Source organism: Cyprinus carpio, chromosome A1 (genome assembly GCF_018340385.1).
Source record: "Cyprinus carpio isolate SPL01 chromosome A1, ASM1834038v1, whole genome shotgun sequence".
Taxonomy (NCBI): Eukaryota; Metazoa; Chordata; class Actinopteri; order Cypriniformes; family Cyprinidae; genus Cyprinus; species Cyprinus carpio.
Genome location: NC_056572.1, coordinates 6,426,080 through 6,567,167, shown reverse-complemented (window position 1 = coordinate 6,567,167; position 141,088 = coordinate 6,426,080). Strand labels below are relative to the sequence as shown.

The window sequence follows — 141,088 nt, the reverse complement described above, 5'->3', positions numbered from 1 at the left end:
CAAGTCCAAGAGCAATAAAATTCCTCCCACTTCACGCGCAGCGAAGCTTACCGCCACAGGTGCTGTGGTCAGCACCGAGAGTGAACTTTGTGAATCCGATAAATGTGCCAGCTCGGATGAAGGCGCAGGACAACATGGAAATTCGGCCGGACATTTTCACGTGTCAATCAAAACGTCTTCGCGCGCGGTCAACGAGCCTGCCGGTGTTTTGGGACAGAGGAATGTCCGCTTTCACACCAGACGTGCAGGTGAGCGGAGTCACTATTCGTTCAAAAGCTCCGACTCCAAAAGCGAGACCATGTTTGACCGCTACTTTATCCCTCCTCCGGGTCGCCAACACCTCGCGAGCAAACTGAGGGGAAAAGACATCAACGAATATTCCAGTGGCGCGTCCAGTTCCGTCAGCGAGCTGGATGATGCTGATAAAGAGGTGCGTAACCTCACCGCGCGCTCCTTCCGCAGTTTGGCTTGTCCTTACTTTGATGCCATAAATTTGAGCAGCTCGAGTGAGTCCTCTATGTCAGAACACGGACTGAGTATTAACAAATGGTCCGCTTTCGTCGACTTAAATTACGGCAATTTGACACATGAGGCGCAAAACAGCTCTACGCCTATTATGGAGGGAAATAAAAGCACCGAGTGTACAAACCTAAAAGACGTGGTTCAAACCGACACACCTTGCCCTCAAGCTAAAATAGTGTCGCTGAAAAATAACTTGAACTCGCAGAAGGCGTCTAAGAAAATAGAGTTACGAAGCAAGCCGGGTGAAACCATCACACTTACAGAAACCTTGAACTTCAACTGTAACGTCGGTGCCGGGATACCTGCGCGCGAGAGGCGCGCGAAACGCGCTCTGAATGCCATCATGTCACGTTCTACAGCTGATGTTACGGGCACCACGCCAGCCAATGCAGAATGTGAAACAGAAAGTCCGTTCGGTGAAACCTTGGAAGATGCCCACAAGAAAGCCATCTTTGCTTCTAGTCTTTTGAAAAATGTAATTTCCAAGAAAATGCAGTTTGAGCAAGAGCGTAAAATGGAAAGAGGTGAAATAAGTGATACATATCCTGTTCCATCAGTCTCCCCTCATGCTAAGGATTGCAAAGAGACTGTGAAGGGAATACAAAGGCAGACTTCAGAAACCGACTCAGGACACTCTCAAGAGGAACTCTGTGATGCAACAGACCAGCCTCAAGAGAATCCATGTTCCCGTGCTGCTGAAATCCCTGAGTCGCCCTGTGACCCAGAAACGACCTCTAAATTAGACCTAAGCGAACCACTGAAGACTCCTTTGACCCCCAGCCAAAAGAGTGCTTTCAAAACCTGGAAAGATGGAGAGCAGGAAGCACAAGGTGATGGAGAACCTCAGTGCGCACTGGAGGAGTCGTCGCCACTGCCAGACACCTCAATTAGACCTGTGACGGAAAGCAGTGAAAGTGTTGAGGGCGAGAGTAGTAAGATGATTAAGATGTCTCACTTGTATGTCCCTAGCTCGCAGCTTATGCCTAAGGAAAAGGAAGCTGCCGGGCTTTCATTACATAATAAGAAAGTGACTGGAGATCTTGCAGAGACAGATGGGGGAGGGTGTGGAAAAGTGAGCTCTGGCCAGCTCCATAGTCCTGCGGACACAGACCAATCCACAAAGTGTCAAAAAGCCCCCGAAATCAAAATACACCTGCGAAGTGTTAAAGAAAACAAAACCAATCAGTTCAATATCACCAATCTTTTTACGCCTAATATCCATCACAACCTCAATGCTAAAAAGGCGACGAGCGAATCTAAAAGCAATTTGTCGACCATATCAGACAAAGTACCGCATTTTATGGTGAGGGATATTAGAGATAGTAAATGTAAGTTCCAGACACCTATTCATCAGGTTAGAGACGTGCGCAAATTGGTAAAAAGCTCATATCGGTTTGTAGCACTAGAAAATGCTTGTGGTTCATCAGGGACGGCATCCACAACGTTACGAGAGGAGAGCAAGCCTGTTAATAGGGGACCTGACAAGAAACCATTTCCTACACCAATGGTAATAAAATGCCAGTCTGTGAACAGAAACAATGCCACAAAACCTTCCAAGCCTGCTAAAGTGGGTGAGAGTGTGGGTGAAACGGTGAGATTATCCCCAAATCTCTCAGAGTGGGCTGCTAAAAATGAAACACTGCGCACCGCACCCGGATTGCCATGCGCTAAGCAACCTGTGACTGAACAGCCAGAGTTTAGCTTAAAAATTGATGCTAAAGCGGCAAAACAAAAACTAGAAAAAGCAGCAGAAGGCAACGAGAAGAAACCCGAGTCAAAGGCTTCAAATCAAATAGCTCTTGAAAAGTTAAAGGCAGCTGTGAAAACTATGGAGCAACTGTACGTTTTTGATAGGAACGAATGGAAGCGTAAAACGCAAGCCCCGCGACCAATCACGGACAGTCACGTGCTGTCGCTCATCACGAGAGAGGAGCAAGGAGTCACAAACAAAACGGACTTTGAGAACGAACATGGGAAAGTGGACACAAGCTTGCAGCTGCATGCTGAAAAGTCATCCGTGACCTCGAGTTCTGGTGTTGACGAGGACAAAGTGTGTATACCAACAGGTTCTCACGACCAGGAAGACACAGCTAAGTTAGTAACCCAAAGGGCAGATTCTTTCAATGACAAGTGCATTTTTAGTCTGGGCAGTAACCTCAAAGCACCTACACGTATAAATACACCAAATGACAGCACTCAGAAAATGTTTTCCAGCAGGAAATACACCCTTAAATCTCCTAAAGCTCCTTTGTCAATGAAAATCTGTCCTTCTAAATCGATAAGTGAGGAAAAGCACCAGATAGAGCAGGCAGACTCTGACAATTACCTAACAATCCCCATTAAAGCTCACACTTCAGATTCAAAACCCTCACAGGCATTGGGCTCACATTCAAAGTCTTCCTATCAGCCCTTGCAACGCTCACCTATCATAATGGAGTCTTGGTCTCCTGACAGTCAGACGGCCACGATATATCACCACGCCGTGCCCCTGCAGGCTGTACCTGCCGCTCAACCTCAGCTTCTCTGCCTCACACCGCCAACGGACCTCCCACCGCATCACATCCAGCGCAAGCTCCTGCTGGACCCCGCCACCGGCCAGTACTACTTAGTAGACACCCCTGTGCCCATGCAGCCAGCCGCCCAGCGCTTTTACCATCCCGAGACTGGTCAGTACTTGGACATTCCTTTATCACTCACCCCAGTGCCTGTGTCCGTCTCGCCAGTCACCCTTGGTCCTGCAGCAGGCTATCCCCCCACCTACTTGGTCTACCCCTCGAACCTGCCGCCACCCCATCCACACCCGGTCCCCCAGTCCCAGTCATCCACTTGCTCGGAAGGCGAGGATGTGATGGAGACGGGCAACATGTATCTGATCCCGCAGGGCACCACAGTTCCCAGCAGCACCATCAAACCTGTCATCAGTATTACATCACAGCAAGGTGCCCGTATTGTTGCTCCACCCTCTTTTGATGGCACAACCATGAGCTTTGTGGTGGAGCATCGATAACAGAAGGTAAGTAGCCACTGCATGGCTGTGTGTGTGTGTAGAGTAAAAAATGTATGAATACCCTTAAATACTGCTTTCTTGGAAATGATAAAATTAAATCAAATGATAAAATAATTAGTTTGCTTTTTAAAAATGAAGACAAAAAGTGTCTGGACACTTTTAGGTTGTCAAACGTTAGTTGATGAATTGACTTCATACTGTACATTCACTCTAAGAAAACAAGGTACAAAGCTGTCACTGGGCCGGTACCCTAAGGCAAAAAAGCTGAAAGGTACATCTTTGTACCTTTTTTAAATAATACATATCAGTACTTTAAAAGTACACAATAGTTCCTAAAGTGTACATATTAGTACCTTTTGAAAGGGTACCAGCCCAATGACAGATCTGAACCTTTTTTTTTTAATATAACATTGTGACCAGTTAAATTAAAGACATTCTAAAAAAAGAGGCCAAGCATTTGTGGCTTTTGTAGCATTACTGTGTGGGAAAAAAAGTGAATGTGAATGAAGTTGTGAATTTTACAGTCTATAATACACTTGCATGTGCTTGGGCCTGAATATTAATGAAAAGTTGAGACTTTAGTATGCCTGTGTGGTGTATTGACGTTACTTCATCAAGACAACACATTTTATTTATTTATTTTGGTTTGAATCAAAACCATATGACAAAGAATAGTGTCAATAAGCAAAATCAAATCCATGGTGGCAAGTAAAACACTTTCTGAGATGTTTATAAGATAAGATAAGATAATAAGATAATAATAAGATAATAATAATATGATAAGATAATCTTGAGAAGAAACAAGACTCAGATTGCTTGACTTTTGCATGAGCTTAATTAATGTCTCATACACAAAAAGAGAATGTCACAAAGATTTGACAGTATGATGTTGATGTTTTTACCATTGCTCATTATCAAGTTTTCTTATGATGTGCATCGACAAAATCATAGAAATACCAAACACTGGCAACTATTGCTGGCACTTAACGGTATGCGTGTGTGAGTGTGAGCTGGAGCGTGTGTACATGTGTGGAAAGGTCAGTAGGCGAGTAAAGTATTTGTTGTGCTGAGGCAGTAGGATAACAGCTGCTGGGGCCTATCAGAGGACCAACAAGCTGCAGCAGGGTCAAACCTTTTTATAGCGAGTGAGAGGGACCTTCGTATGTGAACTTTTGAGATTTTGCAGACTGCTGCATTACTGGCTGCAGCGATGAAAGCAATATGGTCATTGACTGCATGGTGAAAGACATCTAGCATTGTCATTTAGACTTGCTCTAATCTTTTGTTTCATGGCGTTCCACTTATGTTATGCTGCATGATGTACAGCAGTACATATAAAATGTGATGAAAACAATAGCAAGTTTCTGACATATGGGTGTTCCTTTAATTATGAGCTTGAGTCCCAGGGGTTGATTTCAAAATTAAAAACACACTTTTTATTCTTATTTTTGTTGCTTCAAATAACTCATGTTTTGTTTTCTTTTTGTTAACCAGACACAGATATAGATTTTCAATATTAAATATGAAAGCTATGATAATCTAAATATAGAGTGAAAATCAATAGCAAAAACAGTATTTATTGTGTGGAAAAACAGCTTGTCCACTTTAATGGTATTAAAACTCAAGCTATAATTATTCAAGGTAAAATTGAAAAAAATCAAGATAAATATCATTTTAAAAAAGATTTCTTGGTTAAGCTTTATTTTAAGGTGTCTTTGTTAATGTGTAATTATACATTTAAGTATTGAGTAATATTAATCAACTATATGTACTTACTATATGGTAAGGGTTAGGATTAGGGTTTGGTTTAGGGTTACTTGCATGCATAATTAATTTTTATTAGTAAGTACATGTAATTTGTGTAACAAGGACACCTTAAAATAAAGTTACCAATTTCTTTTAAATTTCATTTTATGTCAGTTATGTCAATGTCAATGATGTAATTTCCAATCAAGCTCTGTCATATTATGCAAAAGAAATGATTAATTATTAAAGACCAAGCAGCATTTTTATTGAAAAATGGAATTATCATTACAAATGCTGTTATACTAAATTTGAGATTAGCATTTACTGGTTCAGTGAAAGAAAATAAAAATAATATATATATTATATAACTAAATTTGAGATTGGCATTTATTGGTTCATATATATGGTATATATATATATATATCTCTGAACCAATAAATACCAATCTCAAATTTAATGTATATATATATATATATATACATCCATATATGTATGTATATATATATATATATATACATATATATATATATATATATATATATATATAATTCTAAATGTATGAATTCCAAATGTCCACATGGCCAAAATGTGCACAGAACACCTAAGTAGGTCAAGATTCAAGATTTGTATTCATCACATATACAATTATATAGAGAATATATAACCAGCAGTGAAATGTGAGTCAGGTCTGCTCTATGGACAGTGCAATTATTCAAGAATACAACACAGAGGGAAATATACATAAATATAGGTATGAAAGAATGAAAAAAAGTAAATAATAAAAATATAAGAATAAAAAAAAGTCTAAATCAAGCATCATTATTAGATTAATATGATTAATTTGATTCGTCTGTTCTCTCCTTTTCCTTCTCAGGATGGTCTGTGTCTGTCTGTCGGAGTGTGTCAAAAAAATTCCTCAGACATGTTTCACAGTTTCCCCACATCTGTCTTCATCGATTCCTACCCGGTGTTGCCTCCTGATCTGTGACTTTTGCAATGTTCAGCAGCTAAAGATGAAACATTTTAAAGCAGTTTTACAAACTTGTGTAACATTTGCTATCTATGTAGTCTGTAGACTTTTTGAGGCAACTATTGTTTTGCCCATCCAGCACAGCATAACTAGGAGAAAATGTTGTTCGTTCACTTTTCATTTTGTTGTATAAAGTGTTTGTATTTTTACATTTTTATGGACTCCTTTTTATCTAAACCTGTAGTCCAAGTTGTGATTGAGTAAAGCATGGCTTGTGTGAAAGAGAGAGAAACAGAGATAGAGAAAGAGTGACATTTTGTGTGTGGTGTTCATGTTGTGTGTGTGAAAGAGAGACAGAGTAAGACAGAGTCTGCTTTCTCTCACTGTGATGAGAATTATGGTTATAGAGATGGATCACTGGTGAGGATTGTATAGTGTCAGTGTATAATAATAATCATGATGATAATTGAACTGAAAACACTTGTACATTTAAAAAATTGTCTCAAGCCTTATGTTGCCAATTACCTCAGTTTGCAGTGCAGGCATGTTGCTATCTCATTTTGCCTCCACAGTATTTTGCTTTTGTTGTGTTTTCCATCATCTGTCCTCCCTGTTCATTTCCTTTTTTGTCGTCTTTTTTGTTACATTTATCACATATTAAAGGTATATGGATCTGCAGGCAAATCTATGTACCAATTTTAGAAGGAATGCATTGTCATTTTTGTCAGTGTTAAATATGCTTATTATGTGATATTCAAATTAATTCCGTAATGTTGATGACACTTGGCTAAACTTTCATAGTAATAATAATCAAAAAAATAACCAATACATGTTGTTCCATCATGAGAGTTGCTACCACTTAAAAACATGACCCAGTAGAGGAAAAACAAATTAAACATAATTTATAATATTATATGGTATTAGAAGCACATTCTATTATTAAATCAGAACATAAATTAGGATGCTACAACCTGCTTAATTGCAATAAATTATAACATTAATTTTAATACTCATTATGGTACTTTCTTATGATATATAAATACAGTATGTTATGCTGAAGAGTATTTTGGAAGAGGTTTTTTTTTCTGAATAATGTGAAAGAACAAAAGTTTAATAAATTTCATACACTAATAAAAAATAAAAAAATCCACCAATACATATTGTTCTATAACAAAAGTTGCTACCTCTTAAAATATGACCCTGTTCAGAAAAACACAAAATTGTGCATGATTTATAAAATTATGGAAAGCTTTTAGATACATGTTCTATCAATAAATCAGAACACAAATAACGATGCTACAACCTGCTTAATAAATAACAATAAATAATACTACTTATTTTGATATTTACTCATTATGGTACTTATTTATGATACACAAATACAGTACTTGGTGAGCTAAAGGTATTTTCTTACTATTTTGAAAGAGTTTTTTTCTGAATAACGTGGATACTATATATACAGAAAACATCCAGTTTAATAAATCAAGTATCCTCCTCAGCTCATAATAAAACTCATTCAGAGGAACATGCACGTCATTGCTCTATTAAAATCACTTAGCCTATACGTCCAGTGATGTTAATAGTACACGAGTAACATTGAAGGAATGTATTGGCCCACACAGCTGCCTTTGGTAAGAGCTGATAAAAACATCACCTTGTCTTTGAATGTTCTGTTATAGGTTAAAAATCCTATTTTGAAGAGATTACATGGATGCTATTTTATTGTTTTGTTTTGTTTGCACTGTATGTTTGCACAAAACAAATACAGTCCCATGGAATGATAGTTTTCTTTTAAATAGGCCAACAGTAAAATTATCAAGTAACTTAAAGAGTATCTAAATTAACTGTTTTTATTAAAGATAAATGTCCATTTTAATGTGCATTAAATCTAAATTAACTGGTTATATTTAAGTTAATACACACACACACACACACAAATCTAAATTAACTGGTTATATTTAAGTTAATACACACACACACACACACACACACACACACACATAGGCCAATTGTATTCCATTTTAATGTGCATTAACGACGAAGATTTAAAAAGTAATTTAATTTATCCAAGCTAATTTCTGGTATTAGTCCTGAGAAATTTCTCTTCAGATTTTCTGATGGGGTTCATTATTGCGTCCCGGATTTTATGTAGCCTACAACCTCACGTACCCTTTCTCACACCCTCGTGTAGCGCTATTGACCTCAAAAGGCCTTAAATCTTCAACAGAAACAGATAGTTGTTGTGGGGCCCGTTTTATTTACACAGCTGGCAGAGGGTCGTTTGACCTGATGCCAGCGTGCTAGGTACGTTTTCCGTGAGCTCCTGAAACTTCACCCGCCAGTGGCATTAGCTCGAGCTGATAGTTTGTGAGTTTGTGTACGCGGTCGCCATGGCAGCAGCGCCAGTGACAGACACGCGCGCTCAGCTGCTGTTCGCCGCGCGACAGGAATGTCCACGAGAGCGCAGTTGTTGGTTTTCAGTTGCCAGCCGCCACCAAGCGGAGCTCCAACTATTATTGCGCTTGTTTTTTCTGTTGTACACACTTTTCTGCATTTAATTGTAACTGAAGAGCAGATGAAATCAGAATGAAAGATTTTAGTTCATACCTATTAGCCTAAAGAGGGCATCTAAAAGCTCTACATATTTACATCTAAATACTAATAATGACTAATGAAGTTTACATGGTTTTGGCCAATGAAACGCTCTCTCATACAGCAGGTCAAAGAACATATGGGTCAAAGGACAATGCCAGCATGGCATTTTTCATGTAGGCTATTATTAATATGTATTTTTAGCCTATTACATGCCTGCATACCTAAAGATCTTTATCAAAGGTTGAGAAGTTAGGTGGAATTCAGTAAATTAAATAAAAATGAAATAAACCGAGTTCTGTAGTTAAAAAATGTCCCAAGTTCCTTTTTTCAATAGGAAATGTGTCAACACAGAAAATATGTAGAACATTTCAGATTTAGTTGTGCTTTTTGTTTTTACTTTGATACTTTTAAAACGTTTTCTGTGCTAACTAAAATGACATGATCAGTGAGTCAAGGCAATATGTTTCCATTACTCATCAAATTCATTCAAATCATTTCTGCTTCATTTTTTAAATTGTACGTGACTCAACTTGTTTTTTAAAGTCAGTTTAATATATTTTAAATTGAAATAACTTGTACAGCCAATTTGATTATACGTAAAATTTTTTGGCTTGCAACTGAACTTGAGTATAGGTGGATTTTTGATGATTTAGATTAATTCAGACCAGTGTTTTATGTAAATTCATTATATAAATACATTTTAAATGACTTCAGATATGCTGACAAAAGAGCTAACCAACTCAAAGACTCCGCATTTACCTTCATTTTAGCTTAATGAAACCTCGATAACTATACAAAGGATAGACACCGTACATACTAATATATAAAGATCTATTCTATATTGTTAAAAGTTACTCTTTTAAATATTTTTATACCAAAAAGATGACAAAAAAAAGACAAAAAAAAAACCTTTATTCATGGTTGATTATCTTCCCATGTACAAGACTGCCATAAATATTCTCAAGAATGTAAACATCTGGTGAAATCATGGAAACCAGACAGCATGAACTGCCTGAGGAGGGATGAAGTGTGTCAGAAAGCCCTCTGAATAAATAAATAACACAGTAGCACCTCAAATACGCAGTCCTGTTATAATGCTCTAATGTTATCATTTATAAATATCTCACTTTTGTTATTATGGGGCAAATAATTCTGTCACATGGCGAGAGTGCCAAGGGTTATCCTGACAATTTTTGTACATTCCTCTTCTTTATAAAAATATTAATTGAATTTGCGCTAATCATTCTTAAATGGAGAAAATAGGACAGGACTTATTGTAAAGACTCTTATAATTCACTCGTATAAATAAAGGTTCTCTATTGGCATCTGTGGTTCCATTAAGAGCTTTTAACATCCATGGAACCTTTTTATTCCACTTTATAGAGGAAAAAATGTTCTTCGCACTAAGAAAAAAAATGGTTCTTGAACTGTGTACTGAAAGGTTCTTTGGGGAGCCAAAAATGTTCTTCTGTGAAATCACGGCAGAAAAAAAAAAAAAACCTTCACATGCCTGACTAACACAAGGTTTTAGCACATACAGCCACTCCAAAACATGCACACAATAGATGCAAAATGTAGAGTGGTTGTTTGCGTGAAAACCTTTTACATTTGCTAGGTAAAGCATAGATCCCAGCTGGTCTACCAGGCCTGTTCAAAGACTTTCTTGCACATGTTGGAGTTCTCCTGGTGTAGAGGAAATTCTGAGCCCGGCACCAGCTGATCTCTGCTCTTCTTTGAGAAGAATGTCTGTCCTGAGGGCAGTTTCTCCTGCTTGGAAACCATCTCTCTAGAGCGCACCAGATGCAAAAACAGGTTAGTTTTGTTCATCTGACACATTTTTGAAAAGATATAAGCTTTAACCCGTTCTCAATCCCTAAAATCTGATTGGTTGATAGATACAGTACCTGAAGGGGAAAGTGGTTTTGTCCATCTGCATGCAGACGAGGAAGGGGTACTCCGAGAACTGCACAGTGGTGATGAAGTCCAGGGTGGCCTCTGTCTCAAAACCTACTTCCACTCCAGCACTTACAAAGTCCGTATCCACAGTCACGTTACCGATGACGACCAGTGCTCCTCTGCACACAGTGTAAAGGATGAGCTTAGCAAGTACACTAAAAACTCTCAGTAAGCACAGAGTAAACCTTTAGTTATTTCAGAATCATTCTTACTTTTTTTCAGTATTCTTAAAGCTTTCAGGAACAGTAATCCATCTCTGTTAACCCATTTTCTATTTTTATTAATGTATTTTTTTTTTTTTTTTTTTTTGAACCAACAAGCAGAGCAAATTAGCTTTTTTGTTTCAGTCCCATTCACTCTTTTCCCAGGAGTTTGTTTGCTAGTTAAATTTAAGTGTGCATGTATATTGTTTAAAGAATTTTTTTAATTTTAATCAGTATTATTATGAGTTCTTAATTGCAATAATTTACATAGCAGGTGAAAAACTGTTGCCTTGGCAACTAACTGAAATAAAATACGTTTTGGTTGAAACAGTAAAATTACTACAAGTAAAACTGAAATACATAATGAACCATTTAAAATTGCTTAGATTAAGAATAAATTAGATTCAGTGTTATTGTTAACTAAAACTATTGTCTTTTCCTTTATTGAAATAAAGCTAAAATAAAATATTAGACCAAAAACTTAAATGAAAATTAGAAATAAGTCTTAGTTAAAGTGCTAAAATTACTAAAACTAAAACTGAATTAAATATGGAAGCTAAATAGAAGTATATTTTAAAAAGACAAAAGCACATAACAAAATGTCAAAAAATGAAAGCTAATACAACATATAAACATAATATAAAATGATATAAAATAATAAACATTATAATAATATATAAATATCAAAATATTACTCAGCTTCTACATTTTTAAATCAAAATATTCTACCCCATGAGTTTTTCTTTGGACATGCACATAACTTGATAATTTGATGCTAAATCCCTTTCAACTTTATTTTTAACTTTTTCTCTCAATATGTTTATGCTCGCTCTTCCTACAACACATGCTTCAGAGAACAGAGATTTATGCTGTAGTCTCTTCCTCAGAGTCTCTGCTGAGTCAGTTCTGGTGTTTGGGCTCACATATCACATGAGACTGTCTGGCTCCAAGCTTTCAACCTCCACCTTAAATGATCTTTTCAACATGGCTGCCCGTGATGAGTGGGCTGAGTGGAGGCATGCTAATCTTGTGCGCCCGAGAGAGCTGTGGTTTATTTCGTTTCTAAACATATCCCGCTTGTGTCTGACTATGTGTGTCTGTGTGCGTAACTATCTTTCTATCGGTTTTCCCCGCTTCTGTGTGCCCGCACTCACATGTGTTTACGTATTAGGTTGTCTGTCTGTCACTGAGTCTTTGTTTGTCTTCTTGTGTGTGTGTGTGTGTGTTTCTCCTTCCTATCCTGAGTACTTAGAGATGTAGTGTGTGTGTGTGTGTGTGCATTTTCATAGAAGGTAAAGCCTGCCGCCCTGATTCATACACCTGCTCCTGCCTATCCTGAGGACTGGGAGATGTAAAAAACCAGATGCCACCTAGAAATACCCATCATCAAACAAAGAACAGCAAACCCACTGTGCTAAAAGTAAGGTAAAAAAAGAAAAGAAAAACAGATAGACACTCATAACAAAGTTTTATAATGGAAATGTGTTTTGTCTTTAACGTTTCAAATGTAAAGATCTGAAATCTCTCCCTGAGAGGATTCGGTTTCTCACAATCAATATCATACCTAATTTTACCCTCAACCCCTGATCTTTTACTCCTACCACAGCATCTTTCCATTGCCCTAATTTCCCGCCTGTCTCATTCGAGCCAAGTTGCCATTGCTTGCATCCACAAACTAATAGTAAGCAAGCAGGTGCAGTTGTGGCTAAAGACGTGGATTAGCACTGAATCTCTCTGAAGGATTAATGATGTTATAATAAGATGTAGCGGCATGATGTTTACTGTCATTTGGAAAACCTAGCGAAGAAAACATCTGGCAATGGTTTCTAAATAAGCCATGCATTTAAGTAGTCGATTTTACCAAAACAAAGGGTGAAATGCCTTCCATAAGGACATCATGGATTGCATTTTAATTGCCACCTCAGGTCTATATCTGAATGCACAATATCATCCCCATACAAGGAGTTTAAAAAGACATTGTTTCAATAGAAGATTCTACCTGTTGTTGACACTTGTCTTAGACTCTCTGTACCACAAGCTGATCTCCATCCCTCCAGAAATATCGATGGCCAGACCACCTTGGAACTCAGCATTGGCTCTTAGACCAGACTGTAGAGGAATCACCAGAAGAGAACAAGAATGTAAGATTTTGTGTATATATATATATATATATATATATATATATATATATATATATATATATATATATGTGTGTGTGTATATATATATATATATATATATATATATATATATATATATATATATATATATAAACTTTAGAAATAAAATATTTTAATTTAGGGTTTTTTAAATGTTAAGATTTTTTTTTTTTATTAGTTTTTGAATAATTTTATAAGTCTCTTATGCATCCCAGGGCTGCATGTTTTAATTAAAATTACAGTAAAACAGTAACATTATGAAATATTATTGCAATTAAAAAAAAAAAGTTTTCTATTTGAATATATTTTAAAATTTAATTTATTCCCGTGATGGCAAAGGTGAATTCTCAGCAGTTTTCAGTATCAAATGATCCTTCAGAAATCATTCTTATATGCTGATTCGGTGCTCGTGAAACATTTATTATTATTATTATCAACATAGAAAACAGTTGTGCTGCTTAATATAATTTTTTTCAGGATTCTCTGATGAATAGAAACTTCAAAAGAACAGCATTTATTTGAAATAGAACATTTCTGTCTATATTATAGCCATGTAATTTCCAGCATAATTAACAAAAAATATATAATACACATTTAAAACAATGCAAACTACCTGCTGCACCATTCTCAAAATTCTGTCATGTTAATAAGCACTGGTCCTGTAATCTGGCCCACACCTGTCTCACACTGCCCCCAGGCTGTCAGGCTATGCTTATTGATTGCAGAAATACATCTGCTGCTTGTATCAGGTCTACATGGAGTGTGAGGAGTCCAGCATATCTTCTATAAGAATATACTGAGGTGAATGTCATACCTGTGAGTGGTCTGTCAGAAGAATAAGGCCCTTCACCACATTGATCGGATCTCCAGACATAGAGAACATCTTGGACATCAGGTCACTGTAGCCCTTGAAAAAGGTCACTGGGCGGAGCTGCACATCGAACAGCAGAGCAGACATTCCAGCAAAAGACTCCAGATCTTCTTCTCCTTCATCCGGCGTGGCTGCAATTAGAGACTCTAGACCCTGTGCTTCAATGGTCACCTGAAATATAGCATGACAGACACAAAGAACAGGCGAATGTCAGAACACACAATGCATGTTTATGGGATACTGTGTGCTGTACAACACTGTGTTGTGGTAATGATGACAGTACCTGAAGGCCATGAAGGAGGGCATTGTTACTCTGACCATAAATGTTCATGTTGCTTCTCCTCAAAGTGCCAGAGCCAGAGTACAGGATGTCCAAATTGTAGGTGCAAGTGACATCAGCAGTTCCTGTAAAAAAGCAATTTCTGAGATGCTAAGCAGTTGCTACTTTATTTCTGAAAAAAAAAAAAAAAAAAGTTTGCAATGTGTTGCTAAGCAATTTCTGAGATGCTAAGCAGTTGCTAGGTTGTTCTGGGTGGATACTAGGGCTTTTCTAAGTGGTTACTTGTTGGCCTAAGTCTCTAGGATATTGTGGTACAGTACTGTTCAAATTTTTTTTTAAATAAATTACTTTTATTCAACAGAAGTGACAGTAAAGACATTTATAATGTTACAAACTTTCCGACTTTAAATAAATGCTGTACTTTGGACATTCAGTTCATCAAAGAATCATAATGTATCACAGATTCTACAAAAATAAGAGTAATGATGCTGAAAATTCAGCTTTGCTATGACATTAATAAGTTACATTTAACTGATTTTTTCGATCATATAAATGCAGCCTTGGTGAGCATGAAAGACTTCATTCAGAAATACTACAAATCTTACAGATCCCAAACTTATGAACAATAGTATATATTAATATAACTGAGCTATTTATTTATTTTTTACTGGTACTACTACATCATTACTGGTAATGATGAGGTTTGTTTAAATAATATTTTCGAAAACTTTTTTTTTTTATCATAGTGTGAAACAATTAGATTGAATGTCTCTTGGATTATATATTGGAATACCTCCATGCAGACTTTCTATCAGGCATTGTGATATAAAAATGACACAGCAGTGCTATTGGTTTATATATAAAGGTTAGGAGTGGTTCATAGGTCAAAGGTCACTTACGTGCCATGAAGCCTGAAAAAGCAGAGGATGACCCGGTCTTTGAGAACCTGTCATAGTTGTGGGAAACCATGTCCTTCATCACTTGTCGTACTAATTTACTGCAAACGAGACATATGACAGATAATCATCAAGAATTAAACATTTGTTCATTTAAAGCCCAGAGAATCTGATTAGTAAATGTGAGACCCACCAGGCTGGCATCTCGAAGCGCAATATGTCCTGGACTTTAGACAGCATGTATTTATTCATCTCATGAGGCAGGTGTCCGATGGAGAGCAGAAGGTTCTTCACTTCCATATAGGATGGACTACTGCTCATAATCACATCAGCTGCCGCAGCACGAACGTTCTTCTCATAAATACGCTGGTTCTGGTGGTATATGCGGTTCAGCATCTTTTTCACCTGTGGAAATACAGTGTTAAATGTTTTGAAGAGTAGTTAAAGAGTATTTTTGTGTCCCTCTAGATGATGGGGGATTGATTATTTACCTCTGGTGTGATCAGCTCAGGGTTGTATCTCTGCAGTGCTGTGATGGCAATGGTGCTAAATGCTCCCACCTCAGACTCAGCATATTTGGCTAGAACAGGAACACCCTCCGGCAGAAGAGCGTTCTTCAATGCTAGCAGGTACATCTGAATCTCGGACTCCACCTGAGTGCTGTCAGGGCCTGTCAACAGCATCTCTTTCACCTTAACCACTGTCTGCACACCAAACACAAGAGAAACACACTCAGTCAGTTTGATTCACTTAAAGGGAGAGTTCACCCAAAAATAAAAATTTTTGTCCTCATTTACTCGCCCTCAAGTTATTCCAGACCTGCTTTCTTTCTTCTGCTGAACACAAATGCAGCTATATTAACCAAACAGTTGCTGGTCCCCAGGGACTTCCATACTATTTTTTTTTCTGTACAGTTGAAGTCAGTGATAGGGACCAGCAACTGTTCGGTTACCAACATTCTTCAAAATATCTTATTTTGTGTTAAACAGAAAAAAAAAACTCAACTTGGAACAACTTGAGGGTGAGTAAATAACAACATAATTTTCATTTGTGGATGAACTATCACTTTAATAATTTTTTATTTTGATACTGGAATTACATACATTTTGCGTTGTAGTTTTGATATTAATTATATGAATTATATGTGAACTTTTGTAAGTATACAAATGAATACAAATAATATTCCAATGTGTGCAGACTCACCGGTACTTCACATGCTCCTTTCAGACAGAGTTTCCTGAGCAGAGCTCCCATGATGATCACACTCCACAACTTAATTACTGCAAATCCAACCTTTACACAAATACAACACCAGAACAAGTCACATAAACATAAATAAGAATAATGAAAAAAAAAAAATTCTGAAAATCTAAACACATTTAAAGGTGAAATGTGTCATTTTTTGCACCACTAGCATCATCAGTGGAAATTGCAAACATAATGCATATATACTGTAGCAAAGTAACATAATACTGCCATCTTTGTAAGGCTGACAGTCACAGTGGCGAGGCTCTAAGTGCATGTGTGAGTGCAGTAATGCAGTTCTCTTACCAGCAAGGAGTGCAGCATGTTCTCTGTAGGGTGAGAGGCAAAGCCACATGCGTACAGGAAGCGCTCCTGCAGCATTAAACCTTCCTTTTTGCTGAAGTCCAGAAACTCCAGAATGGCTGCGAGAGAAGATGGAGTCTGAGCTGATGTTACTGCATCCACCAGCTGAGGCCTAGAAAGACAGAGAAACAATGTAAACTGGAAGGATTAAGCTTGCATTTATTTGATGAAAAACAGTAATACTGTAAAAGAGTATTACAATTGAAAATAACTGTTTTATATTTTAGTTTAATTTAAAATGTAATTTATTTCTGGCTAGGGCAAAGCTGAATTTTCAGCATCATTACTCCAGTCTTCAGTGTCACATGATCCTCCAGAAATAATTCTAAGATGCTGATTTGCTGCTCAAGAAACATTTCTTCTTCTTATCAGTGTTGAAAACACTTTTGCTGCTTAATATTTTGTGGAAAACATGATACGTGTCTTTCAGGATTTTTTGATGAATGGAATTTTAAAAGAATAACAAAACTGAGGTTATAGTCAAACTTAATCTTTCAGTGGGAAATCTGATTCATTTTAGTGAATCGGTTCATTCGTTCTCTTTACAGAGAAGTCTGCAAGGTGAATCTTTTTTGCAGCAAAATTTTTAGTTAATCACTAATGTTCATCACAATGTTTTTGACGTATATTCTAGGTTTTTGTTTTATTATTATTTTTTATTTATCTGTTCAAATTTCTTTGTCACCTTAATCGAGATCAATTCATTCAGTTTGTTTTGAGTGTGAAATATAGCTCTGATTATTCTTAGGTAAATATTCTAAAATATTTACATATTTAAAAAGTTATGTACATACACTTTTAATTTTTTTACTTATAGTGCTTATACATACATACATACTGTACATACATACAAATATATACAGTATATATACAGTATGTAAACACACACACACACACACACACACACATGTGTGTGTCTGTCTGTGTCTGTGTGTGCAAAGTATACACATGAGAAATTACAATCTTCATCTGCGTGTGGGTGTGTGTGCTAGCTACTGCAGTCTGCAGCTAATTTAAAAGAGTAGTTTGACTCTAGTAAAACTAACCAAAGTATACACATGAGAAATGAGGAGTTTGGTCTTACAGTACAGTCTTGCTGCAGTTGCGCAGTACAGTCAGGATCTCTGACTTGCTGGCTTTGCGCAGGCTGTGTAAGAGCATGAGGAAGCTCTTTGGGGCTTCTGCTTTAGAGAGTGAGTCCAGCTCTAGCTGAGACCTCACTGCCTTCCATGTATCCATCAGCTATTGCACATCAAAACAATACAATACATAATTAGTATAAAGTTACACAAACACATGCTTAAAAACATGTTTCACAAACTTCTGTCTGTGATCATACAGAGGGTGACCATATATATCCTCTTTTTCCCGGGACATGTCCTGGCCAGGAGTTATTAAATCTGTATGATTTTCTTGCATCCATGGAACACAAAAAAAGTTTTTTGGGGGAACGATCTGGGTTAATGTTTTTCAGAGTGTCTCATTTTTGTGTTTCTGAGTGAAAATTGTTTTAAAGTAGATTCTACACTAAAGTAAAGGATGACAGAATTTTCATTTTGAAGTGAATTGTTTCACATCAGATTCATAAGCACAAAAAACATAGGATAGCTCACATTGGGGCATCCCTTGCATTTGGTTTTAACTTTCTCCCCCATGACTCCAACAGACATGAGTTTGTCATCCAGAGACTTCACCACACTTGCGGCGTCTTTACCGGCCACTTCTGCTGGGCCAACCTCAATCTTTTTAAGCGTCAATGACTGCCTGTGGTAAATCAGAAAATACTGTAATTTCATTCAGTCATTTATTCTGTTGATCATGCGTGATTTGTTTTCACATTTCTTTGGTACCTGGACAGGACTTTAGTTGCAGCTTTATGATGAGCATTGACGGACAACGTGTGTGTTTCTTCAACATCAGAAGACTTAATGATGCCATTCTCCAGAGTGATAACTGTTTCAGAAGCAGACTTCCCACTGACACCCAATACCTAGAGGAGAGCAAAGGAAAGGTGAATAAAAAGTGCCAGGAATGGTGTATGAATGAGGTAAGATGATGAGAATGAGTTTTTGTCTTACTGGGCTGTGTGTAGTAAATCCCATCTCTTGTGTTTTGCAAGTATCCAAGTGTTTTATACGGACCACCTGATCTTTGGTAGCCTTGTACTCAACTAAACATTTCCCTGAAGCATCAGCCTGCAGATTACAGAGAAAGTATTTTAACTTAGAAAAAACTTTAAACACTTCAGTTGAGAATTGTAATTGTCAGACTTTACCTCCAACATCTTCCCGGACTTTAGCTGCATCATTAGCATACTGGCCACACCCCTCTTCAAGTTTTTGATGGTAGCAGGCTCCGCCTTCTGGGCATACAGGCTTCTGATCTAAGTGTGCATGTAAAATCACACAAAAAGTCAAATCACTATGGAAAATATTGAAAAGTTCAAAATTAAAATGGATATGAAAGATAATGAAGTGTATTATTACCTTGCCCATCTTCCACAGCACCATGAAGGGCCTCTGAAGTGCCTCAAGTCTGACTTTACCCAGAATGCTTTCTGCTGAGCTGCCTTGGAAGATGTTGTGTTTGCGCGAACGCTTTCCAGCACTTTCAACTTGAACATTTGAAATCTGAGAACAGGACAGGACAATGTGATTTCCACCAGGTTTATCATTGTTAACTAGAAATATATAGATAGATAAACATGAACTGAAATTAACTATTTTATTTCAGCTAGTTGCCTTGTCTTGCTTGCTTAGTGTAAGTTGATGTGTTAAAATTAATAATTAAAATTGAAACTAAGTTAATTAAAAACTGAAAATTGAATGTTTAAAAAAAGACAAAAAAATCAACAAAACTGCTAAAACTTTAAAATGAAAACAGAAAACAGAATATATTACATTAAAATCTAACTCAAAACATTATTAAAAGCTGAACAAGAGTACTAATTGCATAATTAATATACTTATGAAATTTAATGTTTTCTGAAATTTAATAACAAATAACAAATTGGTTTTGTTATTAAATGCAATAAGTTAAACTTAAGAGTACCTTTTTACATAGAACTTAAACACATCTTTAAATGTAACTTCATAATTAGTTCTATTGTCTTTGAAATATTATTAAAGTGTATTATCCAATGTACTACTATGCATTTATGGTAAAGTTAACTTTAATATAATTTCTATTGAATTTGAACTTGTATGCCATCGATTATATACAAGTAATTGTTTTTAAATATACTCTGAAGATTTGAATTACAATACAATTAAAGGGATACTCCACCCCAAAATGAAAATTTTGTCATTGATCACTTACCCCCATGTCGTTCCAAACCCGTAAAAGCTTTGTTCGTCTTCGGAACACAATTTAAGATATTTTGGATGAAAACCGGGAGGCCTGTGACTGTTCCTTGTGTGACAAGTAAATAACAATCAATGCAGCATCCTCGGTGTCTCTCCATATCACCGTACAGAGGCGTATGCTCTTCTGAATCATTATTTATTTGGCAGTCTATGGGACAGTCACAAGCCTCCAGGTTTTTTATCCAAAATATCTTAAATTGTGTTCCGAAGATGAACAAAGCTTTCAGGGGGTTTGGAACGACATGGGGGTAAGTGATTAATGACAAAATTTTCATTTTGGGGTGGAGTATCCCTTTAAGCGCACTTTCTCACAGGGGGAATGCAATCAAAAATTTAAGTTCTCCCCTTTACCTGCACTCTAAGTAGCTGCTCATCCTGGATCTCTGAGTTCCTCCAGACGAGGCTGATGTCCACATCACTGCTAATCCTGAAACCAGCATTCCCCCTAGTGGATCCTGTTGGCCTGTTGAGCCCGACCTCAGCGCTGTAGCTGTATTTGTAGAGTTTGTCATTATCTATCTGAGGTCCAGCACTCGCACCTGTAAAAAAAAAAAAAACACGAAAATGTCATCCAATTTAACTTAAAATCTCCTAAAAAACACAACATGAAAAAAAAGACAAGGGAGGAATGTGAACTTACAGAGGCAGGAAGTGGACTGAAAATCTCCTAAAAATCACAGGGTGGAAACACTATCTTAAATCTGAATTGAATCCACTGTTTTATTCCACAGGATTTACATCCACATGCTCAAATAATTTGTTCAAGAGCAAGAGAAAGCAACAGGAAAAGGAAGGCACTCCAGAGGATGTCCGTAGCCTTTCACAGACAGCAATAAAGGAAAAGGAATGTGTAAAAGGTATCTGCAAGGTTTCAGATAACAGTTTACTATGAGCTATTAATCCTCATTTATCTGTAATCATCATATATATGGATAATATTCTTAACCCCATTATTTTCTACAACTTAATTTATTTTCGTCTTAAAAGTTTTAAATGAGTCTGAATCACGTTCAAGGTAAACTTTGTGCAAATCAAGATAATTAGTGATGTTAGGGGCAAAAACACTAAACAAATTTAACAGTTATTTTGTCTAAATTTGTGGTTTTAAGATTGTTGATTCATAACCATTTCTCTCCAAAACCATTATCCTCTCAGTTACACAGTTCAGTCTTGTCCTGAAAACACTGACGTGTCACACTGAGATTGCATCACATCTTCTGATTCAGAGATTATGCCCTTAATTATGAGATTACACACAAATAAATTTTATTTTATTATAATTTTTTTATTCATATTTATATATATTGTATATATAAATAATAAAATCAAAAAAATATTTCAGTAATGATACTAATACTAAATAAACATACTGATCATTCTACTTTCAATGATTAAATGAGTGGGCACAGAATGAATGAAAGGGGTGACTAACCACAGCATTATTAAATTCTCACAAAATCACTATTCTAGAGACATCAGTGAACTGCATAAACTCTTAAATCAATGTAATATTTAAATAAATTTAAATCATGAAAACATTACAACATCCGCTAGCTCTAAACAACAAGCAAACATAGTCAATGAACAATATTTTATTCTTTTTTTTTATATATTTTATTTATTTTTTACTTCTTTAGATCACTTACCAAGAGATGAGGTACTTAAAAAGGAGGTCACACATAGTAAAAGTCCAGCAAGCCGCAGCATGGTTGGCTCGCTGAGTGCTGTGCGCGTTAAAGGTCTGCGGGCCAGAGAAAGGATGGCTGCCTGCTCCTCCAGCTCTCTCTCTCTCTCTCTCTCTCTCTCTGTTTATCTGGATTTGAGGTTCAGACTCCAAACTCCACGCTCCAGTACTAAGTACGAGATAACGGCTAATAATTAACCGGCAGAGCTTGCTGAGATTTGGTGAATGAATGCTCCTCAGAGATGGGTTTGATTTTTATAGTAGGGTGGGTATGGTAGAATCCCTCCGGCAGGGCGCTTCAGTCAGCGCATACAGGGGGATTTCTCAGTAATGATCAAAGGAGATTCGCACATCCTTCGTGACAGGATTAGTTTATTTAGTTTTTCCTCAACCATATTATATTATATTATATTATATTATATTATATTATATTATATTATATTATATTATATTAAGGAGGTCCAAGTTAAAATGGAAAATTATTTTAAAAATGGACTTTATTAAAACACTTGTAGTTATTGTATTCTTGTTGGTTTCAGGTCTTTTTTAAAAACGTTTGTTATTTTTACGGTTTTATTGAAATTGATATAAAGTAGATAAAAGGAAAAAAATCTAAACACACACAGTTATAGTATTTTACATTTTTCTGTTTTTATTTAATCTTAGTTAACTTTTTTTGTAGCCTAATGTTTTGTGTTTTTGTCATTTCAGTAAGTTTTTTGTATCTATATTGTTATCATTATTTAATTTTTATTTAATAATTGATGTTTTGATTTTAGTTATTTTAGTGCATTGAGATAATAACTCTCTCTCTCTCTCTCTATCTCTCTCTCTATCTCCTATACTGACTGAGTATAGCATATTATGTGAGACTTGTGTTTAGACAACCAATAAGAAATTGGATAATGGATCAATTATGTATATGATGTGATGATGATGTGGTCAATGATCTTTGATGCGTGGCATGATTGCACGCGTGCATAACCATTTATGCACACTGATATGCACCTGTATGAGATTTGTTTTCATTTTACTGTGATGCCTTTCACCCAGTTTGCAGCTGTATTATCTCATCGCATTAAAACTGTCATTTCATGTACTTTACTAAAAGAAGAAGAATTCCTTGTGCAGTATAATATAGCCGTTTGAAGAATGATAGTTTAGGTGTTGTGCTCATGAGGACAAACACTGAGACTGCTAAAGACAAGACAAAGAGCTTCTGATTGAATCAACTATGATTACAGTGCCATAGTGTTGATGCGGCTTATCTTTGATTCTTTCCTATAAAGAAACCACTGTCAGAAAGTGATCAGATTAGTATGAGTGATAGCTCATCACTTGTAATGAGGAGTAGTTTAACATACTACTGTACATTCAGCACTTAAGGACGGTTTATACAAACATATTTAGTTCAACAGCTATACTGCAAATGTTTTGGAAGGAGTTCAATTATTTTGTTACTACTGATACTGGATACATGTATCTGAATTTATAAATAAATACCATGATACTTAGAACATCATGAATAATTTAAATGGCTAAAAAAATACATTGTAAAATAATTTAAATTCTACATTTTAAATAAATGTCATTAAATTATAAAATTGATTGTATATATATATATATATATATATATATATATATATATATATATATATATATATATATATATATATATATATTATAATAAAATACATATTATGAAAATAAAGAACTGGAAATAATACCCAATTAATATATGATGGATTGCTTATAAAAAAAAATTATAATAATAATAAAAAAAAAACCTATGACAGGAATCAAGCTTAGTACTTCATCACCACCTTTTGGCCCTAGTTGAGAATAACAGTACGCTGGTAAACTCATTCAAACATCACTGATCTAAGGTAAACATTTCTTGTTTAATAATAGCAATAGTATTATACTATTTGTGTTTTCCATTACTATAATTAGAACCTTGAAAAAAGACCTTGAGAAAACACTGGGTCTCAGGTAAGTTTTTATCAATGTTTCTTGTTTTAGTAAATGCAGCTGAGATGCTGGTTTTTTTTTTTTTTTTTTTTGTCTATTGGTTTTGATTTCTACTGTTGAACCAGAGCTTCAGACCAGAAGAAAAAAGTTAACCTCGATTATTATAAGCATATAATTGTAATCATTATAATTGATAATATTTGACCTTGATTATAATTGATTATGACCTCCTAATAATTATTTTAGGTAATCAATAACATAATCTGTTTTCCTTCTAATTTTTATTTTCAAACCAAGGGACCTCAAAATCATGTTACTTTCATCAGACTACTAGACTGGTACTAACATTATGAGGCTGTTAAGTGCACTATAAAGCGACCCCTATAGTGACAGCTCAAACCAGCACTACAATCCCTGAACTGTGTTTGTAATACTGTAATACAGCACAAAAGAATGTAATTATTAATATTAATTTTTAATGCTATCATGCGTATCAAAGCCTTCTAGTTTTCCATCTGCGTGGGTTATTGTCATACAGAGTAAATACAATAAATCCACCTGCACTGACATATTTCAGCCTGTAGATGGAGACAATCTTCTTTTTCCAATTAGCATAAATGTCTAGACTTAAAAAAATCAATGACTTGACTCATAATAACCATTAATACCAACCTTTAGATGAGAGTTTTATTCAAGTAATAATAAAAAATAACACAAAGAAAATATTGAATAAAAATATCGCAGAACATCTATAATATAATGAATATATAGTAAAATGAGTGTATTTTTGATCAGCCCTGGAGAGCAGAAAAATCTCCTTTCAAAAACATAAAAACCTCTTAATTATCCCAATTTTTATATTTATTTATTTATTATTTTTTGAATGGTCATTGGAGAAAGCCAGTTCCATTAAATTCACTATTTAAATAATAATAATTTAAACATTTTAATTAAAATAATAAACCACACAACGTATTACATTATTAAAGGAAAAAAAGAAAAAAAAAAAAAACTATGTTGATCATCATATTAACTAAACTAAAATGTCAATATGAATAACAAGGACATTCATTTGAAACGTATTCTTTCCTGCTGACAAACATTCTCCTTTTCAAGTTACTGTTCATATACTGTACTGTTTATATAGTTTTAACCATCAGTAATAAAACTGATCACAAATAATGACGTCAGAGATGCATTCATATGACGTTCTTTACACTGCAAGAAGTTCTGTAAAATTTAGTTTACAACAGGGAAGTGGTGATATTGCTGCATTAAACTGTCTTATCTCTGCTAAAGTGGATCTGAGGTGTGCTTTGAGAGGCAGGAATCTGTGTGCCTGTGCGCGTGCGCGCGCGCAAGTGTTGGAATTCCCACGCTCTGAAAATTTCAATAACTTGACTCATAATGACCATTTATATCAACCTTTAGATGAGAGTTTTATTAAAATAATAATAAAAAATAACACAGAAAATATTTGTTAAAAAAATTAAAGTAAAAGTATCGCAGAACATCTATAATATAATGAATATATAATATAATGGGTGTATTTTTGATCAAATAAATGCAGCCTTGGAGAACAGAAGAGTCTCCTTTCAAAAACATAAAAAACTTTTAATTATCCCAATTTTTATATTTATGTATTTATTTATTTATTATTTTTTAAATGGTCATTGGAGAAAGTCAGTTCCATTAAAGGCAGGAATCGCGCGCGCAAGTGTTGAAATTCCCACGCTTCATTCCCGTCATATAAAGTCATGTGAGCACTGTAGAGCTCATTCTGTGTCAATATGACTACACAAGTGCTTCTGTTCGGTCTGTGTCTGCTGCTCACTTCAGGTACAGTCAACATTTAAGCCATACTTCTGATGAGTGTTAATAATCAGTTCATGTCGAATATTATTGTCTGTAAAACAGGAGTCAACCTCACTTCATTTTGGTTCTACAAACTGTAACAATGACGTTAGAGCTTTAAAAACACAAGGAACAGGTTTAACCACTTCTATCATTAAAAAAAATCTTAAACAGTTTACTTTTGTTTCAGGGGCACAGGGCACGCCTGGCTCATCCCGGAAGGTATGGGGATTTTTTTTTGTTCTCAGTGAATGATTAACTAGTGTTGTTTCTTACATAATTTATCTTTCAGGGGTTAAAACTATTGGAATGCAATGCCACAAATGCCTGCATGTGTGTCTTTTGTAGCCCGTGTGCGCCGAGATGGCCGAAATCCTGGCGTGTCCTATGAACTTCGCACCTGTGTGTGGAAGCGACGGAAACACCTACGCCAACGAGTGCCTGCTGTGTGTGGAAAGACTGTAAGTCACGTACACATACACACAGACCGCTGGAGTACATATTTGTTTATGAAATGACAGCATTTGTTGGTTTGTGTGTCCTGTTCAGGAGAACCAAATCAGACCTTTTAATCACAAGAGATGGCTCCTGCTGAGCTCCTGCTCGAGGTACAGGATTAATGTGAAGATCTGTGGCCAAATTAAAGCATCTGAAATAGAACATCCGTGTTTCTTCATTCTTTTCCTCAACATTTGATTGACGACATGCTTTACCATCTGTGTTATTTTACTATGATTGATATACATACTATTTAATTTGTCATATTGAATTAATTTAAAATTAATTTGTTATATATTTTTGAGTTAATTTTATATATTCATTTCACTTTAATTTTAGTTCTTAAGTTTTGGAACTTAATTTTAGTAATTTTCTTATTTTCATTTTTTTTCCACTACTTTTTCCTTTTTTTTAACATGTCCATATATTTTTCACTAAATTTTATTACTTTTGATTTTAGTTTAGTAATTTTCTTATTTTCATAATTTTTTTATTAGCTTTTCCTTTTTTAAAACATGTCCATGCATTTTTCATTATTTTTTTTATTACTTTTCATTTTATTTTAGTACTTCAAGTTAAACTAAACTAAATTAAAATGAGTAGCTAGCTGAAATCAAATGTTTCAGTAATTGTATATTTTATTTTATTTAAATTTACATTTATTTGTTTTAAGTAACAACATTTTTTATGGTTTTAGTAAATTTTATTACCACAAAATAACTTAAAAACCACAAAATAACTCAAAATCAATAAAAAAAGACCAAAAAACAAAAAAAATATTAAAAAAAAACATTATTTTAACGTTATAGCCAAAGAAAGGGTTTTTGTTTTATTCTTTACATTCTTTTTTCAAGGTTTCTCCTACAAATTATTTTGCTACATCAATTTCAAATGAAAATCTGTATTGTTATTTCCATATATTATATTATTAAATAGTGTATTATGTTATAAATATATATTTTTTTAATCATAATATTAAGGACACAAAAATTTACATTAAGATTTTAGACCCACTTTATCCTATGCAAAACATCTACAATATTTAGACACAGTTAACTTTAGCATAATGATTAGGTTACTGTTTTGAGTAATAACAGGCAAGTTTTTTTTAAACAATTTAGATATTTTGATAGCATCTCATTTATGCATCAGAAATAAAAAAAAACTGACATAGGAGAAACCTGGCCAGTATCTCCTAAGATTTACTCATAACTATTCCTTAAATGTAGTCCCATAACTGTTCAGTGACTGCCCTGGTTCCAACAGAGATCAGCACAAGACACAGCATATAGAACAGCACTTCAGCAGCACACACAAAACTACAAAAATTACATAATTGACATATTCAACACTCTCAAAAAATCATAGAAAAACACATAAAACAAAAGCAAACACATCTAACAATCATAAGTTATCAACAGATTATTATATTATTATTATTATTATTTGTTTTTAACAATCTTGTTTATTGCTTTACACTACTGTTTAAAAGTCTGGGGTCAGTAAGAAAGTTTTAGAAGAAATTAATAGTTTTAGACACCATGGACACATTAAATGGATGTAATTTCAATAGTAGATGTTACAAAAGACTTCTATTTCAAAAAAAAAAAAAAAAAAATAAGAACTGTATATTTAGCACCAAACCAGCATATTAGAATGATTTCTGAAAGATCAAGTGACACTGAAAATTCAGCTTTGCCCTCACAGGAATAAATTACATTTTCAAATATATTAAAATAAAAAGTTTTTTTTAATTATATTATTACATGGCTCTGTGGAATACTTGATTCTGATTGGTCAGTAACTTCTCTTCAAGTCGGGGTCCTGATCACCCTGTCAGGGGTTATTCTACGATAACAACCAGCTGGATGTACATTATCCCTTACATAATAACAAAAAAAATTACTTTTACTCAATCTATGATAAAAAAAAAAAAAGCAGATCATAATAAAAAACTTCCAAAAAAATCATAAACAAACTTTTTATACTTTTGAATGTTAGTCTAAACACTCTCCCATCAACGTTTGCTTTTTCAGTTCTTTTTCATAGTTGCATAGAGAAATACAGCCTGAAATTGTTCATGATTTATTTTATTTAGCTACAGCTATACCCCCCCCACCCCCATATAATATCACCAATTATTATTACTCAATATTCAGTGTGTCCCACTGGCCTAGTGTGAAATATTTTTCATTGCCTAATGAAACACAACACTCAACCTCCACCAATAAAAAAAAAAAAAAAAAAAAAAAAAAAACACTATACAGTAGTGTCTGTTCTATGATATTGTAAAACAGTGTAATGAAACAATATTTTTGTATTTAAAAACGTATTAAATATATTTTGTTCATTTAAGGAATAGTTCAACCAAAAATTCTGTCATTTTTTACTCACCCTCAAGTTGTTCCAAAACCTGTATGAGAGAAAGAAAGAAAAGAAACTCATACAGATTTTGGAACAACTTGAAGGTGAGTAAGCGATGACAGAATTTTCATTTTTGGGTGAACTATCCTTTAATATTACTCAATGCTTGGGTACTTAGCACAATAACATGGACACGAATGTAAAGTTAGACAAAAATAAGTTGAAACTACCAGAATATGTGTTCATATTGAACTGTCATTTCTTAAAAGCTCTGTGAGGAGATTTGCAGATTTGCTGAACTTGTATTCTATAGTCAGTGCTTTCCTGAGGCATGATCTTCACTGACTGCTTTGCATGGAAGGTTTACAAAAATGATGTTGAGCTTCATTAAAGTTGACAATGCAAATATGCAAATGAGGCACACAGGTGAGTATAATAATCAGGAATATTAAAAATGACAATTCATCTTCTCTCTCCTCTTGTATTATATAAAAGAAGAAACTCACATTCATAACAACTATCTCATAAGACAAGTTTTCAAGCATGTGCTTTCATTGTTTCGAACGGATTCAGAGTAACTGTGCAATTTTAAGATCTCCGAAGAGTCGCAGTGAGCGAAATGTTTCTTCAGAGCTCGAGGTTTCATGGCTGGCCGATGTCCACTGTGATTTTGCTGTAGAGTTGGTCTTTCTCTATATCTATCACGTTGTATCTGAGTGATCTGATGCCATCCGTGTCTATTGTCTGTCGTGTGTGAGTGATTCTCTTAAATCTATGAAACAGAGATACAACTTTAGAAGGGCATTCAGTCTGTCTTGTATTTATGCACGTGTGTTTGTGAAAGACAGACTACCTCTGTGGGTTTGGCTCATTTTTCTTGTCTCTTGAGTGACGAATCATTCTACATTTACCAATGTCTCCACTCGGCCTTGATATTTTCATACCTCGAAATGACAGCTCAAAAATAATAACAGTCATTAAAACATATATGATATGACGGAATTTGTAATGAATAGTAAGACAGTTACTGTATTTTCCTCACCTGTTAAAGATGTCATCGTCTTCTCCTCCCCAGCCCCAGTAGTTATTGGGAAAACCATTGATCTTTTGAAACTGCTCTTTACTCATTGCTGATACACCTCCAAAATACTGTTTATATGGTAACCTGTATTCAGACAGAATCAGTTTTCATATGTAGTTTTTTTACACACATTCGGAGATTTCTCTGGATTCCCTGAATCTTTTCACAATATTATGTATTGCATTGAGAAAGATTTGTTTGACACTTCTCTCATGAACTTTTGGTGGGGAAAAAGTGATGAACCATGATCCAGCTTTGCTTGCAAAGATTGAAAAGCACATTAACATGATGTTACGCCTACATCATACACTCGACCGCCTTGTTGTGAACGAACCTGCTTGAGTGACTGAAAGCTGGACATTATAATTTATAAAGTTTTAAGAATCAACATTTTTCTTGGACTAACGCATTGTTTCACTTCAGAAGGTCTTTAATAACACCCCAGAGCCATGTGGAGTAGATTTATGATGGATGGATGGATACACTTTTTTTCGGATTCAGAAACAGGCGCACCATTCACTGCAATTATACAGATTGGAACCGACAGGACAATTTGGAATATAACTCCGAATGTGGTCGTCTGAAATAGGAATGTCAGACACACCTAGGATGCCTTGAGGGGGAGAAAAACACAGGCTAATTTTCATTTTTGAGTGAACTTCGAAACTCAACAACACCATCTGATATGTATTTCAGGTTTTGCTTCAAACTAAATGGAATTATGTTCACATAAGCCAGATATTATGTCAGATACACCTTTACATCACTCAAAATCTACTCAAAGATTTGTTTGTGGTTGACGTAATTCAATTAAACAAAAAAGCTGATGAAAAGATTGGTTTGTATGTTACCCAGAGAGACTTTGATATATTGTGTAGAATACTGCTGATGTTTACATTGCAGATATGGCTGGGGACAACATTCAAAATAGGAACTTGAATGTAAAGCTATTTGAAATCTTTTTTGTGTAAATATCATACTGTATAATTTTGTCTGAATTCTGACAGTTCATCTGATGTGACTGTCCACAGGAAAGTAAAATCAAACACAAAAAAAAATATTATTTCAGCTGTAGCAAAGATATTAAATGGAGAGAGAAGAGAAACAAACATCTCTGTAATCACACACAAGTATGAAATTTCAATGAACTCAATTTCTCATCAAATTCTTGCAAAGAATGGAAATAGAATTCAAAATTTTGTGGTCAGCAAGATTTTTTAAATGTTTTTTAAAGAAGTCTTTAATGTTACATTTTTTGCTCAAAAACAGTAGAATTTGCAATATCGTAAAACATCACTATTTAAAATAACTTTTCAATTTTAATATATTGTAAACTGTATTTTTAATATTTTACTGTGATTTCAAAGTAGAATTTTAAGGAGCTATAACTGAAATCTACAGTGTCACAAGATCCTTCAGAAATCATTCTTATATGCTGATTTAACCCCAAACAAACATTTAAAACTTTAAACATTTTTTCAGGACTCTTTGATGAATATATATATATATATATATATATATATATATATATATAGAAAGTTCAATATAACATAATTTATTTAAAATAGAAATCTTTTGTAACATTATATATGTCTTTTGATCATTATATATATATATCTATATATATATTATATATATATATATATAATGACCCTGGACAACACAAAACCTGTCATAAGGGTCAATTTCTCGAATTGAGATTTATACATCATCTGAAGCTGTCAACATAATGTTTCCATTGATGTATGGTTTGTTAGGATCGGACAATATCCGATCCTAACAAATAATCAAAATATTGAGAAAATCACCTTTAAAATTGTCCAAATTAAGTTTTAAGCAATAATCAAAATATTGAGAAAATCACCTTTAAAATTGTCCAAATTAAGTTCTTAGCAATGCATATTACTAATCAAAAATCAGGTTTTGATATATTTATGGAAGGAAATGTACAAAATATCTTCATGGAACATGATCTAATGAATTTTAGCATAAAAGAAAAATCATAATATATATATATATATATATATATATATATATATATATATATAGTATATATATAGATATATATAGATATATATATATATATAGTGACAACAGCAGCAAAGATAAGGCGGGTCTGATGCAGCATTTCTCAAACAAAGAACCAAAGGAACATATTTAAAGTGGCTTTCATGTGGCATTTCATCTTTGTGTGGTTTGTATCACAGAATTTAAAGGTGGCAAAGATGAATTTATTTCCTTGTTCCTGTCTCCTGTTACAACTGTACACAACTCTTATGTGGCCAAATTAAATAATTAACCATCAAACTAGTGACTGTTTGCTTTAGACCACATCAGAGAAGGTTATAGGATATTGTCATGCTCTGCATATAGAGTTTACACAGCTGCATTGCGATCGGTCTTGATCCAAATTACCTTGATCCTTGAGTCATCTTTCTACTAACATAACAGGATATTTAATTTATGCACGCCTTGAATTTGCTTCCTGTGCTTCCCCTCAAGGCGATTTGTTTAGGTAAATAAATTTTTGAGCAACACGAGGAGCTGGTTTTCTAAGCTTCAACTGAGGTGGCACTTTCAGATACTGGTGTCACTTAACAAATATTATGTTACATGTTATATTACGTGTATGGGTGGTGTTTCGTCTTACCTAAAACCAAACTTGTCCATGGACACAGAGAGGTGGCGTGGCTGGCTAGAGCACTTGTAGGTGTTGCGGTCGTCCATGGGGATGATGTCTACATCACTGAAGATGAAACAGTCATAATCGTACTCCTTTAGAGCCTCTGCATAACCCACATTGAGCAGTTTCGCCCTGTTGAATGTGCCCTCTCCATCCTAAACAAGCAGCACAAAGCACATTTACAAGAGATCTTATGACTCACAGTGCTGGGTAGAATACTTACAAATTGTATTCCATTACTGATTCCAAATTACATGACTAAAATTGTAGTTAGTAATGTATTCCATTACATTTCACATTTTCGGTAATATAATTGGACTAATATAAATGCGACCGAGAGGCCTACAGCAACTCTGAAGCAATTGCAGGAATTAGTGACAACAATATCACAAATTCTTCATAAATGTGGCAGTTGCACTTTATTTCACAGTACGTGTGCTTACATGTACTTACAGTGTACCTACCTGAGAATGTAAACATTAATGTGTTCATCAGTAATTGATGCAATGTTGAAATGCTGAGAAAATACTTCTTAAAACTGAAATGATTTATGTAAATCCTGTGGTCAAATGTTGTAGCCTCTCAATTTTCTGTGTATTTATAGTCTCCTGACTAGTGTCTTGTCTTTGTGTGAATGTGAATGGATATAAGCGAAGATCCGATCAGAAAGGAAAATTTAAAAGATTTAAAAAAGAATAATTAGGGAGAATCAAAAAATTATGACTAATATGTTGCTATTGTCTGAATCATATGTAATCATGTAATAAATTAAAAAGTAACTATAATCTAATTATCAGTGTTTTAAAATGTATTATAATAAAATTACAAATAATCTGATTATGTAATCCAGATTGCATGTAATCAGTTACTACCCAGCATTGGCCTGACACAGGATAAAACACATTTTTTTTTGGAGCCAAAATGTAAAATTCACATGTAAATGCATTAATCACACACAGATTTTATGCAAACAAGATCGCCTTGACATTGATAGGTCCTTAATGATCACAGCTAAATCAGTCAATCAGACATGCATGACCCCACTTATGTGTTATAAACACATTCAGAGATACACACAAAGTAAATAAGCAAATAAGTATGCATTTCTTAGTCTGCATAGCAGTTTGCATACTGATTTTCCTGTAAACAAGGTGAACAGATGGTAAAAAGGGGGCTGAAATGACAAAAAAGAATCACAAAGATGAGGTAGTTTAAGGTGAAAAGTTAAAGTGCAATTTGTAAATTAATTTCAGAATCTTTTCGTATTTGATGTCTCCCTTTTTGTTTTAATGGCAGCAAGACTTAAGCAAGAAGTTTCTTTTTTTTTAAAGAAATGAATAGTTTTATTTAGTAAAGATGCATAAAACTGATCAAAAGTGACAGTAAATACACTCACCTAAAGGATTATTAGGAACACCTGTTCAATTTCTCATTAATGCAATTATCTAATCAACCAATCACATGGCAGTTGCTTCAATGCATTTAGGGGTGTGGTCCTAGTCAAGACAATCTCCTGAACTCCAAACTGAATGTCAGAATGGGAAAGAAAGGTGATTTAAGCAATTTTGAGCGTGGCATGGTTGTTGGTGACAGACGGGCCGGTCTGAGTATTTCACAATCTGCTCAGTTACTGGGATTTTCACGCACAACCATTTCTAGGGTTTACAAAGAATGGTGTGAAAAGGGAAAAACATCCAGTATGCGGCAGTGCTGTGGGCGAAAATGCCTTGTTGATGCTAGCGGTCAGAGGAGAATGGGCAGACTGATTTAAGCTGATAGAAGAGCAACTTTCACTGAAATAATCACTCGTTACAAAACCGAGGTATGCAGCAAAGCATTTGTGAAACCACAACACGCACAACCTTGAGGTGGATGGGCTACAACAGCAGAAGACCCCACCGGGTACCACTCATCTCCATTACAACTAGGAAAAAAAGAGGCTACAATTTGCACAAGCTCAGCAAAATTGGACAGCTGAAGACTGAAAAAATGTTGCCTGGTCTGATGAGTCTCCATTTCTGTTGAGACATTCAGATGGTAGACTCAGAATTTGGCGTAAACAGAATGAGAACATGGATCCATCATGCCTTGTTACCACTGTGCAGGCTTGTGGTGGTGGTGTAATGGTGTGGGGGATGTTTTCCTGGCACACTTTAGGCCCCTTCGTGCCAATTGGGCATCGTTTTAAATGCCTGTTTCTGACCATGTCCATCCCTTTATGACCACCATGTACCCATCCTCTGATGGCTACTTCCAGCAGGATAATGCACCATGTCACAAAGCTTGGATCATTTCAAATTGGTTTCTTGAACATGACAATGAGTTCACTGTACTAAAATGCTCCCCACAGTCACCAGATCTCAACCCAATAGAGCATCTTTGGGATGTGGTAGAATGGGAGCTTCATGCCCTGGATGTGCATCCCACAAATCTCCATCTACTGCAAGATGCTATCCTATCAGCATATGGTCCAACATTTCTAAAGAATGCTTTCAGCACCTTGTTGAATCAATGGCACGTAGAATTAAGGCAGTTCTGAAGGCGAAAGGGGGTCAAACACAGTATTAGTATGGTGTTCCTAATAATCCTTTAGGTGAGTGTATATGTTTAATGTAAGAAATCCAGGATTTTCCAGAAAAATATTTAGCAGCAGAAAAATGAAAATTTCAGAAGAAATTCTGATTACTGGAGTAATAACTGCTGAAATTCAGCATTGGCATCACTGGAATAAATTACTTTTTAAAACATATTAAAATATAAAACAGTTACTTACTTTACACTATAATAACAGTTCACAAAATTACTCTTTTACTCTTTTGATTTTTTTATCAAATAAATGCAGCCTTGGCAAGCATAAGAGACTTCTTTTAAAAAACATTACAAAATCTTACATACATCAAACCTTTGAATGGTTGTGTATATTTGGAACATTTTCAAATCATGTTGTCCAGCATGATTTGAGAATGTTCCAAGCAGCGTTTTGTGCTTCAGAGGAAGAAGGAAGATCTGATCATCTGTACAAAAGTGTTCATTTAAACAGCATCAGAAATGTGCTTACATCTGAGTAGTCACGTAAAAATATTATATCTTATAAATACATTTTCATTATTATTAAATCTGTTTTGATTAAATCTGAACAAAGTTTAAGCCCGTGTTCACACAATGTTATTGAAGCGAGCAGCTCCTACAACTAACAACTATTTCAAAACCCAGATTTAGCATTTTTAACAAAGCAGTAGTCTGTGAGGCAGATCAGCACAGAAGATTACAAGCTGTGGCATAAAAAGAACTATTTAATAGACAAAAGTATCTACACCCAAACAAACCCAAACCCAGATTTGTTCATGTTCTCAGGTTGCATTTCTCGTTTTCTTTTCCATTGTTATTGTACAGCAAATTTAAAAGCAGTTGAAAGTCTTACCAATGACTTGCATGTTGTCTATGCAAAGTCAAGTCACCGCATTTCCATACTTCAAGGTGTCTCCCAGAAAAAAGTCTAACCTAATCTATCTATCTATGTGTAGATCTGTTTTGTGTGGTGAGATCAGGTGTGGATTTCAGCTCACATCTCCACTCTGCTCTGTCAACTGTGTAAGATGAAGTAAAGTTAATAAATAATTTTGTGTTGTACCTGTTGTATGACATAAATCCCATAATCCAGCTGTTGTCTCTGTAGGATGGGGTGAAGATAGTAGAGCCAGTACTTCAGGTGTTCACCTCTGTTTCTGAATGGGATGATTATTGCCACTTTTTGCAGAGCCACACAATCTCTGGGTTTATACCTGCCACCCATCACCAGCTGTGGATTGTCTTTACGCACCATATCCAGATTTACCGGCTCAGAAAATTCAACTCGCAGTGGACCCACTGAAAGGGGAAATGGGAGAGAGAATGACAGTAAGGGAAAGTGGAGGTCATAGGGTTTGCAGACATGAAAGAGGAAGACCCTTCGTATGCAACAATAGCCTACTTCCTGTCTCAAACAAGCCAACTTCCATCTCCCCCCACTTTTTTACTCTTTTTCTCTTAGTCTCTCTCAATATTTTTTCCAGCTTTCTCTTTCAATTAGCAGTGATGCAAGTAGACCCTAGTTAAATGAAAACGCCCTTTTATTAATAGTTAGTCAACAAATAGAAGAAGAACAAATGTGTTTTTTTCTATGTTGGTTAAACAACCAATTAAAAAAAATCTTTATGTTGGTTAAACAACTAATTAAAAATATTCTTGATATTTTATTGGAGTAAAAGGTGTGACTAACCCTAGTCTATCGATGTAAAGTTAACACACAAACACACATATCCGGTGCACTATCCTTGTAGGGACTCCCCATATGTAATGGTTTTTATACTGTTCAAACTGTAATCTACATCTCCAAAAAAATAAAACGACACCTCAAAAAATACTTTATGCATTTTTACAATCTCAAAAACTAATTCTGTATGATTTATAAGCTTTTGTACCCATGGGAACCTCAATTTAAGTCCCCATGAATTGGTGTGTATTCAGGTTTAAGTCCCCACCAGTGTAGAAAAACATGTACACACACACACACACACACACACACACACACACACACACACATACACACACACAGACACACACCATGTTTTATGGGGACATTAGGTGTAATGATTTTTATACTGTACAAACTGTATTTTCTATTCCCTAACACTAACCCTACCCTTAAACCTACCCCAACACAAAACTTTCAGCAGTTAAAAAAAAAACCTTTCCTCATGGAGACCAAAAATGTCCCTACAACATCAAAATTTACTGGTATTACTATCCTTGTGGGGACATTTGGTCCCCAAAACGTAGGGAATACCAGGGGACACACACACACACACAAAGACAAAAAAAAAAAAAAAAAAAAAACAGAGCAACAGATGAACAAATACTTCATTTTTAATTTCAGGTTAACTTACCCAAAAGCGGAGACGTCTCAGGACATGATTCTAGTGCTGCGGACTCCTCTACCACGTCATCTTCACTGACACTATTAGTATAGATCAATTTATTTACATCTACCTCTGTTCCATTGTCATACTGGATGCCAGTTCTATGAGTTTGTGAATTAAATATATCAGAGTCTGATTGAATTTGTCGGTAATTCGTAAATTTTACAGGCGACTCTGATAAATAAAAAAACAATGCAAGCATGAGGTGAATCCCGCAGAGGCACACGAGCACGACGCAGGATTTGGTGAAGAAACCCACATTCAGCAGCACCGACTCCTTCATTCTCAGAAAACTGCGGGAGACCACTTAATTTACAAACAAAAAAACTATGTCTGCCTTGAAACAAAAACACCTCAGATGACCAGGACAATCCTTTTCGTGAAACTTTTTATGATACCGATCGCGTCTGACCGCTGTACATCGCAGTTTTTTGGACATTGGTGAAGAGCTCTGTTGAAGAGCTCAGAAGTGACAGCGGAGGGCGTTTCTAGTGCACTTGTAACAATACTAGAAAAAGCTACAGGTAGCCTACAGCCTATTATATAGCCTATTATAAGACTGATATTTAAATAAATTAAATTAATTAAAAATTTATAAAATTAAATAAAAAATAATTTCATAAAATTACATTTCAAATGCAGTTATTCTAAGCGGTTGATTTATAACAATGACAACAACAACAACAAAAATCATATCTATCATAGAACCAAAAAAAATAACATTAGCCTATATAAATCTTTACAAAGTGTTTATGTGTATTTGGAAATACAGTGGCCCCAGAAAGTATTTGAACAATTAGACACACTGTATGTATGTGTCAGACTCAGAGACTCATTTTCTCCTTTAGTTTGATTATGATTCCTTCCACCTTGTTGATCCTGTTTGTTCACAGTGTTGAAAACTAATTTCCAGGGAAGTTGCGAAAGGCAGATAGATTTGTTGCTGAAAGTTGCCAAATGACGTTGTGATGTCATTGCGTGATGACGTCATTGCATAACCATGACAAAAAACAGCGTGATGACTCAAATCTCATCCGTACATAAAATATTATAAACATAACGTATTTGAATTTGTAAAAGTAACATAAGTAGCACATCTTTATGATCGAATTTTTTTTACAACACTGAAGTACTGAACAGTCACACATTTTATGTATTTTCTTATTAACTAGTAAAACTGCACATTCGGAACAATTATAGTTTTAAGAAGTGTACTTGTTGTTAGTGTGCTACACAAAAGTCTGTAAAAATAGGACACAATGTACTGTTTATATGAAGGAACAATACTTATTTATTTTTCACGGGTGTTTTACCTGTATTTTAAATTCCACATTGCATTTTGTGTTTTAAGGTAACAGCATTCCTACTTAATGCATAACATTCTGACTAGTACCTATTCAGTTTTTCCACATATTTTTTCTTACAGTGGCCCTAACTGAACAACAATTATATATATACAGTCGTGGACAAAAGTTTTGAGAATTACATAAATATTAGTTTTCAAAAAGTTTGCTGCTAAACTGCTTTTAGATCTTTGTTTCAGTTGTTTCAGTGATGTACTGAAATATAATTACAAGCACTTCATACGTTTCAAAGGCTTTTTATCGACAATTACATTACATTTATTCAAAGAGTCAGTATTTGCAGTGTTGGCCCTTCTTTTTCAGGACCTCTGCAATTCGACTGGGCATGCTCTCAATCCTGACTGATAGCAACCCATTCTTTCATAATAACTTCTTGGAGTTTGTCAGAATTAGTGGGTTTTTGTTTGTCCACCCGCCTCTTGAGGATTGACCACAAGTTCTCAATGGGATTAAGATCTGGGGGAGTTTCCAGGCCATGGACCCAAAATTTCAACATTCTGGTCCCCGAGCCACTTAGTTATCACTTTTGCCTTTATGGCACGGTGCTCCATCGTGCTGGAAAATGCATTGTTCTTCACCAAACTGTTGTTGGATTGTTGGAAGAAGTTGCTGTTGGAGGGTGTTTTGGTACCATTCTTTACTCATGGTTGTGTTTTGGGCAGAATTGTGAGTGAGCCCACTCCCTTGGATGAGAAGCAACCCCACACATGAATGGTGTCAGGATGCTTTACTGTTGGCATGACACAGGACTGATGGTAGCCCTCACCTTTTCTTCTCCGGACAACTCTTTTTTCAGATGCCCCAAACAATCGGAAAGGGGCTTCATCGGAGAATATGACTTTGCCCCAGTCCTCAGCAGTCCATTCACTATACTTTCTGCAGAAGATCAATCTGTCCCTGATGTTTTTTTTGGAGAGAAGTGGCTTCTTTGCTGCCCTTCTTGACACCAGGCCATCTTCCAAAAGTACTGTGCGTGCAGATGCGCTCACACACCTGCCTGCTGCCATTCCTGAGCAAGCTCTGCACTGGTGGCACTACGATCCCGCAGCTGAATCCTCTTTAGGAGACGATCCTGGTGCTTGCTGGACTTTCTTGGATGCCCTGAAGCCTTCTTTACAAGAATTGAACCTCTTTCCTTGAAGTTCTTGATGAACCTATAAATTGTTGATTTAGGTGCAATATCCTTGCCTGTGAAGCCATTTTTATGCACCGCAATGATGGCTGCACGCGTTTCTTTGCAGGTCACCATGGTTACACTGGAAGAACAATGATTTCAAGCATCACCCTCCTTTTAACATGTCAAGTCTGCCATTCTAACCCAATCAGCCTGACATAATGATCTCCAGCCTTGTGCTCGTCAACATTCTCACCTGAGTTAACAAGATGATTACTGAAATGATCTCAGCAGGTCCTTTAATGACAGCAATGAAATGCAGTGCAAAGGTTTTTTGGGATTAAGTTAATTTTCATGACAAAGAAGGACTATGCAATTCATCTGATCACTCTTCATAACATTCTGGAGTATATGCAAATTGCTATTATAAAAACTTAAGCAGCAACTTTTCCAATTTCCAATATTTATGTAATTCTCAAAACTTTTGGCCATGACTGTATATACAAGCTAATAACATGCTGTATGCTGCATATGCTCTTCTGAATCATCCGCGCCACAAGGATGCGCTGTTTTCTTTCAAATCAAAGCTAAATGCACGTAGAAACAGTGCATCCTTGTTTAGAAGATTCAGAAGAGCATACGCAGCATACGGTGATATGGAGAGACACAGAGGAGACTATTGACAAAGGAATTGTTGAATAAAGTCGTTATTTTTATTTTCCTCACTTAGAAAAAGTATTCTCGTCGCTTCATAACGTTACGGTTAAACCACTTATGGCAGATGAAGTATTCTGACGAAATATGCATGCAATGTGAATTAAACAGACGTGACATATTTTGTACCTTAAATTATAGCATCCATAACTAGGCTACTGTAAAACTGTAAAATTCCTTTAGCTTGTTAAAAAACTGTAAACTGTTTTTGAAGGTACAGATATGACATACATTCAATATGATACAGTATAGGACAGGAATTTAAAAGTCTATTAGAAATCATTTTCATTATGCTACAGTCATTTTAAAGTCAGTTACTGATTACTGATGGGCTCTCCTTAGCTCATCAACAGCGCCCCCATGTGTTGGTTTGAGTGATCAGCAGCAAATCCTGCCATTACATGATTCTCACCTGTTATTTGCCCATCATCTGCACCTAGTTTGATTACCATCGTAAGTTAAAACTGATGTGTTGTATACTATTTATTTATTTACCATTTGCTGCTGAGAAAATGCATCTGCAATCTGAAGTTGCTCGGGATGACACAAAGGTGAGTACTTTGTGTGAATTTAGAGTCAGTAGGCCTACATTTCAGCAGTGCTGTAGCACACACACAGAGAAACAGTGAGCTCTAAATCATCTGCTCTAGTTCAACAGCAAGCCTTATCTATGTTTGGACTCATTACACAGTAACAGTACAGTCAATAAAACACTGGCACATCTCTCGAGAGTTACACTACTGTGTGGCCTGAGTCAAAGGTTGTCCAGTCATGTGACGAGATATCTATAACCTCATTCAAGAAGTGAAAGCTTTACTTTATATGATAGTACACTGGAATTGGTGTTTGTTATGAAGTAGAACAACTTTACGGTCTAACTAGTCTTTGTCTATAAACAATATTGTAGTAGAGTAGTAGAGTATCACTCCTTTACTCCACCTGCAGAACGGGAGTCAACGGAAACTTCAGAAATCATGTGAGTTACTTCTGCTTTTGAAAAACTTTTCAGAAAATATTTGACAGTATACCCAGGAAGGATATTCTGTATCTGCTGGGTAAGATTGTTTACATTATATTATATTTATATGAAAAGGTTCATTACCTAAACCAAGAATTTTGTCATCTATACAGCTTACAGTAACACAAAGTTAAACTAATTATTTGAACAAACTATTTTTTAACAAACTAATTTGAATTATTATTTTTTTAATTAAAAACGTTACATTCTGTGAGATATGTGGTCCTTTAGAGGACCTCAGATGATGCTTACCCAGAGACAACATACAGAACTACCACATTTTGCTATAAGTTTGATTGCATAATTGCTGTTAATAGTGTTAATCGTGTGTTTGTTTAGGTCTTTTATTGATTTTTCTGAACATTTCTGCCATATGCATACAAACTGACAGTCACCACTGATAAGCTACTACTAATTATTGTACAAACTTAATTTTATGTAAAGTTGCTTTGCAATGATTTATATCGTAAAAAGCGCTATACAAATAAACTTGAATTGAATATATATACATATATATATATATTACAAGACAATAAGTAAATAGTTAAAAAAAATGTAATTTGACTTGATCATTAATATTTAAAAAAAGAAAAATGATAAAGGGAAGTGTATTTAGGTCACTGGTGTGTGATAAACCTTATCTGTTGATATTAAGATTATGTTTTTATGACACAACGCCTGATATTATAATAATAAAACAGTGATTATAATTACCCTGAAAATAAAGCTTTGATTATATAAAGTAAGCGGAGTAGTTTATATTTTAATTGTAATGTTACAGAAGCTATTTTCATTTAACTTCTATTTCATTCATTCATGCTGTGCTCTAACCCCTCACTCATTCTTTCTCATTCTTCTCTCTCTCCTCTCTTTCTCTTAGGGAGGAATGTCAGAATGGAATTTCAGTGGATTTGTTCCTGCATTGCTCTCTTGTTCCTGCTGTGAGTAATGCCTGCATTAGTCCAGAGAGAACTGTCTTTCTCAGGACAAACATGCAACACTTTCTCTAGAAGCAGAAGTAATGCTTCACTGTTATAAGAACTGACATGATTACATGAATATTACATTATATTTTTACTAGTTGACGTCAACTGGTGTTCATGTTCATATACTGTCATATACTTCTCTCAGAGTGTTTTGTAATGTAGAATACTTCTTTTCCTGTTTTAGGTCTGCATTGTATTTCTGCTCTCGTTTGTACAGCGCAGAGCGAGGCCTCAGCCTTTTGAGCATCGCTTTCCATATCTCAGGGGTCGATTTGGCATTGTGGTGTGAGTGATATCTGAACAAAATCTGTAGGTTAAATATATATATGTGTTTTCAGATGTTTTAGTGTTTTTTTAAGTTGTGTGTGTGTGTGTGTGTGTGTGTGTGTGTGTGTGTGTGTGTGTGTGTGTGTGTGTTTTCATTGCAGGCCATTGGATTTCATATGCAGTCTAAGTAACCGATGGTCTTATGGTTTTGCATTTGGTGCTATTGCTCCCAGTGTGATTCAGCTTTTCTCTGAGTCCTACACACCATTTACTGTGCCTAACTGGGCTAAAGGTAGTTTTAATATATATATATATATATATATATATATATATATATATATATATATATATATATACACATACTGGTTTAAACATTGATAATAAGAAGAAATGTTTCTTCAAATCAACATACTGTGCTAGAATGATTTCTTAAGGATCATGTGACACTAAAGACTGGACATTTTTAAATATATTCAAATAGAAAACAGTTATTTTAAATTGTAATAATATTTCACAATATTACAATTTTTTTTGTGTGTTCTGAATATATTTATTGTAAATATAATCTTGACTAAAGAGGTTACAACAATGCATGTAGGATGGTATCTGTATCTATTCTGTAGTTTTAATCAAAGCAAAGCTACATTTGATCATTATCTGTATGACCTGTCTCTTTCAGTTATTGTGTACGTGGTAGGAGCAATAGAAGTTGGCGTGGCCTACCTGCCATTCTTTGCTTGTCTTTCAACACCAAACCGAATACTAGGAGGGGTTTTAGGTCTTCTATACACACTCATGTGGTACATGAAAAAACTCTTACTTACTCATACCTTCAGTCTAAAATCTTGGCATGGCAAACATTTGATCTGTAAAGGGATTTGTGAGTTGTTGAACTGACTGTTTATTTTTTATATTCTGTGGGTTTCAGGCTCATTGTGCGACTGTATGACACGATAAGCTGTCCCTCTGGAAGGGTGGGTGAATATGATTAAAAATTAACTTTAATTTATTAATTAATAATTTTATATTATTACTGATACAAGGTAAGATTAGGTATAATTTTCTTAGTGTTCAAAGGTGTCTAAATGGATATAATTTGTATAATAAGATATAAGAATTTGTAGATGGATAAATACACAATTTAAACATATTTTACTGGTTGTAGATTTTAGGCCATCACGAGAAATTGATCATCCTATGGCCGTTCTTCCTGTGTCTGTTTTTCCTGCTGGTACGGTTCGTGTATATCATTGTGAAGGCAGTAAGAATCCACCTGCAGCTGCAACCTGATGAGGTCAGATCATGAGTCTTGATATAAATTAAGTTATTTCATCAATTTACAATGGGATCATTCCGTGTCTCAACCAGTGGTTTTGAAATTCCATATTGAAATTCCAGTATATCTGGAACTGAACCATATAGGGCCTTAAAAATAAAGATGCCCAAAGGAAAGTTTGTTAAGACCCAACATCTAAAAGGACATTAAGATATCTTTAGTACTCCCTGAATTACAGGTCATGCAAACTTTGGAGAAAAAACTGAAAAAGTGCTCATTCCCCATTTTTGAATGGTCACCATTAGCACATAATGCAACAAAGATTGCTTAAGTCAACAGATTTTACTAACAGACCTACCAAAAATCAAAAATGTGAGCCAGGGGAGTTTCTGAAATTTGGTTTATTTGACACGGAATGACCCAATAAGGTTTATTTGGTAGCATTATGCAATAGCTAAAATAAAATAACAATGAACAATACTTTTACAGAATTTATTAATCTTGGTTAATGTTGATTTCTTCATATGCAGGTACATTTTTAACATTCAATTAACATGTGCATAATGCACCAACATGAATCTACAGTGAACAACAGTATATTAATAAATAAATTAAAGAGATTAATGTTCCATTATAAGAGTAATGTTTCTCTTAAATAGAGTGAAGAAGATCTACAATTCCATCAGTTCAGATATGTACAGACTCTACTGAAACGGCCCCCTGAACGGTACACACTCATTCAACGTTAATGCATTTGTTACTGTATTTACACCAGTCAGCCAATACTCATTCTTCTATTGTCCCTCAGGCCAGAAGAAAAGAGTTGGTTCCGTAGAAAAGTGTATGACTGGGATCCTCATTTTAAATTCCCTAACAGGATGATTGGAACATCCATTATCTCTTTGATTGGCTTGTACACAGTCAGTCGGCACTCACTAATGTACACACATATTATTATATAAATATTACATTTTTTTTTTAGTAATTAAAGCTAATGATGCAAATGTGTTTTTCTGTTTGTAGATGACCCTTGCAGACTACAGCTTGAGTGACTACACATTTGACAAACTAGATGCTTTGAAGAACTCACTTGCAGAGATTGCATCGTCCTGTAATGAAACAAACAATGTGTTCACGTCCCTCATTCCCAGGATGAATGAGTTCAGCTTTGTTGCAAGAAGTAAGATATATTTTTCTTCTTATCTTTTTTCTTAAATTAATAAATTAATCAAAAATTACACTAAAAACCAAAATTACTAATTCATTTATATTATTATTGAATAAAATTTATACTTTTATTCAGAAAGGATGCATTAAATTGATCAAAAGCAACAGTATACATTTTTACATTGTAACATAATATTTCTATTTCAAATAAATGCTGTTTTTTTTTAACTTTTTTATTTAAAAAAAATCAAAGAATCCTGAGAAACATATCGTGGGTTCCACAAAATATTACGCGGCATAATATTCAGAATTAGTCACATTGTTAATAATAAGAAATGTTTCTTCAGCACTAAATCTATCAGAATGATTTCTGAAGAATCATGTGACACTGAAGACTGGAGAAATTGTGCTGAAAATTCAGCTTTGCCATCACAGGAATAAATTATATTTAAAAATATATTCAAATAGAAAACAGTTCTTTTAAACTGTAATAATATTTTACAATATTACTGTTTTTACTGCATTTTTTATTTTATTTTTTATCAAATAAATGCAGCCTTGGTGAGCATAAGAGCATAGATGTACAATGATTTAATGTTTATTTCATACATTTTTTTCTCAGGGTCTTGGTTAGCGACAACCATTTTTTCCACTCTCACATCTGTTACTTACACTTTTCACGTGCTAGTATGTTACAGGTATGCTTATGTAAGCATTCTTTATATAAAAATAAATCAACATTATAACAATTTCAGTAATTACCCAAAGGCAGTATCATCAAATCGTTAAAAAAACCAAAACGACCAAATAATAAGCTCCATTTGTGACTGCAGGAAACATTTGAAGAGGTTGTGGAGGGGACAGAAAACTTTTCTTCCAGAGAAGTTCCATAAACCAAGCCCTGCAGTCAGTGTAGTGAGTAAAGATTTTTTTGTAAAGGGTTTCATTGGGTTTCCTCTTTGACTGACTAAAAAAAAACATCTAAGCATTTAGGGAAGGCTGTTGATCACAATGCCAAATGCTTTTCTTTCTCAGGCTGCTATAACAAGATATTCAGGCTGGCAGATTGCCTTCACTCTGTGGGGTATGTAAATTTCTCTCTAAAATTTTAAATATATGTTTGGTTTCATGTGGTGATGTGGCGAGATCAGCTGAGTTTACCGTCTGTGCAGAGGGTCAATAACTTCACGGTCGTCTGTGCTTTGCATGCTTTGCTTACTTTTGTAGTGTTGTTGGTCAAAGTGACTCAAATAAATCAAAGAATTTGATGATGACATGGTTAGCTGTATTGAATAAACAGTTTTTTTTGTTTCTGCAGGGTTTCTGATAGTTCACTTTGTGCAGTTTCTTTTTGCCTTGCTGTTTGTGTATGGAGTTGTTCTACCAATCCAGAAGGGACACTTTCTTAGCTGGCTTTCTAGTGTAGGCATTATTCTGTGAGTTCCATTAAAGACATCTCATAACTAAATAAATTTTTCATAAGCATAACCACCCTAACAATAATGAACGTGAACTTGCATGATGACATTATATTTTATAGCTAACATCATGTTAGTTTAGTGATGATATGCAGTGTTTGAATAGCATTAAACCTGTGTTTTATGTGATTGCAGGCTGACAATACTCTTAGTGATAGCCTTGGTGGTAGTGCAGATTATTCTGGTTCAAATATTTTTCCTGCAGGACAAACTCTCACCTGATGACAAAGAAAAGCCCCTTGCACTCAACAACAGGTAGGACCTGTTAAAAGCACCTTTTAAAATGAAAAACGATGAAACTGTGAATATGCATTGACCTTAAACAGTCATGATGAGGTGTAGTTATGTGGTTGATAAGGTGTTATGAGGGAAAAAACAATCATATACATTGCTGTTCAAAAGTTTGGGACCAGTAAAATTTTTAATGTGTTTTAAATATGTCTCTTTTGTTCATCATGGCTGCATTTATTTGACAAAAGATACTGAAAAAAAAAACAGTAATATTGTAAAATATTATTACGAGTTAAAATACTGGTTTTCTATTTTAATATAATTTAAAATATAATTTATTTCTGTGATGCAATGCTGAATTTTCATCAGCCATTACTCCAGTCTTCAGTTTGATCCTTCAGAAATCATTCTAATATGCTGGTTTATTATCAGTGTTGACACGGAAGACTGCAGTAATGAAAATAGAAATGAAATAATAGAATGAAAATAGAAAACCATTATTTTAAATTACAATAATATTTCACAATACTACTGTTTTTTTTTCTGTATTTCTGATCAAATAAATGCAGAGACTTCTTTAAAAAACATAAAGAATCTTACTGATCCCAAACTTTTGAACGCCAGTGTATGCTTACCATTGAAATTTTTGGGGTGGGTCAGATTTTTTAATGCTTTGAAAGAAGTCTCTTATGCTCACAATGGGCTGCAAATATTTGATGAATAAAACAGTAAAAACAGTAATAATATGAAATTTTATCAGAATGTAAAATTACTGTTTTATATTCAATATACTTTAAAATGTAATTTATTCCTAAAGGCATAGCTGAATTTTCAGCATCAGTCCAGTCTGTCACATGAATTCGTTCTAATATGCTGATTTCTGTTCAAGAAACATTTCTTATTATTATTGTTGCTAAACAGCTGTGCTGCTTTATATTTTTGTGTAAACTGTATTTTTGCGGGGGGGGGCGGGGGGGGGGGGGGGGGGGGGGGGGGGGGGGTAGAAATTTGTTAACATTATTAATGTTTTTACTGTCACTTTTGACCATTTTAATAGCGCTTGCTAAATAAAAGTATTAACGTCTTTCCAAAAAATAACATAAAATAACATAAACCCTACTCATCTGTATGGTAGTGTATATAAAAAAAAATTATTTGAATATCTTCTCTTCTCCTTCCACAGAAAAGCGTTCCACTGCTTTAACTACTTTTTCTTCTTTTATAATGTGGTTATGGGGTTGAGCAACTGCATTTTGCGCCTTTTAAGCAGCTGCATTGTGGGTACATGGCTGGTGTCACGCATTGATCGGACCATCATGCAGCGGGGCTATGAGTCCATGGATCCAGGTAATAATGACATGCAGTGATGTACAGTGAAAAAGAAACTTTAATTTTCTAAATATCATGTATTCTCAAAGTGGATAATAGGAACATGATAACTAGAATGAGAGTTATCTTATGTATTGTTGTTTATTTAATTATATTTGGGTATTTATGTTAATTACAAATATTAATTAATTAATTAATTACATTTGGGTGATTTTTTAATACGTTTACCTTTTTTACTTTCCAGTATTTGTGTACAATGGTTATTATAATGTTTTTTTTTTTTTTTGGCCAGGATATGGTACATGGATAGGGATGATATTTGCTGATCATTACCATAGCAACCCAGTTATGGTGTCTTTCTGCCATCTACTGCTTGGCAGAACACTGGACAAACAAGGACCTGCAGTGTCCTCTTATGCAACCTTTAGCAATAAAACAGGTAACAATGATAGCTATATGATAGCACTAAATATATGATACATTCAGAAAAACAGGCATCTTATAAAATAACTGTGGCTGTCTGCTGTTTAACAGGATGTTCAGTAGGGGGCAGAGTACGCGTGCGCTGGCTGCTGCTGTACACACTGCTGAGGAACCCTGCACTCATCCTGTTGAGAAAGAGAAAAAAACTGGCACAGAATGACAACCAAGACCCACTCATCTTAGCCCGAGCCGTCACCTCACAGGCTCAACAAGCAGCTGAACTGGACAACAACAAAACTGCAGAAACAGAACCAACACAGTCAGATATCTGAAAGAGCTGGAGCTCCTGAAATCGATTCCTGGAGCACAGAGCGGGGTTTTGTGTCAGCAACATTGAGGTCATCTATATGCTTTTGCACTTCTGGCTAATTTTTAGTAGATAGAGACTTTGAAAAATGTTGTCTTTCCTATTTGATACAAAGAACCAAAAAGACTGATGACTGCTCTGCATTTGTCCAATAAAATGTTCTTTAGAATGAGAATGCACCTTTTTCTAAAAAGCAATTGTGTGCATCAATGCTAAAAGACTGAATTTCATGGTGGCTCTGGAGTGCAGGAGCAGTATGCAGGTGTAATGCTGTCTATGAGCTTCTGAAATTGGACATGTTGGAACAAATTGGAATGTTTGATTTTATAGCGTTATTGGGGAAATACTATTTTGTAATAAAGAATGTGAAATATTTTTGGGTGAATTAACTTTATGGTGTATGTACAATAAAAAAAGATAAAATAATTAAATAATTAAAATGTTTATTTACATAATTTGAGGTAAATATGTAAACTACATTTCTGTGTGAACAGATTTTTATATGTTGGCCAGATAGTTCAAAATGTCCTGGTATATTACAGACTATAACAACTTTTCTTTAAGAGTGACATTTGCTCCTTCCCATAATACTGTGAGAATTAAAGCGTGATGTTACTCCAAGGTGAATAATTGAAAGAATACTTTTTGGTTCTTGTCTGTAAGTTGTGTGGAAGAGGTGACTGCAGCATGTCTAAGCCCATTCTTCCTGAAGCTTAAGCTTTTTCTCCACTGATTCCTCAGTGAATAGTTTTTAAATTTAGCCAGACGCTGGTGTGTGAGCGCATGACTGTCAGCACCCTGAATTCTCATAGCAGGAGTTTTATTTATCACTGTTTGCCTTCAGCACCTTTACAGAGGAAGATTATTCATTTTAATAGCTGTTTACAATATCAAATGCTGAAGAACAATTTTCTACACTTTATCCTAAAGGATGCCCTTCAGTCAAGTCTGTTCAAGAACTTTGAAATGTATTTATTTAATTATTTACGAAGTAAATAACATAGAATAGTAAATGGCGTATTCTCATCATAGGTCAAGCTTTTCATTTGAGTTTTTTTTTTTTTTTTGTCTGACATTTGACCTCAGTCCTTTTTTCAGATGACGTATGACGTAGTTGGCGTAATAGCAAATGCACGTGCGTGTTCGCGCGATATTGAGCTGCTAAATTAGTGTGAAGATAAAACAATCAGGTGAGTTTTATTAACAATACTTAGTTTGATAATGCTATGAAAGATTTTTATGATTTATGAAAGATAAGTGTCTTTACAAGCTAAAAGAGTCGGAATAAAATCAGTTCTGTCGTTTGTTTAGCTAGTTAATTAATGTCTGATGGAGTTTAGCCTCTCTTCCCGCCTGTATTCTTTCTGATATTCGAGTTATTAAATGCTCATGTTTTCGATATGTTTATGGTTATCTTGGCTGATAACGTTACCCACTCCAAAAATTAGTCTTTTTACAGTGTAAAATTTAGTAGGTTGTTATTTTTTAACAATTTGTTGGATTCAGATTAGAGTATTATAACATTAACAAGTGTAAAACGTGAGAAACAAGTTTGTCCAAAATGAGAAATCTTTTACATTGTTTATATACTTAATAAGTTGTTTTAATATAATTTGTGTGTGTTCATACAGGTTTCTTACATTAAAAAAAGAACTGGAAAACATACATTTTTAATTAACAACAAATTTGATTTAATGTGTGTAATCGTTATTTAAGGTTCATAAGAAAGAAATGACTGTTTTTAATATTAAGAAGTTTATGTGGTTACTGTATTTGACCTGAACATGCTGTAATATTTCATTTAAAAACATTGGTGATGGTATTGAGTGTAGATTTACTCTTGGCTCTTGTTGTAGACACTGATTTTAATGGCTGAGTTAAGTTTCTTATATAGACTCAAAACATTCATTAATTACCATAGACATAACTAACCATAAACCTTCAAAGCATTTTTGGGAAGCTTTTAACTCTGAGTCTGAATGTGTCTGTGAGTTACTGTAAGTTGCTGTCTGTTCTGTTTTGGACACATTTACGTGTCTTCATTAGATTGTGTTTGAGTGCAGAATGAGTGACGTGGAGTTGGTGAAGAAGATGCTGCGAGCTGTTCTTCAGAGCAGTAAGCACGGTGTGGCCATGGCCCGTCTGCAGGGAGATTACCGGGCTCTGACAGGAGAGGTGATCCCTCACCGGCAGTTTGGACATGCCAGTCTAGAGAGTTTTCTGCGCAGTATTCCCAGTGTGGTGCGGCTGGAACGCTCCAGTGCTGGAGAGGTGATGCTTTCAGCTGATCTTTTGATACACCACATACCTTTTTTGTTCTGGTGGATAATATATTGTAGCATTCTATGTATTTATAGCATAATATATATGCATGCACACTACTGGTGAAATATTGGAATATGTAAGTTTTTTTTTTTTTTTTTTTTTTTTTTTTTTTGAAAAAAAAAGTATTATGCTCACCAAGATCATAAATACAGTGAAATTTATTCCTATGGTGGCAAAGCTGAATTTTCAGCAGCCATTACATCTTCTGAACTTTCTATTTTTAGCATATTAGAATGATATCTGAAGGATCATGTGACACTGAAGTAATGGCTGCTGAAAAAAAAATTTCAATAGAAAACAGTTCTTTTAAATTGTAATATTTCACGGTATTACTGTTTTGTTTATTTGAGGCTCATATGGCCACGGTGAACTGGTTTCATATTTTCTGATTTTGTTTGGTTGTATTAGAAATGCCAGAAAATAGAAAAACTTATCTAAAATATGATAGACTTTATTTTTATGTTTGTAGGTCATGTGTTTTGCGGGTGTGTGTGAGGAGACGGCACACATCGCACAGCTGGTCGCCCGGCAGAAGACTGTGAAGAAGTCCGGCTGCTCTAAATTACTGAACTTCCAAATGAGAGCGAAATCTTCATCTCTGTTTTCGCATAACGGTAGCACACGCACAGACAAACGAAAAGCCCAAGTGAAAGGGATACTATTTAACAGATGTAATGTCATTTTCATGGTTAACGTTGGAGAAAAGCTTTTGCTAAATGAATACATTTAAATTGTGTATTATTCTGCTTTTATTAATTGAACAGTACATTTAACAAAAAAAAATAGTGTTAGGTGCAAAACCTGTATTAGATATTCTCGAAAGTGACAAATAAGTGAAATCACTTTTTTTGCACATTGAACTGAGAAAGTATTTTAACAAACATCGCCTTTTAAAGAGCATTGCATCTGCATGGGGGATTAAATCTCTGACATTAGAAATTCTAGGTTGTGTGCCCACATCCCAAGAAGGAGCTTATTAAAGGTTTTATTGCTGTGCTTTTGCTCACCAAGCTTGTCTGTTGTATATTTGTGCCAGTCAGTCACAAATGCACGCTATTGCCATGGATTGTTGAGTATTCTGCATGCCGTTATGCAGCCCTTCGAGGTATGTGATTGTTTATTGATGTGGTTTAACTGTTTTGGTCTTCGCAGTCAAACCTCGCTTGTCTCTGCGGCAACCGGGCCACATGACTCATCCCTCTCGAAGCTCCTCATCCAAATCTAATTTTTACCCTAACCAGCGGCAGCTTTACAGTACTGACCTCCCCTCCTCCCGGGTTCCTACTCGGCAACTGAACAGGAAGTCACCAGGGTGAGTGACATGAGGCAAAAACAATTGATTGTGAGCACTAAAACAGTCATCCCACCACTTAAACTGTATGTGATTTTAGGTTACAGGGGAATACATTTGTACCCAGCAAGTTCAATACCGATATAAAGACTCAGCCTTATAAGACCAGTGGGACACCAGGTAAATTTCACATTTTGGCATTATTTCTTCTCCTTCAGCTTGTCCTCATGACAATGGCAAAGTCTGATCAGACACAATATTTTATTTAGAATGAGTCCTAAAACCTGGAAAAAAAAAGTTTTGGTTCCATCGTTCTAAGCTTTTAGATGTCTTTAACAGCTGACTAAATGGGACCTAAGAGGCTTTTTGGGACATTAAACGCCATCAGACTTTCCAACCTGTAGATTTAAAATAAAGATTGTAAGAGTTGTCAGAAGTTTTCAATAATCCAAAAGCCAAAGGTACAACCCCATTGGCTTTATGTCAAGGGAACCATGGTGATAATTTCCAGGTTCTGGGTTGGCCTACAAAAATACATCATCACTATAGCACTGTGTTGTCTTCAGGATGTGCTATTTTTTTTTTTAAATCTGTTTTTGCTATGTTCAATCAACTTTAAGTGTGATGTTTTTTCATGTGTTATTTCTTCAGCTCAGCAAAAACCTGTAAACCGTGCTGATGTTGAGGTGGTTCAGGGTCGCATCAAGCAGCTTTTGCAGAAGTACTGCAGTGGAGTCTGGCTGTCCAAAATCCCTCAGCTCTATAGGAATATGTTCCAGGAAGAGCTCCACATGCACAAAGAAGTGGAGACATGGACGCACATCTGCACTGTGAGAAACTAAAATACACATGCTGACTACCAAAATTAATCAATCTATCTGCTCAAACTAAAAAAAGATGTTGATTGGGGTTATTATCATTAAAATTATTAAAAAATGTTGTTGGAAAAAAGAAAATAAATAAAATTAAATACAAATATTAGATGAAAAATTAGATGAATATTAACTTGAAATGAATGAAAATGTAATCTCAACTAAAAAACAAATCTAAATAGTTATGTATAAAAAAAAAAACTAAAAAAAAAAATGCCAAAAGAACATTAAAAAACAAAAAAATTAAACCTAAATTAAAATGTATTAAAAAAAAAATAAAAATGAAAAATAATTTAAAAATATAATACTGATAAAACATAATAATTTTATAAAAATTAGGGCTGTCAAATGATTAATCACGATTAATCACATCCAAAATAAAAGTTTTGTTTACATAATATATGTATATGTACAGGGTATATTTATTATGTATATATAAATACAAAATATATTTATATATAATATAAAATATAAGTACATGTAATACATTTATATATTATATTCTTATATTTTATATTAAATAAATATATTTAATATATAAAACATAACATATTCTTCTTAAATATATACATGCATGTGTGTGTATTTATATATACATAATAAATATACACAGTATACACACATATATTATGTAAACAAAACTTTTTTATTTGGATGTGATTATTATAGAAAATAACTTTAACTAAATGTAAAAATTGGTTTTAAATAATGCTGTGTCAATGTTATGGTATGTCTTTGTGGTTTGCCATGGTCACTATATGAACCATCATTTTATAGAAAATAACTTTCTGAAAATATCGTATTTTGTTTTACAGCTGAATGGGCCATACAGGAATGACACAAGGATGAATAAATTACAATGTACACTTTTGGGTGAATTATTTTTTTATGTAATAAAGTTGGTGATTGTTACAGTATATAATATAGGATCCTTTTTGTTTTCTATCTCACTGCTGTCCTTAGGTTGAAAAGCCAGGCAGCAATAACATAGTTGACCGCCTTGTTTATCCTGTCTCGGAACCTGCCCAAAAACCAAGCACTGTTCCTGCTGTATCTCTATGCAAGCGGTCTCCTAATGCAAAACAGCCAACACCTACCCAGCAAACTACCCGCATCCTCAGAACTCTTGCCATTAACATTCCTCCTTCAGCCCAGAAATCCCAGACACCCTTGAGCCCGACATCACCCAATTCCACCAAGCTGGATTTCACTCTCCCTGAAACGCCTAAAGCTCATCCTCCCTTGCTCATCACCCCTCCTTCCACTCCACCTTCTCACCAGCCTCTGACTCCAGAGATCAAGCAGAAGCTGCGTCAGCTGCTCAATAAATACAGCCATGGCCTGTGGGCTCATGCACTTCCACAACTTTTCCAAGAGGCCTTTGGGTAGGATGTTATACTGTAAACTTTTTAGTATGCAATAGACATTTCAAACAGAAATATGCCACCTTATCTCATAACTTCATTATATTGAATGTAATTCAGCAAGTGAAGCCCAGTTATCATCAAAATACCATAATTTTGATTTTTTTTTTTATATATATAAAAATATTTTTTTTCTGTCCAAACAAAAATGAATCAAGGTAGAAATCAATCAATTAATCATAATATACTTATGACTAATTAATGCACAAGGAACATTCATACACTGCTGTGACAGGCAATTTGTAAAAAAAAATTTTAATTTTCTGTCTCGTCTCTTAGGTGTGTGTTTCCACAGTATGTGTTGGAGGATCTGTCTCTGCTGGCAGATACATGTATGGTTGAGTACCCCATGCCGGACAATCGAAAGAGGGCCATACTGTATGCATTACCATGCCAGGTGCAGGCACAGCCCCGTCCTCGCCCACCACCACTGGTTATGCCCTGCACCGGCAACCATGTACCTCCTCTGATCATCCCAACAACAGAGTTCCTATCTGTTTTGGTGATGGAGGCCAGCAGCACAAACAATATCATTCTCAGGTAAGACTCAAAAAAACAGTACTTTACTTAGAGATAAAAGAAGCGTCTGAAGTTCTGTATCATTTAGATTATTTAAGGTTGTGGATTCATGATGGTGTCTTGTTTTTCAGGTTTGTGGGGGAAGTGTACTCTAAAGCTTTAGAGGTGTTGGAGGAGGCCATGCTACAATTCTATAGTACAGTTGGAGCTGGACTTTGTCTTCTCTCCCAAAAAATTGGACAACTCGTGGCAGTTGCTATAGAGGAAGATGCAGTACTGAGAGCTCAGGTCCACCAGGTCACAGAGGAGAATGTGAAGGTATCAGAGTCTGTATATATTTCTGTGAATAAAACAAAGTCAGTTTGCATTAGATGTATTTCAAACTTTTCCTTTTTCGTAGGTGTACTGTGTAGATCACGGGTTCTTTGAAATGGTGAGCAGGAAGAAAATACTACAGCTGAGGGATCAATTCCTGACTCTTCCCTTCCAGGCAACCACATTTCAACTTGCAGGTAATCTTCATGAGAGACTTTTGTGTATATGTGAGTATGGAAGCTTATTTCTGCCACAGAATATAAAAAAATAAAATAAAAAGGGTAATTGATCTTGCAGTTCTGAATTTTTTTTTTCTTTCACAATTGCGAGGGATAAACAGAATTGTGCGATAAAGAGTTGCATTGAACTAATTTTATTCCATAGCAGAAAAAAAAAGAAATTGTGAGATGTAAACTCAAAATAATGAGAAAAAAGTTAGGATTGTAAGATAAAAATCGCAATGACCTTTTTTATATTTTTATTCCATGGTGAAAGTAATTTCCATATGTGAGAGAGTAATATCTGATGTAATTTTGTGTTCACATTTACGTTTTTTTATGTTAGGTCTGGAGCCATTCAGTACAGATGCTGTAGTTCTGAAGACTCTGGACTCATTAGCTGTTGGTCGTACACTATTGGCTGAGATTGTGGAGCGTGAGGACACACCCCTTATTGTGCTGTATGACACCTCTCAGAATGAAGATCTGAATGTGAATGCAGTTTGCTTGAAAGCCCTCCAAGATAAGTCCATGGAGAATCCTTTACAGGTCAATCAGAATTGAATAAAATCACATGATTATTAAATTGCTGCATATTTTGTTAGACTTTGAGAAAATCATTTATACGAATGAATAAATTAATCCCCCCCCCATCTCTTCAGGAGAACAGTGTGTACACAAATGTGTGTGTGACAAATGTGTGCTCTGATGGTAGTATTTACTGTCAGTTGCCTTCTCGAGGCCAGGCCAAACTCAAAGACATCATGGACAAGATTGAAGCCCACTTCATCTCTCAGGTAAAAGAGTTAAATTCAGTGTTTTTGATTTTTGTGATTCTGTTAGGAGGTGTATTAATTATGAGAGCATTAAATGTCTCTTATGTGTTTCTATTAACATGGGAGCTGTTGGTGTCCAAACCGTTCTGTGGGAAAGTGTGTCTTGCTAAACACAAAGGCAAATGGGCGAGAGCAGAGGTGAGAAGACTGCCTACACTTTCCCTTCATCACTCATATCATGTTCTAACTGTCCACACATTTAAAATGCCATTTGTTCAGTGAAAACTGAGGCTGTGCAATATATCAAAATAAAATCAAATGTCTTTTTTTTTCTATGCAGATGTACTTCCGTCATTCTAGAATCACTGAAGTCTTTTAGAATGTCTGAAGCCTTTCCAAATAGAGTGATTCATATTTTCATTGCTTATATGAATGTGTGTTGCATTTGTGTGAATCATTAACCTACATGGCAGTCAAGTGTTGGACATCCTGTTTTTGGATTTGGGACTTCCTGCTTCTCTGGAGGTTAGCGAGCTCCGAGAGATCCCGCCAATCTACCTCAAAGAGCTCATCACCATACCTCCTCAGGTACACATGCAGACGTCTCAGTCATTCAAGCTCAGCACTTACTACTTACATGAGACTTTGTGTTTGAATAATACAGTAACTCTCAAATAACTCTTTTTGCATTTAGTGAGTGTTATTATTGGATCACGTCTATGGCATCGCACTAGTCTTTATGAATGAAAGTAAATGTTTCTGCCTCTGTAGGCTATAAAGTGTTACCTGGAGGAACTGAATGCAGATGGGAGTGTTTGGCCACCTGAAGCTGTACTATGGTTGAGAGAGACAGTCCTCAACAAAGTCCCCAGTTGCATGAAGGTCTTGCACATTGTGTTATTGTTTACTGAAAATTGTTTTAAGTTTTGATATTCTTTCTCTAAAGTTTCTATTCATTTGCGGGTTTGTGTTGTGTTTAGATAGTGAAGCTTGATGAGACCAGGACTGTGCACGTCTATCTCTTCTCTGGTAATGGAGCTCAGGACCTTCAGAGCTGTGTTAACCATCAGCTTGCTTCCTGTCCATTCTGGAAGCGGGATGTCTACTTCAGCAAGATCGCCAGGGTTTCTGAACCTATCCTGCCAGAGGCAGGGGACAGCTCTTATACATCTCCTGCACAGTCGAATGCCCTCACACTGCCCCCTCCACTGGACTTACCACTAGTCGGGCAAAACATGGATGTATTTGTGTCGGTTGCATGCCACCCTGGGCACTTTGTGCTGCAGCCATGGCAGGATCTGTACAAGCTGGTGGTGCTGATGGGAGAGATGATCCTGTTCTACAACAAACAGGAAGTAACCCAAATCAACATTAAGAAGAATAACGTCTACGCTGCCAAGATCGACAACAAGTGAGATAGGAGTGGCATTTGAGGATTATACTTCCTCACCCTTCTTTGCAACTAAATCTTTTTCTGTCTTTTTTCACTCTCCCTTTGTCTTCACCTCTCTCTTTATCTATAGTTGGCATCGTGTTTTGGTAAAGGGCATCTTGACCAATGACTTGGTCTCTGTGTATGAGTTGGATTATGGGAAGTACGAGTTGATCAACTATTCCCAGCTCCAGCCACTCATCGATGAGTTCAGGCAGCTGCCGTTCCAGGGGATTTCTGCTCAGTTGGCTGGTAAGAGACAAGCAGGAGCCAACTGGAGCTAAAATAAAATTATATCTTGATTATTTTTCAGCCTTTTGCTAATACTAATATTTGATGTACATCTTTGCTCTGAAATGGCTTAAAGGGTTATTTGTCTTTCAAAGTAGCCATATATTTCAGCGAAACGCCCATTGTTGGCAAGCACATTAAAAATGTTTAAAGAAAGTAGAGTGAAAAATAGCAAAACAAGACTTTTTTTTGTTTTGTTTTTACTAAAAGAATACTAAAACAATACATTGCTATATTTATATATGCACCAGTATAACATTAAAAATAAAGAGTACTATTGCCTATTGTTTTTTTTGTTTTGTTTTTGTTTTTTTTTAGAGCATGCGAAATTCCACACAGGGATTTCTGTCAACAACTGATTCTGAATCTATTCAATTTAATTATCTAATTGTTACACAAAGCTTGCCAGTCTTCAGTGTGCTTAACAACCAGATACAAATATTAAAATTGAGATATTCACAATACTGAGTCAGTTTTATGCTGTCACCAATGTATCAAATATATTGTAAATATTTGCTGTATCGCCCAGCCCTCTATCTGTGAAAGCGTCTGATTTGCATGTGAAATGCTTGTTTTCAGGTGTCAAGCAAGGGGTCTGGGGTGAGGAAGCTTCTATGGTGTTCCGCAACCATGTTGAGAAAAAGCCGCTGGTGGCTCAGATCGAGTCAGTTGAGGAGGGGGAGTGGCCCTGGGAGCGCAAAATCTCAGTCTACCTAGTGGACACCACACAGGAGGACAATGACATCTGGATCCACAACATTATGGTGGAGTTTTTAGATGAGATCAACAGAGCTGATTGAGACCGCCACGACTAGCCTTTCCAAGGACCACGCTGAAACTTTGAGCCTGCAGAAACCTTGATATAGAATTAGAGAGCATTAACTCTATATGTGTTTGGTGGGTCATTTTATTTGTGCATGCTCAAGAATGGTTTCAGTTATTGTTCTGAGTGCCATGGGAAAGGGATTTCTTTACTTGTTTTTGAAGTTATGATAAATAATAATATTACAACATTACCAAATTAACTCGTTATTACCTGGACAACTTCTCTTTCTGTGTCTTTACAATGGGGCCATTTTGGTAATTTTTTTTTTTTTCACGTGTGTATTGTGTGAGACACTACTGCTTGTATTGATTATACTCTTATTGATTTTTGCACTTTGTGATCTTTTTGTGTTTTCTAAACGGAAGATGGTCTAATTGTAAAAGAACATTTGTGTTCAGATGCTCAGGTTTGTTTTATTTGCAAGTTAACATTTGGTTCAGAGCATTAAACAAAATATTACGACACAGTTGGATGACTGTCATTTGTCTTTGCAACTTGATAACGGTACAAATGCAGCCTTGAGTTGTGGGACCCATGAAATCCCCTGATTGGTGGGCTTGAGGTATGGCATCATTTGATTGGCAGGTTGGCGCGGTGGGCGGGGCCGTGTTCTGCGCTACTCCGGGTTTGTGGAAACTGATCGACACCGACTGCTAGACGTGTTGAAAGAAGGCTCGAGTGGTAACTACTTTTAATATTTGGACTTTTCTCCGCCGTGTCAAGCGCTGTTCTTCTATGAACCTTGGACTTGAGAATTCATTGCTTGAGGCAGCAGCGCATTTGTGTGAATTAGCGGCTCCGAAAAGAAACCATATCTGGTCAAAGTATTCAGCTGTCACATGCGCTATATATAGTGTGGGATAAGCGCAGTCTGAAGTAAGTGAGAAAGATAGACGCTCCGGTACTAACACGCTTTGTTTTCCTCATCATTACATTGAACAATGAAATATACAAATATGTATATTAACTGAACTAATGACGCTCGGAGAAAATTATAAATAATAATTAGGCTTGCAGTTTTGAATGTATGATATATATATTTTACCTTTATTTTACTAATGTTAAGAGATATGTATCTGGTCTTTCCTGGTCAGAAGCAATACACCTTTATTCTATAGATCGTTATTTGCACTTGTTAGAAAGTTTTATTAACAGAAGTGGAAAAGTAGTTTGTGTGAGGAACTGGAAATGTGTATATAATAGCTAGTTTATTGATTCGGAAAACCTAAACTTGAGGTTTCAAGTCAATAAATTTGCATTATATAGTGTGTTGAAGTTTGCTGGTGAATGTCCTTGTCTGCTGTATTTGATTCACCAAGGACAATGGAGATGGTCCAAAACAGATGCCAGGCTTCAGTTTGACTAGGTTTCTCTTCATGTAGATGTATTATAATATATGACTCAACTTACCAAAATATTTAAGATCATACTATATATATATATATATATATATATATATATATATATATATATATATATATATATATATATATTATATTATATTATTATTATTATTATTATTATTATTATTACATACACGTATTTTAAAGAAAGCAACCATAAGCCCACTTTTCAAACAAAACATTTGGAAGAGAGTCATTCAAAAGTTTAGGTCATAAATACTGGAACATAGATATAAACACAAAGTGTCTGTGCGCTATCTGGTTGTTAAATGTTAGCAGAGCATGTCCTCAGTTAATGTGATGAAGTACACCTGTGGTTATTCTGCTATCCATAACCCATATGCTTTGCATTTGTCTAGATTAATCCACTTAAATACTGTCGAAAAATCATAAATTATAGTCTTGACATATTGATCATCATGAAGAACATAATTATTCAGCATAAAATCCTTTGAACCTTATTTAGAATAGACCTAATAATGAATTTGTTTCTCTTGTCTTTACCAAGGTGCTGTGGTTGGGGGGCTCGAGTGTTCCTGTTTTTTTTCCCCTTCTGTCCACTTCTTCTATTTTAGTTTGTTCACCATGTTCCGTAAAGAGATGGACAAGTACCGGGATGTGGATGAGGATGAGCTCTTGCAGAAGCTCAGTGAAGAAGAGCTCAGGAGACTTGAAGATGAACTTGAAGAGCTTGATCCTGATGTAAGTGCACTTAAAACACATCTAAAAATTGACTTTAAGAGCTCCATAAAATGAAACCCATTTCATAGTTCAGTTGTCTCTGAATACTCTGCAGTATGAAAGGGTAATAAACTTTTTTTTTCCCCTTTTCTTTTCTTTTTTTTTTTTTTTTTTGGGGACTGTTGCTAGTTTGGTTTGTTTGTCTGGACTGTGTTATTTCCCAGTGTTCTTTGTTTGTCTGTACTGTGTTTTATGTATAATGTGTTTGTTTGTCTGTACTGTGACTGGTGTTTGTTCGACTGGATTGTGTTTAATTTTATTGTTGCCATTTTTTGTTTAAGAAGCAAGCTTAGTTCCTGCTTTTTCAACTGGACTGTGTTGTACAATCATTTGTTTAGTGTTGTTGTTTCAGTGGCATTTTTGTTTAAGAATCACACTTTCTGCGTTGTTTCATAGTAGTGTTTGTTTGACTGGGCTGTTTTGTTTTGCTTTAGACTGTGTCGTAGTAGCCTATTGTGGTTTGTTTGATGTTGGACATTGTTTCAGTGCCAGACTTGTTTGAGAGTTCCACTTAATTCCTCTGGTTTGTGTTTGTCTGGACTGTGTTGTGAGTTTAGACTATCGTGGTGAAGTCAGCTTTTGCTGTTGCATTGCAGTAGTGTTTTTAGGGAATCAAGTCTTGTAAGGCTTTGGTTTTCTTTGTTAGTGTTCTTTTTCTCACTCAGACCACAGATTTATATTTGCTCTTGAGGAATCTGGTTTGACTCCAGCATCTAAGCACATCTTGACAGATTTAGACAAGGATGTAGGATAAATGTTCAGCAACAGAGAAGAAGGAAAAGAGAATTTCTTCTCCCAAACTGAGATGTTCATCCAGAGGTGCAGAAGTTTACCATAAATACTAGTGCTGGAACAAGTTAATCTGCTCAATTGTAACAAAAATAAACATTCCCCACCAAAGCCGAGCCTTTTCCTGAAACACTAAATTGTGCTGTAAATTTTGTAGTGGAAATATCTACTTTAATGATTTTAAATGTCACTTTAGTTAATCCGAGCCTCCATTTGCTCAATTTTATCTGCACTAAGGATAAACAATGCTAAGGTGTCCTATAAAGCTCTATTCTCTCAGAGTTCTGGATTCTGTCATCACATTTAACATGCACGTATGTACACATCCCCCCATTTGCTCTGTGGCTGATAGGCCCTGTCTTAGAAGAATGTTATCATTGCTCTCTGTATTTGAGGCATTTGTGGCATTGGCTTTTTCAGTATGTGGGTGCAAATGAGAAAACCTGGGTTAGGTGCAAGCTTCAGAAATCTGAAATAGTCTGATACAGGAAATTGATGGAAGATGGCCCCTGTGACTGTACCATATACAGTGATGGTATTAAGAATCTATGCTAATTTAAGATATGGCAAGTTTATCTTTTACTGTCATTAACTTTTTTACATTCTGTGTGCTTTTTTATGATAGTTTGATGACAGATCTAATGTTTATGAATGATATTGTTCTCAGAACGCACTGTTGCCGGCAGGATTCAGACAGAGGGATCAGACTAAGAAAGCTCCGACCGGAACGTTCCAGAGAGATAACCTTCTAGCTCACCTGGAGAAACAGGCCAAAGAACATCCAGATCGAGATGATCTTGTTCCCTACACTGGCGAGAAAAGAGGTAAGAAGTGACTTAAATTTAGAACCATGGCCACTTTTGGAACAGCTTGGCATTGGAAATGATGTGCAGAAATGTATTTTTAATTTTATTCATATATCACATCTCATATTAAACCAGCACACTCACATAATAAATGTTTTTTAGGGGCAAAATTGTTTTGATGTTGAAATGAGGCATTTTTTTCCTTCCCTCTCTTTGCATATCTTTAAATTAAATTATTTTTACAATTGAAATCTTTCTGTCTTTAAATGTTTGTATGTAGGAAAAGCATGGGTGCCTAAGACCAATGCTGTTGACCCTATCCTGGAAGATGTCACTCTGGAGCCTGAACTAGAGGAGGCACTATCTAGTGCTACTGACGCAGAATTGTGCGATATAGCAGGTACAGTACAAATGTCAGCAATTTAATTCATATATGTACTGTAGGTTATATTTCTTTGATTCTTAGGGTCCGAGATACAATTTTATAAATTTAAGTTTAAAAAAAATCTATTAAGATTTAATTCAATTCAACACCTTTTGTTCACTAATTTTAATATTAATCCATATTCAAATACATCTGTAATTTCATTGACTAATTCCCACTTCCTCTGTGTGTGTGTATCTCACCGTGTGCCTCTCTCTAGTCTGTCCTTTAGTTTTCTCCACTCCATTTTTACATCTTCATTCCTCATTTTCTCTGTCCACTCCCCTGCTCCACCGTTTCTAAGCCACGGATCATTCCAGTAGGTTTATCCGCAACATTGTATGCTGCTTTAACATTACCAGAATGTTTCTCAAACATTAATTCAGTATTTGCATGGTATGCTCAGCACATTGTTATCTGCATGATTTAAGTGGGTTATTTTAACCAAAAATGAAAATGTTGCTGTCATCTTGCTTCCAATCATTTCTCTGTTGAGACACCACAAAGAGCAGCAAAATTCTTCAAAATCTCTTGTTTTGTGTTTCATAGAAAAAAATAAATCATGGAACAAAAGGGTAATTTATTCATTTTTATTTTTAGGCTAACTCTGTGTAGCGTGCACATTTCCTGAAACTGCATATGCAAGTTTGAGTTCTTTCATAACAATGACTCATCCATGGGCGCTAAAGACACATGGCTACCAAAAAAGGGGAACAAAGATTTTCCTGCTGGCTAAAAAAAACTCTCAACCATCAGCCATTAACTTTCTCTCATTCAGCAATGATAGAGAGGCTTCCCTTAAAATGAGGTCAATAGTTTTTTTTTCTTTGGGATCGTGTTTCAAAAACAGCAGGATTTAAGGAGTCGACCCAGTCTGAACAGCTTATACGTACAGACAGATAGGAGCTTCATATGGGAATGAGGTTAGCTCAGTTGTCTTTGGCCCAGGGTCAACAATCAGATGCAGTATACAAGCCAGACTCATAAATTGCACTTTCCTCTCGACTCCCTATTCAGATGTTTTGCTGTTCATTTTCATTTTTTGTTCTGCACTAGTTCATTTGATGGCATTATTGTTCTGCTTGAAATATTTTTCGTTAAGTAAATGTAAATGAGTTTGAGTTGGTATCTTGGAAAACATGATTTTACATATGATTTACATAAGTAATATATTTCATTCAGCAGGATGGAGGATGGGTAATGGTCATATAAAATCCTGTGATGTATACTGTAAGAAAACATGACTAACATGATAAGCAGGGTAAAATATAGACTTGGCCTACTTTTTATCATTAGCTTCATCAAACTTATTCTTTTTTTTCCCTCTCTTTCTAAATTTGAAAGCCATTTTGGGCATGCACACACTGATGAGTAATCAGCAGTATTATGAAGCACTGGCCAGCAGTACTATCGTCAACAAACAGGGCTTGAACAGTAAGTGAATACATCAGTTATCTTGTAACATTTATGTATGATTTTCTGTTTTATATTTGTTGATTGATTATTTTGATCACTTAAAAGTAATAGTTAACAAAAAATGAAAATTTGCTGAGAATTTACTCACACCTCAGGCCATCTGAGATGTAGATGAGTTTGTTTCTTCATCTGGACAAAAATGGATCCTCTGCAGTGAATGGGTGCCGTCAGAACGAGAATCCAAACAGCTGATACAAACATCACAGTAATCCACACCACTCCAGTTGATACATTAATATCTGCTCATTTGTAATAAAGCTATCAAAAAAATAAAATAAATAAATAATAATATTTCACTTGTGAGTCCTACAAGTGAAAACAGTCCTAAACAGTTCTAAACAAACATGTCGGTGGATTTTTATGTGAGAGGCCAACCGGGAATTAACTTTTTCACTAGAGGAAGCACTATTATGGTTTATGGACTGGTATTTTGGCCAGAAGTAATGGACTGGAGTTGTGTGGATTACTTGTGAATTATTGTGATGTTTTTATAAGCTGTTTGGAAGTTCATTCTGATGGCTTCTTATTCACTGCAGAGGAATGATTGGTCAGCAAGTGATGTAATGCTAAATTATCTGTTCTGATAAAGAAACAAACTTTGAATGGCCTGAGGGTGAGGACATGTTTAACACTTTTGATTTTTAGGTGAACTATTCTTTTAAATATGCCTGAATGTCAAAATGAATCTGCAAATAAATGTAAATTAATGTAAAATGTGAACAAATGTAATGCAGTTCCCTACATTTGTAAGTTTAGATTGGGACTCCTGTGAATAGACGTTGTGGAATTTTGCAGTGTGATATAGTATTGTGTTATATAACAGCTAGCACTGAACCATATGATTTGTTGTAATTGAAAGTTGTATTATATACACACAGGTGTAATCCAGTGTACTCAGTATAAGCCTGTGCCAGATGAGCAGCCCAATGACACAGATGTAGAGGAAACACTACAGGGAATCAAGAGAAATGATCCAGACCTTGTTGAGGTCAACCTAAACAACATCAGGGTGCCACTTTAACTCATTTATTTATACTGTACTCTCTGTTGGATAGTGTCTGCATATGTCTGGTAGCCTGCAGTTTTGATGGTTGCGTCCTCTGTTTCTTGTTTTCTTTGGTGATCTGTAGAATATTCCAATCCCAACTCTGAAAGCGTATGCTGAAGCTCTCAAAGGGAACAGTGTTGTGGAACGCCTGAGCATCGTTGGCACCAGAAGTAACGATCCCGTGGCCTTTGTGAGTTAAATAAAGATGCACAGCCATTCTCATAATTCAGAATTTTCCAATAATGTAAAGTAAGAAGATATATGTTCAATGAAGAAAATGCAGCCTATTTTTAGAAATAACATTTTTGGAACAATTACGCACATAATACATTAACACATACCTTTATATATATATATATATATATAATATACTATATATATATATATATATATATATAGATATATATATATATTATTATATATATATATATATATATAAGTACACTACCGTTCTAACATTTGTGGTCAGTTATTTTTGTTCAGCAAGAATGCATTAAATTGATCAGAAGATTTCTTTTTCAAATAAATGCTGTTCCTCAAAAATTTTAAGTAACCCTTTTCAACATTTTGAATTTTGACCGGTAGTGTAGTTATTAAACAGCGTGTAATGTTGTTTGGTTCCCAGGCACTAGCAGACATGCTGAAAGTGAACACCACTCTGAAGAGTCTAAACGTTGAGTCAAACTTCATTACTGGAGCTGGAATTCTGGCACTCGTGGAATCTTTAAAGAGCAACACTACACTGCAGGAGCTAAAGATTGACAACCAGGTACTCTCACTCACACACATACAAATAATAAGGTCGTATGAGGTCTGAGCCATTATCGTTAAGGTTAGGGGTTCAGGCTGAATGTAGGGATAATGGAGGGGCATAGGAAAGAATGAGAAAAGTTGTTATATCCTGTGTGTTTATGTGCAATACAGAGCCAGCCTTTGGGTAATAAGGTTGAGATGGAGATAGCTAACATTTTGGAGAAGAACACTACTCTGCTGAAGTTCGGATACCACTTCACCCAGCAGGGCCCACGCTTGCGTGGATCTAATGCCATGATGAACAACAATGACCTGGGTAAGAAACACACACGCTGAGATAGATGCAGTCAAATGTGGTATTTGTATGTGCATTTCAGAATTAACATAGTGTTGTTGACTCTGTATATTTGTTGAAATATGCATTAATGTGTATGTGTGCTGGTTTTGCTGAAATAGGTTACCATTCAAAATACCATTCAAAAGTTTGGGCTCGGGGAGATTTTTGAATGTTTTTTTAAAGAAGCATCAAGGATGAATTTATTTGGTCAAAAATTTGATTTAATTCAATTTTAATATGTTTTAAAATGTCATTTATTCCTGTGAAATAAAGTTAAAGTCACACATTCCTTCAGAAGTATTTTATTAAAGCTTTAAAAATATGTTATATTTTTGTGGAAATTGATGCAGTTTTTCAGGGTTCTTTGATGAACTGATATTTCAAAAGAACAGCTTTTATGTTAAATAGGAATTTGTCACTTCTGATCAATTTAATGCAGCCTTGCTTAATAAAAGTATTAATGGTATGTATCTACTGGTGTTTTCAAGCCATGTATGTATTTCCAGCACGTGTAATTCGGTCGGACTCGGATGGCGCGATCACATTCACACTGTCAGTCCCTGAGCTGGAAAGAGCCTTCTGTAAAAAGTTCAAGTTCACATCAAAACTCAAGTAAACACAGAGTCTTGCCCTCCTTCTCTTGCTCTGGGTACTACCTGCTGTCTTTTCGCTCTCATTTTAGTCTCCTCGCAATCCCTCAAGCCTCTGGATTATTTTGAGCTTTTGTACATTTCCTCAAGCTCCCTTCTGCCACTTCAGCATCTACACCCTGCATTTCCTTCTGTCAAAGTCAATTCAAAACCTGTCTCTCTCCATTATCTTGTTGTTTCTTGGTTTTGTTTGTCTGTTGTGCTGTTTGTCTGGCTCTCTAATGGGTTTTCTTCAGGTTTTCAGGTTTTTTTTAAAAAATGCCCTCTGGCTTGCTGTGCACGCAGAACACTTTCTTTAAGGAATAGTTCCTCACATGTTCTTTTAATTGAGTGAACTATTCCTTTAATTGCTATTTTAAGTTTCTGTCTTTGACATCTACAAATGCAGTGAGGATTGGCCAATGTCTAACATAAAGGTTTTGTGAAAATTGTTAAAATGTCTTTTTTATAATAGTCTTGGAAGTATAAAATGAATCAGTAATGTATTATTTTCAAACAAAAGTGCATGTATGAATTCATAGCTTTCATGCAGTTACATTATGGATGTGTAATTTCCAGTTATAATTAAATTTTATTTTTAATATTTTGAAAAAGTTTACAATTAAAAATAATACTTTTAATATATATATATATTTTTTTTTAAAAATTTATAAAAACCTTGCAAAAATGTAAAAAACAATGTGGGATCAGTAAAATTGCTGGCAGGACAAATACAAGTCTAAAAAAAAAATTCTTATTGTTGAGCCCTTAATAGATTGTTATAATAAAAGCAAAGTTTCTTCATTATATTTTATGCCCTTAAAATTAATCAACCCTTTTTATTTGTGTGTGCAGTAAGAAAGAGAAGGCTTGAAGGAGGACCCATCTTTCCTAAATGTCGGACAAACGTGTAGCAGCATCGGGAACCCTCTATGGCCTGGGACCTGCATCACACCCCATCTCATCCCAAATCCTCCCTTCATTTCTGTCCCTTTCACAGATAAATCACAGGATCATCAAAAACAACAACAACAACAACAACAAAAAGTCAATTCAGAATGCTTTTTTATTTTTATTTTTTTAACCCCACATCTTGAAACCCAAAGGTACCACCCTCTGTTTACCAGACACGTAGTTACTCACGGCGAGTGTTTTAAAAATGTGTAAACTACCTGCCATAACATTAGCAGGGAAAAATCGCCTACTTGTGTTGATGGAAGCAGTAAAGATGAAAATGACGCTCAATGTATCACAATGTTCTCAGCTGACCTAATCTTCTTGCTGTAAACAGTTTGACCTTAAAACCAGCCATTTCACTGTGTTTGGATGCACACCAAGAGCATCAAACTTCAAACTTGACTGATTGTAAATGTGGTTTTGCCTTCTCCTGGCCAGTTGAGTCTCACTGTAGTGGTAGTTCCCACATGCATCGCATAAAAGCATGTTCTTACTGTGTGTTTTTTGGGATATACTGTAATTCTTCTCTCTTGAAATGTTTAACAACTGGTAAATTTGTAGCTATGCAAATTCATTGCTGGCAAATCACTGTACTGTGGTTTCTAGTACTTTGCTAACACCAATGAAAGTACAATGTTGGTGCGTATTTGTATAAACACGCATCACCAAGTCGTCAACACCTCATGTCGCAGAAATCACCAACTCGCATTGGTTTGATTAGGGAAAACCTCTTTTTCATGTTTAGGACAAGCTGTGTTTTAATTTCCACAATTAGCAATAATATATATCTTATTATACTAAAGATCTCTCTATGTTATCAACTTATCATAAAATTAATGTGATTGATGTGTATACAGTGTTCTTCCTCATTAAATGCTTTTTTTATGTTTGAGTGAGGATCAAAACACAATTGAAAACCTATCATAAAACTATATGTATTATGACTGCTCTCCTTAAGTAACGTCCAGGTTAAATCTCCTGTGCTGATACTAGTAAAATCTGTGTTAAATAATGTTTGCAGTCTTTCTTAACTGAGAGGAGAGAGCCCATACAGAACATACTTTGCAGCGCTCATATTTCCATAATGAAATAATAACCATTTAAAGCTTAACAATCACAATAGGCTGTATCATGATTTTCTTTTTTCTGTCCCCAAGACCTTTTAAGATTTAACTTTTTTTTATTTTCAGATGCTCCTAAATACATTTGACAGTTTGCACACATCTATTTTTAGTTGCAGAAGCGAATGAATTGTTCGCAATGTTGAGCTGTTGTACAGGAATGTATACTTAAAATTGCACTGAACGATTTTTCATACATCTTGATTTTGAGGTGAACAATGACCTGGTCATGGACCTATGGACCTGTTTTCATGAGACGAGGCATCTTTTGCAATCTGTCATGTGCAGTGATTTAGCAGGTGTGTATGTGTTTCTCAGATATTTGTTGTCCGTGATTAGGCCTTATTCTCTTCACACTCTTCCAGCACAGTAAAAGTCAGTGTGTTTTATGGATGTAAACATTTTCCTACTGTTTAAAGGACAGAGCATTTATAGGCCTTTGGGGCCGTCTTGTTCAAAACCAAAAAGGAAAAATTTACTGTTGATTGTCTTGTCCTGTGTTTGGACGCAGGCCCATAATGTAGCCATAGAGTGCCTGGGCTGGTGCACATATTTACATTTTGTTAGTGCACCTTACTGTATGTGGTTTATTGAGTTAATAAAGACTGAATAAGTTGTGTGAACATGTTCTTAACATTTTTCTTTTTCACCACATTCATAGCTTTGCATCAGGAATACTATTTAAATATTTATGCTCAGAAAATGTAACAAAATTTTAGAATGAACAACAGTGCCACTTTGTGGTCTGGTGTATTAATAGTGGCTGCACTATATGATGATTATGCAGGCTTTATGGACAAATAATCTGTGCTTTAGTTTAGTTTAAAATTTATATAAATGTAAAACTATGTATTTGTACAGTATGTGTAATGTATTTGTAGAGGCTGTGAAATTGTGCTGGTCACAATTTATTTAAAGTTTAAAAAAAAAAATTGATTTTTGCATTTTTCTGCATTGTCAAATTGATTAACATACAAGTACATATACACTTCTGTTCAAAAGTTTGGTAAGATTTTGTATATTTTTGAAACATTTTCATAAGTTTTATGCTCACCCAGGCTGTATTTATTTGTACAAAAATACAGTAATATTGTGAAATCTTGTTACAAATTAAAATAACTCTTTTCTATTTTAATATATTTTAATTTGTAATTTATTCATGATGGTAAAGAGAAATGCATGATTTTGTTTTTTGAGAAGTACATGATACATTCTTTTTTTTGCCAGGATTATTTGATGAATATAAAATGCTAAATAGAGTAGGCTTTTTTGTAATATTATCAATGTCTTCCACTTTTTTATAGAGAGAAAATGAAATGACATGAGACAGAAAATCAGTTTAATAGATCCTTGCTGAATAAAAGTATTAATTTAAAAAAAAAATAAAAAAAATCTTACTGACCCCAAACTTTTGAACAGCAGTGAATTGAAACACCAAACTAAATATGTATGACTGGTTTATTACAGTGCCATACCCATCAGATCTTAAGACAGACATATCACTTTTTTCTTTTTTTTAAATCATCCGAGCCATTCATTCATACACTCTTACAATTTTATTTCTTGTTTTACTGCAAGCCAAGCAAACAGAATACATTATTATTGCTGAGAATGTTGTAGATCACAGACGAAATTTCCCCCCACCTCCAACCCAGAGAAATTACAGTCCATTTGAAACACAGAGCATCCCTGTGAAATCTTGAGATCTTGGTGAATTCAGAATCTGTCGTAAAGCAAGAATGGTGGGAGAACACAATCTCGACAACACTGTTAAAGTGAATTGAGGCATTAAATGTTCCAGACTGATGGATCTACAGTGCAAATGTGACAAGATTTGCCAGAATGAACTGAATGGCTTAGTGACAAACATACAAAGGTACAGTGTGGAAGAATGTTATTGCCTTCTTTATCTGATTGCAATTTCTGCAGCGACAAAAACAAGATGTCAGTGAACACACAAACACTATGGATACATGCAAGACCAGAATGTCTTTAATCAAGTACTTTTTTTCTCTTATCGAACGCTAAATGAACATGGGGAACCTTATTGACTGATTATACAAAACAGTGGAATAGACACACGAACAATTCATGCAAATATATTGCTGTTTACGTATTGGATAAGAAATAACTGCAGAAGAGATGATGTGATTCAGGTTTCCCTTTAAAGATAAAATATGGCTTATATTCTGATAATTAACTCCTCTCGCTTGATTGATTGATATGTCACTAATATCTAAAGCTCCTCACGAATTGAAATGTGTAAAAGGTGTAGTCGGTGTTTTGCTCTAGGTGTGCTCTGTTCTCACCGAAGTAAGTACACGATAAAATAATATCTAAAGCTGCGTGTGCTTGAGATGATTCAGGGAATTACTTCTTCAGCATGTCCTGCAGTGGGCCCGGTAGATACTTCATCATCCTGTCCATGATGTTTTCTTCCTCGTCGTCATCTCCGCAGCCGGAAGGTACTGCTTTCTTTGGACGGGTCAGACTGCCTTCGCTCGCCTGCTCCATCGCCGCCTGTTCCTCCGCTTCGGCCACCTCACGCTTCTTGATGCCATACTGTTACACAAACATAGAGACATTTAACAGTGGAAATAAAAAAGCGATTAAGTTAAAGAAACGAAGGCACAGTTTATATTTGTCTACATAGTTCAATTATGCACTTTTGAGTATTTCGTCAAATGTATCCTAACATTTGAATCATGTGTGATATGATACTGAATGATTACTGTGCTACCATGGTAAAATGCTTATTTAGCCAAAAAGTTGTGTGCATTATTTTCTCGGAGTAATAGTTTTTCACCAAAAAATTTAAATTTTGTCACCCTTGTGTCGTTCCATACCTGTATTTGTCTCCTATGGAACATAATGGACCTTTTTCCACAGACTGTGATGACTTGTTTCCACATTTATTAACATCTTAACAAATCAACAATTTACAGGTGCTGGTCATATCATTAGAATATCATCAAAAAGTTGATTTATTTCACTAATTCCATTCAAAAAGTGAAACTTGTATATTATATTCATTCATTACACACAGACTGATATATTTCAAATGTTTATTTCTCTTAATTTTGATGATTAAAACTGACAACTAAGGAAAATTCCAAATTCAGTATCTCAGAAAATTAGAATATTGTTAAAAGGTTCAATACTGAAGACACCTGGTGCCACACTCTAATCAGCTAATTAACTCAAAACACCTGCAAAGGCCTTTAAATGGTATCTCAGTTTAGTTCTGTAGGCTACACAATCATGGGGAAGACTGCTGACTTGACAGTTGTCCAGAAGACGACCATTGACACCTTGCACAAGGAGGGCAAGACACAAAAGGTCATTGCAAAAGAGGCTGACTGTTCACAGAGCTCTGTGTCCAAGCACATTAAAATAGAGGCGAAGGGAAGGAAAAAATGTGGCAGAAAAAAAAGTGTACAAGCAATAGGGATAACCGCACCCTGGAGAGGATTGTGAAACAAAACCCATTCAAAAATGTGGGGGAGATTCACAAAGAGTGGACTGCAGCTGGAGTCAGTGCTTCAAGAACCACTACGCACAGACGTATGCAAGACATGGGTTTCAGCTGTCGCATTCCTTGTGTCAAGCCACTCTTGAACAACAGACCGCGTCAGAAGCGTCTCGCTTCAAAAAGGACTGGACTGCTGCTGAGTGGTCCAAAGTTATGTTCTCTGATGAAAGTAAATTTTCCATTTCCTTTGGATATCAGGGTCCCAGAGTCTGGAGGAAGAGAGGAGAGGCACACAATCCATGTTGCTTGAGGTCAAGAGTAAAGTTTCCACAGTCCGTGATGGTTTGGGGTGCCATGTCATCTGCTGGTGTTGGTCCACTGTGTTTTCCGAGGTCCAAGGTCAATGCAGCAGTATACCGTGAAGTTTTAGAGCACTTCATGCTTCCTGCTGCTGACCAAATTTATGGAGATGCAGATTTCATTTTCCAACAGGACTTGGCACCTGCACACAGTGCCAAAGCTACCAGTACCTGGTTTAAGGACCATGGTATCCCTGTCCTTAATTGGCCAGCAAACTCGCCTGACCTTAACCCCATAGAAAATCTATTGGGTATTGTGAAGAGGAAAATGCGATATGCCAGACCCAAGAATGCAGAAGAGCTGAAGACCACTATCAGAGCAACCTGGGCTCTCATAACACCTGAGCAGTGCCACAGACTGATCGACTCCATGCCACGCCGCATTGCTGCAGTAATTCAGGCAAAAGGATATATATATATATATATATATATATATATATATATATATATATATATATACACATATATATACATTTTTATAAAACATATATATTTATAACGCAATTCCTTGTTTTTTATTACATTGGCATTAAAGGTGCTGTATGTAGCATTGACACCGAGTGGTTGAACTAGGTATTGCAGTCCAAATTCAAACTATTGGAGAGGGGTTTTTTTTCACCCGGCCCCTCCTCCTCAGACTTGACGCAAACGCAGGTTGCCAGATTGACGACACCAACAGGAACGAGCGCACTTGACGATGAATGAAATGACATTGGCTGTGTTTTCCACCAACTGGCAACCCAGGGTGCCGAAATACAATTGGGTAAACCGACAGTGGGAGGGTTTCACAAACCAAAACAAACAGACATCCCGGCCCAGGACGCACATTTTCAAAGGAGAATAACTGACTGCATCATTGTTTTTCAGATAAACAAGTATGTTAACTTAGCATGTTTCTTAAATATCTGCAAACATATTATGATATTTTTATGCTTTAGTAGAGTCAAAAACTTACATACAGCACCTTTACCAATTACAGAAAATGAATTAATTCAATGGGAACTGAAACTGTTTGGTTAACAATATTCTTCAAAATCTGTACCTTTATGTTCTGCAGAAGAGAGTAAGTTACAAATTTGGATTGACAAGAGTGAATGATGACAGAATTTCCATTTTTGAATGGACTCTTTAACAAGATGAAAAAATATTGATTTGAAATATTGATTTCAGGTATACTGGGGAGCCAATAAGGATGGCTAATGATCCTTTTTTCAAAGAGCAGATGAGACGAAAGCAGAGGCTGTTGGTGTCTCTAACCTTATCTCTGATGCCCTGTCTTATGGATTCCCGCTCTGCTTCCATCTTGGCATGTTTGGCCTTCCTCTCATCCTCTTCCTGTCTGAGAGCTTCCTGTCTCTCCTCTTCCTTCTCTTTTTCTGCTTCAGGGTCTTTATCTTCTTCTCCTCCCAGCATTTTACCAACATCAGGGGGGCCTCCTGCAAACAGAAAAGAGATTACAAACAACTTAAATTGTGTGTGTGTGTTTTTTTAATGATGATTGGATGCAATTACAAAAACTATCTACAATCTATGTACAAACATATTATTTATATTTCCCAACCATACAACAGTTAAGGCCTAGATATTTCCAAATAGTTTAATTAATGCAACAATAAGTGAACATGTAAGCATATAGTATATATTGCACAATGTGTTCAGGCTTGATACACTCAGACTTGCTATGATAAATTATAAGATAAACAAATTATACAAACTTTAAACTTATCACTTTTCAGAAGAAAATGACCAATACACTATTATTTATTTATTTTATTTATTTACTTATTGTTTTCAGAAAGCAGTCTTATGCTCACCAAGGCTACATTTATTTGATCAAAATATAGAAAAAAGAGCAATATTGTGAAATATTATTTAAACTTAAAATACAGTAACTGTTTTCTATTCTAATATATTTGAAAATGTATTTTATTCCTGTAATGGCAAAGCTGAATTTTCAGCATCGTTACTCCAGTCTTTAGTGTCACATGATACTTCAGAAATCATTCCAATTTTCTGATTTGGTGCCCAAGAATTAATGCATTCAAGAATTAATGCAATCCAATTAATGATTGTTGCTAATAAAAGTTTTAATTAACTTAAACTGTTGAATTTTAATGTATATTTGGTGCAAAAAAGCCCAACCAACTCAGCAAAACAAAGTTAACTTATTAAATTCACCACAGCAGGTCAAGTAACCTGGAGGCACACAAACACATCCCAGAGCATCAGAGGAAAATATCAGATGAATTGTCTATCCAACCACTGAAATAAGTCCTGTCCACTGGATTAAACAGTAACGCTGCAGTGCATCACAGCAGGAACAGGAATAATTTATGGGTTGGTCACAATACTGCAGCCTCTGTCCCAGGGAGGCCACACCATGCCTCAACACACTTCCAAAAATATACAGAGGGAATGTCACTTTGCAAAAGTCCTGGACACCATCCTCATGTATCTAGTAGTACACAAAGGACATGACATTCAGATCTCCAAAGACTTCTTCAGCAAAGTCTGGAATGTGAAATGAGGATACAAGGAACAATAATCTGGCTTTGTGTGATATGTGCTACATATCGAAACCCACACACAGATTAATTTCTGTGGTCTGGCTTACACCACCCACTGACACACAAACTCTACACCATCAGAACATTACACCACAAAGTGAAAAATGTTCTAACAAGTACAATATTAAGTAACTCATCAAGAATCCTGTGACTATGCAGAATGGGCTGTTGTTAAAAGAGCCTGGATGTCCAGCATAAACACACACAAAAACAGTAATTTTTCTTAAAAGTGAATTTTGCCTCATTTGCTATATTTTGCAACAGGTCATGTGGGTCAGGTGAATTCACCATGCTGACTAACAGGAAGCTGCTTGGTTTGAAAGTGACTTCTTTGTGAGCTGTGCTTCATACATCACTACACTATTGACAACTTTTTTCCAGCGCTGTTGATGATGGACTGGTTACTTGCAATTGCAATGATGAGGCAGAATATTAGTTCACTGTCAGCAAACATTTTATACAACTGATGTATTTAACCAATTATTTTTAAAGAGATTTGTGCAGCTCAATGAAGAATTGGTCTTGTGCTGAGTGTCCCCTATAGGTGGAATCTTTGTGTGTGTTTCTGAGAATATATGTATATTATCTCTGTGCCTCTCAGTGTCTGTATATGCTCTTGAGTGCCTGTTTATTTTTCAGTGTAGTGTATATATGTGCAAACCATGTTTTTGACTCCTGTGAGTGAATATGGAACATATTTAATCCATAGTTTAACCTTAAATTTTAGCTTCAAGGAGAGTATGGCAACAGCAATCACATAGACATGGTGAAAATTAAAAAATCACCAATCTGGTTTACTTTACAGTGTTAACATATGGTGTTGCATGTGCTCTCCTTTCCGCTTTTTTTTACCTCTCGACAGATGGCATCAAAATGGTTCTCTGTCTGAAACGCCAAACCAAGGCTGCTCATTTTTTCGAGTCTGTGATTGAAGACTCATTGTCACTAATGTATCAGTTTAAATCTTGTGTTTTTAAATATTTATACTTGGGATGGTTAGGGCAGCTGGTACTCTTCACCCTGTCCTCTGTTGCAGTTACTTGCTCTGTGGCCCCGGTCCAGTAGTGACATCAGCTCTTCTACTTTATACACACTCGGGCTCGAGTCTGAAAGCGCTGAAGCAAATATTTGAACTGCATGGCCATTTGGGCTTCCACATCACAGGACCACACCACATCACTCCACACAAACAAGCTTTCTTATACAACATACTGAAAGTGAGAGCTGGTCCAAAAATATACTGTGGTGGTGCCACTGCCCTGAATGATAACATGTGACCCTGGACCACAAAACCAGTCTTAAGTCACTGGGGTATATTTGTAGCAATAGCCAAAAATACATTGTAGGTGTCAAAATTATTGATTTTTCTTTTATGCCAAAAATCATTAGAATATTAAATAAAGATCATGTTCCATGAAGATAATTTGTAAATTTCCTACTGTAAATATATCAAAACTTAATTTTTGATCAGTAATATGCATTGATAAGAACTTCATTTGGACAATTTTAAAGGCGATTTTCTCAATATTTAGATTTGTTTGAACCCTCAGATTCCAGATATTCAAACAATTGTATCTCGGCCAAATATTGTCCTATCCTAACAAACCATACATAAATGGAAAGTATACATATTCAACATTAAGAATAAAAATAAAACTCTAAAAATAAAAACTCACCACCATTACTATTTTCAACGTCAACTTATAACATAACATCATGCACCATGGTATTTATGTGGTATACCGTGGTATTCCATGGCACGTTCCATAAGTAGGGTACACTATAGTGTCACAAGATTTTGCATTAGATTAAAAAACTGGTATATTTACGATATTTATTGTAATTCTATAAAAATGTATATTTAATTGTTATATTACGTTTATGCTTAAACAGCTCAATATTCAACTTGAGTAGAAAAAGAAAAATCCTCAGCCTTATTTTGCACCCCATTCATGGAAGGTGCCGGGACAGCAGAAGTGTATAGAGTACACTATCTGTTAGTGAGCTGCCGCACGCAGGAGATGCTAAACGCCGACTAGTGTTGCTTTAGTTTAGACAGTAGCATACCCTTCTCTCCGATACGTGAAGTTGAACCGTTAACGACTTCCAGGGAGCGCGCACGTGACGAGTGCTGCAGCACTACAGCACTGACTCAAGTCTTTCACTGCAATTTATAATATATACACTCACCTCCCAAAGCTGCCTTCATCAGGAAATTCATGATGGCTTTTCAAGTGTTCCTGTCCTTGTACTTGATAAATGTATGAGACCAGAGATCGTACAACCAGATCTGCAAACAAAATGCACATTGGTTTTAATAATAATAATAATAATAATAATAATAATAATAATAATAATAATAATAATAAAAGCAAAAGTGATGATACTGCAGCTCAATAAAACTGATAATAAAAAAATGCACATGCACAACTTGATCGGAACGTTTTGTCCTTCAGCTCACAGGGTGCAATGTGAAACCAGTTTTGCACGTGTATTTTCTTTCAGCGCTGGTCTTCGAGCGAAATATCAGAGCAAATATCATTCCCATCTTCCACAGTGACAGATCATCAAATCCCTCCGTGCAACTGATGCTGATAGCGACAATCAGGCTGTCACAATAGCAACCCCATTGTGCTGCGCTAATTCAATTCATTTTGCGTTACTGTCTATCACCACCGTGCGTATTTTAGATAGAAATTATACCTATGAACTTCCGGGGGTCAGAGATCCAGAAGGTAACTTTGGACTTATGAACCAATTACTTCCTTAATCCAGGGCAGGACAGTCTATTTAGTCATATGGCCCAAGCTCACTAAGATCAATACAAAGTGTTTTGCGTGAGCAGACGTTCCGACCTCAGTAGTCTTGGTGCATTACCTTAGTTGAACCCCCGCCGCAAAGGCTCGGCAGTATCTAATACACAATATGTTTTCAGCACCACCTTCGCTGGACAGCGCACCTCCAACAGCCGTATGAAATGCGTTATAAATACCTGCTCAGTGTCCGCCAAGGAAGAGAGGTATCGCGCCGATATGGAAGTTGACGTGGGCCAGTTGTGGAGGACGTGTATGATTAACCCGCTATGAGCATCCCTGAATTTCCAGGCGTCTCTTCCTGCTCGCCCAGCGCCTGTCAGAGTGTTGGCCAGGGGAACTGCAGCCGGAACCCAAGACGGTGAAAGCCCTGTGCATCACACACAGCCTTTTTCCATCAAAACATCCCACGTCCCCAGCCGGAGAGAGGAGCAATTGATTGGAGATGCCGGTGGGAAACACGCCTCTGCCAGTGCTTAGCAGCTGATCCTTCCGCTGTAGTGTTGGAAACTTCGCATAACAGATGCTGTCAGACTTGAAAGATGAAAGATGGAAGGATCTTCACCCCTCATGACTTGGCCGTCGGAGTCTCTTAAAAGAAAATGCTGATTCAGAATCTATGGCTCAGACTGGTCTTGCCCTTTACAGGTACAACTTATTCACATTAACCATTGCCCCAATATGCAACGCATTTGGACACTTCTTTTACATCTAAAGGGGATGAATGTGATAACAAAATGAACAATACGCTACAGTTTTGAAAGAAATTTATTCAGCAATAAATTGATCAAAAGTGACAGTGAACATTTATAAAACATCAGATTATAATTTTAAATAAATGCTGTTCTTTTAAACGTTCTGTTCATCAAAGAATCCTGAAAAAAATGTAGGCTATAATGGTTTCCACAAAAAATATTAAGCAGCACAGCTGTTTTCAACATTAATAATAAAAAGAAATCAGTATAGAATGATTTTTGAAAGATCATGTGACACTAAATACAGGATTAATAGATACTAAAAAAAATCAGGATTGAATAAAAAAGTATATTCAAATAGAAAACAGTAATTTTACAGTATCACTGTTTTTACTGTATTTGGTGAGCATATAAGACATCTTTAAAGAAACATTTGAAAATCTCACAGACCCCATAATAACGATGATGATGATAAATGGTAACACAAAAAATTTTGTCCTTCAGCTCACAAGGTGCAATGTGAAACCAGTTTTGCACGTGTATTTTCTTTTCAGCGCTGGTCTTCGAGCGAAATATCAGAGCAAATATCATTCCCATCTTCCACAGTGACAGATCATCAAATCCCTCCGTGCAACTGATGCTGATAGCGACAATCAGGCTGTCACAATAGCAACCCCATTGTGCTGCGCTAATTCAATTCATTTGCGTTACTGTCTATCACCACCGTGCGTATTTTAGATAGAAATTATACCTATGAACTTCCGGGGGTCAGAGATCCAGAAGGTAACTTTGGACTTATGAACCAATGACTTCCTTAATCCAGGGCAGGACAGTCTATTTAGTCATATGGCCAAGCTCACTAAGATCAATACAAAGTGTTTTGCGTGAGCAGACGTTCCGACCTCAGTAGTCTTGATGCATTACCTTAGTTGAACCCCCGCCGCAAAGGCTCGGCAGTATCTAATACACAATATGTTTTCAGCACCACCTTCGCTGGACAGCGCACCTCCAACAGCCGTATGAAATGCGTTATAAATACCTGCTCAGTGTCCGCCAAGGAAGAGAGGTATCGCGCCGATATGGAAGTTGACGTGGGCCAGTTGTGGAGGACGTGTATGATTAACCCGCTATGAGCATCCCTGATTTCCAGGCGTCTCTTCCTGCTCGCCCAGCGCCTGTCAGAGTGTTGGCCAGGGGAACTGCAGCCGGAACCCAAGACGGTGAAAGCCCATCACACACAGCCTTTTTCCATCAAAACATCCCACGTCCCCAGCCGGTGAGAGGAGCAATTGATTGGAGGTGCCGGTGGGAAACACGCCTCTGCCAGTGCTTAAGGACTTGCTTAGCAGCTGATCCTTCCGCTGTAGTGTTGGAAACTTCGCATAAACAGATGCTGTCAGACTTGAAAGATGAAAGATGGAAGGATCTTCACCCCTCATGACTTGGCCGTCGGAGTCTCTTAAAAGAAAATGCTGATTCAGAATCTATGGCTCAGACTGGTCTTGCCCCTTTACAGGTACAACTTATTCACATTAACCATTGCCCCAATATGCAACGCATTTGGACACTTCTTTTACATCTAAAGGGGATGAATGTGATAACAAAATGAACAATACGCTACAGTTTTGAAAGAAATTTATTCAGCAATAAATTGATCAAAAGTGACAGTGAACATTTATAAAACATCAGATTATAATTTTAAATAAATGCTGTTCTTTTAAACGTTCTGTTCATCAAAGAATCCTGAAAAAAATGTAGGCTATAATGGTTTCCACAAAAAATATTAAGCAGCACAGCTGTTTTCAACATTAATAATAAAAAGAAATCAGTATAGAATGATTTTTGAAAGATCATGTGACACTAAATACAGGATTAATAGATACTAAAAAAAAAATCAGGATTGAATAAAAAAAGTATATTCAAATAGAAAAACAGTAATTTTACAGTATCACTGTTTTTACTGTATTTGGTGAGCATATAAGACATCTTTAAAGAAACATTTGAAAATCTCACAGACCCCATAATAACGATGATGATGATAAATGGTAACACAAAAAAAATGTATTACACACACACACATCCTGTTTTTATTCTCCTAGGACACCGGTATGAATATGAACTTATGAAAACTGATTTCATACATCCATGTAAGCTGCACTGAAAAAGTTGGAAAGAAAACAAGTTATTTCTGAGAAAAGCACTAGTATCATAATTTGGACAATTCATTTAATATGTGCAGAAATAAACACTTACAATGATCATAAACTTTTTTTCAACATAAAAATATGTATAAATGCCTGATTTAGATGGCATTTTGTTATGTCAGCTTTACCCATTTACCAATTACTTTAAATGTGAATTGAAAAATTGAATACATGAGGTCACCCTTCCCATTCTAAAAATAGCTAAAGACAGGCATTTATATTCATGCCAGTAGGTGCTTTTTATCCAAAGCATCTTGCAGTAGACGTAACTAATTAAAGAGGCAGATCCATTACATTTAAGCATATAGAAATTGTGATTTTTCAAGATGTTTATGCAAGAAGCTATTTGACACCAGGAAGAATCAATATCCAGTAAGACTGTGGGGACATAGTCACCTTTTAGTTGAGGACACAACATGACTCTGCATGATTCAAACACAGCCTCGCTCTTAGGGCAACACTGCAGTGCGCAAAGATTTCCCTACAGTCATAACACCTCCCTGTTGCTGTAAAATTGGGCTAATGCAACTGACCCATAAAAAGGTTTAGTATTCTGATGTTCTCTCTGGTAAGAAGAGACTGTATGTTTACCAAACTGAGAGTTACAAACCCAAATGAAAGTATTTCTTCAGTATGTTGTAGCTAAAAAGCGTACATCAGTAGAAGCAGTACAGCTTCTCTTTTTCAAATAAGCAACCAACTACTTTCCTTCATTTCTTTTGTCACAGATAAATTCCCACGTGTGAATTTGATGAAAGGACGAGTGGGTCATTAAATAAAGCACTGAACAGAAAGGCCCACTGAGATCATCAGTTGCATTTATCATGCATGTAGATCAATACTGAAGGAACGAGAGAGACAGACAGACAGAGAGAGAGAGAGAGAGAGAGAGAGAGAGAGAGAGAGAGAGAGAGAGAGAGAGAGAGAGAGAGAGAGAGAGAGAGAGAGAGAGGAAGGATGTTTTATGGTCCAACTAATTCTGCTGAACTTTTCATTCTGCAAGCATTTATCTCTTCTGGACAGCAGCCAAATGGGAAACACTGATTTATTCTTTCTTGGCACAGAGAGCTGAGTGGACAAAAAGAGGAGAGGGCAGGGAGAGGAGAGCAGAGGAGAGACTCTGATTATTGAAGAACTGAAGGCAAAGAATAGGAGAAAGAGAGAAATATGTTTGAAATGTCTTGTAAACACCTCGCACAGATCATATTCATCTCTGCCATCTCCGTTCCACTGGGTAGAGCATCCCTGAAGAGTTATTTGTGGCAGTCCCCATGTACTCTTGTCAGAACAAGTTAAACAGAGCTCAGCAAAGTAGGGAGGGACGGAATGAGGAAAGACTGATGAATGAACTGGTTTAAGTCCAAAACATGATGACGTCAAAATAAACCTGTACTTATTTCAAGAGTGACTAACTAAATATCTATTCAATTAGTCACTATAGTTTACTTATTCGTTATATACTGTTACTTATTCATTTGCTGGTGATTTTCCCAACATTGACAATGTGGAAGTAACCTTTTTATTCATATTGTATTATTATTTAATTAGAAAGTAGTCATTATGACTCTAATAATTCTGAAACTACTAGTGGCAAATTAATATTTAATATTTATATTATAATATTAATATTTATATTAATATTTTGAAATACTTACTAGTCAGAAGTGAATACAACAAATACAAGCCCTCTATCAATAATAATGCTTTCTCTGGTGTAAAAGTCATCTTGTTTTAATTAGGAGAGAAGTATGCATAGATCAAGCCCCGTTTTTAAGCAAAAACAGTTCTAAACAAATATGTTGGTGAATTCTAATGTGAGAGGACAAGCAGGGCAAGGACTGGAGCAAGCATTAATATGGACTCATATTTTGGCCAGAACCGACGGTTTAAAGTTAAATGCCTTAACGATGGATTTTGCTCTTTGGTGGAATTTACAAAATCTCATTCTGACGGCACCCATTCACTTGAGAGGATCCATTGGTGAGCAAGTGATGTAATGCTAAATTTCTCCAAATCTGTGTCAATGAAGACACAAACTCATCTTGAGGAAATGTCCATAAATTTTGACTTTTGAGTGAACTATTCCTTTAAGGCAAGACACCACAGGTACACCTAAAAAACAAACAAACAAACAAACAAAAAAACACTAGATCGTTTTGTATTAAAAGTTTTCTTAAATGTTATTATTAAATATGCAAATAAGGCATCATATAATTGCATGTAATTATTACTAATTAACTAATAATTTGCATACATTTTCATAGCAGAAATTTCATCAGTGGATAATTTTTTTTTAATGTTTAAAGAGATGATTTTGAACACATTTATTTTTAGCACGCTGTAAATCTGAAAACATTGTCAACTGTGGTAACTAACTAAATAAATATGTACCATGTTTTTAGGAATAAAATGTAATATAAACCAGGCAAATTATATATTCCTATAGTATGTAAGTGCTACAGAAGTGGAGATCTCCGTGCACGAAAAATGGCCTTTTAACACGTGTTGTAGTTAAATGTATGGACGTCAATAGATAAAGTGTAATAAAATAAACACTTAAATGTGTATTTTTGGATGTTTTCTTTGCAGGTAGGTTACCAGTTACTATTGAGGTTATCAAGTGACAGATCACCTCATTAAGTCTGTAGTTCGTTAGTCTTTGTTCGGTGCTTGTGTTTGCTTTAAAAGTGCCCTTCCCTTCACTCACGTTTCACTGCGACACGCTGGGTCAAGATTACTCCGTTATACCTCCCACTCGCTCCCATCCACGCCTCGGGTTTTTTACCAAATGCGCAGTTTGCGGAACGGAGCCACTTTTGATTATGCAACGTGGTCCACTTTCACGTACATCATGCCAGTGCCACTGCAATGCAGCATCGACCGCACTGCTGCTGCTGTTCTGCAGTAGTACTACTGGCACGCGATCATCTCGCGGTATTGAGTAGGCGTGACTGTATTGGGTATTGAGTATTGATAAAGAGTGATGCAGCATTTGTTAACTGATTTGATTGGTCTGGGTGTGTTCGCTAATGTGGGCAAGGCAAGCCTGGATGGGAATGGGAATGAACACTTTTACTTATAATTCTTATATATTCATAAGAAACTACTGAACATCTAAATGTAAGATATCAGAAACTGATTTATATAATATTGCAAGAATTTAAGTTTAAATTACAGTAATATTTAGTTGAATGTGTTTTAGTATGGAAGGTTTCTGTTTAAAGTTATATCCATGGTAATGTCATAGGGCTATATCAGAAAGTAAACCAAGGTCACAGTGCTCAAGGGATTTGTTATTGATTGCGCTGATGGAGATTTCAGTGAAAAATAAATATAAAAATTTAAAACAAACAGTATTAAATAAATACACTTTAATTTTCAGTATTCAATTATTTTAAGGTACAATATTTTTGAAAAAAAAAAAAAAAAAAAAAAAAAAAAAAAAAAATTAAACCACAGTTAATACTAATCCCTATCAGTAGGTAGCAGCAGTGAGCTATGACGCGCCTTCAGCGCCAACAGAAACAGAGAAAGAATCTTCTCAGCAGTGCTATGGTCGGTTAGCATTAACACCCGATTAATCTGCTTCTGTTGGTGATTTATTAAGTATATCAGCATTCGTATATTCGATTCTATAACACCTGTTATCACGCAAGGGAATGTACTACAGATACTCGTGTCAAACGTAAGTAATGTGCTAACATAGCTTGCTAGCATTCCTTGGGTCAGCAGCTGAGTGTGTAAACAGCACACATGAAACTTTTCGCCACGTTACCTTCAAAGTTGACTCATTTGCCGTTTATTAATGACTTTATTCCACAGCTCATCTGACTTTCATGTGTAATCAGTATTTAAATAAGGGTGATAGAAATATTGTATTATTGTGAATGTAGTATTTTATTAAACGATGATATATACATGACACGTGTGTGTGAGCAAAAAAGAAAAATAAGACAAATCTGCAAACGTTTCACAGGCATTTGACGAACAGAAATGAAATAACGAGTCCTTGAACAAAACGAGGTTCAATATCAAAAGTTGCTGTGAATATCTTGTGTGTTCTCCAGCTGTTTAAGTACTACAGTGGATCTCATCCTCATGTACTGCACCAGATTTGCCAGTTTTTGCCACTGCTAGGACGGTGTCTCACAGACATAGCAGTTTATTGCTCTGGCCACATCTGCAGCAGGACTGTAGCATGTTCACACAGGTGACCAGGAACACTACGCATCTTGTTTTTCCGAGTCAGTAGAAAAGTCTCTTTAATTTCTTAAGTTATTATAACTGGTCTGGAGTCTAAATTGTCTGGCGCCTGTAAACTGTAAGTGTCTTAAGGACTGTTTCACAGGTGCATCTGCAATAGTTTTTCTTGGTTCATTTAACAAGCATGAAAAATATTGTTAAAGCGCCTTTCCAGTAAAGATCTGTAAATCTTATTTAGATTGTACAAGATTATCTTTAAAATACATTATGCTGAAAAAGGGGTGTTGTTTTAGGTGTCAGAATTAGGCACAGCAGGGGCGTTTCTTTTTTTTTTGCTGACATTGTTAGACACCCCGGTTTCACAGACAGGGCTTAAGTCTAGTCCTGGACTAAAATGCAAGTCTGAGCTGTTTCAGCTGATAGAAACTTGCACTGATTGGTCTTAAAATTTGTCAGTGCCCTTGTTTTGTCTCAAGAACAACAACAGTAATGTTTTTTTTTTTCTAAGGCATGTGTATGAAAATTACTTAAATGTCCTAATTGAACTATGGCCTGATTTTGATCCGATTTGTGAAACCAGGCCATAATGTTTAAACTGTAGGCCTTGAATAAACGCAGGTAAGACCTGAGTTTATGATAATCCAGCTGCTGATGGATCTGTCTTTTGGACAGATGTCTTGTTTGGTAAGATTGTAACTCACCTGCTGGTTGGTTAAAAGCTTTAAATGCTTTCTGGTAGGAAACCGGTATTATATTGCACATGATCACTCATTCATTCAGTGCTGTTGGCTTTGGTCATGTGGTGTCTCTAATTCTGCCAGTAGATGTCAGTATTTTCCTTTGTTTTGATGGGCCTAGTTTCCTCTGACAAGGATGTGCCTCAGGTTTAGATGCTTGTCTGTATTATTGCGAACTATCACAGTATCAGTGATACAGCTTCAGTAATAGACTGCATGCAGTAGCTCTGTCTGTTTGTCTCACCTCAGGCTGAAGCTCTTGTTCTGATCAGTGTGTTGTAAGTGTGTCTTCTTTATGTGCAGTTCTTCCTTGCTCACCCTTTTCATGGGTATGCATTCTTCAAAACTCACACTGTTAGGAAATAGTAATGTGCTGTTATTTCTAGATCTAAATTAAGGAGCACTGACACTGATATGGCATAGATATTCAGATAAATATTTAGTCTACACTATCAAAAGAAGAAAAAAAAATAAGACGGTCTTGGGAAGATCTGGTGCAGCAGCTTTACTAATGTCTTATAAGCTTCCTTATAAGTGATGATTTCTTGCAGCTGTTGCATTATCAATAACCTCCCCGTGCAGATCATATAAGATACATCCATGTCATTGTGACGCTTAGATTCGGCTTTAGGTATCATGTAACAGTTGAAATGCAAACAGACACAGATCCTTGTCCACCACACTTAAGTTTAATGCTCAGCACACAACACACCCTGTTGCTGTACCTGCTCCGTCACTCTGAGTGTGGAGGTCACAAGTTAAGAATATGTGGCTCTTTTTTTAGAGAACAATCACAGATGACAGTTTGATTAAATTAGTTTTTTCATTGTATGGTTGATGTTGCAAAAGCATAGGCATGACTTGCATTTGTCAGCAAGTCAGAATATTATATTAATAAATTAGTTTTATGTAAATACAAAAACATACATTATATGCATATATCAATATATTTTACATAATTATTAACATGATTACTGTAATATTCTAATAAAAAATAATACTAATTAATATTTTCAGACCTGTCTTGGGTCAGGAATATCACTGAAAATATACTTTCAAAATTCCTATTTTTTTTTGTAATGTTTGATACTGTATAATTTAATCTAGTTAATCATTCCGTTTAGTTTTTTTTTTTTGTAGAAAATTTATTTCAGTTACTTAAAAAAAATGCTTCAAGGGCAAAAATATCGCCATTTATTGATATTTGGTTGATGGTGAATTGTTTCATTGCGACGTAATTAAATGAAAAGAATAATTTATGATACATTAAACTGGCTATACTTTGAAAATATGAATTGTCGTCAAATAAAGTTGTTGTTAGTTACCTTTTATGTCATTGCATATCAGCATAGTTTTGTCAGCAAGTTACAATATTACGTTTATTAGAGTAATACAAAAACATACAGTAAATGCGTTAATAAATTGAACATATATATTTATTTCTATTCCTATTACAATTAACAAACATTAATTCATATGATTGAGCCCTGTCTTGAGTAAAAAATACAGCTGAAAAAAAATCCCTAAAAGTTACTCTTTTTATTTGTAATGTCCGATACTGTATATATTAATATAGATATTATCTAATCATTCTAATTATTCAGGAAATTATGGAAAATGTATTTCAATTATTTGATTAAAATATTTTATATAAAAAGCTGACAACTAATGTATTTTTGGCTAAAAATCAAGCTTAAAGTGCCTGGGAAAATAAGTTTCCAGGTGTAATTTAGCTACTGAATGTGTTACAGTGGGGAAATTATTTATTTGATCCCCTGCTGATTTTGTAAGTTTGCCCACTTACAAAGAAATTAAGGGTCTGTAATTTTTATGGTAGGTTTATTTTATTGTATAGAGACAGAATATCAACCAAAAAAATCCAGAAAAAACACATTATATAAAGGTTAGAAATTGATTTGCATTTTAGTGAGTGAAATAAGTATTTGATCCCCAAGCAAACATTACTTAGTACTTGGTGCAGAAACCCTTGTTGGCAAGCACAATGGTAAGACCTTTTTTTTGTTTGTTTACCAGGTTTGCACACATCTCAGGAGGGATTTTGGTCCACTCCTCTTTACAGATCCTCTCTAAATTTTTAAGGTTTCTTGGCTGTCGTTTGGCAACTCGAAGTTTCAGCTCCCTCCACAGATTTTCAATAGGATTGAGGTCTGGAGACTGGCTAGGTCACTCCATGACCTTAATGTGCTGCTTCTTGATCCACTCTTTTGTAGGGCTGGGTATCGATTCAGATGTCTCGATTCGATTCAATTTCGATTCACAAGCTTTTGATTCGATTTTTTTTAAAATTTATTTTTGATTACATTCAGTGAATATAGTTTTAATACAAATGCTATTGATATTTCTAAAAAAGGAACATTAAACATCATTTTACAAATGGTGAATTTATAAAAAGAAATTAAGAGCCACAGGCCTGTATTTTAAACCTTTTCTTTTTTTTGTTTTTAAACAATAATAGGGCCATATAAAACAATAAAAAAAAAACATTTAATAATATTAATACAAAAAACAATTTAATTTATCCTAATCAAATGAAAAACCTTTTATTTTTTGGCAAACAAAGTGCTGCACAACAAAGGTTTACTGTTAAAATTAAAAAGAAAACAAGTGTGTTTTATTCCAATAAAAAAAAAAGATTTATTATTATTAATAGTAGTAGTAGCATTGTTCTTACATTGAGTCTTAAAGCTGAATAGAATAAATTTCTTCACGTGAAACTAAACTTTTATTTTGACGGGTTGCCGTGAGGAACTTGCAGCTGCTGTGTATGTGATATGACGGTAGTTTTGTTAGATTAAATGGTAAAATGCTAACGAAGGGACTCTCAAAGCAGCTGGGGATGAAATTCGTGTATTCATATCATCATAGTGAGACGACAGAGGCTGAAAACACCGCAAGCATCGTCCACGCTTGTGTAAACAAAACAGTGCCTTGCACCATTCATTCATTCATTCATTCATTGCTGAAATTACAGCTCGGAAACCTTACGCAACATCAGCAAGATTTACAGCAAACTCTACCATAACACTGCAACGAAGCTGTTAATGGAGCTAGACAAACACGGAATACGACGACCAGGCCCTAGCTCCCCGGCCTCACCTGAGTGGACTTACCGCCTTAGGAGACAGCGGAAATGGTGCGCACGGAAACAGAAATGTGGTAAACATGGGGGAGCGCGAATGACACACAAGCAGAACTGCACAATGTTATCAACTGTACACAGAACAGCCACCCGAGGGGTTCTTCATCATTGAAGGGGATTTTAATCAAAACAAATCTCAGGAAAATAATGCCAAAGTTTCACCACAACATAGCTCTGCCTACAAGGGGAGAGAACACACTGGACCATGTTTACACCAACACACGCAGTGCTTACAAAGCTGTGCCCCACCCCCGTCTTGGCCATTCAGACCATATCTCTGTGCTGCTATTCCCCACTAACAAACCACTGCAGAAACCTGAGAAGCTGTCCACCAAAAACATCAGAGTATGGACAGAAGAAGCAAGCTCAGCTCTTCAAGACTGCTTCGATTGTACCAACTGGGTTGTTTTTAAAGAGGCTTCTACACACAATGATACATTAACCTAGAGGAGTATGCATCTTCCGTCACTGGATTCATCAGTAAATGTGTGGATGATGTGGTGCCTACTAGGACTATTACTGTACGACCCAACCAGCGGCCCTGGCTGAATGCTAAAGTCCATCCACTACTCAAAGCCTGAGACGAAGCCTTTAGAGCAGGCGACAAGGTGGCACTCAGGACTGCTAGGATCAACCTCACCTGTGGCATCAAAGAAGCCAAGAAATCCCATGCCTCTAAAATAAAACAGCATTTTAACTGCAATCGGTATGTGAAAAGGCATCCAATGTGTAACAGACTACAGGCATAAAAACCATCTTGCCTCTACAAATCTTTGCCAGACACATTGAATGAGTTCTATTCACGATTTGAAGGAACTAACCCCAGGAAGGTGGTCAAGTCTACCCCCCACCACCAGGTGATAATGTACTGTCTGTTTTCTCAAGTGATGTCAGGAAGACCCTCCTCAGGGTGAACCCTCGCAAAGCTGCCGGACCAGATGCATTCCCAGGCGTGTCTTCAAGGAATGTGCCCTCCAACTGACTGATGTTTTTACAGACATTTTTAACATTCCCCTTAAGCAGGCGGTCGTCCCAATGTGCTTCAAATCCACCTCCATCACCCCAGTGACAAACCCTCCCACTGTAACATGCCCAAATGACTATCGGCCTATTGCACTCACCCCAGTGATTATGAAGTGCTTTGAAAGATTGGTCATGACTCATCTCAAAGAACTTATCCCACCCACTCTGGACCTGCAAAAATATGCATACAGACACAACCGCTGCACAGATGATGCCATTGCATTCACAATTCACCAGGCCCTTTCACATCTAGAAAACAAGAACTTGTATGTCAGAATGCTGTTCATTGACTTTAGTTCAGCATTTAATACAATCTTCCCACAAACACTAATCAAAATAGCCCATTACCCTGAGCACTGGTGCATCACAAGGCTGTGTACTGAGTCCACTGTCATACACCTTGCTGAGTCATGACTGCATTGCTGAACACCAATGCAACAGCATTGTAAAATTCGCAGATGATACCTCAGTTATGGGGTTCATCAGCAATGATGATGAGACAGCATACAGGGATGAAGTGAACCAACTCCTAGCCTGGTGTGACTACAACAATCTCTCTTTGAATGTCAACAAGACAAAAGAGATGAAAACAAAACAAAGACTCAAAAAAGCCCAACACCAGCCTTTATCCATCAATGGCACTGATATTGAAACAACACAAAGCTTCAAATTCCTGGGACTGCACATCTCCAATGACTTCACATGGTCACTAAACACCTCCTCCATAGTAAAGAAGGCCCAACAGCGCCTATATTTTCTGAGAAGGCTGAATAAAGCAGGCATGACCCCCTCTATCCTCACGACTTTCTACAGATGTGTCATTGAGAGTGTACTAACCAGCTGTATCACAGTGTGGTATGGAAATTGCTTAGCATCTGACAGGAAAGCCCTACAACAGATAGTGAAGATGGCACAGCACATCACCGGGAACTGTCTTCCTGCCATCGGAGATATCTACAGCACCAGGTGTGTGAAGAGGGCAGCCTCCATCATGAAGGATCCTTCTCACCCTTCCCACACTTTGTTCATGCCTCTCCCATCTGGAAGGAGACTGAGAAGCATTCAGACCAGATCTTCCAGACTCAAAAACTGTTTCTTCCCACAAACAATCAGACTTCTCAACAGATAGACTGATGTGCATCTATATCTCACCCCAGGAACCAGCCCTACTCCTTTGTTGCCTTGGCAGTATGTTCCGGGTCATTGTCATGCTGGAAGACCCATCCATGACCCCTCTTCAGTGTTCTGGCTGAGGGAAGGAGGTTCTCGTTCAAGATTTTACAGTACATGGCCCCGTTCATTTGCCCCTCAGTGCGCTGAAGTCATCCTGTACCCTTAGAAAACAGCACACAAGCTTAATGTTTCCACCTCCGTGCTTGACTGTAGGGATGGTGTTCTTGGGTTAAATACAGCATTTCTCTCCATTCAAACACGACGAGTCGAGTTAATGCTAAAGAGCTAAATTTTGGTCTCATCTGACCACAGCACTTTCTCCCAAGGCTTCTCTGAATCATTTAGATGTTCTTTGGCAAACTTTAAAGGAACACTCCGACTTTTTGGGACTTTAGCTTATTCACAGTATCCCCCAGATTTAGATAAGTCCATACATACCTTTTTCATTTCTGTGCGTTCTGTAAGTGTTATTTGACGCACCCACCGCTAGCCTAGCTTAGCACAAAGACTGGATGTAAATGGATAATGCTAGCATAGTAATCCCAATAAGTGACAAAATAATGCAAACATTTTCCTATTTACATGTTGTGATCTGTATAGTCACAGCGTGTACAAATAACAAGGCTATATGAGACAGAGACCATTTTTAATCGTATAAATACTGGGAACTATATTCTCACTATGCGTAGGAGCACAGCTTACGTTACTTGGGCGGAGTGGCTACTTGGGCGGAGTGATTAGCGCAGCACACGAGACGCGCCGTGGTGAGGAGCAGAGAGTTCGCTCAGAGTTGGAGTAATAGAGTCAGCAATTACTAGATAGTACATTTATAGTGTACAGTCATGGGTGTTCGCTGTATTGTAAAGAGCTGCGACAATAAACAGGGGGAGACTAGGTAATACTATGATGTTTCATAGAATTCCAACCAAAAACGCTGACCTGATGAATCGATGGCTACTTGTTCTGGGTATAGTTCCAAACACACCTGTAAACACCATCACGAAGTATTTCGTTTGCTCTGAACATTTTACTGTAGACGACTATTTTGAAAAAATGCAAGTTGCCACACGGACCATGAAACGTGTGTTAAAGGATACAGCCATCCCATCGATAATAAAGACAGGACAAATTGGATCACCTGTTGCTGCGGAAAGTGTTCCGTTATGTTTTGAGATGACTAACATTAGCCATACTGTAACAGTGCCATGCTAATGTAATATAACCTTAGTAGTGACACTATTACGTGAATAGGGGCTCCATGTATCCCCTTTATTGTTATTATTGTGTTGTCGTGAACACACTGTATCGCTCAATAACAAATGAGCGGCGCTAAATGTAACTCTCAGGACTAATACATTCAACTTGCTAATGAATTGGAGGGGGATGGGCAGTTTTCTTTTTGGAGAAAATGTTTGTGAAATAGTAGGCTAACGTTACTGTCTGTGGGTTCATTGTGCAAAAACTATTTGCCTTTTGCTATTACTTTCCCCCATATTCTTGGCTATTGTAATGCAATTATCTAACATTACTGTATTATATGCTGTTGAATATATTTGGTCAGCTGTAATAAATTGCATTTCAAATATATCAATTCCTGTAATAATTCTTTATACATTTTCTGGGATAATTATTAATCAGGATGAGATGAGTGTTCTACAGCACTTTGTAACTCCTCGTCTGTGTATCCTGGCTCAAAACTATATGGTTCTGGATCTTGGTTTGATACACAGTAAAATTACTCTGAGTCTGACAATTCCTCAAAGACAGCCATGATCACGAGTCACGGCTAGCTAGTTAGTCACGTTTGTTTTGTTTACGGAACCATCAACAGGGCGTCTCGTGTGCTGCGCTAATCACTCTAATCACTCCGCCCAAGTAACGTAAGCTGTGCTCCTACGCCTAGTGAGAATATAGTTCCCAGTATTTATACGATTAAAAATGGTCTCTGTCTCATATAGCCTTGTTATTTGTACACGCTGTGACTATACAGATCACAACATGTAAATAGGAAAATGTTTGCATTATTTTGTCACTTATTGGGATTACTATGCTAGCATTATCCATTCACATCCAGTCTTTGTGCTAAGCTAGGCTAGCGGTCGGTGCGTCAAATAACACTTACAGAACGCACAGAAATGAAAAAGGTATGTATGGACTTATCTAACTCTGGGGGATACTGTGAATAAGCTAAAGTCCCAAAAAGTCGGAGTGTTCCTTTAAATGTGCCTGTACATGTGCCTTCTTGAGCAGGGGGACCTTGCGGGCGCTGCAGGATTTCAGTCCATTGCGGCGTAGTGTGTTACCATTGTTTTGCTTGGTGACTGTGGTCCCAACTGCCTTAAGATTATTAACAAGCTCCTACCATGTTGTTCTGGGCTGATTCCTCACCTTTCTAATGATCATCCTTACCCCATGAGGTGAGATCTTGCACGGAGCTCCAGACCGATGCCCATTTTATCTCTTAAAATAAACCTATCATAAAAATTACAGACCCTTCATTTCTTTGTAAGTGGGAACACTTACAAAATCAGCAGGGGATCGAATAAATATTTTCCCCCACTGTATATCAGAATTGTGAAGGTATTTAATGTTGAAAGTGTGTTGTGCAATTACAGTAATGTACAAAGGATGTACACATGTTTCTGATTAATCTGCTAAAAGGAAGATGTCTATTATTGCAAAGAAGGATGTTTCTGTGTACACATGCTTGCCAACTGTTGTGTGTTTGCCCCTCTACCTTAAAACACTTAACTTTAAACTCCTTCCTGGTGTGGAGAGGATGCAGGGGGCGGAGACACAACCAGCTTGCCTTTCTTATAGACAACCAATCAGTGCGCAAGAGCTGTTCTGACCCCGCCCCCTGGGCGGGTTCTGCCAGAGCTGCTTTGTGTGATGCATGCAGTGGGCCGCTGTTCTCCTCTTTTTTGCTTTAATGGCTGTCAGAGACACCAAATAAAGGGAGAGCAGCTAGAAAGGGGCTCTGTTTGATTCAGAAATTAGCGGAAAAGAAAACACTGCACACACCATGATGCCAGGACATGCTAGAAACCCACATGTGAGTCAGATGCTATTTTGTCATTTGGTTTTCCTCATTCCTTCTGTCTCCTTCCATCCTTCTCCCTCCCCCGTTTGTAATGTTTAGGGTGCAGCTAGAGTCTTGTGATGCCTTTTAGCCGGGATGATGATTTCTCAGTATCCTGATGTGGACACTTGGTATTAGAAACGTGACTACTGGTTTTTATTTTTATGTGGACAGAAACACAGAGGCTGTGGGACAGTTGGGCAGTGCCCTCTAGTGCAGCCCTCTAGTACATGGTAGGACAGCTGTGAGAGTGATGAAGGTTTCCCAGAAGGCCTAGCACTGCCTTAAACGATGCCATATGCTGTTGTAACCTCATTTTTGGTGGAAGCGTGGGAGTTGGCCCTGAAGATGTTCTGTAAACAGCTCTTGCTAAAAGAGCACAAACACTGTTCTGTCTGAGACCTTGTTCATGTCAAACCACGAGAGTAAAATCACGTCTGAGTGAATCTGTGAGGAGTCTTTGAGTAAAAGGTCTCACATAAATGTTTAAATAATGTCAGGTTAAGATTACAGCACATTTGCACTATACCCTTGTAAGTTTGTTGCCTGTAAGAAAAAAAAAGAAAGAAATGCTGTTCTTTTTAAAAAAAAAAAAAAAAATGAATCCTGAAAAAAAAAAAAAAAAAAAAAAAAAAAAAAAAAAAAAAAAAATATATATATATATATATATATATATATATATATATATATATATATATATATATATATATATATATATCACGGCTTCCACAAAACATATAAACATAACACAAAACATTTCTTTGTGAAACTGAAATATAACTATAATTATATACTAATATAGCACTTACCACTTATTGCTCTTTTGTTGGTTTTGATTGCTACTATTGTCCTTATTTGTAAGTCGCTTTGTATAACAGCATCTGCTAAATGACAACATGTAAATTAAATGTAAATAATAAATCTAAATTGACATTTTAAAACAAGCCCCAAATCAAATAAATAACACAAATAAAATAAATCTCTTCACATAAACAAAATAAGGCTTTGTCTGTGCTCTTTCCATTTAAAATTAGAGGCAACCACTGCATTTTAATCATTATCCAAACAAAGATGCTGCATACATGCAATAAATTAGATTGTATAATTTAGAAAATTTGAAGCAAAAACAATGGTTTAACTTCAGTTTTGTGAAACTATACATAAAAATATCTGCATGAAACTTCAGCAGATGAGCTGAACTAGACGCAGATTCACTCTCTGCCAGCAGGTAGCGCTTAAAGCGTTTCCTTGGTTTCTGCTGTAAACGAAGCAGAACTGCACTTATGAATATGCATTATACGGAGGCAAGATGAAAAGAAAAAATACCATCTAAACTTTTAGACAGTAAATTCCCTTCAGACATACATTCATATAAACTCCTACAACTAAAAGAATCGTGATTTGTTTAGCTTCTCAATCGATTTGAATCCTTATATATTTGAATCGATTTTCAACAGGCTCGCAATTAATCGTTACATCCCTAATATTGTTGTTTTTTTTATCATGAAATGCAGCCTTAGGGACTTATTTTTAAAATATGAAAAAATCTTATGACCTTAAACTTTTAAAAGGTACACCACATCTTTTGTCTTGACCTAGGCAACAAACAAGCAGTTTTGTTGTGAAGCACACACAAGACACTGAAAATGTTCGTTTGTTCATTCATTCATTCATTCATTCATTCATTCGTTAATTTGGTCTAGTTTAACCAGTTTGTGTAGGTTGATTAAAGGGGACATTGGATGCCCATTTTCCACAAGTAGTTATGATTCTTTAGGGTCTTCGTGAAATGTTTGCAACATACTTTGGTTAAAATTCCTCAGTGGTCATTTAAAATAACTTATCTGTCTTATAAAATTATCAGTTTGAGAATGATTCTACATAATTCTGCACACCATTTTAAATTAAATTTTTATAAATGCCTGTTTTAGATTTTAGATTGATTTATATGTATTCTATTTAGATTATGGATAATTGTTTTAAACTAAAATGAATTTTTATTACATTTTTCATTATAATCTGAAGCTCCCCATCCGCTTCATACCTTTTCATCAAAATGCAATACTTAGAGACAATGTCTTCAGTACACCTCTACTATGATAAAGATGTTGTTGATTTCTGAATTATAATTAATTTAATGTTTTTGTTGGATATAAAGTTAAAAATGTCAGGCAGGCTTTTATTTTTGTATTAATAGTTGTATTTAATAGTAATGAAGCTTTTCTTGCCAAATCAGATAGAGTGTGGTTTAACCAACATGGCAAAAGACATGGAAAATGTTGTACATTCAAAAAATATATTGATTCAGGTATGTTTGCCTATTCAGGCCTGATTTTTTTGATGAATAGAATACTTGTCTTAATTTTTAATTTTAATTTTTTTTTATTGAAAATTATATGTTTTTCAAAAGCATATGAAGCTAACATGAACATAAATATTGTGTTTGTACATTTCTAAGAATATGAAATATCTTGGGTATCTGGTGCAGCTGGTTTGTCATGGTATTTGGTTCTGACAATTTACATTTGACATTGTGACCTGATTTTCCTGCCGGCTTTGGCTTTTGTGACAGAAGACGACTTAAAACACTGACTTGAACTTATTTGCATTGGCCCCAAGACACACCCTTTGATGTGTCTTGTTTGAAATAGTTTTGAGTATGAATGGTTGAAAGGCTCTAGCTGTATCTATTCTAATAATAATATCTTCTATTGATGTTGTATTGAATCATATTACGTCGAGACAGTATGCTCAACTTAAATCAAATCAGATTTCCGCAACAGTTTGCTTCACCCCTACAGTTATATTCCTGCTGGATGACACAATACTTTTTTTTTTGTCTTCACTAAATACCTTCACTCTGTGAAATCTTTACCTATTTTTATAGAGTAAACATAAAAATAATGTTTATATTGTTAGTAATATTTCAAGATTAATATTTACTAGACTGAAGCAGCTTGGGTTTACTTGATTATAAATTTTTTAGAAAAATGTTAAAATGTAAGTATCATAAAATAAGACAGCAGGCTATTGAAAAATGTTGGTTATTTCCCTATAATGCAGTGGGACTTTTGCACTTATAAGCATAGCCCATTCCATGTACTTTGCTTCTGCTACTTTCCAGTTGTTTTGTTTACTTCATGCTTGTAAAACAGGTTTAAAGTCTTTAAAATGGTCAGTGTCCAAATACAAGGAACAGACTTATGACAGTGTCCACTCTGTCATTGCAAGAGCATTTAGCAGTGTGTGCTGAAGGCCAGTACAGGATTGTGTAGTCAGGCAGGTAGCTTTCATAATGGAGTCATAGTTTTATATTCCACTATGAAGTGACATAGCAATATATACTCCTGAAGGTAAGGATGTGTCTAGAGGAGCCTCAGAGAGTTCAGGTCAGGAATACTCATGTAAGTATGATCCCTCTCAATTTGGCAACCCCTGGCATGAAAGCCTTGCTCTGAATTACTATAATTCTATTTTCATTCTGTTTTATCTTTCATTTAAACATACACTATTGTTCGAAAGTTGGGGATTAGTAAGATTTTGATATTTTCTCTTATGCTCCCCAAGGCTGCATTTATTTGATAAAAAAAATACAGTAAAAACTGTAATGTTGTTCTGTATTATTCTTCTATTCTAATATATTTAAAGCTGATTTTCTTTTTTGCAGCCATTACAGAAACCATCATAATAACATGATCCTCCACAAAAGAAACGTTTCTTATTACAGTTGTGTTGCTCAACTGTAGATTTTTTTTTTTGCATTGTTTTGAAATGTCTTTACTGTCAGTTTTGATCAATTTACCGAATGAAAGTACTAACTAATAAATGTCTTTACTGTCAGTTTTGATCAATTTATTGCATCTTTGCCGAATGAAAGTATTAACTTCTTTAAAAAATTAAATATATACATTTTACCAACCCCAAATTTTTGAACGGTAGTGTATATGAAACAGATCAAGTTCCAATCCGGGATGCTGATTTGTCAATACAGGGTTCAAGTTGCACTATTTAACTTTAGTTTACATGTCAGGGACTATGTCATCTAGTGGAAGGATGGCCTTAATGAATTAGCTTTGAATAATTTGCTTATGTAGTAACTACTTTGCAAAAGCAATAAGCCTCTCAGTTACATGCCATGCATTTAGCTGTGACTGAATTTGCATTTTTATTCTTCTTTAATTTCCAGAATACTGTATAGATTTGTAATCATGTTCCCCATTTAGGAGCTTTACTATCTGAGGACCCAGCAAGCACAGGAGAAGATGGAGCGATCAGAGAAGAGGTTGAATGAACGATTACGCGTGTGCGTGGCCACCTGTAACAGAGCGGACTACTCTAAACTCGCACCCATCATGTTTGGCATCAAGTCTCACGCTGAAATCTTTGACCTGGAGGTGGTGGTGCTGGGTTCACATCTCATTGACGATTACGGGTAAGACTGCTCGAGTATGCTGATCATAAGTCGTTAAATTGATCTGCATTAAATTGTTGAAGAGATATTGCATATCAGAGCAGCTGACAAACTAAATTAAATAAATTAGTTTCGTCATTTAAAACCTGAAATACTTTTGTTCTTTCTTGGAACATAAAAGTCGGTGTGCATTGAAAGTGCGAACCAGTTGTGCATTGGTGTGGTCCCCACTGGTTTTCATTGTACATACAAAAAAGTTTAGGCATTCTTTAAAATCTTTTGGTGCGTGTTTCATGGATGAAAGAAAGTCCTACAGGTTTGAAATGATGACATGAGGGTGATTAAATGATGACAGAACCTTCATTTATTGGTGAGCTATACCTTTAAACAGATCTGATTCTGGTCTGTATTGACTTAAACGTACAAGATAAGCCTTAGATCTTCATCTGGGCTTGAGAGCTTCAGAACATGAATCAGCACAATTTCTCACTGTTGCCATGGAAATGTTGGAATGCAGCTCTTGACGGTTGGAGTTTGGCTCTTCTTTGGGTCATGTAAACTTGACATTACCTACTGGGAGCAAAGACTCTCTTTTTTTAAAGCAAATGGACACCATGCTGTCTCTTATCATTCAGGCTTTGCTTTTTAAATCATTTCAGTATTTGATGCTAAATAAATATAAAATTAAAATTTGAAAATTCATGCAAAAAACGTTTTCCATTTTAATTGTAACATACAGCGAATATGCCATTATAATACTTGCATGCTGAATCCCAGGTGATATTCTTTCTTCAGTTTATTTGCATACTGAACAGCTTTTAGATGCTAATGCTCTTCGATGAATATTAGGGCTGCACCAATGAATCGCTAAAGTCAGTAATAATGGATGCAAAGTGAGCTGCTGCGGGAAAAGTTTGTGACCTAAGTTGTCCAAAATATGTAACATATAAGTGCTTTAATCATTATTATTGAGCATAACTAAAAATTTACAGATGTGTCCTTATCTGTAAAATTGAATAAAAGTCCCATGAGTATTTAAATTTTGTATAAAGGCTCGTCCTGTCAATTTTAATTTAGTGATTTAACATATGCTTTCAAATACTAAGCCATCCGTTTGAATTTTAACATGACTTTTTGCACATACAGTAATGTTTAATTGCACTTAGCCTACATAGAAAAAACAGTTGATTCTCTCCAGCGATTCTGGAATGTCTGAGCTTAGGTCTTTCTTGCATACAGTATGTGCAATAGAGACAGCAGTTTTCTGCTTTATTTAAATTATTGTAAGTTTTTATGTTATTGAAAGTAAATTCATTATGTGTCACTACAAATACTTTGCTTTGAAAGTACCAAGTAGTCACACAGTAAGAAAAAAGATTTTATCATCACACTGCAGCCCTGTGAATCATAATTGAATCAAATTGTGAGTTACCTAGAGATTCCCACCCCTAATAGATTACATTTAAATAATATTACATTATACATTAATTATATTTGTTTTCATTTCCCTTATATTGCACAAATTGTATTGTTTGGAGGACAGCGTCAAAGACTATAGAATACCCAAGACATGTCACTTGTATAGTTTTGAATAGGGGAAAATGCAACGCTCCATATGGCCGCTCAATCGCAGGAAGCCCCGCTTTCTGAATGAAAGAGCCGATCGCTAATCGGTAAAGTCAGCACTGCAGCTGCCGTTAGAAGTCCCGGTTGCTATAGAAACAGCCATCCATGCACACTGGCTGCTCAGTACTCACAACACAAACTCACAGCACTACAAAAGAAACAACATTTATGACACAGTTGTTGTCAGATTTCTTTGGTGATTTCAAATATGAAATTTAATCGTAAGCTTAGTGAACAGTTTTGGAGAATTTGATGTTTCCCTATACAAAGAGATAGGTACTTGCATGCCCGAGAGGCGTTTCAAAGATGGCCGCCGAGTGACATAATCACAACCCCCGGCGGGACATATTTAATGATTCAGTGTTTCCCACAGACTTACACTCAATGTGTAGCAGCACTTCCCCCGGCGGGAAATACAGGCTATATATAAAACCGGAGACCGATGATTGAAAATGCACATTCATTCTCTGCCAGCAGGAGGCGCTTTAGGAGCGAAATACCAGTCTCCCTGATAACGGCTGTAATCAAAACAGTGCTCTGCTCATAAACGCTACTTTATCGGGTGTTATAGGAAAGATTAAATGAAAATGACATCAAATTTTTTTTTCAAAGAAAGTCGGTGCCCTTCAAGTTTACATTCAAATGAAAACACATTTTGATTTTGAAACGTGCAGTGCTCATGTTTATTCAACGAATTCAAACCTTTTTGGAAAAACTATTTGTGGCGGTCAGTGTTGATATTGTGGCAGGCACAAACAAATCACTGTATGTTTACACTCTTTCTCTCTTTCCCAGAAACACGTTCCGTATGATTAAGCAGGATGAGTTTGATATTCACGCTAAGTTGCACACCATTGTTCGTGGTGAGGATGAAGCTGCTATGGTGGAGTCTGTGGGTCTCGCGCTTGTGAAGCTCCCCGACGTCCTCCAGCGTCTCGCTCCTGACATTCTGCTCGTTCATGGCGACCGTTTCGACGCGCTGGCCTTGGCGACAGCAGCGGCTCTAATGAACATACGCATTTTGCACCTGGAAGGTGGAGAAGTGAGCGGAACCATTGATGATTCCATTCGTCACGCCATCTCCAAACTGGCACACTACCATGCCGTCTGCACACGCTCGGCCGAGAGACACCTCATCTCTATGTGCGAAGACCACTCTCACATTATATTGGCTGGGTGCCCGTCTTACGACAAGTTGCTTTCAGCCCACCAACGAGATGATTATACTGATATCATCAAGTCGTGGCTTGGTATGTACTATAGATGAATGGGATTATATGCAAACAAAACAGTGCAAAATAACTAATTTTATGTTTGTTAAAAACTACTTAAGCTTTCATTTATGCATATGTGATTTTTTTTTTTCCTTAAACAGGGGATGATGTGAAGGAACAGAGCTATATTGTAGCTCTGCAGCATCCTGTAACCACAGACATCCAGAATTCCATTAAGATCTATGAGTTAATGCTGGACGCTCTCATCTCCTTCAACAAGAGAACTCTCATTCTCTTCCCGAATATTGATGCAGGTCAGCTCTTATTTTCTTTCCATCTGACCTTTCTCGTTTTTCTTTTTTCTCAGATTTATCAGCAGTATAAGATAATTTCCAAGGACTCTAACAACGCTAACAGACAAAACAGTCATGGTTTGTTTTGAGTTTAGTGTTAATGACAGGTAGACACTATAGGAGGCAGCAGTCAAAGCAGAGTTGCTGTGTCTTTCGTTGGAATATAACTCTATTCTGTTTATAGAAACGCAAGGAGCGGGTGGGTGGCATGACCAGAAAATTATATCACAGTATGAGTAATTTTACGGTAGTGGTTAAAATATAGTTAATAGTTCAGCAAAACCATATTATTATTCATATTTTGTATTAGATTTTGTTTTATATTTTAATTTTTAATTTTCATTTTAGTTAAAATACAGACTTCAATTATTATAATACATTATTAAATTATAGATTACATATATAACATGTAACATGTATGTTACGTTGTTATATTATGCCTGCTTTTTAATTTTTTGTTGAAGTTCCAGAAAAAGGAGCTATATTTTGACCATTACCATAAAATTGCTTATATGTAAGCAATAAGGTACGAGAGGCCATGCTGTATTGTTAATAAATCATGACTGAAGGGTGTTGTTAGGCATGACATGAAGTGCAGTAAGGTTTCTAAGCATTTATACAAATAATACACAGAATAATTGGTCAAAGCGTTCATAACCGTGCTTTATCGTGAATAAAACACAGCTGCTGACCAATCAGAATCAAGGAGTGGAACTAACCATTTTATAATATGATATAAAATATAGTATTTATTTATATTTTGAATTAGTTTTATGTGTTTTAGTTTTGTGTGTTCTTCATATACTTTTAATTTTAATTTTAGATTTTAGTAATTCTGTCTTGTGGTTTTTGTCATTTTTATATATATATATTTTTTTAAAAATATTTCTATTTAGCTTTAGTTTTTAGTTTAAGTTGTAGTTAAGTTGTAGTAACTAGTAATAAATCTGAATTGATTTTATTTGTTAATTGCCAAGAAAATATGTCTAAATCTTTTTTTTTAATAGCTTTAGTTTAAGTTAACAGTAACACTGAATATAATATATCAGAATTGTAATCTGAATTGAATGTAAAAATGGAATTGTGACTCTTATTAGCCAGATATTTTATTTAATTGTTCAAAAATAATAATAAAAAAAAAAACTTTTACCAGTTGAAACAGTCTTAGTAATTCTTCCCTGAAACTAAATCTCTGAATAAATGCAATGGAAGTGTAGTAAAAATTCTGCCCTATTAAAACCATACTGCTCTGTGTTTTGTCTCATGTAGGCAGTAAGGAGATGGTTCGTGTGATGAGGCGGAAGGGAATTGAGCAGCATCCGAACTTCCGTGCGGTAAAGCATGTTCCGTTCGATCAGTTCATCCAGCTGGTGTCTCACGCCGGCTGCATGATCGGGAACAGCAGTTGTGGAGTTCGTGAGGCTGGAGCCTTCGGAACACCTGTCATTAACCTGGGGACTCGCCAGACGGGTCGAGAAACAGGTGAGATTAGTCTCGAATATGAATTACTGACCTTTACAGAGGAAATAAAGCACGATGGCAGGATATGATTACCATTGAGTACTCTTTATTGTGTTTGTTATTTTACGTCCAGGATGTACTGTAATTGGATCTTTAAAATCAGCATGGCATGTTTATTCTTCTGAACAGGCCCATAGTGTTTAAGTCTTTAGTATGAGCCTTGATAGACCAGTTTTACCAATTCATGTTTTTTGAAAATAGGAGAAAATGTTCTACATGTGCGAGATGCAGACACACATAATAAAATATACCATGCCCTGGAGCTGCAGTTTGGAAAACGCTACCCCTGGTAATTAATTTTTTATGTATTTTTAGATATTATACATTTAACATATACATTTGGTCAAGTATTTTTATAACTCCATATTTAATTTGATTATTTATTACTAATCATTTAATTTAAAATTTATTTATAGTATTTTCATTTGTCAGTTTAATTTTATTTAGTTTCAGTAATTTTGTTATATGCTTTATTTCTATTGAGATTATATTTATTTTTCCATTTTAGTTAGTAATTAATGCTAATTTAATTTGCAGTTTAGTAGGTAGAATGCTTCAACTTATTTGTTTTCTGTTGGTTATCAAGGCAGCATTTCTAATTTTCTCATCTTTATTTATTTATTTATTTTTTTAATATACTTCATTAAATAATAAAAACTTATACAAATAATGAAATATAGAATTTAAGCTTATTTATAATTTAAACTTTTATGACTGAATATAAACTTATTTTAATTGGGTTAGTTGAGAAGGCAAGTTAAGTTTTTCATCTAATATTTATATTAGTTTCATTTCAGCTTAATTTTGATTAGTGAAAACAACATTTAATGGTTTTAGTTAACGATAACAACACTGGTCTAATTTATCCATAAACTGATATCGAGCAAGCTGATTTATGCTGCGTATTTGATTTTAAGGGCATCATTAAATTATCATATATTATTATAGATAAATCCACTCATTTTTGGCCATTTTATATTACTCAAATGTAACATATGACTGTAAACTCAGACCCTGAACCTGCCCTGTGTGTTCTGGCTCTGTCCACTAGCTCCAAGATCTACGGTGACGGAAATGCGGTCCAACGCATCTTGAAGTTCATGCAGTCCATTGACCTTTCTGAGCCACTGCAGAAAAAGTTCTGTTTCCCACCAGTGAAGGAGTGCATCTCTCAAGATATCGACCACATTCTGGAGACACAGAGTGCACTTGCTGTTGACCTGGGAGGGACCAACCTGCGTGTCGCCATTGTCTGTATGAAGGTGTGCAGAGCTAACCTCTGGAGTCAGGTGTTGAGATGCAATCCATCTTTTAGAAGATGCTGGACACGCTCTACATTACAGATTGTGACGTGTTTTTTATGCAGCAGGATATGCAGCACTTATGTAAATATTTCATTCATCTGATGCACACAAGTCCGACTGTAAAACAAACAGCAGCAGGTTTGATCAGAGGGGTTGTGTAATCAGCTCTTTATGTGTGAATGGTGCAGTTTCCTGGACTACTGACTGACTTGACATTAAATATGTATTTAGTTAAATTTTCAGTATTTGGCCACGGTGAAGGATTGCTGAATATAGATACACAATTGTTTCAGACTTATGTATTTTGCAATATTACTACAATCTCAAAATGGCAAAATATCAGCCAATTAATCGTATTGGCTGATAAATTGACCAGTTATTTCATAAACATCATACTGGTGCACAAGCAGTTTAAAATGATAGAGTAAGTTCCATCTATATTTTAATAAGTCCTTGAATGCTGCAGTTTGACCAGGTGTTTTATTGGTTTAGGTGTATCACTATCACAAGCTCCTTACTTCCAGTCAGAGTGATGAAGAGGTACCGGTTTAAGACGAATAATCAAATCAGCAATATAAAAGGAAAAAAAAGGCCCATCTGTGGTAGCAAAGAGAGATTATTTGTGGTGTTATTTTTATTTATTTTTAATTTGCATGCATAAAAATATGTTCAAAAGTATAGAGTCTATAAAAGTGTACTCACCAAGGTTATATTTACTGGTCAAAAATACAGACAAAATGTAATATTGTGAAGTATTATTACATTTTAAAATGTCATTTATTCCTGTGATGCAAAGCTGAATTTTCAATAACCATTACCCCAGTCCTCATTGTCACATGACCCTTCTAACAAGCTGATTTGATGCTCAAGAAATAATCTCATATAATTTTTTGTAAAACATTTTTTATTATTAAGAAACATTTCTCAATATTATCATTATTAGTTGTGCTGCATAATTTTTGCGATACATTTTTTTGGGGGGGATTCTTTGATGAATACAAAATCTGCAGTAGAAATCTTTTGTACCATAAATGTCTTCACTGTCACTTTTGATCAATTTAAAGCAACCTTGCTGGAAGTATTAATTTGTTTAGAAAAACAAGAGAGAATCTTTGACTGATACCAATTGTTTTGAATGGTACTGTATCTTGTGGAACATAATTAGGGTGAGAAATTAAAGGTGAGGTAATTTATTGTGATTTTTTTTTTTCCCTGCAGAATTTTATTGTGATGGTTTAATAGCAGCTTGCCTTTGTTGCTTCATATTTGTTTTTTGTTTTTTTTTATTTCCTTATACATAAAGTTAGGCATAAAATAATATATTTATATATATTGAAGATTTCATCTTGTAAATATGTGCTTGTGTTTCAGGGTAAAGTAGTTAAGAAATATATGCAGTTGAATCCAAAAACGTTTGAGGAGAGGATAGAACTGATGCTGACTATGTGCAAACAGGCCATGGCTGACGCTGTTCACCTCAACTGCAGAATCCTGGGTGTCGGTATGTATGCGTTTGTCCTGAGTCTTTTTCTATGTGTCTATAAATTCACTCACTCATTCACTGTCCATTTCTTTCAGGTGTGAGCACAGGGGGGCGTGTGAACCCACAAGATGGGATAGTCCTCCACTCCACCAAGCTAATAAATGAGTGGAGCTCGGTGGACATCCGTACACCCATTTCTAGCGCCCTTCATCTCCCTGTGTGGGTCGATAATGATGGCAACTGCGCCGCCCTTGCTGAGAGGAAGTTTGGCCACGGGAAAGGCGTAGAGAACTTTGTCACCATTATCACTGGAACCGGTCTGTTCCTATTATCATGCCCTTTAGTGCTAGCTGCTAGGATGGTGGGCTTTCTCCTTGTTTGATAATGCAGAGAGTGGAATAACTTTTGTCAAGCAGTCTACCCCTTTTCATAGAAGGGTAATTCTCACAAAACAGTACTATTTATACCTGATTTTTTTTCCCCCCATTTGAAAGGTAACAGCTGAACTCTCTTTGTTTGGAATGACATATTATATAATATAATTATATTAATTATATTATAAACTATATTAATGTTTTTTTTTATATATATATACTCCACCATTAAAATGTTTGGGGTCAGCAAGATGTATTTTTTATTTTTTGGAAAAATGCATACTTTTATTGAGAAGGATGCATTAAATTGAACAAAAGTGACAATAAATACGCTTATAGTACTACAAAAAAATTAAATTTCAAAATAAATGCTGTTTAAAAACTTTCTATTAATCAAAGAATCTTGAAAAAAATGTATCAATTTCAACAAAAATATTAAACAATGCAACAGTTTTCAATATTGATAATAAGGAATATTTCTTGAGCATCAAATCAGCATATGTGACACTGAAGACTGGAGTGATGATGCTGAAAATTCAGCTTTTCCATCAAAGGAATAAATTATATTTTTAAATAAAGTTTTATTTAAATATATTTTTTAAATAAATTAAAATAGAAAACAGATATATTAAATTGTAATAAAATAAAATAGTATTTTACACTATTACTGTTTTTGATCAAATAAATGCAGCCTGGGGAAGAGACTTCTTTCAAAAACATTAAAAAAAGTCTTATCTACCTCAACTTTTTGAACAGTTGTGTATATTTTTAAGTTACTTTTAAGCTTGTTCACTTAGATTTTTCCATTTCAGTTATGAACTTTTATAAAAGACATCTAAACCATTATTTTGCATTACACACAACTATTTTGACTGTATCCTATTAATTGTATTTATAGTAAGTCATGGGGACAAACATGACACACTAATTAGATATTTTTCTGAGAATGAACTAGGAAACATTGTGAAATAATGTTTTCTTTCTTAATTGATACAGGTGTGTGTACAGTATATAAGTATTAGAAATGCATGATCAAGCAGATTTCTGTTTGATCACATATCTAATGCCGTGTACCTGCGTAAAGACTAAAACAGATATAGTTGTTACTTGTGTTTGACTTCTGTGATTCTGCCTGTGATTACCTTTGTCTCATGTTTATATGTGCAGGAATTGGCGGTGGTATAATCCAGCATAATGAACTGATCCATGGCAGCACATTTTGTGCGGCAGAACTGGGACATATTGTGGTCTCATTGGAAGGACCAGAGTGCATGTGTGGCAGCCACGGCTGCATAGAGGCCTACTCATCAGGTCTCGCCCTGCAGAGAGAAGCCAAGAGACTCCACGACGGTGAGACAGACAACAGTTACTCTAAAACACACTTATCAGCCTCACCCAGTCTATCGCGAATCATTTCAGTTTGCAAGTATTTCCTTTTCAGTTGATATGGAACAACTAAACTGGGTTATATTTCTGTAAAACGTCACAGTTAACAGTGACGTAAACCCTCACAATTGTTGGTATTTGTCTGAACGTGTTCCATTTATCCTCAAAACTCATATTTCTCGACCAGCTTTTATTTATTCATTACTTAAAGACAAAAACTGACCCAGCCCTGATATGACAGAGTAATCACACTGCATGCTGGCTGACCACATTGCAAAAATAATAACGCCTACTAACAATAATAGTAACGTCTTAAGGTTTGGTTTGTAATAGAAGAGTTGTGCACAACAAATGTTACTAAGTTAAACATTGTAATTACATGTTTCTTTCGTGTTTGATGACAGAGGACTTGCTGTTGGTTGAAGGAATGTCTGTGAATAACAAAGAACAGGTGAACGCTATTCATCTCCTCAACGCTGCTCGCCTTGGCAACTCCAAAGCTGGGAGCATACTCCACACAGGTAAGACGCATTTTCAAGTACATACATTATTCTCAAGCAGGTTTGTGGTGATGAAAAGCACTGATAGTCTCTCTCCTCTTTCCTAACAGCGGGAACTGCCCTGGGTTTGGGCATTGTGAACATCCTTCACATGATCAACCCGTCTCTGGTCGTCCTGTCTGGTGTCCTGGCAGAGCACTATGAGAATCCAGTTCGTCAGGTGATCAGTCAGCGAGCTCTCCTCTCGGCGCAGGGGACCAAAGTCATGGTGTCTGAGCTCGAGGATCCTGCGCTGCTGGGTGCCGCCAGCATGGTACTGGACTACACCACGCGCCGCACCTACTGAAAGAGCTCGAAAACCAGGAACCAATCAGTTACTGACTTAAAGACCAAAGACCAATCATGTGCTGTGTCCTTGTTAAGATCATAGTGCTGTTTAAGCCTGACCTTAAAAACTTTTGTCTAGTTTTTACATTAGTCGCATATAGTTGCTATATTATTTGGGATCAATTGCCTATTGTAAGGTATGCAATTTTGAAGAATTCTTCAAGTATATGAAGGATGGTTTTATTTAATATTTGTACACTGAAACTAAAGGGTATGTGTTACAGAGAGGCCGCTATAAAAGATTTAATCACCAGTTCTGTCTGTTTTGCTTTCTATTGTTTGGATTTTTCATTGTCCTTTGTGCCTTACACTGATCTGTTGCCAAGCCTTTGTGTTTTCAGCACCGTATGTTTAGTTTTATTGATTCTTCCAGCCTGTATGAATAAATGAAAAATCTTTGTCCAGTTTGTCTACTCTAATGTAATATTTAATGTGCCACAGAAATGTATATTAAAAATGATTAAATGCAAAATGGACTTTTATTGCCAGTGAATTGATTGATTTGTTAGTTGTGCAATACATTTATAAACTTGAAATCGAAATATTGATATTTGCAGAATATTGTGTATATGTATGCATGTATGTGTATATATATGTTCGTGTACACACACACACACACACACATATATATATATATATAAATGTGTGTGTATATATGTATATGTATATATTTTTTTTTTTTTTTTTTTTTTATATATATACACAACATATATATATATATATATATATATATATATATATATATATAAAATGCAAATAATATCCTTTTTGTTCCTTTTTGGTTTTGTTTTTATAACCTTGTCCTTCTTAAATGAATCTTCTTAAACCAATTTGGATAGGGTTGGTCATCTGAAGTGATTCCATTCTTAGACCTGTAATGAGAGATTTTCTGTTTGGTTGGTAGAAGGTAACCTCTGCTGAGCCACCTAGAGGCAAATGTTCTGCCCTCAGAGCTGCTGCTGTGAGCTGTAAAATCACAGGAACACACAAAACAGACACTTCACAATATGCAGCACAAAAATACAAATGTGAAATAAATAAGAAAATCAAATGGGGCAAAATTCAGGAATTTTAGTAGGTTACACCATGACTTTATATTTTTAAAATCATTTAACAAGATGACGAATAATGAAAAGTTCAGTCTTTTATTGAAGAGAACTTTTATTTTGAAATGCGCTGGCATGTGCGCAAATAAACCCGGAAGTTCTACAGGGTCTTTCATCTCACAGTTTGACGCGTGTAAAGCAGTGAGAGTGACTCCCCTCCTGTCATTTCTGTAGCTTTTCTTGCTGTGTTTGTGCATTTGGATTTAAAATGCCTCTTAAATTTGAGTTATGTCCCGGTCGCGTGATTGGAGGGAGCAACCCGTGTTTCATCATTGCAGAAATCGGACAGAATCATCAGGGAGACATTGAAATCGCCAAGAAAATGATCAAAATGGCAAAGGTATGAGGTGTATTTATATTGATTAATATCGGTATGGTGCATTTATTATTAGCGATGAGCCTACAAATAATAATAAAACGTTTTGGATTTGTTTTTATTTTTACGGGAACTATTACTGCTTGCAGTAGTTCATGTTTTTTAACCTTCCTCCGTGCAGTTACTGTGGTACAGTCAGGACAGCTGCTTAATCTGATACGGAGCATAACATACTTGGAAATCTTTATTCAGAACTGCTTCGTCTCAGATCACTTCCTTACACTTTGGAAGTTTGCCGTAGAATACCTTTTGATGCCTAAACCACAACTGCACTTATAAAGACGTTTAATAAGATTACACGTTGATAAACATCGTTTTATCATGTTGTTAATAGATACAGGTGCTTTAAACTTAAATTATTTTTGTATTAATTTTGTGCTTTCTGATAGAAAGCAATGAGTACATGCTGTACATTCCATTCATGATGGAATTCTTTATTAAAAATGTAAATTACATTATAATAACATACCATATAAATATCTTCATATATATAGTATAAGACTGTATTTATAAGATTATTTACTCTTTTTTTTCTGTCGTCATTACATTAAGGTATCGTTATTTTACATTGTTTCTGATATTATTTATTGCATGCAACTGTTGCTCCTTTCCTAGGACTGCGGGGCAGACTGTGCGAAGTTTCAGAAGAGTGAGCTGGAGTTTAAGTTCAATAAGAAAGCCCTGGAGCGGCCGTACACCTCCAAACACTCCTGGGGAAAAACATACGGAGAGCACAAGCGCCATCTAGAGTTCAGCCACGAGCAGTACAGAGAGCTGCAGCAGTACGCTGAAGAAGTGGGCATCTTCTTCACTGCGTCCGGAATGGACGAGGTGAGCCGCAGAACGCATGCGCAGATTATTAGACTACTAACTTGTTTTATTATTTTATTTTTTTTATTTTATACGATCTTTTGGCTTCAGACTTACTGATAACAAGGAAAGATGTCAGGAGCCTGCTGATCACATCAAATACCCAGAAGTCTTGTGTATTGTTATATTTCTCATTAGTCGGCTGCCTGTAGCAGTCCCATAGTACAGTGATGGTGGTACCATGGCACTAAATTATTACTGTTATTTTTTAATACTACAGCATTTACATTATACTTACCAAGAATGTTAAGTGTGTTAATTGTAGTTTTCTGTCTTGTGTTTTTAATGGCTGTAGAATTCCTGCATGAGCTCAATGTGCCTTTTTTCAAAGTTGGATCTGGAGACACCAACAACTTTCCATACCTCAAAAAAACTGCCCAAAAAGGTAACGTTTGTGTGTGTGTGTTTTTAATTTGTTATAATAATTTTTAATGATATTATCACAAACAATCAGTAAGATATTGTAACATTTAAAAAATGCTAATTGTCTTAAAGATGTTTACTAATGTCAAATAAATAAATAAAAAAATATTAAAAAATATTTTTTATTTTTATTTTTTACGCACGCATTCACACACACACACACACACACACACACACACACACACCTTATATATATATATATATATATATATATATATATATATATATAATATATATATATATATATACATATATACATTGAGCAAAAGTGACATTTATAATATTAAAAAGATTTCCATTTCATATAAATTTTCTAAATTTTCTATTTTTCTATTTCTATTTTTTAAGCATTACAACATAAAATATAACCCATATGTTTTTACTATATTTTTTACTACATCAAAACATGCAGCCCTGATAAGCATAGGTTATAAATATTATTAATTCAAATATATATTCTTAATACTAATCACAAAACAAATTTAACTTCTTATGCTTTTGCTTGTTTTTGTTCAGGACGTCCCATGGTAGTATCCAGTGGGATGCAGTCCATGGAGACCATGCGTCGTGTTTATGAAATTGTAAAGGAACACAACCAAAACTTCTGTATCCTGCAGTGCACAAGTGCATATCCACTGGAACCTGAGGACGTCAACCTGCGGGTTATCATGGTAAAGAAACCAGCTCTTTTCACACTCATAAAGCCATTTTATATATTTCAAGTACAGCACTTGTGTATCAAAATCAGAATCACTTTGGTCGGCCCTTTTACATTTTCTTATATAACTATATGGTTAGCTATATAATTCAATAATTTATTATTATGATTATATAAATGAATATCACAAAGTCACCGTAAAGTAAAATTATGTATAATTTTGTACATGCTTTCCCCTCCAACCTATAGGAATATCAAAAAGAATTTCCAGACATTCCCATTGGTTACTCAGGCCATGAAAGTGGGATCAGCATCACAGTTGGGGCAGTTGCACTGGGAGCAAAGGTCGTGGAGCGCCATGTGACCTTGGACAAGACCTGGAAAGGCAGTGATCATGCAGCATCTCTGGAGCCTGCAGAGCTGGCTGAGCTGGTGCGATCGATCCGCATTGTGGAGAAAGCTTTGGGCACTGGGGTGAAACGCATGCTGCCCTGTGAGGTGCCATGCCATGATAAGGTACAATAACTACTACATACTAAAATACTTTCCTTTCCTTTTCATTTTATGTTTACATGTCATGAGTGATGTTCAGAGACCAGCATCACTATTACTATTGCTCACACTTAGGGTTAGGGATTTTTCCCTAAGTACTAACTCTAAAAATTGTGCTTCATCTGTGTTGTTTTAATTTGATTGATATTCTGTTATAGTATTTATCAGTATTTTACATTTTATTTTTATATTTAAGTTTTGTTTATTTATTATTTATTTTATTTACCTTTTAATTATATTTTCAGTTTTCATTTTACATTTTTAGTAATTTTGTTACATGCTTTTGTAATTTTTATTAAATATTTCTACTTAGCTTTAATTTAATTTAATAAAATTTTCTGTTTAATTTTTTTTTCTAGGTTTAAGAGATCCATCTATTTATTTCATTTGATTTAATAGTTTTAGTAAACAATAACTACCGTGTGCTACAAACCTGAATGCTATCTGAAATCATGCAGCTTTTTGAGGAAAGGTGTTGCAGCACTTTCTGTGTCCCCTGTATTGTTATTTTTCACATTCATCTTTACCTTCTACTTCAACCTCGTCTGTTTTACAGCTCCATTCTCTTTCAATCTTATGTTGCATTCCTTCCACTGCATTCCTGTTCTTGCCCCGTTTCCTTCCAAAACATCCTGTCTTAACTTTTCTTCTTTTTTTACCTTCACATTTATCCATTGGCTACCCATTATTGCTACTCCTTCCTTAACTCTGCTTCCCCCCCCTTATTTTATGTCTGGGTTATTTTGTTTTGAACAGCACAACCACATTGTCTTCAAGTAATCACCTCTGTCAAAACATTTCTGTAATTCTTCTCCATCTTTCACTCCTCTCTAGCTTGGGAAGTCTGTGGTGGCAAAGACAGCCATCCCAAAAGGTACAGAACTAATCCTGGACATGCTGACTGTGAAAGTAGCAGAACCTAAGGGTATAGCTCCGGAAGACATCTTCCAGCTGGTGGGAAAGAAAGTGACAACAGATATCGAGGAGGATGAGAGCATCACAGAGGATGCAGTCGACAACTACGGCAAAAAAGCCAAAGCTTGAGGAAAACCGTCTCCGTAATCTGTCAGTCTTCATCAGACTGGAATGAAATTGACATGTTTTATAAAAAAAAATAAATTAATAAATAAACAAAAACAAACACAAACAAATGCTGTATATACCGTGAGACCCAGTTCATTTTGTTTATATGGGTTAAAATTTGCCAAATACTGTTGAATAAATAATGGAACTAAAAACAGTGGAAATCCGTCTCATTTTGAAGATGAATTAATGAAATCCAGAATGTTTAGGATTGGTAGTACATGGTAGTATCGTAATTGTCTAAATACCAATTGTACATGAATGTGGGATTGAATTAGCAGGATATTACTATTATTTATTTATTTTAAAAGCTGTCGTTTTCCCTGTCAGCTAAAATGACACATACATCTTGCTTTCAATTGACATTAAAGGTCCAGCATGTTTCTTTTTGTGAAAGACACTACACTCCGTTTTTCATGACAAACCCTGTGTATATTCATTATAGATTGATACGTATGCAATCCCACATTGCTGCAACGCCCTATAAGGGCACGCTGATGGTCACGGGACTCGCACAGCCACGGTTTAGTCATTTTATTGGTCGACGACTTAACTTCTTGTCGTTTGTATAGACAGAAGAACTGCCCATCAAGAATACACAACTGTGATTGGCTGGGCGGCCGTTTCCTTTGCGTCCGTTCTCTCTTAAGCCCCTCCCCCACTGACGTTGGAGCCGTCGACGAGGAAGACAGAAGGGTGATTCGTGTTTTCAGTCGTTCTCAGTCCAAACACATTTAGCGAGCTATGGACGATTTTGATATGCTCAGTGCCCCTCAAGGAAGCACAGGAAACGGTGTGGGGGCAGATGAGGACCCGGCGGCAGCGTTTCTGGCCCAGCAGGAGAGTGAAATCGCGGGCATCGAGAATGACGAGGGCTTCAGCATCCTGGACAGCGGAGAAGTGCCTTCATCCCTGAGCCAAGACCCGGACGGTGGGTTTACACGACACCGACATTAATAAAACTAAAAAAACAAACAAACTCTATTTATAATCAAGCAGCCAAGACAAAAACACCCAAGGCAAAGAACTGCTTTACTCGCTCGTTAGCCAGCTAGCCTTCATTCAGAGCTCTGTGTCTGTGAAGTAACGTTAACACGATGTGTGTGTAAAAAAATAATAATACGTGGTGTGCTGTTTATGTAGAGCACATTGCCCCAAAAATGTGTCCAAATAGCCGTTTAAATGTCCTAATGGTTTACATACTGGACTGGTAACGTTAGTTAAAGGAAGCAGGAAAATGACGTTATCTGTTGTCAAGTCAGCTCTTTATAATTCTCCCTGTGGTTATTTTACGGCTTAAGCGTAATTTTATTCGTGTTCAAAGTAACGTTATACAATTTTCTCTTTGAACACACATTAACCGTTTTTTTGTGTGTCGGCTGATTACTGTAGTACTGTTGGGATCAGCGAAATGTCAGTTCCTTGAACGCTGAAGGGGTTTTTATTAAAGTATTTAATGACCTTTGGACTAAAGGCTGTGTGTGTGAGTAAGAGAGTACGTTAGTTCCTGTAGTTTTTATTCAGAAGTGTCCAGACATCCTGTAGATTTGGTAAGACGGGACCACTGCTGTATTTTCAAACCTAGCGAGATGCCTATTTCAAAGGGTTCAGATAGCTCACGTTTCGGTCGGTTCACGGTTTTAGGCTCACAGGTTCGGTTCGGTATGTGCTATGTTCAGGGAAAAAAGGACTATGGTCAAATAAATAAATAAATTGATAACACATTAACTAAACACAACAGCACAAATTAATACAATAGAGCAAAGTTACAAATAAAATAGTGTTTTTCAGGTTTTGAACAGTGGGCAGATCGCGGTATGTATCGTGGGGGTTGTATCACGGTTTTTCAATTCGGGTTGAATATCGTTAACGTACACCCCTACTATTTAGACAGCATTTTATGGCATTAATTATTGAATGCTTAAAAGTATAAAAAGCTTATTGAGTGTTCAAACTGAAAACGAGTGATTTGAACGCACATTTGATTCCCAAAATATCTGATTCAACAGTTCGACCGCCCCAATGGTCAGAAATGATTTATTCCAACGCATCTTCATGTTCAGAAAATTTCAGACGCACCTGCAATGGCATAAATATTTGATTTGAAGGTTCAGATGTGCTTATGATGGCCAGAAATGATCGATTCGAACTCGCCTAAGATGCCCAAAAAGGATTGTTTTAAAGATGCAATAGTCTCTGTGATTCCCAAAAACATTTACATGTTTGGCAGATGCTTTTATCCAAAGTGAGTTGCATATGGTATACATTTTTATTAGTTCATACTTTCAAAATTACTTCAAATTAATTTGTTAAAAACAGTCTCTTTAGGTAGGCAGCACACTAGGTTTCAAGACAAAAAAATTCCATCACAAGCATCTCACAGTTTAATGAATCTCTACAGGTTCATAAAATAAACCATTTTTAAATTAATTTAATACCAGAGACGGACTGAAATTAGTATATTTTAGAGGCCTTTGCTTTTGGTTAGTAAACACACCTTGTACTATGGTTAAATTATTATTATTTTTTTTTGTTTTTTGTTTGTTTTGCATTTTAATATTAAATGGTTAATAGTTTTAGTCTAAATGTGGCTTAATTGCAATGAGGAGAATATTACCAATGAAATATTACCTGGTATTCCCTTTTTACATGCCGTTGGCTTGAATGTTTCTCTGGGTGAAATATTTGAATAAATGATGAAGGGGATGTTGTTTCACAGGCACAAAGGCACAGTCTGAGTTAGGTCTAGGATGACTGAAGACAACAGTCTTGGAAGTACTATGCACTGCAGTGTGCAGAAAATCAATCAGGCTTGCATACTGTCTGTTTATTTATTCTTAGGTTAAAATGGACTTGCATGTGTTGAAAACATTTTGTGTAATTTATTACCGATTGTGAATCTGCTTAGTATGTATTGCTTGATGAAAATGTTTTTGATTCAAATATTAAATTACTCTGTTCTTGGTTCGTGTTTAAATCACTTCTAGTAAAAAAAAAAATGCTACATGATGTTTTCCACTGATTCAGGAAGAAAGGAAAAGAAGTCAGCAAAACCTGGGATTTAGGCATGGGGGAAAGACTATATCCTGTCCACAATTCAACACTAAAGTAATGCTTTGTCATGGACTACACTTTGTTGCAAAATAAATACTGTTTCTTGACCATATACATTTATGAATTTAACCAATAATTTCATCTAGAGCGACTTACATTGGATTTTTTTTCAGTTCATGCATTCCCTGGGAATCGAACCCTTGGTCTTCTCTTGTTAGCAGCATGCTCTACTGTTTGAGCTACAGAAAGTCTAAACAGCCTTTGTGTAATGTATTTTCACTCAATAATTGTACTGAGGGTGATTCATACAGATGGATTGTATGCGATGCATGAAAAATTGATTGGACACTGACTTAAACATATCCATGTTCTTCTCTTTCTTTTATCTTGGCAGGTGGAGCATTGAATGGAGATCTGCATGGGGTAAGTATTCCATTAAAATCAGAACACAATGTGTTAATATTATTACTTATTACATACTGTAGGAGTATTTTTTTTTTTAGTTATTTTTTTCTTTTGCATGTATTTACACTGCGAAGACTGTTGTGTGTTGATACACATGTACAGATTACATTAAATCATTTAACGTAACACGTATTACACGTTTATTTGTACATCTCTCAATCCTCATTGCATTATTGTTTTTTGAAATGGCAGTGTGTTTAAATTTCATGTCATTGGGAGATTTGCATTACAAGCTATCAGAATTTCATCTTTATATGTGAATAACAGCAACTGTACTAAATTGCATATTTTAAATAAAACGGGTGTTTTTTCTTCCTCAAGCATGAGCTCTGTTTTCTCGATGTATCATACTCTATAGGCCATTAAACCAGGTGTATCAAATATGGTACAATACATAAAACGCATATGCAAACTTTAAAAATAGATACACTGTTGCATTTTAAAATGGATTTTTATGAATTCATATGTCAGGCTTTACAGGGTTAACTTTGCCTTTGAGCAGGGTAGTGCATGCCTAATGTTAATAGTCACATTTTAACAACCCAGTTTTATATTTACAATTTAAATAAACTTAATGAAAATAATTGACAAACCACTGATCCAAATGAGTTGATGCTCTAAAGAAGTGCATAAAGTGGCATACTGGGACTGTATGGTTTGGACTCCTAATTTTTGTTTTGTGTCCTGTAGGAGAGTAACGGTCCTTCAGACGTGTATGTGGCTATCTCCAATGCTGATCGGTTGCAGGCGGAGCCGGAGAGCTTGAGGAAGTGGAGAGAAGAGCAGCAAGAGAGGCTGGAACAGCTCGGTAACTTGAGCATAGTTGTAGATGTTCTCCTTAAGATAAATTAAATCTAATAAAGTTCATTTAGGGTTGAGAGAGGTTCACCTCTGCTGTTTTTCAGATGCTAACTCCCGTAAGCAGGAGGCAGAGTGGAAGGAGAACGCGAAGCTGGAGCTGGAGGAGTGGCACACCAGGCAGAACGAGCAGCTGGAGAAGACCAAAGTCAACAACAGGTACACAACACTATTCGAGCAGCTGAAATCTATAAGAGGCCTAGTTTCTGCCTCTTGCTGTTTGATTAGAAAAGCACTAGAGAGTACATGGCTTCTTTTTTGTACAGCAAGTTGTATTCTGGCTCAGGTTCAAAGAGAAAACCTCAAAATAATCCACACAACCCAAGTCCATCTATTAACGTCTCGTGAAGCAAGCAAAGCTGTGTGTCCATCAAATCAAGCAATTTAACTTTAAACTGTCGCTTCTGGCCAAAGTCCATTATCCATAACAATCCATTTTCCATAAAAAGTTTTCATTTTTTGGGTGAACTGTTCTTTTAAACAATAGTCCAATCAAAAAAGAAACGTTTAATATACACAGCCTGATGTGTCTATGTAGTTACTGACTATACTATACTAACAATCAAAATACAAATTTTGAATAACATGAGAGTGAATAAATGATTCAGGATCATTTTTGAGGAAACTATTCCTATTATTTAGACTAATGGCAACTATTTTATGATGTCGTGATTATATGAGAGGACAGTGAAGACGCTATCTGACCTTGTTGAATGGTCATGTGATCGTGCCCTTGGACACTTCTGCAGTGTTTTGGTTACATGATCTTGCCTAGTCCAATCCGAAGCAGTTACTATATCTGTGATTGCCACAAAATGTTGTATTCAGCTATTAGAATGGAAGGGGGAGCTCTGTGAGAAGCTCTTTCTGCTTTAGTGAAGCATTTTAATGAAATGTATCAATAGATGTTCTGAATAGCATTAATTCCACGGTATTGTATTAAAAAGTAAGTGATATTGGGTCAAAAGTTAATTTCAAGTGCATGTTTTGGCACTAATAAAAATGACAAGTCTCCTTAAATCTCTCTCTGAATATGTCCAATCCCTCTGAATGTGAAATCATTGGCTTAATTTCCTTGTCTCTATATGTCATGTTTGTCTCTGTTTTTTTTCTCTTGTGTGTCTACTTTTATGTACTTGGCCTGGTCTTAACACTGCAGTGTTTTGGCTCTGTGTGAGTGTTATTTTTCTCCTTTTTACCACTCTCTCTGTTCTCTCCTGCCTCGCTGCTCTCCTCTGGGACTCCCAGGGTGCTGGATGAGGATTTCTTCAAACAACCCTTCGCTGATCTGATTGGTTATGTGTATGTTGCTAAACTAACATCCTTTCTTTTCACATGCATCTCCCAATAAGTCATTTTCCTGCATCTCATCTTTTTTTCCATCACCTGTTACTCTTACACATTTCTAACCAAACTCTCGGTTAACTTCATATTTAAAACCAGGGCGTTATTTTTATTATTATTATAAAATTTTTTTTTTTTCCAAGACTAATTGGACAAATAATTCTGCACACTATGCATGTTTTCCATTTTTCCCCTTCCCCCATGTTTGTTAATTAGCAGATTTTATGTCCACCTTGCTCATTCTTTTTTCATTACTCATTTTTTTTGTTGTTGGTACTTTTCATGGTAATTTACAAAATGTTTAACCATCTTTGTCATATTTGTGTCATGCATTTGTCACAATGTCTGCATTTTGTTGACATTTAAGATATGTCTTAACATTTGTATAAACTGTGAGACTAGTCAATGCTATTTGTTGTCTAACATTAATATGAATTGAGATTATTGATTATACTAGTTCTATTTAGTGCAGTAGTAGCGTCTCTGTAATATAGCACTAGTGCATTTCTAAACAACTATGTGTCTAGCTGATATCAAAGCCAGCCAATAAATAAATCAGCCAGTAGTACACATGATAAAAATATATTTTTCCCTCGTGTTTTTTTTTTTTTTTTTTCAAAGTGTTGTCAAAGTTGACAAGATACATCTTTTACTTGTTTTGTTTGTTTGTTTTGAGACGTCAGCTTATTCTTAAAGGTGCACTGTCATTTTATTTTAATGTAGTTCATAGAAAATGGTGGGTTATAATTTTTATTATTATTTAAAAATATTATTTTTAATATATCAAATTATCTGTTGGCAGGACTGTTGATTGATTTTACTGACATTGACCACCAATTCTTTCTTCTGTTTCAGTCTTCTGTTTGTTGGCTGAAACTCAAAATGGTCAAATATTGAGTTATTTAATATTGGCTTGTACTTCAGCCGGACACCTAGTTGCTTCTGTTAGATGGAATTTTTTAGAATACGGTGTGCCTAGGTTGAGCAAAGCTGTCCCAGGCTAGAACTTTAACTGTCCTCTTAGTTCTGCAGCCATCATGTTCATCATGGACCTCTTACTGCTTCTGCCTATTCTGCAGAGCTATTGTAAACATTAGCTGCTTTTATTTTGCTTGGTAAATGTCTCAACTGAAGTGCCAGTTGAGATTGCTGAACGCCGCGAGTGGCGCATACATCAATGACGGCTGCAAGCTAAGCGCACCTAGAAACACTCCTTAGATGACTTGGGTTTTGAACAGTGCATGCCTGCTTTGGTCATCTGCATAAATCTCATTTCTTTTGGTTTTCTATATATCTGACTTGTGATCTGTTTCTCCTTGTTTTTCTTTTCTCTATGCACCTTTAAACTCACATTAACCATCCTTGCTACCGCCTAGACCAGTTAAGTAAAAAATAAAAAATAAAAAAAATAAAAAGAAAAGAAAAAAGAAAAATAAAGACAAGAAATCCAAATATGTTCAGGGAACAAACACCACTTCTTGCAAATTTATGCACCAATGAATTGCTGTCTTTATTATCAACATGTTTCTGGTAAAATTAAGATTCTGGATGTCCTTTTGTGGTTATGTGTTGGTGCACTAGTCCTGTGCGTTGATGTAGTTGTGACCGTGATTTACCTCATTGGCTTTTCATACCCATTTTGCTGTGTATATTGTGTGATAGTGGAGAGGCTAATGCAGCTCTACTGGACTGAGTCCACGGCAGCGGAAAGGGTTGGTAATGGGCCGGGATGAAATGGGAATAGGCAAATATGGTCTCAAAAAGCTCTCTGAAGATTTTTATGTTCAGAGCTCTTTAGTGTTTGGCTTGCCAGAAACTTGGTTTAGTTCCCCATGCTCAGCAGAAGGCCCTGCTTTTGGCACTTTCAGCCTTTGCACAAAGATTTGGTGGTTAAAATAAGCTAATTGACTTGTCAGTCGCTGGATTGAAGGCTCATTAGCGTACATGATTCCTTGACATTCCTCTGAATGTCAAGAGATTAGGAATGTCTCCTCATACAAGGACTTTCAAAGTACCACAAATTGTTTTAACCAACTGAATCGCTGCAAAATTTGATTGTGGCTGTTTTGGAACCTTTTCCTGCCTCCAAGATCTGGTAATGGTGGGTTGGGGGCATGATGCTCAAACTACCATCTGTTTTGGATGTGGTCACATGAAGAATGTGTCTCTATGAATGTATTCTTGTGGATGGAAATAAAAATGGATTTTCATTCAGGAACAGAGCTGCTTTGGTACACTTGCCTCTTACCTCTTAAAAAAAAAAAATAATCTCATGAAACATTTCAACCAATTTTAGAAGCTCCCTTTGGTAAACACAATTTCTGGAAAATAATTTGTAGTTTTTTTTCATGATGTAAAAATTCTGAAAGCATGAAGGAGGCCAGAGGCTGTGTGCTTAAGTGGGACATGTCTGATAGTGTTCCTGGTTTCTGTCTAAAGTTGATTGATTTTTTTTTTTTCATCGGCAGGGCGGCTGAGGAAGCCATGGTGTCGGAGCTGGACATGAACAGTCCTGGCACAGAATGGGAGCGCGTGGCACGCCTTTGCGATTTCAACCCCAAGTCCAGCAAGCAGGCCAAGGACGTCTCCCGCATGCGTTCAGTTCTCATCTCCCTTAAACAGGCCCCGCTCGTCCGCTAAGCTCCGCCTCTGGGGCCTCAAAACTACAAATCCCAGCAGCCATTGGGTTTCACAGCATTGATTCCTTTGTGGTCCTATCCCAATGGCTTTGAGTTCAATTTCCATATATGAATAACCTATATTATTACATATGATATGGATATATCTATATATGTTTATATATATATTCCATCTATAAATACATCTATAACAATGTTTAGATTGTTTTTATTTTTGGTGTCTATTTTAAGGACCAAACTCCATGTTCATTTTTCCATGTAGAGACAGTATGTGGCATTGTGACACTATCGAACTATGCATTTCCCTCCTAAGCTGTTAGGGAATACAGTACTAAACGTCTTGTGTATGTTGTAAACAGATGGTGGATAGTAGCTTGTGTGTAAAACTATGTACAGAAAAACTGGTCCCCTACACTTCATTGTGATATGATGGCACAAGTTGTTGAAGAACAGAGCTGTACCCCAGTGAATGTTGCCTCATGTTGTCCATCCTGTTTCAGTATGATTAAACATTTGAAATGTTAGAGTTTGTGACCCCCCTACCACTTAAATGTTTGCATTTTTTGGTAAAAGAAATTACTTTTTTACCTTTACGTTACCTAAAAGCTTCCCTAGAAGTGCACAAATTTTGGTTTTATTAAATCTAAATTTACACAATTTTAAATGCCTATAATTTTTGTAAAAAAATCAAATATTAAAATTTTACCTTTTAAATATTTGCATATATATAAAATGGGAAATACTTATAATTTGTACACGTAAGAGCTAACGTTGAAATATTGAATCCCTTGACTATTAGAAAAAATGTATATTAATTTCCATGACTTTTCTGGGTCTAGCAAACACACTTATAAAATTAGCCTTCCTGAGACATCCAGGTTTTTCTAAACTCTGGGAACCCTGGTTCTTCAAAAACAAAAGAAAAAAAAGAGACTTGTGGGAATGAATTAAAACAAGACATCTTGATTTTCCTTTGATAGACTGCAAGTGTTTTTAACACTGTAAAGTTTCACTTTGCTGCGTTGTGAATGTACTGAAAAACTCCACACCGTAAAATGTCAGAATCAAACATACAACATCCCTTTGGCATAAATAACTGCATTTAATGGTCAGTTCTTACAATGGCACAACTAACCAGAAGAACAAAATATGTGGTATACTTTGGCTTGGTAGTAACTTTGACAGAGGCCATCTTTGAAACAAAATCCTACATGATATTACATTCAACAAGCAGTGATCCCATCGGTTCATTTAAATCCGCTCATTTCATACACTCACTAAGACAAAAACAACTGATTACTTTTATGTTAGCCAGAGTTGCATTCAGCAGTAGTGTAAAAAGCCAATTCATTTTTTAAGGTGACATTTCTCCCAAAATCAGTGATTATAATGTTTTCCTCAATGGTTAGAGGTGAACAATGTATTTTTATTCACTGAACACATGGGTAACCCTGCCAGTGAAAAGCTTTAGAGACTAAACACTTGTTAATCCCAACAACAAACTGACCAGGCTGATGATGATGATGGTGGTGGTGTTTATCTATGATAAAGTCTCAAGATCCATCATGGATGCAGCTTTTCTCCGTTGTGATATCACACTCAGCTGAAACAGAAAAAGCAGTTTAGAGGGATTCTGTGCACCCTCAATCCAGCAGCTCTAGAGTACGACAGTCTGGTTCCGCAAGTAAAAATCCCATTCAGTTTCTATATTAAGGGAACTGATTTTAAAGACTGTTCAACAGCAGTATTCCTGGTGGAAAACTATGCAAAAAAATAAAATAAAAAAATCTTCTCCAATCAGAGAATTGTGAATCAAAAACGACTTCCAGAACCAAGGCTGCTGACAAAGTGAGCATGTGATTTTAAATATCCAGTATGGAGTGTATACCTGTTGTGATGCACTGGCTGCAAGTTGCTCTGCCTGAGTAAGACGTCTCTGTAGACGCGTGTTCTTCTCCTGCTGCTCTGAAACCTGCCTCTCATACTAGGGGTAAAAATGACGTCACATCACTCACTGAAAATCCCACAGAAATTCAATCACTGACAGCACACAACATCTTCCTGAGTACCAACAAAAGCATGTACACACCTCCAGTATCTTCTGATGATCAGCTTCCATCCGAATCACCAGTTCCTGAGCCCGCTGTTTCTGTCTGTTCAGCTCTGACCTGCAACGATCATAGTCTTTTTAATTAAACCTTCCTGATGCTGCGATCCAGACTTGACCTGCTTTATTCAATGAATTCGCATTATATTTAATCAGTAAGCTTGTTATATGGTAGTGATTTCTCAATATGACAGTAATAGGATTTAATGAGCAGAGCATGAGCATTAAAGGTGTTTTACACACTGAAGTTTAATACCTAGTGGTCTGTCCAGATCACTAACCCTGAACATGAGTAACAGTAATGGTGTGTCTTTGCCTTAGCAAACAACACTTCTGCAGGATCCGTGTGTGTCAATAGTGTTTAAGCGTTCACCTAAGGCTGCTGAGTTTCTGCTGGAAAGCCTGTGTGAGGTTCTTGGCCTCGTCTTTGTAGCGACTGATGGTTTTCTGTTGAGCGAGCAGCAGTCTGGTCAAACCAGCGCTGGAGTTTTTACTGCTCTCCTCCATCTCTCTCAGCCTGGACTCCAAACCCTGCTCTTTCACACACAGCTCCTGCTGCATGGAAGACACCTACATGTGCAAACAAACATCAGTTAGATGATATTCTTCTATTTTATTGCTTCTGTTTTTCCATTAATTTATGTTACTCAAGGTTTTATGCACTGAAACTTGTGTTCGTCTGAAAGAAGAAAGTCATATACACCTACAGTAGGATGGCTTGAGGGAATTTTCATTTTTGCATGAAATATCTCTTTAGGGGCAAATGACTATGGCTTTGTATGACTTTATATGAGAATGTAATTATTTGTAACCTGTTGTTTGGCACGTCTCTGAGCGAGTGCACACTCTTTGCGCAGTGCTTCCATGTCTCTGTGCAGTTGCTGGTTCTCCTGCTGCAGCAGGAGTCTCTCCTCACTGACAGCTGTGCTTTCCTCTCTCGCACTCGTCAGCGTGGACTGCAGCCTCCGCACCTCCTCCTGACAGCGTGACAGCTCCTCTGAATACCTACACAAGCACCAGGGGAGGCAGTACTGTATTATAGATGCACCCTTGTATTTGCTCTCTGTCTAGTTTATGAGTGTGTGTGTTCTCACTCCATCTCCATCTTATTCATCTTGTTTTTTGTGCTGTTGAGTATGAGTTGTGTTTCGTCTTTCAGTCGTTCAGCATTTAAACATCTCTGATGTAGAGCTTCCATCTTTCTCATCTCAGGCTCTCCAACTTGGCCCTCTTTATAGACCTACACAAACACAAATTTTGTAAAAAATGTTTTAAAAAGACATTTGTTATGCTTACCAAGGCTGCATTGTTTTAACAAAAAACAAACAAACAAAAAAAACAAACAACAACAACAACAAAAAAAAAACACCTGGTAATATTGTGAACTTTTTTCACAATTTAAAAAAAAAAAACTTTTCTAGTTTAATTTATTTCTGTAAAGGGGGCCATTACTCCAGTCTTTAGCGTCACATGATCCTTCAGAAATTATTATAATATGTGGTGATATATAATATACAGTATAGAAAATAATCACCCCCTTTAATATAATATACAGTATAGGAAAGAATCACCCCCGTTTAAAATAATCACATTCTGTTGCTTTGCAGCCTGAAATAAAGACAGACACAGTTTTTGTTTTAACCAGCTGTAACACCAGCATGTCAGAAAAAAACAGAAAAATAAAAAAAATCAGAATCACTGAGTTGGAAAAAGGATCACCCCCCCTCCTAAAACTGACTTGTAAACTCAATCAGGTGTATCTAATCACCTTCTCAATGGCACACAAAGCCATTTGACTTTCAGCTGTAATCAGCTGTGGTCATTTTGATTAGCTCGGCATGAAAACAACTTTCCTGGAACATTTCACTTCTTGGTACTGCAACTGAAGAAAACAATCAACTATGGGTGGCAAGACACTGTCAAAAGATCTGCGGGATAAAGTTATAGACATGTATAAGTCAGGAGAACTATCCAAAAAATGTCAAAACGCCTAGAAGCACAAGTGAAGTCTGTTATTAAAAAAGTAGAAGGTATTTGGTACAACACAGACCCTCCCTGGATCAGGACATCACTCCAAACTGGATGAAAGAGCCTGGAGGAAACTGGTGAGAGGCGACCAAGAGGCCTACAGCAACTCTGAAGCAGTTGCAGGAATTTATGATAAAGAGTGGTTATTGTGTGCATGTGACGATAATATCACAAATTCTCCATAAATGTAGCTTGAATGGGAGGGTTGCAAGAAAAAAGCCACTCCTCAAGAAAGGCTATGTGCAGTCACAACTGTGCGTTGCCAAAGCACATCTTGAAGATTCTGAGGCAGAGGAGACTAAAACTGAATTATTTGGCCTCAACATCAAACGATATGTCTGGCAGAAATCCAATACAGCTTTTTGCACTTTGTCAAATCATGCCTGGTAACACTCCTTAACTGTGATATCACAGCAACGTACAGTCTTGGTGCACTTAATTATGTGTGGGTTAAAAAATGCATTTATTTGCACCTTTTTCAGCTCCTCTTCCACAGCTTTTCTCTCCCGATGGGCTCTTTCAATCTGTCTCTCTTTATCAGCACATTCCTACACACACAACCATAAGAGATATGTTGATATGCAACGGTGACGGTTGTAGCTTTACACATCTGTACATATGCTGATGAAAGTGTCACCAGTTGCAAGGCAGAGAGCTCCTCAGCCATTCGATGAATCTGAACGTTACACTGCTTACGGACACTCTCAACCTATAAAAGGAGGAAAAAGAAAACATTCAGAATGAGATGCAAATAATGTATGCACACTGTGATCATAGATTAGATGAATATCCAAACGCTAAAATTAGAAACTAGAACGATGCTGATTTGACTGTGCCATAACCATGCTGTGCCAGTGCTAAAAGTCATGCTATTTTTGGCTGTAGAGCTTTACAGCATTCACAGAAGTATATATGCTTTTAATCTTTAACGCGGTGCCATTGCATGGAAAAAAATTCAGATTTATTGTCAGAATTTCAAGTCAAATCATAGACTTGTCAAACAGACAGACACCGGTGTAAAACAAGGAAACTTTAGCAGTGCTTTTACAGGATGGGGTATTTGATGGAATGTTTGAGTTTCTACTGAGTCGCTGAACATGAGTTTCTTCAACAGTTAATCTAAACTCAAGATTTTGACACCAATGTTAGTTTTAAACTGTCAAGCCCATTGTGTTGTGTTATGAAATTTTAATATTTAAAATCTCTGGGGTGCTACAAATAATTTTATGTCAAAGGGATTCGGCTGACAAAAAAGTTTGGGAGTATCTGCTTTAAAAAGTTTATATATTGATCCCTCAAGACTTTGTTTTTATTTGTGTCAAATTTAATGTTGTCTACCCTGACTAAGGACCATCATGCCTAAAATTCTGTCTAGGTAGTCTCACTAGAGTTGGAACAGAGCCTAATTTAATCGTGTCTGAGAGTAGACCTGATGCCTCAAGCTTATTCTTTTGCTAAGTTAAAGAACATTGGCAGCGCTCACCTCTTTCCTGGTGAGCATGGCAGCATCCTGGATCAGCTGCTTCACTGCATCTTTCATCTTCTCCAGCTCTTCTGCTCTCTGTTTCTCCCTCAGCTGAGCCTAGAGTAACATACACACACCAAAATTATTTTAGATTATGTGTAGTCAGGTACGTATAGAAGAGCACCTGCAGTGTGTTTATTTGGAGTGTGACCTGTTCTCTCTGAAGCGAGGCCTCCTCAGCCAGCTGGATGGAGCTGCGGAGGCGACTGAGGGCTTCAAATTTCTCCTCTTCCAGAGAGGCGCAGCGACCCTGCAGTTCTCCCACTTGCCGTTCCCACTCCGTCTGCTTCCTGCGCACTGACTCAGAGTCCTGCATTGCAGCTTTGAGTCTGAAAAAAGACATAAAATAACATTCATATTTTCAACAAGATTTAAAAAGGAAATAATCTATAAATACTACCCTGTGAGAGAAACAAATTACACTGTTATATATTTGTATTTGCAAATCTAAATGCAGTAAAATGTGAAAAATATTATCATTGTTCTACACTCCCTTTCGAAATCTATTTTTTATCAATAATTCTAATTTAATTGTCATATACAAAATTCATTCAGATTTTCAGTTTCTCAAACAGTAATAAAATGTATGTATCAGAATAGTTTAGAAAATATTTTCATGTCCATTAGACGCATTGCGCTTGGCTTGAACAGGCCTTAAAGCAACACATTTATGCTCATCAAGGCTGCATTTATTTAATCAACAAATGTTGTGCAGCTAAATTCAAAATAGTTTTCTTTTTTAACATTTTAAAATGATCATTATTATTATAATTAATGTAAACAGTCATGCTCATTATTGTGAAAACAACAAATTTTATTTACAATTCTTTAAAGAATAAAATGTTTAAAATAACAAGATAAATCTAATTATAAATGTCTTCACCGATTGTCAATTATTTTCATTCAACCTTGCTGAACGTCAAGTATTAAAATTAAACAAAAAAAAAAAAAAACACCAAAAATCATTCAGACTCAAAATATTTTACACAGTAGTGTATCATGGATACATCTATCTACTAGCACAGTTTCTGCATCAAAACACTAACTATCACAATGAAATCATAAACTTCACCTGGCCTCTAGCTGCTTCAGTGCTGCTTGTAGCTGTTGTAGTCTCTGATCAGATGCTTCTTCTCTACCCTGAGCTTCTGCTGCATCCTCTTCCTGCACCATTACACAGAGAACATTTACATGAGGACAATAATAGCAACATTAACAGTGTCTGCAAGCCGTCTGTCTCTCACCCTCCTCTGCATCTGATCCTGGACATTCTGCAGGAGTCTGGTCATCTCCTCCACTTTAGTCGCAGAAGATCTCTGCTCGAGCTTTGCTTGCCTGAAACATCACACACAAATAAACATGATCTTTCAGTACTTTCTAAACCGATGGGGGAATGGGATCAAAAATGCATCACATACCACCGAATCTTTCTGATTTTAAAAGATTGTATTTCAAGAACAGTGAGAAAAACTATTTTCATTCTTCTGACGTAAATATTGACTGCACTAAAGTTGTGTTAGAATCTTGAGAAACACACTGAGCTGACTGAACAGCCAAACAGAACTCGAGTCAAGGTTAAGTCATAAAGAGTTGGCCATCTGGAACGCTACCTGAGTTGGCTGCGTAACTCCTCCAGCTCACTGCTCTGTTCCGCCACTGTTTTCAGGAACTGCTGATTGGTCTGAGTGTGACAGGACAGACATGAACGCCGGCCGGGCATAACGCCAAAAAAAACACTCCAAAGAAATTCACAAGGACGAAGAAGAGGACAGTTTGGAGGTCAAGATGGGATAGGTGTGAAAAAAAGTGAGTGTGTGAGAGCTACACTGCTCATTAAATATTCAGGAATAGAGTAGTATTTCTCTCCACAACACACACACACACATACACATAAAAGGCTAAACAAGAAACACTCACTCAAACAGGTGGTGTTCGGACTAGCGTGAAAAGAAAAGTGTGTGACTAAAACAGTACAAGGATTAGGTCTTTAAAACCATTGCATAACAACTCAATGTACATGGCACTGGTATCACTAATAAAAACCTTTCATAAATATATATATAAGATATTTCCCAACACAATGTTTTTGGGTAAAACACACTTTTCAGTGTGGCTTAATTTTATTCTGATTGGATCGTGAAAAGTGGCCGATGACATATATAAGGGATAATGTACTATAATGTATAAAGAGGGTTTATTTACTAAATAAACACATATATAGACATTAAATATTGTAATGATATAATTATGTGCAAAAAAAAAAAAAAAGTCAATTACTTTAAAGGTGGAGAAAGTTATTACATTTTGTGAAAAATCATGGTTATTAATCAATTTTAAAATAATTTGAATAAAACTGATTACAATAAAAAAAACAAAAAAAACAATGACCCATTAACAAAAAACTGGAAAATAGTAGATTTAGATTTGAACCAGTATTGTTTACATTGAAAGAGACAGTCTTACTGATTCCAGCTTCTGATTGGTCATCTGGAGCTTCTGGGTGTGTTGCTGAATCTGTGCCAGCTGATTCTAAAACAGCACAGTAATTGTCAGTAAGAGCACAGACAAAGCATTTCAATATTTAATTAATGTGTATTATAATAAGCTTCAAGCCACAATTAAGCCAATACTTTACAGCCAACAGCTAATATTGAATTTATATATTCAAATAATTTAGCCTGGCATGCCTTCTGGTGTATGAATAATTGTTGGCAAGTGCTGCAGGTCTGTTTGTTCTGTTAACGGTGCCTGTATGTAGTTAAACACTGCCCTCAAGTGTTCAATTATCATATTACACATTCAAATGAGAAAATTAAAGGGGATCCTGAACTGTTTTCAGAAACCAAAAATGGATATAGACACCTAATATGTGCTAAATCTGTCGAGTTTAAAAAGAAACCTATGACCTCCTACATGCATAATAAATAGACTGAAACTGAACATGTGAAAGAGTTCGTATGTACACTGTAACCTGCATGTGCTGCTGTTCAACAGCTTGTATTTGTCCATCACTCATGGAGCTCTGGTACTGGGTCTGAATTCGATCCAACTCCTGCGAAGCTGTCTGCCACATCTGAAGAGCGCGTTCTTTCTCCTGGAGACACACACACCGAATAAATCGAAGATAAACATACTATGATTGTGGCCTTTCATGAATGTTTATCTAATCCTCTCTCTGAATACCACTGCTATCTGAGACACAATGTTAGAGTACGGAAGCAATGTTAATTGAACATAAAAATTAATCGCACAGAAAACATATAAAAGAATAGCAATATAAATCTCAATGAACATGATTTAATTACAGTAACTGAAGGAACTTATATTTTAGTGTAAATAAATTACAGTAACTGAAGGAACTTATATTTTAGTGTAAATACACTGAATGCAATATAATTTTTATAACTGTAGCAATTATAGTTTTCAAATGTTTTGGCTATGACTCAGTATGCTTTTAAAGGACATTTTTGATCCAAACGGACTTCTTTTTATAAAAAACATTTTAAAATGTCAAATGTCTGTGAATATTCCCGAGTATTCATACAAATAAATTGATGAATTCAAACTGATTCATTAAAACAGACAGTTTGCAAAAACGGATTTGCATGAATGAATCATATTCCCAGATCTATCAGCCATTTTGCTAATGAGTTTTAAACCAGAGATGCTATTAAAATATTTTAGTCTTAATGCTCTCGTTATTTTCCGCAAGACAAGCGATGGAAAACTAGCACACAGTTTTGCAACAATCACAATATTGCTTATTTTGAATTGGCAACATCATTTTGAATATTTTAAACATCCAATATATTGTAATATATAACCGATAATATAATTACAATATAATACAGCTATGCAGTTACTTTTTTCCTTTTAACTTTGGTTCTTTTCTATATTACCATCTCTATGAAGAGGAGGAGGAGGCAGAGAAATGTCTCTGGATGTTTCATTTACAGCAAATTACTTCATTCTAAGTTAATTAGGAAATTAGAAATGTGAATATGAATTGGAAAGTCCAAAAACTCAAAAAAAAAAAAAAAAAAAAAAAAAAAAAAAATCACTTGAGACTTGACTTGAACTGATGTGCTCTCTAGAGAGGTTTAGATGTGATTTGCAACATAAAATTCTGGTGAACTGCTCCCTGAAGGAGGGCAATCTCGGGCTGAAAGTGGAACGCTTGATGAGTGACACACTAATATCTCATTACTCCGTGATGTCAAGTGTTTATATGTAATCCTCAGGAGCACCTGGAGCGTACTCCATGCTGATTAAAACCCATTCCTTCCGCACGACACGACCTGCGCCATCTCATCACCTATTAGCAGAAGAACGAAGCTTTAAAGCGGAAAAAACCCTGGATCACCCCTCCACCCCTCGCACATGCCAGAGGAGAGTCAGAATACAGGGCCAGGAAAGTGCCTGGGGGTTTGTGGTGGCACAGACTGACTCATGGGAATTTACAGGTGGTATGGAACAGTTCTGGATATTCACCTCCATGGCACACTTGACCTGCTCCTCTAGATTACTAATGGTGACTGCATCCACTGTCACATCTTCTCCTGTTACAGAGGACAGAGACTGCAACTGCTTTTCAATGGACATTTTCTGCTCTGCATGAAGCCTGTGAATAAAAATTAATATACACAGTTAATGCAAAAGTTCAACCTTCGTAAACCTTTGGGAATTATCTGTGGACATGCTTTAATTTGTTCTGAAATATTAACTGACTTTAATGCCTTTAAGATCCTAGTAATAAATTGGCAGGAGTACATATAAATCAACATCAACAGTAGATACTATTAAAGGCAAAAGTAAAAGCAAATTTTTTTCTTCTTCTATAATTGCAATATTTCTATAATATATTATAATATAAATATATACAATTGTTATATTTTATTCTTATTTTATTTTTAAAAAATGCATATTTTCACATTTTATAATTTTTTATAGATTTGTAAAGATTTTTTAAATATGAAAATCAGATTTTATCACATACATATATATATGAAGCTGTGATGTAGTTAATCTGGTTTATTTCTTTTCGGCTAATAGATGTTCTGAATGGCCGGAAACTTAATTTATTAACCAAACTGTTTGGTGAGTGAAAAAGTTAATTTCAAAACCTGTGTGTGTGTACACACACACACATAGAGAGAGAGAGAGAGAGGAGAGAACATACATAGCGAGAGGAAGATGACGATACATAGAGATACAGAGAGAGAGGAGAGACAGAGAGACAGAGACAGAGATTATATATAGAGAGAGAAGGAGAGAGAGAGAGAGAGAGAGAGAGAGATTTTGCTTTTTTTAATTATAGAATACTGACAATTAGATTACGGTGGGGGTGCAAAAGTTTTTCTAGATTGGAGTGTCAAAAACAAAACAAAACTGAAAATCCCTGAATTAAATAAAAATCCACAAACTTCCTTCCAAAAAAAAAGTCGATTTACGTAAAGGGTCAGCCGTGATTAATAAAACCACCACATCTTGCGCTGCAGAAGCTGTTAGCACTGACTAACTCTGATAATAAATTAGTGACTGGATGGAGAAATCAGCAGGAGATCCATTCGAAAGCTCTTACCGCTCGTTTTCCTTAACCACCTGCTCCAGGCTTACTTTGACATCTGTCATCTGCGTCTGAGTGTTTGACAGAGAGAAACAAGCATGAGACTGAGTGGTGGGAGGAGCATGATTGAGAGAGATTGAGAAATAGTGTACTCTTGAATGGCAAACTTATTATAGGACTTCATTTGGAATTAAACTGCAATTTAAAGCTGACAGCATGAAATCAGCCCCATCAAGCCCGGAGAGTAGTAAAACCTCACTGTAATGAGAGCATTTATGTGGTGTAAGTGTCTGTGTAGGGTAGTATAGTGAAAGCCTTAATGCACTGTGTACCTGATAGAAACTGAGCTGCATCTCCATTTGTTGTATGTGTCTGTCATATTCTTCAATTAGAGGAGCCATTAGACTAAAAACACACACAGAGTTCAGAAAACATCATAATACATTTAAGATTACAGTCTATTAACATTTAGAGTCCTATAATAATAAAAAAACTTAAATTACAATAAATAACTTAATAAAAATAAAAAACTTTTTAAATAATTTAAAATAAAGTATATTTTATAGGAATCTAGGTCATAAGTATTTATATATTGGCCATATATATATATATATATATATTTGAGATTTATCAAAATTTATCATATTATATATATATATATGAACTGGATGTATGGTTAATATATATATATATATATCAAATTTGAGATTTATCAAAATTTATCATATCAAATGAGATTATTTACAGCAGCATGGTGTTCATGAAAAGGCCTGATTTTTTTTATTCTAATTATGAACTGGATGTATGGTTAAAATATTAGTGAATTTGCTTGAGCTAGAGGTTGTAGTAGTAGGTTTGTAATTGGCTGTAGAGACTCACCCTCCGTCTGAGAGCCAGGGAGCTGCAGATTCCATGACCAGATCACCTGTCTTAAAAAAAAAAAACAATAATAATAACAATTATTAATTAATTTTTATTATACACACAATATCCCAAGTGCTTTGAGCCTTTATTCAGGAATTCTGCAGGCTTTATGAAGTTAAAATTTTAACACAAAGTAAAGAAAATCTACACACTTTGATTTAAAGATGTTTAGATATTTTTTGTAATGAGATTTTTAAACTGCATGCAACATTTAATACTAAATTAATAATAAAATCTGCTTCAATTTAAAACCTTTTTAGGGCTTAATTTGCTGAAGGGTGAATTAGGAATTAAGAAATCCTGTTTAACTTAGGAATTGTTCTGTTTATGTATTTATTATTAATTCAATTTATTGATTAAAATACAAAAAGCAAGACGAAGCAAGATGAAACCAGACTAGTGGAGAAAACATGAGATGAGACAAAAAAAAAAGAAGAGGGGAGAAGAGAAGAGAAAAGACAAAATTAAATAAAATGAGAAGCATAGAGAAGATTCAAAAGAAGTTGAAAAATGGAGAAGACACATGGAGAATAGGGCTGCACGATTAATCGCATGCATTTGTCATGCGTGTCTCATCAGTAAAGCCGGTTCCGTGATTAAAGTCTGTCACCTGTTTTCAAAACGGGAGCGGCAGTTAATACACAGAGCCTTAGTTCACTGACAAGCTACGCAATATTAGGTTCATAATTGAGATTAATCGCATTCGATTATGAACCACGATATTGCGTAGCTTGTCAGTTAACTACGGCTCTGTGTATGAACTCCCGGTGCATTTGAAAACAGGTTTGAAAAATGGAGAAGACACATGGAGAATGGAGAAGAAAATAAATGAGTAGCAGAGAGTCAAGATGAAACCATATAAGAAAAGTATGGAGAATGGAGAAGAAAATAAATGAGTAGCAGAGAGTCAAGATGAAACCATATAAGAAAAGTGGAGAAGAGACAAGGTGAGACAAGGCTAGATGAGACTAAATGAGAAAAGCAGCAAAGAAAAGGGTCAAGACGTGATGAAACAAGACAGGAGGAGAAAAGACGAGGTCAGACAAGAAGAGCAGAGTAGAAACAAGAAGAGAAGACACAAGGAAAGGCAAGACAAAGAGAGAAGAGTCAAGACAAAACAATAGAGTTAAAGTGTACAAATAAACCAAAGAAGAGACAGGATAGAAAAGAAGAGCAGAATCAGGATGATCCAAGAATAGAGGCAAAGAGAAAAAACAAGAAGAGTTGAGAAAAGCAAAGATGAGAATAGTAGATGCAAGGTGAGATCGAGAGAAGAGACAAGATAGAGATGCAAAGCAAAAAGACAAGTTTAAAAGAAACTAGAAGCAAAGACAATTCAGAGAACAATTTAATGTGAAAGCGGCTGAACAGTTTTGAATCAGACCCATTTTTCTTGTCCTTATACCTTCCTATCCTATTCCTATACCTATCTAAATTAAGAAACAGAAAATCACTCAGGAGACAGAGAGAGACTGCATGAGCTCTCATACTCTCATGCAATAACAGTGAATGATGACTAAAGCTGTTAGTTCTCACATTCTACCTAATATCTCCTTTTGCATTACAGAGAGAAGAAAATAGTCATACAGATTTGGAACAACATGAGGGTGAGAATGATAATAGAATTTGTATTTATTGAGCTATTGAACTTTCTTTTACACTTAAAGCATTCATTATGCACCATAGGAGCTTATGTAAATATCTAGAGATGACCATCTACATCAGGGGTGTCAAACTCAGTTCCTGGAGCGCCAGAGCCCTGCTGAGTCCAACACACATAACATGTAGTTTTCAAATAAGCCTGAAGGACCTGATTAGATGTATCAGGGTTGTTTAATTAGTGTTGAAGCTAAACTATGCAGGGTTCTGGCCCTCCAGGAACTGAGTTGACACCCCTGTTCTACATAATTGAACAGATAAAACTGCCATCTAATCATATAACTAACCTGTGACACTGAGGAGGGAGGAGGAAATTCATCCTGATATCGACCCAGGACAGAGTTTAGACGATTCACTGATAAAACACAAAACAAAGTTCAAGTGCTGATGAATATGCGTGATTGTAAAACGCATGCATCTGCACACCATTATTTCTGTGATCTAGCCTGTGTTTCACCTTGATCTTGAAGAAACTCGACTTCTGTTGTCATTTTTGCATCTGCAACAGCAATAAACTTTGTTCGGTCAAACGTAACTGCAAACCATATGCGTTTGCAAAACTGTATCATCAACATAACTATAATAACATTTTGTATGTGGGTCGGCAGGCAGGTTGTACGCAACGGGGAACAATTAGCCTTACTGAAGCAGTCAGTTTAGACACAGCCAGCACAAATGATCCCTGGAGACTGTGTTTGTGTAGGAATATTGGTTTACCATTGAATTAACTGACTCTCTGTAGAACCATATCATTTATCATGTTGGTCTAAAAGCGTAAACGTAAATTATTAAACTAGATTATTACGAAATTATATATTCTTCAATACGTTAAATGAAAAAGAAACAAACTTGGTCTGTAATCTCAGCAACAGCATTAAGCGTCATTGGTATCCAGGTGGAGATTTGGCTAACTAGCAGGCTAACGGCTAAACAGATTTCAACATTCATTTGAAACGAGCTGAACACTCGGTCACATAAACTTAAAAACTACAAATGCTTATTTTTTCCATCGCGTAATATGAAATATCACGAAGTAGCAGAAACACGTAAATAAATGTAAAGTTAAAATAAGGTACCTCTAAATCCTTCCGCCTTGTAGTTTAAAGAGCCTCCCAGCCAATCAGATTCATCTTCACGGACGCGTTGCAACTTATTCAAATGTTCCCGGGAAACTTCGACCCGCAAGTGTTCCGTGCGTTTCATGGAGTTCTTATTTTTCATGGTTCTTGAAAAGAGGAACTATTAAAAACGAGGACCCTCGATGTGATCGAATAGGGTAAGACTTTAGTTTACTTAAATATTTAGTTCTCTTTCTTTTTTTAAATTTATTTAATACTATGTATTGTTGGACGCTTAGTTGATATATGCCAGAAATCAGGAAGTGTTATTTACACGACATCAGGGTTTGGGGTTTATGATATCAGATGTATTGCTTATCAATGACTGTTGAACTTTATTTCATGTCAGACAGTCCTGTGTCCTGAGCTGTTTGAACTGTGGATATATATTGATAGGCTACTTAAATAAGAAGTATAAAACTGTTGAGAACTTTTTATTTATTTATTTTATTTTATTAAACTCAGCTAGATAGTCATTTATTATTATTTCAGGCCTTGATAGAAGAAAATAAGATTTTACCATGCTTAACAGTGTCTGCGTCGGTTGTATCCTTCTGACTGTCATGGAGTTCCATATCAAACATACCTGGGACAGCTTACCTGTGGATCATGAGCCGGTAAAGATTCACTTCTCACCTGGCGGCGGCGAGGATGGTTTGTTAATGCAAGTGACTGCTCCTTTCTTTAATCACCCCCCTGCACCAGCCGGACCACCTGGAGAACCGTTTCCTGGTCTCTGGGACTATGAGGGTATGTTCATCTGTACTATAATTGTGGTCAAATTTGTAAATTTTGGTTTATAGATTTAGTTGTGATTATATAACAAATTAGTGCAATCATCTTATCTTGTTGCATATGCACATGCAGTCTTGATCCTTGGACTATTCAGATAATTATCAGATAAGTAAAATCTATTAGAGGAAAAAGTTCATGAAACACTAAGATAAATGTTTACCTTCCACTGTTTTTCTGCAGATTTCCAACTGACAGTTTTTACAGTTTGTGCTCTTTGACAAATTTTTCAGTGGTAGAGTCATTTTTCCTGAACAACAACACTGAGCAGTATCTGGAGGTGGAAGTCTGCCCGTAAGTTAAGCCTACAGTGTTTTTCAGACAGCAGGAAGATTTGTCATTTTTTAATGTGTAAATGGATTAATATTTTGATATTACAGACATGGACAACACCTGATTCTGCTATTGAATGGAAAACATAATGCATTTATGGTAATAAAATACACATTGTACATCAATTTATTATTGTTTTCAGCTTTTAAAAAATATTTACACAAATGTTTTTGTGTTTTTATGTTTTTGTACAAAGTCTCTTATTCGCTTATTTCAATGCTACATTTATTTGATTAAAAATACAGTAATAGTGTGAAATATTATAACTATTATTTTAAAAATGACTTTTTATATTTGACTATTACTCCAGTCTTCGATGTCACATGATCCTTCAGAAATCATTCTAATATGCTGGTTTGGTTCTCAAGAAACATTTCTTATTATTATCAGTGTTGAAAACAGCTGTGCTTTAATTTTTTTTTTAAACTGTGATACATTTATAAATGCTTTTACTGTTGACACCTTTGATCAGTCTAAGATGTTCTTGCTGATTAAAAGTCTATAAACATTAAAACATTAAGGAATGCTTAATTCAACAAAATAGTACAGAAGGTAGAAAACGTAGAGTGATGTGAAATGTTCTTATGACATTCTTTGCTCGCTATTTTGTAATATTTCTTATGCTATTACCTGTTACAGCAACAGCTTCCTCTATTATTCAAAGCCAATATAGAGGATAACAAGTGGAAGGGAGAAGCACTTCTACCTTGGAGGTATTTCCCTCAGGGCATTAATAAGATGAATTCCTATGCCATCCATGGCTCTGGAGCAGGAAGGACCTATGAGGCGCTGTATCCTGTTCCTAGAGAAGACCTACAAGAAGGACAGGGACCAGACTTGTAAGTTTAGATATCGTAATATGATTTTGGTTTCCTTTTATTGGATCTTAACATCATCATATTAATATTTCTTGTCTCATCTGAACAGTCATCGACTTGAGTATTTTCAAGACTTCACACTGCAAAGCATCATGGGAGACGACTGGGTTCAGCCAGAATCTGACCTGTGGGATTTGGCAAGCAAATGACCAGCCGAAAATCACAAATGAAGTCAAAACTGTCTTATAACTAGCCTTTTTATGCAGTAATTACTTGCAGCTTGCTTCCATTGCTATGTTAGAGCACAAACTCCACTGCAGTCTAATCAAAGTTAATGATGTGGCTTGTTTCAATGTGGGTGTAATGACAATATAATGGCTTTTATTATCACAATTTAATAAATCTTTTATCAGAAATGCGGCACTAATCTCAGCAGTAAGTATATTCCATCCAGCACCAAATATCAATGAAATATGTAGTAAATGGGAATTTTTAATTTTAGACTGAAATAAAAATAACCATTTAATAACGGAGATGGTAAATGTGGAAATTAAACAAATTATAACATTTATAATTTTTTTTTCTTTTTTTTTTCTGTTTTTCAGCTTGGTAACAGATGTGCTAACATTGTAAAATTAGTTGCATGAAGATTCTTCAGAAATTCTCCTTACGTTTTCAATAGAAAATTTAGTAGATATAATTATTCAATAACATGTGCCTAAACCTACCTCAATATGATTCCTTAAATCCTTTTTTTTTCTTTGTTTAAGTCTGCAGCGATATTAAAATAGGTCTCGTGCAACCTTGAGTATCTGACAGTAGCTGAAGTAAAAAGGATTTCTGTGATATAAAAACTCTTCTATAAACAGCCGAGTTTTAACTCTCTCAACAAACCCATGCGTATAGGTGCTTGCAAAAACTACAAATTAGCTGCTAATAAGACGGAACACGGGTTTATAATTACA

At 35.8% G+C, this 141,088-nt stretch overlaps 13 protein-coding genes across 30 annotated transcripts in view; 9 read left to right on the top strand and 4 right to left on the bottom strand.

Moving 5' to 3' along the window:
• The window catches only part of LOC109108965 (uncharacterized protein C4orf54-like), an 8,542-nt gene extending 1,110 nt beyond the window's left edge, over positions 1-7,432 (top strand). Inside the window, exons 1-2 of the mRNA XM_019122081.2 lie at positions 1-3,535; positions 6,150-7,432. The exon at positions 1-3,535 is cut by the window's left edge and continues 1,110 nt beyond it. Of these exons, the coding sequence (XP_018977626.2) occupies positions 1-3,529 (3,529 nt within the window). The 3' untranslated portion in view covers positions 3,530-3,535; positions 6,150-7,432. The remainder of the gene's footprint in view (positions 3,536-6,149) is intronic.
• A 2,303-nt stretch (positions 7,433-9,735) lies between these two features.
• On the bottom strand, positions 9,736-22,101 carry LOC109108963 (microsomal triglyceride transfer protein-like). Its single transcript, XM_042727131.1, has 18 exons — positions 21,825-22,101; positions 20,530-20,717; positions 19,300-19,443; positions 19,089-19,196; positions 18,892-19,008; positions 18,664-18,803; positions 18,427-18,577; positions 17,898-18,055; positions 16,726-16,925; positions 16,409-16,485; positions 15,697-15,909; positions 15,399-15,610; positions 15,209-15,306; positions 14,313-14,434; positions 13,973-14,200; positions 12,999-13,123; positions 10,745-10,915; positions 9,736-10,626 (listed from the first exon to the last, which is right to left on the bottom strand). Exons 1-18 carry the CDS (start codon positions 21,883-21,885, stop codon positions 10,479-10,481), a joined length of 2,661 nt encoding a protein of 886 aa, XP_042583065.1. The 5' UTR covers positions 21,886-22,101; the 3' UTR covers positions 9,736-10,478.
• A 3,431-nt stretch (positions 22,102-25,532) lies between these two features.
• LOC109108976 (probable pancreatic secretory proteinase inhibitor) lies at positions 25,533-26,347 on the top strand. The gene is made up of 4 exons (XM_019122093.2): positions 25,533-25,672; positions 25,878-25,909; positions 26,036-26,148; positions 26,237-26,347. Exons 1-4 carry the CDS (start codon positions 25,624-25,626, stop codon positions 26,280-26,282), a joined length of 240 nt encoding a protein of 79 aa, XP_018977638.1. The 5' UTR covers positions 25,533-25,623; the 3' UTR covers positions 26,283-26,347.
• A 2,713-nt stretch (positions 26,348-29,060) lies between these two features.
• LOC109108968 (beta-1,4-galactosyltransferase 1-like) lies at positions 29,061-37,780 on the bottom strand. Its single transcript, XM_019122085.2, has 6 exons — positions 37,239-37,780; positions 35,945-36,180; positions 32,281-32,468; positions 29,592-29,714; positions 29,403-29,507; positions 29,061-29,321 (listed from the first exon to the last, which is right to left on the bottom strand). The coding sequence occupies exons 1-6, from the start codon at positions 37,552-37,554 to the stop codon at positions 29,192-29,194; spliced, it is 1,098 nt and encodes a 365-aa protein (XP_018977630.1). The 5' UTR covers positions 37,555-37,780; the 3' UTR covers positions 29,061-29,191.
• Positions 37,781-41,230: 3,450 nt separating this feature from the next.
• On the top strand, positions 41,231-49,380 carry LOC109108964 (stimulated by retinoic acid gene 6 protein-like). The gene is made up of 18 exons (XM_042726944.1): positions 41,231-41,439; positions 42,362-42,422; positions 42,652-42,752; positions 42,896-43,026; positions 43,414-43,534; positions 43,663-43,708; positions 43,900-44,028; positions 44,670-44,737; positions 44,819-44,930; positions 45,034-45,190; positions 45,800-45,875; positions 46,011-46,092; positions 46,213-46,261; positions 46,496-46,613; positions 46,791-46,910; positions 48,070-48,233; positions 48,508-48,654; positions 48,750-49,380. Coding segments are annotated over exons 1-18 (1,905 nt in total). The 5' UTR covers positions 41,231-41,437; the 3' UTR covers positions 48,971-49,380.
• Positions 49,381-50,056: 676 nt separating this feature from the next.
• Positions 50,057-59,760, top strand: LOC109053664 (tudor domain-containing protein 7A-like). The gene is made up of 18 exons (XM_042726710.1): positions 50,057-50,195; positions 51,069-51,276; positions 51,800-51,944; positions 52,483-52,642; positions 52,722-52,801; positions 53,273-53,451; positions 54,457-54,878; positions 55,197-55,457; positions 55,568-55,754; positions 55,837-55,948; positions 56,316-56,518; positions 56,632-56,766; positions 56,860-56,943; positions 57,199-57,333; positions 57,517-57,627; positions 57,726-58,156; positions 58,269-58,429; positions 59,048-59,760. Exons 2-18 carry the CDS (start codon positions 51,070-51,072, stop codon positions 59,266-59,268), a joined length of 3,234 nt encoding a protein of 1,077 aa, XP_042582644.1. The 5' UTR covers positions 50,057-50,195; position 51,069; the 3' UTR covers positions 59,269-59,760.
• Positions 59,761-59,899: 139 nt separating this feature from the next.
• Positions 59,900-70,401, top strand: LOC109109310 (tropomodulin-1-like). 4 transcript variants are annotated; one of them, XM_042726817.1, is made up of 11 exons: positions 59,900-59,975; positions 61,206-61,399; positions 62,895-63,051; positions 63,314-63,433; positions 64,802-64,891; positions 65,812-65,942; positions 66,064-66,171; positions 66,607-66,750; positions 66,906-67,050; positions 67,578-67,683; positions 68,556-70,401. In XM_042726817.1, the coding sequence occupies exons 2-11, from the start codon at positions 61,283-61,285 to the stop codon at positions 68,572-68,574; spliced, it is 1,137 nt and encodes a 378-aa protein (XP_042582751.1). In that variant the 5' UTR covers positions 59,900-59,975; positions 61,206-61,282; the 3' UTR covers positions 68,575-70,401. The 4 variants fall into 4 exon arrangements, with proteins under 4 accessions (XP_042582751.1, XP_042582705.1, XP_042582786.1 ...); XM_042726771.1 differs by having other exon boundaries at positions 59,900-60,170; XM_042726852.1 differs by lacking the exon at positions 67,578-67,683 and having other exon boundaries at positions 59,900-60,170.
• A 914-nt stretch (positions 70,402-71,315) lies between these two features.
• LOC109072040 (complexin-2-like) lies at positions 71,316-80,779 on the bottom strand. 6 transcript variants are annotated; one of them, XM_042726341.1, is made up of 4 exons: positions 80,724-80,779; positions 78,367-78,466; positions 74,867-75,045; positions 71,316-72,340 (listed from the first exon to the last, which is right to left on the bottom strand). In XM_042726341.1, exons 2-4 carry the CDS (start codon positions 78,395-78,397, stop codon positions 72,149-72,151), a joined length of 402 nt encoding a protein of 133 aa, XP_042582275.1. In that variant the 5' UTR covers positions 78,398-78,466; positions 80,724-80,779; the 3' UTR covers positions 71,316-72,148. The 6 variants fall into 6 exon arrangements, with proteins under 6 accessions (XP_042582275.1, XP_042582548.1, XP_042582212.1 ...); XM_042726614.1 differs by lacking the exon at positions 80,724-80,779 and adding an exon at positions 80,436-80,455; XM_042726278.1 differs by lacking the exon at positions 80,724-80,779 and adding an exon at positions 79,169-79,560.
• A 376-nt stretch (positions 80,780-81,155) lies between these two features.
• On the top strand, positions 81,156-110,301 carry LOC109090651 (bifunctional UDP-N-acetylglucosamine 2-epimerase/N-acetylmannosamine kinase-like). 5 transcript variants are annotated; one of them, XM_042725954.1, is made up of 13 exons: positions 81,156-81,200; positions 98,647-98,670; positions 99,490-99,698; positions 102,099-102,553; positions 102,679-102,831; positions 104,140-104,352; positions 104,593-104,680; positions 105,443-105,653; positions 107,067-107,196; positions 107,274-107,495; positions 108,720-108,902; positions 109,343-109,459; positions 109,549-110,301. In XM_042725954.1, the coding sequence occupies exons 1-13, from the start codon at positions 81,171-81,173 to the stop codon at positions 109,782-109,784; spliced, it is 2,271 nt and encodes a 756-aa protein (XP_042581888.1). In that variant the 5' UTR covers positions 81,156-81,170; the 3' UTR covers positions 109,785-110,301. The 5 variants fall into 5 exon arrangements, with proteins under 5 accessions (XP_042581888.1, XP_042582110.1, XP_042582047.1 ...); XM_042726176.1 differs by lacking the exon at positions 81,156-81,200 and adding an exon at positions 85,393-85,573; XM_042725869.1 differs by lacking the exon at positions 81,156-81,200 and adding an exon at positions 94,811-95,239.
• Positions 110,302-111,018: 717 nt separating this feature from the next.
• On the top strand, positions 111,019-115,057 carry LOC109090659 (sialic acid synthase-like). The gene is made up of 6 exons (XM_042725372.1): positions 111,019-111,271; positions 111,923-112,138; positions 112,463-112,562; positions 113,117-113,271; positions 113,508-113,774; positions 114,645-115,057. The coding sequence occupies exons 1-6, from the start codon at positions 111,140-111,142 to the stop codon at positions 114,852-114,854; spliced, it is 1,080 nt and encodes a 359-aa protein (XP_042581306.1). The 5' UTR covers positions 111,019-111,139; the 3' UTR covers positions 114,855-115,057.
• A 479-nt stretch (positions 115,058-115,536) lies between these two features.
• On the top strand, positions 115,537-123,777 carry LOC109094653 (clathrin light chain A-like). Of its 3 annotated transcripts, XM_042725475.1 has the most exons (7): positions 115,537-115,824; positions 118,342-118,370; positions 119,103-119,220; positions 119,318-119,429; positions 120,519-120,572; positions 121,959-121,994; positions 123,083-123,777. In XM_042725475.1, exons 1-7 carry the CDS (start codon positions 115,638-115,640, stop codon positions 123,252-123,254), a joined length of 708 nt encoding a protein of 235 aa, XP_042581409.1. In that variant the 5' UTR covers positions 115,537-115,637; the 3' UTR covers positions 123,255-123,777. The 3 variants fall into 3 exon arrangements, with proteins under 3 accessions (XP_042581409.1, XP_018963927.1, XP_018963935.1); XM_019108382.2 differs by lacking the exon at positions 121,959-121,994; XM_019108390.2 differs by lacking the exons at positions 120,519-120,572; positions 121,959-121,994.
• An 898-nt stretch (positions 123,778-124,675) lies between these two features.
• On the bottom strand, positions 124,676-138,298 carry LOC109090665 (sodium channel and clathrin linker 1-like). 3 transcript variants are annotated; one of them, XM_042725191.1, is made up of 22 exons: positions 138,139-138,298; positions 137,520-137,561; positions 137,350-137,417; positions 135,359-135,408; positions 134,812-134,884; positions 134,495-134,550; positions 133,405-133,534; positions 131,885-132,007; positions 131,377-131,442; positions 130,524-130,594; positions 130,158-130,248; positions 129,986-130,077; positions 129,065-129,242; positions 128,872-128,970; positions 128,026-128,097; positions 127,862-127,936; positions 126,455-126,600; positions 126,173-126,365; positions 125,734-125,930; positions 125,343-125,421; positions 125,142-125,237; positions 124,676-124,856 (listed from the first exon to the last, which is right to left on the bottom strand). In XM_042725191.1, exons 1-22 carry the CDS (start codon positions 138,281-138,283, stop codon positions 124,794-124,796), a joined length of 2,205 nt encoding a protein of 734 aa, XP_042581125.1. In that variant the 5' UTR covers positions 138,284-138,298; the 3' UTR covers positions 124,676-124,793. The 3 variants fall into 3 exon arrangements, with proteins under 3 accessions (XP_042581125.1, XP_042581159.1, XP_042581217.1); XM_042725225.1 differs by having other exon boundaries at positions 137,520-137,577; positions 138,139-138,185; XM_042725283.1 differs by lacking the exon at positions 138,139-138,298 and adding an exon at positions 137,706-137,889.
• Positions 138,210-140,544, top strand: LOC109086113 (UPF0462 protein C4orf33 homolog). 2 transcript variants are annotated; one of them, XM_019100605.2, is made up of 6 exons: positions 138,210-138,338; positions 138,713-138,930; positions 139,206-139,266; positions 139,353-139,404; positions 139,945-140,144; positions 140,233-140,544. In XM_019100605.2, exons 2-6 carry the CDS (start codon positions 138,744-138,746, stop codon positions 140,330-140,332), a joined length of 600 nt encoding a protein of 199 aa, XP_018956150.2. In that variant the 5' UTR covers positions 138,210-138,338; positions 138,713-138,743; the 3' UTR covers positions 140,333-140,544. The 2 variants fall into 2 exon arrangements, with proteins under 2 accessions (XP_018956150.2, XP_042581641.1); XM_042725707.1 differs by lacking the exon at positions 138,210-138,338 and having other exon boundaries at positions 138,408-138,930.
• The last annotated feature ends 544 nt before the right edge of the window (positions 140,545-141,088 follow it).

What these genes read in the sequence shown, in the direction of transcription:
- LOC109108963 (XM_042727131.1), bottom strand. Translation starts at nt 21,885, where the DNA reads ATGCTGCGGCTTGCTGGACTTTTACTATGTGTGACCTCCTTTTTAAGT. An exon ending in AACTGCAGCAAGACTGTACT is followed by an intron (nt 16,926 to 17,897) that starts GTAAGACCAAAC and finishes CTGTCTTTCTAG; the next exon opens with GCCTCAGCTGGTGGATGCAG. An exon ending in AAGACAAGTGTCAACAACAG is followed by an intron (nt 10,916 to 12,998) that starts GTAGAATCTTCT and finishes CACTGTGTGCAG; the next exon opens with AGGAGCACTGGTCGTCATCG.
- LOC109108976 (XM_019122093.2), top strand. Translation starts at nt 25,624, where the DNA reads ATGACTACACAAGTGCTTCTGTTCGGTCTGTGTCTGCTGCTCACTTCA. An exon ending in GTGTCTGCTGCTCACTTCAG is followed by an intron (nt 25,673 to 25,877) that starts GTACAGTCAACA and finishes CTTTTGTTTCAG; the next exon opens with GGGCACAGGGCACGCCTGGC. An exon ending in CTGCTGTGTGTGGAAAGACT is followed by an intron (nt 26,149 to 26,236) that starts GTAAGTCACGTA and finishes TGTCCTGTTCAG; the next exon opens with GAGAACCAAATCAGACCTTT.
- LOC109108968 (XM_019122085.2), bottom strand. Translation starts at nt 37,554, where the DNA reads ATGAAGGAGTCGGTGCTGCTGAATGTGGGTTTCTTCACCAAATCCTGC. An exon ending in ATGGACAAGTTTGGTTTTAG is followed by an intron (nt 29,715 to 32,280) that starts GTAAGACGAAAC and finishes GTCTGAATACAG; the next exon opens with GTTACCATATAAACAGTATT. An exon ending in AATGAGCCAAACCCACAGAG is followed by an intron (nt 29,322 to 29,402) that starts GTAGTCTGTCTT and finishes TCTGTTTCATAG; the next exon opens with ATTTAAGAGAATCACTCACA.
- LOC109108964 (XM_042726944.1), top strand. An exon ending in ATTGCTCTCTTGTTCCTGCT is followed by an intron (nt 42,423 to 42,651) that starts GTGAGTAATGCC and finishes TTCCTGTTTTAG; the next exon opens with GTCTGCATTGTATTTCTGCT. An exon ending in TGCAGCTGCAACCTGATGAG is followed by an intron (nt 44,029 to 44,669) that starts GTCAGATCATGA and finishes TCTCTTAAATAG; the next exon opens with AGTGAAGAAGATCTACAATT.
- LOC109053664 (XM_042726710.1), top strand. Translation starts at nt 51,070, where the DNA reads ATGAGTGACGTGGAGTTGGTGAAGAAGATGCTGCGAGCTGTTCTTCAG. An exon ending in TAAGACCAGTGGGACACCAG is followed by an intron (nt 52,802 to 53,272) that starts GTAAATTTCACA and finishes TTATTTCTTCAG; the next exon opens with CTCAGCAAAAACCTGTAAAC. An exon ending in GCAAATGGGCGAGAGCAGAG is followed by an intron (nt 56,944 to 57,198) that starts GTGAGAAGACTG and finishes GCATTTGTGTGA; the next exon opens with ATCATTAACCTACATGGCAG.
- LOC109109310 (XM_042726817.1), top strand. Translation starts at nt 61,283, where the DNA reads ATGTTCCGTAAAGAGATGGACAAGTACCGGGATGTGGATGAGGATGAG. An exon ending in CTACACTGGCGAGAAAAGAG is followed by an intron (nt 63,052 to 63,313) that starts GTAAGAAGTGAC and finishes GTTTGTATGTAG; the next exon opens with GAAAAGCATGGGTGCCTAAG. An exon ending in CAACAAACAGGGCTTGAACA is followed by an intron (nt 64,892 to 65,811) that starts GTAAGTGAATAC and finishes ATATACACACAG; the next exon opens with GTGTAATCCAGTGTACTCAG.
- LOC109072040 (XM_042726341.1), bottom strand. Translation starts at nt 78,397, where the DNA reads ATGAATTTCCTGATGAAGGCAGCTTTGGGAG. An exon ending in GATGAAGGCAGCTTTGGGAG is followed by an intron (nt 75,046 to 78,366) that starts GTGAGTGTATAT and finishes TTCTGTTTGCAG; the next exon opens with GAGGCCCCCCTGATGTTGGT. An exon ending in GACAGGGCATCAGAGATAAG is followed by an intron (nt 72,341 to 74,866) that starts GTTAGAGACACC and finishes TTTGTGTAACAG; the next exon opens with TATGGCATCAAGAAGCGTGA.
- LOC109090651 (XM_042725954.1), top strand. Translation starts at nt 81,171, where the DNA reads ATGGCTCAGACTGGTCTTGCCCCTTTACAG. An exon ending in TTCAGGTCAGGAATACTCAT is followed by an intron (nt 98,671 to 99,489) that starts GTAAGTATGATC and finishes TTCCCCATTTAG; the next exon opens with GAGCTTTACTATCTGAGGAC. An exon ending in TGGGAGCATACTCCACACAG is followed by an intron (nt 109,460 to 109,548) that starts GTAAGACGCATT and finishes CTTTCCTAACAG; the next exon opens with CGGGAACTGCCCTGGGTTTG.
- LOC109090659 (XM_042725372.1), top strand. Translation starts at nt 111,140, where the DNA reads ATGCCTCTTAAATTTGAGTTATGTCCCGGTCGCGTGATTGGAGGGAGC. An exon ending in TCAACCTGCGGGTTATCATG is followed by an intron (nt 113,272 to 113,507) that starts GTAAAGAAACCA and finishes TCCAACCTATAG; the next exon opens with GAATATCAAAAAGAATTTCC. An exon ending in AGGTGCCATGCCATGATAAG is followed by an intron (nt 113,775 to 114,644) that starts GTACAATAACTA and finishes ACTCCTCTCTAG; the next exon opens with CTTGGGAAGTCTGTGGTGGC.
- LOC109094653 (XM_042725475.1), top strand. Translation starts at nt 115,638, where the DNA reads ATGGACGATTTTGATATGCTCAGTGCCCCTCAAGGAAGCACAGGAAAC. An exon ending in AGAGAGGCTGGAACAGCTCG is followed by an intron (nt 119,221 to 119,317) that starts GTAACTTGAGCA and finishes GCTGTTTTTCAG; the next exon opens with ATGCTAACTCCCGTAAGCAG. An exon ending in CCTTGCTACCGCCTAGACCA is followed by an intron (nt 121,995 to 123,082) that starts GTTAAGTAAAAA and finishes TTTCATCGGCAG; the next exon opens with GGCGGCTGAGGAAGCCATGG.
- LOC109090665 (XM_042725191.1), bottom strand. Translation starts at nt 138,283, where the DNA reads ATGAAAAATAAGAACTCCATGAAACGCACGGAACACTTGCGGGTCGAA. An exon ending in AGGTCAAGTGTGCCATGGAG is followed by an intron (nt 132,008 to 133,404) that starts GTGAATATCCAG and finishes GTGTGTCTCCAG; the next exon opens with GAGAAAGAACGCGCTCTTCA. An exon ending in CAGAAACTCAGCAGCCTTAG is followed by an intron (nt 125,422 to 125,733) that starts GTGAACGCTTAA and finishes TGATCGTTGCAG; the next exon opens with GTCAGAGCTGAACAGACAGA.
- LOC109086113 (XM_042725707.1), top strand. Translation starts at nt 138,702, where the DNA reads ATGCTTAACAGTGTCTGCGTCGGTTGTATCCTTCTGACTGTCATGGAG. An exon ending in GAAAACATAATGCATTTATG is followed by an intron (nt 139,405 to 139,944) that starts GTAATAAAATAC and finishes TACCTGTTACAG; the next exon opens with CAACAGCTTCCTCTATTATT. An exon ending in GAAGGACAGGGACCAGACTT is followed by an intron (nt 140,145 to 140,232) that starts GTAAGTTTAGAT and finishes TCATCTGAACAG; the next exon opens with TCATCGACTTGAGTATTTTC.